The 144,179-nt window shown below is 37.2% G+C and overlaps 1 protein-coding gene and 1 pseudogene across 4 annotated transcripts; one reads left to right on the top strand and one right to left on the bottom strand.

Moving 5' to 3' along the window:
- LOC144367390 (thyroid receptor-interacting protein 11 pseudogene) overlaps window positions 1-990 on the bottom strand; it is a 3,466-nt pseudogene extending 2,476 nt beyond the window's left edge.
- A 69,725-nt stretch (window positions 991-70,715) lies between these two features.
- Gpbp1 (GC-rich promoter binding protein 1) lies at window positions 70,716-137,339 on the top strand. 4 transcript variants are annotated; one of them, XM_040273761.2, is made up of 13 exons: window positions 70,716-70,733; window positions 72,269-73,212; window positions 91,133-91,252; window positions 108,053-108,176; window positions 108,300-108,523; window positions 111,918-111,984; window positions 113,035-113,094; window positions 120,332-120,516; window positions 121,625-121,765; window positions 123,146-123,313; window positions 123,931-124,118; window positions 131,392-131,494; window positions 136,847-137,339. In XM_040273761.2, exons 3-13 carry the CDS (start codon window positions 91,190-91,192, stop codon window positions 137,003-137,005), a joined length of 1,482 nt encoding a protein of 493 aa, XP_040129695.2. In that variant the 5' UTR covers window positions 70,716-70,733; window positions 72,269-73,212; window positions 91,133-91,189; the 3' UTR covers window positions 137,006-137,339. The 4 variants fall into 4 exon arrangements, with proteins under 4 accessions (XP_040129695.2, XP_013211565.2, XP_005319665.2 ...); XM_013356111.4 differs by lacking the exon at window positions 70,716-70,733 and adding an exon at window positions 70,760-71,025 and having other exon boundaries at window positions 72,269-73,224; XM_005319608.5 differs by lacking the exon at window positions 70,716-70,733 and adding an exon at window positions 70,761-71,025.
- Window positions 137,340-144,179: the final 6,840 nt, after the last annotated feature.

Raw genomic sequence — 144,179 nt, 5'->3', positions numbered from 1 at the left:
TCTGCTTTTCATGACTTGATAGTCACAGCTCAATTTTGACAGTGACATCTGAAGTTCCTCTTTTTCTTGACTCAATGATGACTTCTCTTTTTCTAAAGCTTCAACATGCATTTTAAGTTTCAGATTGTCTTCAGCAAGGCGGTTATCCTGGTTTAAACCACTTAGTCTCACGATTTCCTTCTCCGCATCAGCCAGGGCTCCTTGAAGCCTGAACACTTCTTCCACTGCTGAATGCTGAGGAAGGGTTCTTCCCTTTTCTGCCACAGTAGAACTCTGCTCCCAAACTGAAATTTCATGCTGATGATCATCTATGTCTGGACTGTGGTTTAGTTGAAGAGTCTTGATAGTATTTAGTACTTTGCAGATTTCACTCGAGTCAGAATGGTGTGTTCCCTGAGCCTCAGCAATCTGCCTCGAGTGGCCAACTTCAGATTCATGTTTTGCAACTTCAGTTGATAATCTGTTTGTTTCTTGTTGTGATACAATTATGTCACTAAAGTCCGTGTCATCATCACGAAAGGCTGAAGAATGACTACCGATCAGGGAACCGAACGGAGCCGGTGCGGTTGTTGTTGGCACACCACAAGCTCCCGAGCGTACTGATTGAGCAGCTGCCCGTAGTTGGAACATTTGATCTTGCAGTACAGTCTGTCCTGCTTTAAGATGGCTGATCTCTACCTCTTTCTGTTGCAGTTGATCTTGGCAACTTACAGACTGATGGTTTCTTTGTAGCTCTGGCGCTTCATGCTTTTCTTCCAGGTCAGTACAATACTTTTTGGGTCTTTCATTCTCACATCTTAGTGTGGAATCAGTAGTTTCCATTTCCTTTCTCCGACAATGATGTAAAGCTGCTTCTGGGTCTCCTAAGTCATCCAGAAGCATGTCCCTGGTGAGGGTGGAGCTATGGCCGGTGAGGAAAGCCAAGCTGCTCCCCACCTGAGCCAAGAAGTGGCCCAAGCCTGAGCCCAGGCCTCCAAACCAGGACGACATCGTGGCCACTTCAGCGAGCCATCGGACCAGCTCTGAGAAGCGCGTCCATCACCATCCACTTCTCTGCCCCGAACGTCCTCGGGCGTTGCCGGGGTCAATTATGACCCAAGCGCTCAGAATTCCTCAGAGCGCGGGGTTCCTGGGGCTCCACCAACCACCAATCATCCCTTCCTGCCTGTAAACTCAGAAGCCTGTCCTGCGCTTTGACCAGGGACCTGCAGCCAGTAGCACACTCACCCCCTGCAGGGCCTCTGCTTCTTCCCTGCACTTGCCTGTCAGCTATTGGCTCACGGGATTGGGCAGGGGTGGCTGGGAGGAGCTAGAGATCCAGGAAAGTGTCCTAGTTTGAGTCCTAAGGCAGTGTGCTGTGGAGCCAGGAAGAATCAATGTTGTAGATGAAATCCAAAGGTAGTTCACTGGACAGTTCCCTCTTGTCTGGGAGAGGTGGGCTTTTTGTCCCATTCAGTTGCATTCAGTTGACGAGGTGAGATCTCGCTCCACATTAGAGAATGGAATCTATTTAACTAAAAGTCCCCGATTCAAAAGTAAATCGCACCCCATAACACCAGCACAGACACACCCAGAATAAAAGTTGGCCAAGTATCTGGGCATCGTAGCCCAGGCGAGTTAACATATAAAATTAACCATCACAAAGTCTTAATCCGTCTCAGAATTCAAATTATAATATGGATTAGATTTCACTAAAGAACCATCTTTACCCTTTCCAAAAGTAAATTTTTGCTGTTAATCTATACATTTTCGAGTTCATTTTAACATTATTTGGTCCTTGTTAATTCTGATTGAAGTTTATTTAAGTGCTCAAAAATTCCGCTTAAATTTTACTTAAGAAAATATGTTTTAGAGCCAATGGGTTGATGTTCACTTAACTTATTGTTGTTTATCAGTGCCAAATATAATCCAGGTTTCAAGAGTACAGAGTGAAATAAAAAGTTGAGAAATTTTCTACTATGGAGTAACAATCCTAAATGTAATTCCCATACCTCTAAGGATCAGAAGGAGTTAAGATAAGGCCCTGCTTTCCAAGGTGTTTAAATTCCAACAAGTTAATGAGGAGGCAGTTTTGTAGAGTTGGGGACAAAGCAAAGAGATGAAGCACGTGGGCTGTAACAGACATATCCATTGGGACCAGAGCAATTTTGGAGCTAAACTGACAGAACGCATTTATAAAACCTCTCTCACAAGCATGAGTTGAACAGTAAATGAGAACATAGTGTGTAGTTCTCACCTGATGGCTGGTGCAGAGAAAGTGGCCAACAAACAGAGCCTGCTGACACTTTGTTCATATTTGCTTTTTGTTTTGTTTAGGATCATTTTCCTTATTACCCTTTAGAAGGGGTTTGGGTTTGCTCCCATTACTCTCTTCCCAGAGCCCATATTCAGGAGACTCTTTTCCTTGAGCTGTTCTTTCTATATGTCTGTTCAGGAAACAAAAGCTCAAGGTGGCAGAAATGAAATTTTAAAAAAGGAAGAATTTTTGGAAAATTAATGGTTAAGTAGATCCTAAGGATTATATGAATCACCTCATAATGTCTCTTGCCTTCAAGATAGAGCAAGTAGACATAATTACTCCGATTGCTATCAGAAACTAGTGACTGCATTTGTGTCCTGGGCTAGAAAAGGAAATCTTCTTGGTCCTTCTTATTCATCTCCAAATCTGAGAGAGAAGTCAGGCCTGTGTTAGTCAGTCTCTCCTCATAAAAGACTAATATAAAAATTTAAGCCCCTTTTAGCATCTGCTGAAGTGAGAATCCACGCTGTACCCCAGCTGTGTCTACTGTTGAAGAAGGCGTCAACAATACCAAGTGTCCTTTTCTCCCTTTAGACCATTCCTCCTGTGTGTGTGTGTGTGTGTGTGTGTGTGTGTGTTAGAAGACTTTTTCATCACTTTGACAACATACCTGAGAAAATTAAATGAGTAAATATTTATTTTGGTTTCAATTTCAGGCTCCATTGCTGTGGCCTGAAGTGAGGCAGATTTACCATGGCAGAGAGCCTGGCTTCAAAACAGAGCTTCTCAACTCATGGAGATCAGGGAAATGGTGAGGGGAAGAGAGGACTGAGGAATATGATGTACCCTTCCAGGGAATCAACTCCAATGGCCTACCCTCCAACTAGGCCCTACCGCCCACAGTTTTGACCAACTCCCAATAGTCCTGTCCAATCATGAACCCATCAGTGGATTGATCCACAGATGAGGTTAGAGCTCAGGATTCAATTCACCTTTCTGTAGAGTCCATTCTGAATGCTGGTAGATTGGGGTCCAAGCTTTCAACACATGACCTTTGGGCAACATTCCAGATCCAAATTATAGCAGGGTGCCTCCTTCTCTTTAGGTGTTCTGTGTTTGTTTATTGTTTTAAATCACAAATAATGATCCTTTTTCAGTGTAAGACCTATCACATTTGGCTTGAATCTGGTTCCAGTGGTTGTTGCTCCTCCTGCTGAAAGGCATTTCTGATCACTCAGATTCAGTCTTCTGGCATGGTTCACTCTGACCACAGCTGTTTGTCATTTTATATTTCTATCTGAGAGAGATACCTACCTACTGTATTCGAAACTGACCATCCAAATGAAAGCATTTCTCTTCTTCTAAATATGTTTGGAATGTTCCTGGAAACTATGGGGGATATGGAGGGAAAACCCTGGCTCATTCGAGAGCACATGTGACAAAAAGCATCCAATAATCATAAGGGTATCCTTATACATATATTCAGTGCCCAAAAAGCACAAGGTATTGTGATAGATATTGTGAACAACATAAAGCTGTGTTATATACATTTCCTGCTGTGAAGTGCAATTGAATACAGTCAATCAGTGGAGAAGATGTTCCATAGAGTGATCCTTGAATTATAATGCAAGGTCAGCCATTGACGACTGTGGTGGTGAGGATCTCATATGGGGCAAAAGACTGAGTAAGAAAGAATAAGCCAGAAGTAGAGAGCCCTTAATAATGTGGCTTTGTTAAAACACAGTTGAAGGTTAAAATAATGAAAGCTTTTTGAGTCTATAAACATAGGGTGATAAATTCTATGCAAGATATTAAGTTTGTACTTCTTTTAATACCTCATAATTCATTCAAACATTTTCTTATAGATTTCAGTAGAATTTTTAAATCTCTTCAATATGGGCCTCGTCTCTTCTTGTTTCTTTTTTTAAATTTTTATTGGTTGCTCAAAACATTACAATGATCTTGACATATCATATTTCATACATTTGATTCAAGTGGGGTATGAATTCTTACTTTTACCACGTGTACAGTTTGCAGGATCACATTGGTTATACGTCCAAGTTGATACATACTGCCATACTAGTGTCTGTTATATTCTGCTGCCTTTTCTATTCCCTCCCTATCCCCCCTTCTGTCCCCTCCCCTCCCATAATCTCTCTCTACCCCAGCTACTGTAATTCATTTCTCTCCTTTTTTCCCCCTTTCCCCTCACATCCTCTTATATGTAATTTTGTATAACAATGAGGGTATCCTTCCATTTCCATGAAATTCCCCTTCTCTCTCCCATTCCCTCCCACCTCTTGTCCCTTCTAATTGGTAATCTTCTTTTCATGCTCTTCCAGCCTGCTCTGTTTTGAGTCCCCCTCCTTATATGAAAGAAGACATTCAGCATTTCTTTTCTAGGGATTGGCTAACTTCACTTAGCATAATCTCCTCTAATGCCATCCATTTCCCTGCAAATGCCATGGTTTTGTTATTTTTTAGTGCTGAGTAATATTCCATTGTGTACAAATGCCACATTTTTTTAATCCATTCATCTGTTGACTGGCATCTAGGTTGGTTCCACATTCTAGCTATTGTGAATTGTGCTGCTATGAACCTTGATGTAGCTGTATCCCTATAGTATGCTCTTTTTAGGTCTTTGGGAATAGTCCGAGAAGGGGAATAGCTGGGTCGAATGGTGGTTCCATTCCCAGCTTTCCAAGGAATCTCCATAATGAATTTCATATAACATTAACTTTAAAGAAAATGATGTGGATTTTTTTTAAAGAAAGAAAAGCCTCTATTGAAATCAGAAAATGTGTTTACCTAACTAGTAGAAACTAGAAATAGGACCTTAAAGAAAAAAGAATGTTGAAGTAGATAGTATTGATTATCTTCAGAAAACACCCACTCACGTCACCAATAGACTTTAAATTATTCAACATCCTGAATAAAATGAGCACAGAAAAATGTTATTAGAAAGATCATGTTTCTTTTATCTTTTTTTTTTCTTATATCAAAAGCTTCCAGGATTCCTGAATGTTTTCCTTTTCAGTTGACATAGCTTCAAGAATGACAGCAGTCTGCATCTGTGTTAAGGTCTGTAAACAAGTCAAAATAACACCTGGTATTTTGCCAGGGGAATGTTAGAGTTCATAAACAAGTCTGGATGGTGCCTGGCAAAATGCCAGAGGGAGTGGTTTAAGAAGTAACAAAAGCGAGCCATTAAGTGTGGAGATTCCTTATTGGTTGACTGATGTATCTAGTTTATGCTAATTAAGATAAGCTGTGTGAAATGTATAAATAGCTCTGTTGTCCTACAATAAACGGCTTCCATTCCTGCTGTATCAATCTACAGAAGTTATTCGTCACCCCCCTGGTTATTCTGCTGCAGCCGGACTGCGGCACAAAATCTGGATTGATTGGAAGAAAAACCCCTACAGGCTCACTGTGGCTTAAGACATCAAGTAGGACACCAACAGTGAGGACAGTTCCATGAGATTCTTGGCCTCTGAGGAACTCTGAGACCAATCCAGCAGAATGGATAAATAAATGGGGTATAGCAGCAATCATAATGGACACACTTCAGCTACAAGAAGCAACCTAGATGAATCTTATAATTCTAAACAGAAACAAAACACAAAATAACAGGCCTAGCATAGTTGCATTTATGTAAAGTTTAAAGGCAAACGAAACTAAGGTATATGACTTCGGGGATACATATATAGAAGGGTAAACAAAGAAGTGATTACTATAGAATCAGGAGAGAAGTTGTCTCTAAGGAGATGAAAAGGAATATTACAAGGCAGCATCTTAGCTGGTGGCAGGTACTTCAGGGTGTTAACACTCTCTTATTTCTCGTTTCTTGCTCACACTGTTATTTATGTTCTTTATTTTCCTGGTGCTGTGGTTATACCTGTATTTGCTTCATTAAGTGTTCAACCTACATCCGTGTTTTATATCCTTCTGTAATATTTTATAGTTGTTTAAATAAACATGATAAACAAAATACCATTGTTCCATTGGGGAGAGGGACAGGCAGGGACTAATTTTTATAATATTGAAGTCTTCAGCTCCTGGCATAATATCTACTCTAAAACAAGGACCCCATAAATACTGGTTGAACTAAACTGGCCTAGGCAATGTGATAGGAAGGAGCAAATTTCAAGCAGAAATTACAACTAAAATTCTCAACTTCACTGTACCTTAAAGATGGGATACTATTGTGATTATGCTTATCTTACTATACATCTTATTAACATATATTAGGAAAAATACTTATTATTTCTTTTGGGAACACAGAGTTTTTCATTGATTTTTGTTTAACTTGATATTGATCTTTAACTTTTTTCATAAAAATTATATATTTTATATATAATTATATATTTACTTTTTTAAAACTGGGCTCATTATGTTGCCCAGTCTGGCCTCAAAAACCTGATCTCTTGGGCTGGGTTGTGGCTCGGTGGTAGAGCACCAGCCTCGCATGTGTGAGGCACTGGGTCCAATTCTCAGCACTACATGTAAACAAATAAATAAAGGCCCATCGATAACTAATAAAATATTTTTTAAAAACCTGATCTGAGGAAGAAGGGGAGAAGTGCTGGGGAGTGATACTGGCCAAATTATATTGTTATATTCTGTACTATGTGCATATACCCATATGTAATAACAAATCTCATTAGTATGCACAACTAAAAATGCACCAATAAAAAATGTGGGGGAAAAAAAACAAAAAACTTCTGATCTCAAGAGATCTTCCCACCCAGTGCTAGGACTTCAGGTATAAGCTACTATATCCAGCTAAATATTGTATGTATTTAAGATGTACAATATGGGCATGGTGACATACACCTGTAATCCCAGTGACTTGATAGGCTGAGGCAGGAGGATTGCAAGTTCAAGAGAAGCCTCAGCAAATTAGTGAGTCCCTAAACAACTAGTGATACTCTGTCTCAAAGTAAAAAATAAAAGGGCTGGGAATGTGGCTCAGTGGTTAAGCACCTCTGGTTTCAATCCCCATTACAAAAAAAAAAAAAGATGTACCAGCATAGCTCAAGGCTAAGGGTATGTACTCATCTCCTACATGCTCAGCTTCTGTTCCTGGTGGCCTCCCACATCCTCGCACAATTATCTTATGTGTATGTACATTTGCAATAAGAGCACCTGGTATCTACTTTCTCAACAAATTTCTAATACCTTGTTGATAGATTATTACAACAACATAGTATTACTAACTGTACTCATCATACTGTGCATTAGATCTCTAGACTTATTTTTATTCATAACTGCATCTTTGTCCCTGTTGATCAATACCTCCCAATTTTCCTGACTTCCTACCCCTGGTAAACACTGTTCTACAATATCTTTATGTATTCAGCTTTTTTAGATTACACATATAGTTGAGAACATGCAGTATTTTTGTGTTTGTCTTGTGTTGCTTAGTATAATGACTTTCATTTTCATCCATGTTGTCAAAAATGGCAGGATCACCTCCCTTTCTAAGGCTGAATAATATGCCATTGTGTGTGTGTATACATACACAGTCTCTTAGTTTCTTTTCACATTCATCCACCTATGGATACTTAGGTTGGTTCCATATCTTGGCTATTTTGAGTAATACAACAATTAACATGGGAGCACAGGTATCTCTTTGAGGTAGTAATTTTTTTTTTGAGTGTACACCCAGAAGAGACATTGTTAGAGCATATGGTAGCTCTATTTTTAACTTTTTGAGGAACATACTTTGTACCATAATAGGTAACAATTTACATAACAACCAACAATATACAAGGTCCCTTTTCTATGCCTCTTCAGTAGCACTTACCTCTTTACTATAATAGTTATTCTAACAGGTGTAAAATGATATCTCATTGTGGTCTCTATTTTCTTTCCCTGGTAATTACTGATGTTGAACACTTTTTCATATATCTGTTGGCTATTTTTTCAAAAATAGTTTTTCAGTTAAGCATGGACACAAAATCTTTATTTTGTTTATTTGTTTCCACGTGGTGTTGAGGATCGAAGCCAGTGCCTCATATGTGCAAGACAAGCGCTCTGCCACTGAGCCGCAACCCCAGGCCCTGTTGGCTATTTTTATGTATTCTTTGGAAAAATATCTACTCAGGTCTTTTGCCCATTTTAAAATTGCATTATTTGGGTTTTTTGTTTGTTGGTTTGGTTTTAGCTATTGAGTTGTATGAATTTCTTATGTAATTTGGCTATTAATCCCTTATTAGATATACAGTGTATAAATAATTTCTTTAATCTCTAGGTTGCCTTTTCAATTTTGTTATTTTCTTTGCTGTGCGGAAGGTTTTTTTTTTTTTTTTTTTTTTTTTTTTGCTTGTTTTTGTTTTGTTTTGTTTTGTTGTACTAGGGATTGAACTCAGGAATGCTTAACTACTGAGCCACCTCCCCAGCCCTTTTTACTCTTTAATTTTGAAACAGGGTCTTCAGAGTCTCACTAAATTTCTTAGGGCCTTGCTGAGTGCTGAGTCTGGCTTTGAACTCACAATCCTCCTTCCTCAGCCTCCCAAGTCCACCATGTCTAGCTGTAGAAGCTTTTTGTTTGACCTAGTTCCACTAATCTTTTTTTTTTTTTTACCTGAGCTTTTGATATTATATCAAAAAATATTTGCCAAGGCCAATGTCAAGAAATTTTTCTTCTGTTTTCTTCTAAGAATTTTACAGTTACGTATTAATCTTTAATTTCAATCTTCAGGGGAAAAAATGGATTAACACAGACAGACCTGAATCTCTAGAATAGCCAGACACATACCGAAAGGATGGAAAATGAGACACATAATATATGTGTACTATTGATTTTTTTCCCCTTTTTCCTTAAAGAGAACGACCAAAGGAAACTCTAGTTACTTGTGGTATATTTTCTTCTAATTGTGAATGTACTGTATTCATGGTAACTAAATTAAAACATCTCATTATTTGTTTTACATAATAACTATCTTTTTATTGGTCAATTATTAATAACCAATCAGATTCTTTACCTGTTTTAATCCTATCTATGATAATAACCAATCCTTTGAAAATTCTTGTCCCAGAGGTAACTACAGAAATGTTCAGATGTTATAATACTTTTCAGTTCTTTAAAACATGTAATTAGTTGAAAAGATAATTTCGTTTATGTATACATTAAAATGTGAATTTTTTAATAGCTCAATTTTATTCAATTACTGGACATGATAGCTGTAATAGCCTTAACATAAATTGATATAAAAGAAAAATTCACTCATAATCCCAACATAATCACAAATCAAACTATTTTCAATTTTAGTACCATTGATAATTTTTTTAATTACTGATGCTATTTTAGCCTTTGCTTTTCTATAATCTAGAAAGATAAATCTTTCATGTTTTCAGTTTTCCTATTTAATTCAGATTATCTGAAGGATACTAAAAACTCTATGGATACCTTTTCATTCCAATGTATAGATTGTATAAATTGTTTTATCAATGTATAAATATTTATTTTTATGAAAATATATCAAACATACTAATATGCACTAATAAAAATTTTAAAAAAACAAGCACAAGTTAAAATGAATAAGTAATCATACTTGTTCCATGTGACCTCTAGAAGTAATGTGTGTTCTTAGTAACTCACCTTTGCATCTTCTATATAATTATAGATACATACCTGTATATATTTATTAGTAATCATTTTGGGATGTTATTGTTGTTGTTTAGTACTGGGAATTGAACCCAAGGGTGCTTTACAACTGAGTTACATCACCAGACTTTTAATTTATTTCATTTTATTTTGGTGGTACTGGGGAATTAAGAGACTTTTTAATATTTTATACTGAGACAGGGTCCTGCTAAATTGTTGAGGTTGACCTTGAACTTGCAATCCTCCCACCTCCTGAGTCTCTGGGATTACAGGTGTATGCTACCATGTCTGGCTGGGAATGGGTCTTATTAAACTGGCTCTGCATTTAAAAAAAAAAATTCCTACTAAAAAGAAATTAGGAGTATTTTCCCAAAGCCTGTTGTCTAATTGATGGATTTTCCTTCTAGAATGACTCCTGAAGGATTATTGGATTTGTTTGTTTGTTTGTTTTAAGATGGTCTTGAACTCATGGACTCAAGTGATCCTCCCATCCTTCTCTTAGTGGTTTCTGAAAAGTAAAACCAGCAACCCTGCCTTCTTTTCTAGAAACAATGAGATTTAGTATCTCCGACAAGAGAACGCAATGCAATATTGAAGCTGTATTCACGAGTAATAACCAAGGCCGAACTTTTCTCAGCCAGAGTTGGACTATTTCTGCTTCAGAAGACTTCTTGGCCCTGAGACAAAAAATAATAATAAATTTCATTTACTGATCCCTTAATATATACCAAATGTTGTGCTAAGAATTTTTCATACATTGCTTGGCTCAATTCTCATGGAAAATTTATTAGATAGGAAATTAACATAAACTTTCATTTAGAGGTGAGATCACTAAAACACACCAAAAAAAATGAGCTAAATATTTACAAAGGTCACACCACTGGAAATTGATGAAGCTAGAATCTGAACACAGTCAGCCCACTCCAAGAGCTCACACTCCTAATGCCTCAGGGGCCTGAGTACTGGTCACCTGGTTCTGGGAGATTGGTTCTTGGAAGGGGTTTTGGGGAGTCTGAGGGTCAAGATTCAGGAAGTAAAGTGACCACAATGCCTAACAACCTTTGTTACTGCATCCTGCACACTGGGACTCTTTCCTGTCTAAGGCCTCAACTTGTTTTTCCTAATGAAAAGGATGAAAGGGAATAGGAAACTGTCCAATCAGGAGGTCTTGGGAGAGGAAATGTATTAATGTATCGGAGAAGGAGTGAAGAAACATTTCTTAACTCAGCTTGGATCGATCAGTAAAAACAAAAGCAGTCCCTCCTCAATAAAATAGAGCAAATGTGGGGCTGGGGATGTACTCAGTGGTAGAGCACTGGCCTAGCCTTAGAGGCCCCAAGTTCAATCCCCAGTTCAATTTAGGCATTGATAAGGATAATCTCCACACACACACACACACACACACACACACACACACAACGAGTGAGCACAAATGAAGTAGTGAGAAAAAGAGACCGAAGATCCTCACAAAATGATGAATCCTTCATATTTTATAGGACTGACACCATGACCCCATTCAAATGCATGTTTCAGCCCTCTTTTAAAGTAGGATTTTTATCCTGATTAAATATTTTTTTTAAAAAATGTTGTGTCTGTTATCTTTTTTCATACCGTTTGGACACCATCCTGCCAGAATCTGGCGCAAGGAGGACCCTGAGAGTGGCAGAGGGAGTCACAGGGTGCCCTCCTTATGTCCTCTCCCCTATCCAGGAATGTCCTAGTTAATTTCTGACCCTAAACTGTTTTCTGATTGATTTTTTTTTTTCTAACAAGGATCATAAATCGGACAAGTCTGTCCAGACCCATGTAATGTCTCCCCACTTCTTATTTCTTTCCTATGTAACCCCCTTTAAAATCAAGCAACTGTTTTTGTCTGTAGACTAAAATGACTTTCTAAGTCTGAGACTGGAAAAGAGCCCTGCTCATTTCAAGACAGTGTGGAGCAATGAGAGCCCTAGTGGCCACATGGTGTTTTCTACATCTCTGCCCTCACTAAAGGGAGCAAGGAGGACTGCTTGGGGAAATGGTTGATTCCAGAGACTGTCAAGTTCCTGTGAGAAAGACTCAGGAGTTTACTCGAACAAGCTCTCATGGAACAAGAACCAGACAATTTGGGCATTGATAAGGATAGTCACTGCACTGGATTAAAACATACCCAATCCTTGGAGTCACACGTTTAAAATGATTCTTAAGAAAAACCCAATTAACTTTTTTCTCTCTTTTTTTAGTTGTCAATGGACCTTTATTTTATTTATTTTTACATGGTGCTGAGGATTGAATCCAGTGCCCCATACATGCTAGTCAAGTGCTCTACCACTAAGCTACAACCCCCACCCATCTACCCAATTGGTCTCTTTTGAATGAGGCAACTGAACCAACTTGTTAAATTTAAAACTGGTGGGCTGGGGATGTGGCTCAAGCGGTAGCACACTCGCCTGGCATGGGTGTGGCCCAAGTTTGATCCTCAGCACCACATGCCAACAAAGATGTTGTATCCGCTAAAAACTAAAATAAATATTTTTAAAAAAAATTTTCTCTCTCTCTTAAAAAAAAAAAAATTGAAACCGGTGGTCAGGTGTGAGGGTGCATGCCTGTAAATCCCAAAGGCTCAGAAGCCTGAAGCAGGAAACTGCAAGTTCATAGGTCGTCCTTAGCAATACTCTGAAAAGGTCTAGAAAGACCTTGTCTCAAAATTAAAGTAAATACATGGGTACTTATATTTTATTTTGAGACATGGTCTTGCTAAGTTGCTGAGGCTGGCTCAGTGGTAAAGCACCCCATGGTTCCATTCGGGTACTCCTCCCACAAAAAAAAAAAAAGAAAGAAACTAGTACATAAAAGAAAATATTAATCATTATTCCTATTATTTCCTATACACTTTACCTCAAGATAACCAAATAATGAACAAATTTTGTCCTTATAGAAGAATTACTAAATATAGATTAGCATAACAAGAATAATGAAGGGAATTGCCAAATATACATGATATACCACTTGCCAACCTGCATACATGATATACCACTTGCCAACATGTCCAGAGTGGCTCTGGGAAGAGCACTGAATTCATTCTTCCCCTAGACATACGAGTGCCACATGACTATGCAATATTTTTTTATACTTGAAATAAAATCCTTTGCTTCTTTTTTAAACTAATCATTGCTTTTAATGTTTGCACTGATTTAGTTGCATGATTATTCAGAAACTTCCATTTAGAAAACAAGTTATTTTTATAGCAGCAAAAACCTAAACACAGTTAAATGCATTATATATACTTTGGGAACCAAAGAGGTCAACAGATCAGTTTTGATTTTTATTATATGGTGAGATCATCTTGTATGAGATAGACATTCCTGCCAGTGTTTCAGGGTATAAATGGATTTTTTAAATTCAGTTTGATGTGCCTTTTCTATCCTTACACACCCCGAAGGTAGAATAAAAATGACTGTGATAGAATGTAAGTATATACCCCTAAATCCTCATCTTTATGTTTATTTAATAAAGCTCCCCTTAGGTTCTTTTTTTATAATAATGTAAAGCCAAGTGATTTCCCCCATAAAATGGATGAAAGTATTTTACATTGGTATACAGTTTAAGAAAATAAACAAAGAAGTGACACAGGGTGGGGTTAGGGGTGTATAGCAAATGGGCCTGGGGTGTAGCTCAGTAGCAGAGCATGTACTTAGTGTGTGTGAGACCTTGGGTGCAATCCCCAGTACTGGGGGACAAAAGAATAGTTGAATCCCCAAATTAATGAGCATATCTTGCCAATAATCATCAATAGCTGCTAACATCATAAAGAATAACAACCAGACTTTCTGTACCATTTGATAAAAATATACATATCACCACCACCCATGACATTGTCTTGGAAAAAAATATCCCACATAAATCTGGTTAGATCGTAGACCTAATTTATAGGAAATATAAGGACAGAGAAACCTGTTAGATGATAAGCCTGGATGCAAAATCCAGTCAGTAAAAACTATAGGAAAAACAACCAAGTTTATTGAGCAATACAATTACAACAGAGAGAGAAGGAAAGAGAGAGATTGATTTTGATTCATGGGATAGCTATAGATTAAAAGAGATTTAAGAGGCATATTAATCAATAGTAATAAATGGACCTCATTTCTATTTTTTTTTTTTCAGAAGACGTGTACTCTCACTATGTTGTCCAGGCTATTCTTGAACTCTTGGGTTCAGGCGATTCTCCCCCCACACCTCACCTTCCAAGTAACCAGGAAGGAAAAACAAATAAATACTTGAAAGACGTAACAATCAAATGTAAGGTGTAGACATTGTTTGATTAGAACAAACCAACTGAAGAAGGTACTTTGTAAACAAAAAAAAATTGAATATGGATGAACATTGAATTACATTAAAGGATTAATTTTTATTTTGCTGAATGGTAATTTAAGAAATATTTTTATTTTGAATGTGGATATCTAAGTATTTAGGAGTACAGTGGTATGCTGCTTAAGATTTGCTTTAAATACTATAGCCAGCTGGGTGTGGTGGCACACGCTTGTCTCAGGAGGCTGAGGCAGGAGGATTGCAAGTTCAAAGCCAGCCTCAGCACTTTAGCAAGGCTCTAATCAGCTTTTGAGACCCTGTCTCAATTTTGAGACCCTCCCTCAAAATAAAAAATAAAAAGGGCTTGGGATGTGGCTCAGTGGTTTAGCACCTCTGGGTTAAATCGCCAGGACCAAAAAAGAGAAAATATGGTGTGTGTGTGTGTATATATATATATATACACACACACAATGTAATTATGGCATTTGCTGATAAATGAATGAAAATGGAAAGCATCATGCAAAGTGAAATAAACCAGACTCAGAAAGGCAAGGGGTTGCATGCTTTTTCTTATATGCAGAAGCTAGGAAGAAATAAATAATTTTAAAAAGTGGAAGAGATCTCATGAAATTAGAGGGAAGAAGAGTGGAATAGAGGAAGGGGGAACAGGGTGGGGAGGGATGGGAGAGGGGAGGAAGAGCAGAATGAAATGAACAGAACTATGTCATAGGCATGCATAAACATATCACAATGAATTCCACTTTTATCTACAATTATAATGCACAATTTTAAAAAAATAAATCAGTTTTTAAAAGATAGAGTCAAATTCCAATTGGTTTAAATATGACCCTGGCCTTATGACTCTCTTGTAACCGTGGAGAACAGAACAGGTTGGAAGTGCTGCTGGACTTCTAACCTATAACTAGGTTAGAAGAGGTGACTGGATTAGAAGAGGTGAGAGAGAGCTTCTTCCTGGCTGTCCTCTGGACACTTTCTGTAAATCCCTGAATTACCAGATAAGAACCCTTTTACCCTGAAGCTGCCTTTAGAGACCATGCACTTAGAAAGAGAGAGGAATTCCTGCAAGCTTCAAGTCTTTCAAGACCCAAATCTTCCCAATCCAGTGCCAGGCTTGTGAGTAAAGAGTCTTCCTGATAACACCAGACACAGCTTTCATTGATGGAAACCTCATGAGAGACCCAAGTCACAATCCTTGAGGCAGATGACTTCCAAATTTCAGATCCACTGAAACATTAATAAACGAGATAATAAACGACTAGCACCTCCCATAATCAGACCCATCATCAGTCTGTTTATTTGCTCTATTAAATCTCTCCACTCTTATTTCTATGTCAATACCGTGGTCCAAGCCATCATATCTCAACTGTTCTATTGCCATGGCCTGCTAACTGGACTCCTCACATTTACTCTAGTCTTTTTAATTGACTCCTGCAACCAACACCAAATCAGTCTCTTCTTTAAAAATCCAAATAATCTAGTCTCTCAGAAATCAATGGCTTCCCAGTATCCTCTCTGGCCCTATTGCTTTCATTTTTTACTTCTTCTGAGTTTACTTTCATATGTAACCCATCTCACTTCCCATCTCCAGACATTTATTTTCCTAATTGATTTGCATTTGGTTCTTAGAACAGTACTTCCCTTGATTTTCTTTGTTTATTTTGGTACTGAGGATTGAACCCAGGAGCACTTTACCACAGAGCTACATCTCGGTTTTGGGGTTTTGTTTGTTTGTTTGTTTGTTTGTTTGTTTTTTTAAGACAAAGTCTTGCTAGGTTTCTGAGTCTGGCTTTAAACCTGCAATCCTTCTGCTTCAGCCTCCCAGGGTTGGGTTTACAGACTTGCACCTCCATTCCTGGCACTCTTCCTTTGGTCTTCTTATATTTATCATCTGCTTTGTTTCTCCTCTGCTTCAAATTCAGCACTATCCTAGGCATTTGAACTTTTTTTTTTTTTCTTTTTGCAGTGCTGGTGATTGAACCCAGACCCTCATGCATGCAAAGTGAGCAATCTACCAACTGAGTTACAGGCCTAGTACAACCTCCTCTCCTTTTTTTTTTAAAGGAAAGGTCTTGCTGAATTGCACAGGCTAGTCCTAAACCTTTAATACTCCTGCTTTGGCCTCTCCAGTACCTGGTATTTATGGGCATGCACTACCTTGTCTGATTAGAACAGTATTTTTTAGTGGCTCCCCAGGTTGGCCAGGGTTGACAACCTGTAAAAGAAACCAACCCTTACTCAGACATACCTAAATGGGAATGCAGATCCAGTGTTTCATGAAAATAATTACTACTAATGAAAACCGAAGAGCCATTAAGAATCATTAAACTCTGACAGGGCTTGTTGATAAAAGCAATAACCTTCTTTTCTAGAAAACATTTTTAAAAAGAATTAGATTCACAGCCAGTTCTAAAGCTAGAAGGAAGGTATGAATGGTCAATGGTCTGTGATGAATCTACTATTCATCTGGACTAGAAATATCTACATCCAAGGCAATGTTTCTTTATAGGCTCTTCATCTGCTTTATTCTACTAAGAATAAAGGGATATACCATCTCACTTCTTTTTCAGTACTGGGAATTTAACCTGGGACCTTATGCATGCTAAGCAAGCACTCTGCCACTGAGCTACATCCCCAATCCTAAGGGATGTGTTTTCTCTAGACTTTATTTCTCTTGGCCTTGACATATAATGGAATGGAAAGAGTGGAAGGAACTAAGAATCTTTGTCAGAGTAAATGGAATAAAGAGGTGCTGAAAAAGAGGAATCAATAGGACCAAGAATGATCAGGTTTACCCCAGGAACAGAGGATGTAAAGTCAGAAAAACAGGTTGGAGTTACTCCATGGATGGAGTCAAGTAACCTCCCTTGAGAGGCTGCCATCAGCATAGCCTTGTCTCAGAAGAGAGAACTTCCCACACTAGAACTTTGGTCATGGGTGTAAACAAATAGAAAAACATTGTTGATATACAACCTCTGTCAATACAGCTCCACGTTATATGTAAACCAATGAATATATCTCTGAGAAGGAAATATAATTAATAAGATGAGAGAGAAAGAGAAATAATCCTTTAGAAACTCCACCAAAAATAATAATAATGAAATACAAGATGCTATACTGAAACATATTGATCGGTATCTCAATCAAACAGATCAGTATCTCAGTCTCCAGATATTTTAACCCAAAGAGTAACTCACCTAAGACAATACATTCTTAAAGGCCAAACTGAAGCACTAGAGTAACAGTAAAGATAAACATCTTCTGATATTAGGTACATTGAACATGGTATGTTTGGGGAAAATAATACTTTCTAGTTTTGACAAGTACTACGTAGGCGATGATATCTGAAAATTAATATATTTAACCCCAATAAAGTATTTTCAAAATGAATGTGTTATCCTGGATACAAATTTTCAAATTGCAATCAGCATTTCTCATTGTTACCTTCCATTATGTGTTCTTTATCTGTTTAGACAGCTGTGTGCTTCAGAGGCAAAAACAAACAAGTAACAACAGATGAGGTACCTTCAAACATGGCTAGTTATGTTAGTTAGGGGTAAAAGGTGTCTGAAATGAAAAGCTGACCTGTTTACCATTAAGAATAATGGATTGTGGGCTGGAGATGTAGCTCAGTGGTAAAGCACTTGCCTAGCATGTGTGAAGCACTCGGTTCAACTCTCAGCACTGCATACAAATAAAATAAAGGTCCATCAGCAACTTAAAAAAAATTGATTATGGAATCATCAAGATAGTTATATAGTCTTGGGCTATGTTACCAAACTTTCCAAGCCTCATTCTTCTTATAAAATGAGAAAGTATTTGTATTAATAGTATATACTGTCTATGTTGATTGTGATGATTAAATGAGACAATCTTTTTATGCTTAACAATATACATGGGGGCTGGGGATGTGGCTCAAGCGGTAGTGCGCTCGCCTGGCATGCGTGCGGCTCGGGTTCGATCCTCAGCACCACATACCAACAAAGATGTTGTGTCCGCCGAGAACTAAACAATAAATGTTAAAAATTCTCTCTCTCTCTCTCTCTCTCTCTCTCTCTCTCTCTCTCTCTCTCTCTCTCTCTCTCTCTCTCTCTCCCCTCTCTCACTCTCTCTTTAAAAAAAAAAAAAAAAAAACAATATACATGGCATAGAGTAAATTATTCAAAATAAATTGGTTATTAGCCACTTCACTTATTTTGAGACAGGATCTTGCTATGTTGTCCAGGCTGGTCACCAATTTGTGGGCTCAAGTGGTTCTCTTTCTGTAGCCTCCTGAGTAGCTGGAACTACAAGCATATGCTGCTGCTCTTTACTTCATTATTTCATTTTTGTTGAATGGTACATATAAAAGTTTAGGAGCATGAGGAAATAGTATTCTTTTTGTTTGCTTTTAGAGACTAAGTTGCCAAAGCTGACCTAGAACTTGCAATCCTCCTGCCTCAGTCTTCTGAGTCTCTGGGATTAGAGGCCTGTACCATCACACCTGGCAAATTTTAGCAATTTTTAATAAAGTTGCTATCAATATCTACATGCAGGCTTTGGACATAAGATTTCCCTTCCTTTGGGTAAATAACAAGAAGAATAATTGCTAGATTGCATAGTCAAAATAAATTAGGTTTTGTAAGAAACTGTCAAAGTAACTTCCCAAGTGGCTTTGCCATTTTTCAATTTCCTTCACTTCTCTGGTTACTTCTTTTCTGTTGCTTCCTCTGGATTTAATTTGCTTTTATTTTTCTAGTTTCCTAAGGTGAAAACTTAGAATACTGATTTTGGATCTTTAATCTTTTCAAATATATGCATTCAATTCTATAAATTTCCCTGTAAGCACTACTTTCATTGCATCCCACAAATTTGGGTATGTTGTGTTTTCATTTTCATTTGGTTCAAAATATTTTTAAACTTCTCTTGATACTTCTTTGACCCATGTGTTCCTTAGTCCTGTGTTGTTTAATCTTCACAGAATTAGAGATTTTCCAGCTTTATTTTATTGTTGATCTCTAGTTAAATTCCATTGTGGTTTGAAAATAGACACTGGATGATTTCTATCTTTAAAATTTTGGTAAATGTGTGATATGTCAAGATCATTGAATTGTCTTGAGCAACTAATAAAATAAATAAATAAATAAAAATTTGGTAAAAGAGCTGGGGTTATAGCTTAGTTGGTAGAGAGCTTACTTCGCATGCACAAGGCCATGGGTTCAATCCCCAGCACCACTAAAAGAAAAAAAAATGGTAAAAAGATGTGTTTTATGGCCCAGAATGTGGTCTGTCTTGATGAATACTTCATGTAAACTTGATAAGAATGTGTATTCTGCTGTTATTGAATGAAGAATATAGAAGTAAATTATATCCAGTTGCTTGATGGTGCTATTGAGTTGTGATTTTTTCTTTTTGTGTGTGTGTGTGTGGTGCTGGGGTTTGAACCCATAGCCTTGGGTGTGCGAGGAAAGCATTCTATCAACTGAGCTATATCCCCAGCCCCTTCCTTACTGATATTCTGCCTGCTGGATCTGTCTGTTTCTGATAGAAAGGTCTCCAGATATAATACGGAGTCCTCTATTTATTTTTGTAATTCTATTAGTTTTTGCCTTACAGATTTTAACTCTCTGTTTTTAGACACATATAAAGTAAGAATTGTTATGTCTTAAAGAGAAAGGAAAAAAGAAAAAATTGTTATGTGTTCTTGGAGAACTGACCCTTAAACATTATGCAGTTTCCTCTTTATTCCTGACAACTCTCCTTGTTAAGTCTGTCTTCGATTAATAGTTAATCCTGTTTTCTTTTGATTAGTTAACATAATGTATTTTCTCCATCCATTTACTTTTAATTATGTATTCTTTATATTTAAAGTGCATTCTCATAGAAAACATAGAGCTATGACTTATTTGAGGGTTCACAGTGACAATCTCCTTCTTTTAATGGGTGTATTTAGACCGTAATGTTCAAAGTGATTGTTGAAATAGCTAGATTAATGTCTACTATATTGCTTACTGATTTCTACTTGTTGCCATTGTTGTTTGTTCCTATTTTTATCTTCCACTGACTTTCTGCCTATTAATTGAACATTCTGATGAGCATTTTATATAATTCCATGTTCCTCCCTTTCTTAGCATATGAATTATGCTTTTTAAAAAAATTTAGTGATTATTTCAGTGTTTGCAATATATATTTACAATGAGTCCAAGTCCACTTCTAAATAATACTATACCACTTCATGTTTCATTAGATAGTGTGGATTCCTTTTATATCAGTAAAATAACAGTAATTCCTCCTTCTCCTCCCTTGTATCATTGGCTATCATTCTTTTCACTTACATACATACATAGGCATATATATGTGCTCATCAGAATGTTCAATTAATACGCAGAAAATCAGTGGAAGATAATGAACTATAACCCCAACCTCCCCCTTCTCCTTCTTTTTTTTTTTTTAAATATTTATTTATTTATTTATTTATTTATTTTAGTTCTCGGCGGACACAACATCTTTGTTGGTATGTGGTGCTGAGGATCGAACTCGGGTCGCACGCATGCCAGGCGAGCGCGCCACCACTTGAGCCACATCCCCAGCCCCCCTCCTTCTTTTTTTAAGACAGGGTCTCCCTAAGTTGCTGAGGCTGGTGATCCTCCTGCTTCAGCCTCCCAAGTCCCTAGGATTACAGGTATGCATCATCACACTCAACTGAATTATTTCACTTTGAAGAAGATATTTTGCCTGGAGCTTTGGGCCATGTAAAAGCGGAAAAATCTAAATCCTCACAAGTTGTTCCAATTGTGTTTTGCTACATGATAAACCACCCCAAATTTAATGGCATAAAACAGCAACCATGATAGTATACTTACTGATCCCATGGGTTGGGACTATCAAAAGGACACAGTTGAAAAATGTATCTGCTCCATGGTGTCTGAGGAAGGCACAAAGGCTGGTGGGGCAGGGACAGAAGGGAAAGTACCACTCAATCTCTAAGTTGGGGTGACAAGCTCTATTGATTACCTGGGACCAAAGAGAGTCTACGGGATAGTCCCCGTAGACGAGGGACTGAAATCAACTGGAGGTTCACTTTTTACTTTGGTGGCTAATTCTGACTGTTGTCTAGAAACTTAGTTGAAGTTAGTAACTGGAATATCTTTACGTGGACTCTGCATGTGGATACTTGGGCACCATCACATATGCAGCTGAGTTCCAAGAACAAGCATCCCAAGAGAACCAAGAAGAACCGCTTTTCTTTTTCTTTTTAATTTATTTTTATTTATATATGACAACAGAATGCATTACAATTCTTATTACACATATAGAGCACAAATTTTCATATCTCTGGTTGTATTCAAGGTTTATTCACGCCAATTCATGTCTTCATACATGTACTTTGAACCACCTTTCATGGTCTAAACTGAACATCTCATTGTGTTACCCAGTCACTGAGTTCAAGGGTAGGAAACAGATACTACCTGTCTATATGCAGAGTGTCAAAAGCACATTGTAAGAGCGTGTAAGATAGAAGATAATGTTGTGGCCATCTTTGAAAAATGCAATCAGCCACCGTTGTGTACACAGCCCACTGAGATACCCCAAGGACTTAAACACACACAATGGTTAGCACCAGGTAAAAGAAGCCAAAGAAAGTCTTTCTCAGCTGGACTCGGGAGGCTAAGGCAGGAGGATCTTAAGTTCAAGGTGAACCTTGACAATTTAGTGAAACTTTCAGCAACTTAGCAAGATGTTGTCTCATAATAAAAAATAAAAAAGGTCTGGGAATGTAGCTCAGTGGTAAAGTATACCTGGGTTCAATCCCCAGTACCTCCCCCCACAAAAGTCATTCTCTCAGATCCTTCTTACCATCTTCCACATCTAATAAGTCAATTAATACAAACCCTTTGGATTCTGGATTTTTAATATGAGCTGGAATTCCAAAAATTAATGACAAAGAAACTAACAAGGTCACCTGTTCAAATTCAGCAAATTCAGGTGCATGTTTTCACTTTGGGTGGCATTATATGAATACAGAGTGGGAGCAGACCACCTGATGTGATAACAAGACTATCAGCTTGGGAGTCAGAAATTCCACCTCCTTCAGCTGGCACCACCATTGGTTCATCTTATGGCATTGGTCACATTTGTGTCTCAGAGACCTCATTTTTGGAGTGAAAGTGATTGCAGTACCTGAACTATTCATTTCACAACTGTAAAAACCAATAAGTATGAGAAACTTCTGTGGAAACATAAGGGATTACAACATTACGGGAACGTGTCAAGTTTAGCATCTGCTCTCTTAAGGAAGTCTAAGTATGGAAGCAAAGGCAGGGACAGCTCTGAGTGGGAATGTAGTATGTATGAACTTTGAGGCCCTGTGAGATCTGTAACTAAGACCTGGAGCCAAACTAATTACTTACTCTCGACCTACTAAATTAAAACATCTTTGGCAAAACAAGGACCAATTAACAATGAGATAAGAAAACTGTGGGTAATGTATTAATATAAATCAATCTGTAGATCAACTGAGGTTTGAGTAGAGTATATTCATTCTTTTTGGAAAACAATAGAGAAAAAGCATAGTTCCTATGGTTTTTATAAGATCCAGAGCTGAACAAACTTTTAAATTCATTCTCATTTTGTTTAACCAAAGATCCACTTTGCCAAACTCCATGATGCAGAAAGTGGGGCATATTGTTAAAAAAAATTCATTTGGAAATAATTCAAAATTGAAAAGTAATGATAATACGCATCTGAGAAAGTGGTTGCAAAGAACTGAATAAAAAAAATCAGTAACACTAAAAGAGAAATTAAATCCCCAAAAGTAATAATGAATCTAGTAAGGAAATTCTAGACTGAAGAGATGCAAATAAACTACCTTCATGGATAAGGAATTTTATTTCTGTTCTTAAAAAAGCAAGTTTATGAACAGTTCATAGTAGTTTGAAGAATAATTTGAAATGCATAATGAGTAAATCAATACATGTTTTCTGATTAAGGGCTAGGTATATTTATTGTTTTCCCAGAAGAGGATCCTCTGGGTTGTCAATCTAGCTCTGATGCTCTTTCAGTGGGCTCCTTGTCCCTGAATTGTCATAACTTCTCCCGAGCTGATCACTTTTATACAGGTTTCTTTCTCTACATTTCTGACTTCATCTACCCTATGAGCTTCAAATTTATATCACCAGTGGTCTACTCATCACAGGGTAACAAATTGTTTCATTTTGTCCAGGACTGAGTAGGTTCCCAGGTTTTTCAGTGCTAACTGAAAAATCCCAAGCCAGTTGGGACAAATTGGCCACCTTATTACTAAATAATTCTACCTGGACATTCTAAGACACCTAGTAATTGACATGTTTAAAACTAATTCACCATCTTCCCCTTCAATGCCATTCCTCCCTGAGTTCTCTCTAGCAATGAGAGCACTGCTACCCACACAGGTTATCAAGTTAGAAACCTTAAGAGTTATCACAGATCCTGTCTTCTCATGTACCTCTGCATCTCATCATTTAAGTCTTCTGTATGCCTCACTTGAAAACAATGTCTCTTTAGTTGGTTTAAGTTTTTCTTGGTCCATAGAAAGGACCTTTGAAAAGTCCTCCTGTTGTGGAATGAAATAATATTTAACATATTACCAGGGCTGGAGATGTGGCTCAAGAGGTAGCGCACTCGCCTGGCTTGGGTTCGATCCTCAGCACCACATACAAAGCAAAGATGTTGTGTCTGCCAATAACTAAAAAATAAATATAAAAAAAAGTATTACCAGCATATGTCTCCTTACTTATATTTATATATTGATTTATGTCTCTTTATTAATAAAAATTAGTATTAAATGTCAGGTCTTCAATGAAAGGCTGAGGAATTGTTACACACTAAAGGAGACCAAAGGGGCATGATAAAGCCCTGGACTGGGGGACTTGCAAACCCATGGATATGGGTTTCAGTTTCCATAGGCTCTGACACACTGAAATCCCAAGATGACTCCTGGATCAGGGACAATTGATAAACTCCAGGGGAGAGATTTTTTAAAAAAAAATATATTTAATATATATATTTTTTTGTTTGTCAATGGACTTTATTCATTTATATGAGGTGCTGAGACTCAAACCCAGTGCCTCACACATGCTAGACAAGTGCTCTACCACTGAGCCACAACCCCAGCCCAAGATTTTTTTTTTATATATCCAATTAATGAATCAAGCAATCTGTGGTTTGACTAGGCCAGACTGTCCATCTAGAGTCAGGATTTTTCATTCTAAGCCTTGGGGAGACATGGTATTCCTGCTGTTTGAGTTCTGAGTAGCCAAGCTAAGAGAAATGCTACTCATGCTAATCTGTGTTGAGAGCCACAGTTTAGTCGGAATGACACCTGGCATTTTGCTAGAGAGAATGGTTGAAAGGTGACCCTGCTCTGGGATTAGGGCAGCTCCCGGATTAGGGCAGATCCTGGGGGTGGGGGGGGGAGAATAGGGCAGATCCTGCTGGGATTAGGGCAGATCCTGCTGCCTCAGGTGCCCGCTACTTTGGAGTTCCCATTGAGTTCAGACACCGAATAACCGAGCCCGCCACAAAGCCTTGCAGGTTCAAACAGCAACTCTTTATTCCCGAACTCTCACCTGCACTCTACACACACTTCCTGGGAACACACTCCCTCCACCGGGCTCTGAACGCCAATTCTCCCAGAACCCCACGAGAACTCAATGGGAACTAGCATACCTAGCCTATACCCCACTTTCAGGAGTTCTGCCTCCTGGACTAACCCTTCAACCCCAGTAACCCTAACCATCCTGAGGGTGGAGCTAACATTAAACTCCAGACAACCCCACCTAACTGCTGAGAAGAGAAGCTGAGAAACTTTTGAATCCCAATTTTTTAAAAAATTATTCTTTGTTTTATTTTTTATACCTTTATTCTATTTATTTATTTTTATGTGGTGCTGAGGATCAAACCCAAGGCCTCGCACATGGAAAGCAAATGCTCTACTGCTGAGCCACAACTCCAGCCTCTGAACTCCAACTTTTGACCAAACAATTGGTCATTATTTAATTGAGATCCACCCACTTTTATTCTCTCACATTTCTACCATTTTTGAAACCAATTATTTTTCATGCACCAGCTTATTGAGGACTGGGATATCTGAATAGTACATGATAGTTTCATTGTGTATTTTTTTTTTTTTTACTTTTTTTCCTTTTCTTTTTAATTTTTTTAAAAAAAAATTTACTTTGTTTATGTTTTTCTTCTTATTTATCGGTTTCTCTAGAATCTCTTCCTCTCTTTTCTCCTGCTAACAGCCAACCTCTATTAATTCCTCTTTCACTCGTCCTACAATTTTTAAATTTTATCTCCTCTCCTTCTTCCTCATAAACATTATATCCTACACCACTTCTATTTTCTATTTGTCCACCATTTGAGATTGTAAACACTTTTTACAACTTAATGTTTATGTTGTAGACAATAATTGAATACATCATTTCTGTTTATGGTGACAAAACTGTAGATGTCTTAATAAAAGCTTATTTAGTTTAAGACTGTATATTGTTTGCATAGGGTGCTGTTAATATTGATCTCCCCCTTAAATGTGAGGTACTGGAAACCTTCAGGAAGACTATAAGTCTACCGGGTAGAAACTGTATTGCCTCAGATCCACACTGCTAGATGGGAACACATACAAACAACATAAAAATCAAGGAAACAAAGCACTCCAAACAAATCAAGATGTTCCAATAATAGAATCCACTCACAACACAGTAGAAGAAATGTCAGAGAAGAAATTTGGAATATACATAATTAAACTGATCTGCAACATAAAGGATAGTGTAAGGAGTGAAATCAGAGATAAATTACAGGAGGTGAAAAAAACAATTTAGCTAAAGAGATAGGAATTATGAAAAGAAATCCAGCAGAAAAAACTCAAAATAAAGGAATCAATAACCTAAATTAAAAATTCAATGGAAAGCATCACCAATAGACTAGACCATTTGGAATACAGAACCTCAGGCAATTAAGACAAAATATATGATCTTAAAAATAAAGTTGACCACACAGAGAAGATGGTATGAAACCATGAACAGAACTTCCGAGAATTATGGGGTAACATAAAAAGACTAAATTTAAGATTTATCAGTATAGATGAAGGCATAGAGATACAAATCAAAGGAATGCATAATCTTTTCAGTGAAAAAATATCAGAAAATGTCCCAAAAATAAAGAATGAAATGGAAAATCAAATACAAAAGGCTTCCAGGACCACAGATGCACAAAATTACAATAGACCCACACCAAGGCACATATAATAAAATACTTAACATACAGAATAAGGATAGAATTGTAAAGGCTGAGACATAAAAACATCAGATTATGTATAGGGAGAAACCAATTTAGATCTCAGCTGATTTCTCAACCCAGACCCTCAAAGCAAGGAGGTCCTAGAATAATATATACCAAGAAAGAAAATGAATGTCAACCAAAAATTCTATATCCAGAAAAATTAAGCTTCAGCTGGGCACTGTGGTGCACACCTGTAATCCCAGAGGCTTGGGCGTCTGAGGCAGGAGAATAGCAAGTTCAAAACCAGCTACAGCAATGGTGAGGCACTAAGCAACTCAGTGAGACCATGTCTCTAAATAAAATACAAAATAGGACTGGAGATGTGGCTCAGTGGTCAAGTGCCCCTGAGTTCAATCCCCAGTAACAGGAAAAAAAAAAAAAAAAGAATTAAACCAAAGTGACTGGGAATACAAATAATATCTCACAATAACCTTGAATGTTAATGGCCTTAACTCATCAATCAAAAGACATTGACTGTTGGATATGATTTTTTTAAAAAAAATACCTAACAATATTCTGTCTACAAAGAAACTCACTTCATAGGCAATGACATCCGCAGACTGAAGGTAGAAGGATGGGAAAAAACATATCACTCACACTGATCACATAAACAAGAAGAGGTTTCTATCCTCATATTAGACTAAGTGGACTTCAAGCCAAAGTTAATCGGAAGGGACAAAGAAGTACATTTCATACTGCTTAAGGAAAATATATATCAGCAATATGTAACAATTGTAAATATTTATGCCCCAAACAATGGAGCATCTACGTACATTAAACAAACTCTTCTCAAGTTCAATAATAAAATAGAACACAACACAATAATACGGGGGGGGTCTTTATTACACCTCTCTTGCCACAGGATAGAAAAAACAATCATGAAATTCATTTGGAAGAAAAAGAGACCCAGAATAACCAAAGCAACCCTTAGCAAGAAGAGTAAAGCAGGAGGCATCACAATACCAGAACTTAAATTATACAACAGAGCCATAGTAATAAAAATGGCATGGTATTGTCACCAAAACAGAGACAAGGCACACAAATACTGTTCTCTCATACAAGACAAAGGTGTCAAAAACATACATTAGAGAAAAGATAGCCTCTTCAGCAAATGGTTCTGGCAAAACTGCAAATCCATATGTAGCAAAATTAAATTAAACCCTGTCTCTCATCCTGTACAGAACTAAATTCAAAGTGGACCAAAGACAGGTACTAGAACAGAGACCCTGCACCTAATAGAAGAAAAAGTAGGTCCAAATCTACATCACGTCAGCCTAGGATCTGACATCCTTAACAAGACCCCTAAAGCTCAAGAAGCAAAAACAAGAATCAATCAGTAGGATGGAGTCAAACTAAAAAAAAAAGATTCTCAGCGAAAGAAACACTCAATGCTGGGTATGGTGGCACATGCCTGTAATCCCAGTGGCTCAGGGGTCTGAGACGAGAGAATCTGGAGTTCAAAGCCAGTCTCAGCAACAACAAGGCACTAAGCATCTCAGTGAGACCCTGTCTCTAAATAAATTCAAAATATGGCTAGGGATGTGGCTCAGTGGTTGAGTAACCCTGAATTCAATACCTGGTACAAAACAACAACAAAAAACACACTCAATAATGTGATGAGAGAGTCAACAGAATGGGAGAAAATCTTTACCACATGCGCATCAGATAAGTCATTAATCTTCAGGAAAATTAAAGAACACTGTGTGTATATATGATTACACGATCAGTGTCAGTCTACATCATGTGCAACCAGAAGAATGAGAAGTTATACTCCATTTATGTATGAAGTGTCAAAATGCCTTCTGATGTCATGTATAACTAATTAGAACAAATAAAAAATAGGCTGTTCAGAGTCAAGTCAATATAAGCTGCAAAGTCAAAGGCATTTCAGTAAACCTTTTCTGTACTAAATGCAGAGTTCAAGAGGTCCCATAAGCAAGAAGGACCACATCCAAAGGGTTGTCAAACAAGTGCTTCCCAAAGTAAATCTTGAGCTGTGTGTGTGGCACTTGCCTATAATTCAGCAGCTTGAGAGGTTGAGGCAGAAGGATTGCAAGTTCAAAGCCAATCTCAGCAACTTAGTGAGACCCTGTCTCAAAATAAAAAATAAAAAAGGCTGGGGATGTTGCTCAGTGGTTAAGTGCCCTTAGGTTTGATTCCTAATACCAAAAAAAAAAAAAAAAAGAATAGCAATTTATTTGGTTTATGGTTCTGAAGGCTGGGAAGCCCAAGTCCATAATGCCCTTCATGCCTCCATGTCTTTAGGTGTTGCTCCTACTCTGATCCTGCTTGCCCACCAAACCTATAAGAAACATCACCTTGCTTCAGGTTTATCCCAAATGTCTTCTGATTTTCAAAACCTTTACCAAAATATTTTATTCTAACTCCTCCAAAGAGAGGTTGTTCTCTCACTTCTTGTTTTTATTATGGTTAGTTTTTATATTTGTCTCCCTTGATTAATTGCAAATTCATTCAAAGATGAAAATGGATCTTATCAATTATTTTCCTTCCCCATGGTTCTACTATTTCAATTTCTCTCCTGTCAGCACCTACAATCTTCATAACTCTGCCCTTATACAATACCATCTCTGCAAAGTATTTTGTCTTGCCCATTTCCAATGCCCACACTCCCATGGCATTTGTCCCCTTCCTAACTAGGTATTCTTTATTTTGCTGACTCCCAGCCACTTATTCTAAGGGAAGAGGTAATTACAGCAGGAATACTGACATAGGAATGGGCATCTGTGGAGGTGCCCTTGTCTTTTGAATCACTCAGTCTGATAGTTTTTTTTCAGTTCTCTGGCCACTGTACCAAGTGTACATAGTGCCTAAACTGGTTTGAAATGCAGATCCATTTTTCTGCTTATTACAGCCAAATGGTAGTCCAGGTGAGGGATGGAGTACCTCTGTTAGATAAGCCTATGAAGAAACAAAGGCAAGGACACACAAAAAAGTGAAGACAGAGGCCAAATGCCATTTGGGTTAATTAGTTTGGTTGTTGAGAATGTACAAAACAGTGAGTGACTGAGACAAAAACCATACCTGGCTCCTACCTGTTGCTTTTTTTTTTTTTTTAATGTTGATGTACCTTTATTTTATTCACTTATGTATATATAGTGCTGAGAATCAAACCCAGTGCCTTACACATGCTAGGCAGGTGCTCTACCACTGAGCCACAACCCCAGCCCTGCATTGATTTTTGATTCAACTTTGTTTCTTTCTCTTGCAGTCACCAGCAAGGTAGTGCTTGAGACTTCCTGTGCTGAAACATATGGTGCAGAGTTTTCTCCAGGAATAGGTTAGAGGGTGGAGCCCTAGAATGGAAAGTATGGATATATGCCATGGTTACAGTTGAAGGAGTATCTAGGTGAAGGAGTAAACTATGGAGCAATTCTGCATGAGGAGGTGGATAGACAGTTTTCCTAACGATAGAAAGAGTAAAAGACCAGTTCTAGTTATTTATTAAGTTTTTGCCATATGCCAGATACTTTGCATTCATTTTCAGATTGATTCCTCGAAAGTCCAATGAACTATGTATTATTTCTATTTCACAAATATATAAAAAAAAAAAGACACCAATTTATTGGGTGCCAAGTACTCAAGGAAACTGGAGTTCAGAACAATTAAGTGAATTTGCTCAAGGTCACACAGCTAGAAAGCAAAGCAGCATTTTGGATTCAAGCCATCTGATCCAGAACCAGTATTCCTGAATGCTAATAAAGAATTTATAGCCTGGGTGCGGACGTAGTGGTGCACACCTATAATCCCAGTGGCTCAGGAGGTGAGACAAGAGGATCTCAAATTCAAAAGCCAGCCTCAGCAGCGAGACACTTAGCAACTCAGTGAGACCCTATCTCTAAATAAAAATACAAAATAGGGCTGGAGATGTGGCTCAGTGTTTGAGTGTCCCTGAGTTCAATCCCCATTACAAAAAAAAAAAAAAAAAAGGAAAAACAAATTTCCAACTAGCCACCCTTATTCTTTCTGTGTTCTTGTTCTTGACGTCCCAAGCCTCTTCAACCTTCCATTTCTGACTTTCAGCACTTCCCTGCTCCCTGTCAGCCCATGGGGCCACCTTCACCTTATCTGGGATGGTACTTGCAACTCACCATTAAAAGCAACATAAAGTGAAAGTATCCTGCCAGTATCTGGGCCGTCCACTTGTTACCCATAGATGGGTCTCACTTTATCTCTGTCAAGCACATTTAGAGATAAAGCTGCTGAAAGGCAGTTTACTTAAGCTTTTATTCCCCTTCCCTGATGTTTGACCTGGCTGCTTCTAGTAACAAACCAAAACTCACAATGTCCTGGCAAAGAGCTGCTGAAGAAAACTGAGGTGAGAGGGGCTGGGGGTGCAGCTCAGTGGTAGAGATCCTGCTGAGCATACACGAGGCCCTGGGTTCTGTCCCCAAAGCATATATGCATGTATGCACGTGCACACACAAGCACACACACAAAGACTATATCAATCTGCAAGTCTTTTCAGGGCACATTGTTAATTTATGTAAATGATCATTAGCACACCAAGTTAGCTAGTGTAATCAAAATAGTAATAAACTCAGTTTCAAATTCATGCACTCATTCATGTTCTTCCACAATCCGGTAATTTCTACTTATTTTCTCACCTTATGCAACCATGTTGACATAAAATAACAACTCTGTTTTAAAGGAAATTTTTTAAAAAATAAGTTTTTTTTAATCTAATCTGAGTGACCATGGCCTGGGAACATGGATTCAAGTTACCTTAAATAATGTGTCCACTGTGGAAGAGGTTATATGAACTTTTACAGTCACAGAATCAAAAAGGTCAGAAGGGACATGAGTGTAGAGCACCTGGCTAGCATGCACAAGGCCCTGGGTTTGGTCCCCAGCAATGCAAAAATAAATAAATAAATAAATAAATAAGTCATGAATCAACTCATTTATCAAATACATTGCTGGAACTCAGATAGATGGGCTACAGTATAGTGGGGAGAATCTATAGATTTTATAGCATTCTCAGCTTTAGAGTTCATGAAGACCACAAGGCTGCAAAGCTTAGCAGTATATTCTGAGACATTAACCTAATAGTCATGAGAACATTAGATCAGATAAAAATAAGGTAAAAGGCTTAAGCTAGCCCAAGACAATTTGAGCCCTCAACCTATAATATTCCGTCTCTCCGTAATCATGATGTTCTAGTCAATCAAGGGTCAACAATCTATAGGATCTTTAACAGAGATGTGGCTTTTTTAAAATTTTTTAATGTTTATTTTTTAGTTCTCGGTGGACACAACATCTTTGTTTGTATGTGGAGCTGAGAATCGAACCCGGGCCGCACGCATGACAGGTGCTACCGCTTGAGCCACATCCCCAGCCCAAGATGTGGCTTCTTTATAGAGCTTCAGTTTACAGCAACATTTTAAGGTTTTCAATGAGAAATATAACTGCCAAATAGAGAAGTCGTGCATATTGTCTGGCCAGAGTATTCTACACCTTCGTCTTGACAAAAGGTGTAAATGAGTAAAAGAAGAAATCAACTGGATTAATGTGGAATTAGAGCAAGAAATTAGATGATTTTAATATATACTGAGCTAAAAAATAAAACAGGCACTCCTATCCATGAGAGAAAGTCTCATGTATCTATGGAAGGCACACACACCTATCTGGAATTTACAGATCCTTCTGTGGCTAGTTAGTGTGTACCCCTTTTGCTACTCAGATAAGAAGGTATGATACCAAGTTTAGATCCCGGGAAAGCAAAAAATATGCACATGCTAACCCCAAAACCTATAAATATGTTAGCTTCTGTGTCAGGGTGTTTTTCTCCCACCAACCAATTCTTCATCATCAAACATTTCAATTCCATTCTGATACTAGATACCTGGCATTCAAACCCACAAAATTGTCCCTGCTCAGATTCCACTTGCAAGTCCTACACCTGCCCCCCAGGAGTTCTGAACTGATGAGTTCTTACTTGAAAGTTCCCATGACTGCCTCCTTAGCTTTGAGTGATAATTTTCTAGAACAGCTCAGAGAACTCAGAAAAACACCTTGCTTTTATTATTCAATTTACCATAAAGATAAATACAACTCAGGAATAGTCATATGGAACAGTCACAGGGCAAGGTATGGGGGGCAGGGGCATGGTATGTCACCTCCATGTCCTCTCCAGGTGTGCCACCCTCCCAGAAAGCTGATGTGTTCCCCCATCTGGAAGATCAGTGAACATTGCTGTTCAAAACTTTTGGGGGGGGTGGGGGGGCTGGGGATGTGGCTCAAGCGGTAGCGCGCTCGCCTGGCATGCCTGCGGCCCGGGTTCGATCCTCAGCACCACATACAAACAAAGATGTTGTGTCCGCCAACTAAAAAATAAATATTAAAAAAAACAAAACTCCCCCCCCCCCCGCACTTGTCCCCGTGATGCCAGGGGAGAAAGACTCCTCCAGCTAGGAAGAAAACATGAATCAAGGAATACAGGTGGCCTCTAGAAACTGGGAAAGGCAAGGCAATGGCTCTTCCCTGGATCCTCCAGAGAGAACACAGTCTTCCTGAACCCCTTGATTTAGCCTAGTGAGGCCCATTTTGAACTCTGAATTCCAGAGAGTAATGTGATAAATCCGTGTTATTTAAAGCCACTAAGTTTATGGTAATTTGTTACAGCATCAGTAGAAAAGTGACTGTCTCTCTGAACTCACCTTTCACATAAGCAATATAGACCATGCTGTATGTCAAATCTTCCTTCAGAAAAAAAAAATGCCTCATAATTGTATAGCAATAGTCTTCAGAGTCTAACGCAATGCCTAAATGAATGCTCAAAAGATGCATGTTCCCTCCTTGCTTACTTCCACACATAATTGTGTGACTAGCATGTTCTAGGAGCTGAAAGAGATCCCTGCCCTCATGAAGTTTACTTGTATTCTTAGCACTTAGCACATAAGACAGTGTTTATTATTTATAGTTCATGGCCTAATAGTGTATTTTATTTGGCCTGTGTATTGGTCAATTTTCTGTTATTGTAAAAAAAAAAAACACCTGGATTGGTAATTTATAAAGAAAAGAGGTTATTTAACCCACTGTTCTGGAAGGTCAAGTGCATGTACCAGCTTATGCTTAGCTCTGGTGATGGTCTGGTGGTGCATGGTAGGAGTGCAGGTAAAAGAAAGAGGTCATGTAGCCAGATAGGTAGCTACAATGAGAGAAGGAGCCAGTCTTGTTTTTTGGAGATTTGTTTCGTTTTCTTTTAGTACTGTGGTGCTCTACCCCAGAGCTACACCCCCAGCCCTTTTTATTTTTTATTTTGAGATATTCTTGCTAAGTAGCCCAGGCTAGCCTCTAACTTGGAATCCTCCTGCTTCAGCCTCCCAAGTCACTGTTCCCAGCACAGTCTTGTTTTTTTATAACAACACTTTGGTAAGAATTAATTCAAGATTCTAAGAGAACTGCATTCATCTCTTCTGAGGGCCACATCCCCAATGACATCCTTCTAGGCTCTGCCTCTTCAAGGTCCCACCACTTTTCGACCTCTTCACAAGCTTGGGGACCAAGCTTCCAACATATGAACCTTGGGATAGAACATAGCCAAACGTAAGTGGGTTTTTGGTTTTGTATTTCTCAGTGCTGAGGAGTAATGCAGGACCTGTGCATGCTAGGCAAGCACTCCACCCCAGCCACAGATGGAGTTAAAAAGACTTTTAATTGGGGCTGGGGATGTGGCTCAAGCGGTAGCGCGCTCGCCTAGCATGCGTGCGGCCCGGGTTCTGATCCTCAGCAGCACCACATACCAACAAAGATGTTGTGTCCGCCGAGAACTAAGAAAAAATAAATAAATGTTAAAATTCTCTCTCTCTCTCTCTGTTCCCCCCCTCTCTCTCACTCTCTCTTTAAAAAAAAAAAAAAAAAAAAAAAGAAAAAATAAATAAATGTTAAAATTCTCTAAAAAAAAAAAAAAAGACTTTTAATTATAATAATTCCAACATAGAAAAGGGGAGTATACAAACCACTGTGTCCATCCTGCTGCTTCTACAATTACCAACATTTTACTGATCTTTGCAAATTGTATTTTAAATATTTGAGTTAGTTACCCATAAGTAATTGTCAGGAAATATTAATGAAATTTCATATTGAAAGAAAAAACAGAGCACTGGAGCACAAATTAACAGTGTAGATTATATTCACATTGTTATGCAATAATCTCTAGAACTCTCTTCATCTTGGAAAAACCGAATCTTTGCACCCATGAAACAAGCCCTTCTTCTTATAAGTACCGCGCGCTAACCGATTGCGCCACTGGAGCTCCAGCAAGCCCTTCTTCTGCCTCCCCACAGCTCCTGACGATCGTTTCACATTGTCTCTATGGATATAACTATTTTAGATATCTCATATGTTTGTAATCATACATTATTTGGCCTTTTGTTACTGGTTTATTTCACTTACTATAATGTTTTTAAGGTGTGTTCATATTGTAGCACATGTGAGAATAATATTCCAATATTATTAATACTAATATTCCAATTTGTGTATATAGCACGTTTTGTTTATCCATTCATTCACTGTTGGATACCAGGGCTGGTTTCCCCTTTGACTGTTATAAACAATGGGGCCATGAACATATACAAACATCTGTTCAAGTTCCTGCTTTCGGTTGTTTCATGGCATGCAATTAGAATTTATTTTACAGAAGTGGTAAATTTATCTTTAATTTTTGCAGAACCTCTATACTGTTTTCTGTAGCACCTATGCCATTTTACATCTTCACCAATAGAGCACAAGGGGTTCCAATTCTCCACAACCTCATCCACACTTATTTTCTTCTTTTTGGCCTAATGGAATATTTTATTTGGCCTGTGTATTGGTCAATTTTCTGTTACTGTAAAAAACACCTGGATTGGTATTTTATTTTATTTTATTTTTAAATATTTATTTTTTAGTTTTAGGTGGACACAATATCTTTATTTTATTTTACTTTTTTATATGGTGTTGAGGATCGAACCCAGCGCCCCACGCATGCCAGGCAAGCGTGCTATTGCTTGAGCCATATCCCCGACCCCGGATTGGTATTTTATAAAGAAAATAAAAATTTTATTTAAAAAATACCAAGTTTTACACTTGATCATAGCCAAAAGGTCAAGAAGTGCTTGTACCAAAGCACAGTCTTACATGGACATTTAAAAGGAAAAGCAATTGATTTTTTTTTTTTAAAGAGAGAGAGAAGTTTTTTAATATTTATTTTTTAGTATTCGGCAGACACAACATCTTTGTTTGTATGTGGTGCTGAGGATCGAACCCGGGCCGCACGCATGCCAGGCGACCGCACTACCGCTTGAGCCACATCTTCAGCCCAGCAATTGATTTTTAAATGTAACTTAAGATGTATACTTGTGGCAACCCTACCAAAAGTAAGGCTGGAGATTCTTGCATGTGAGTGCCTAATAATAATTATCACAAAGAACTCTAGAGTCACAAATGTGTCCTGAGTCAATTTGAGCCTTGATCTCATACACCTTCATAGCTAACTTCCTACATAGATATACTCCATCTATTTTTCATTGGTATAATTGTGAGTTACTGTCTTATTTTCAGAGATTGGTTGAAATACGAATTGTTTTGTGCTAATTACTTACCAAAAAAAAAAAGTAATACTTTGCTGTATTGTTTATTGTTATCTTAGCATGATTCATACTCTGTTTGCTTTGTCCAGTCACCTGCCAACTGCCACCATGGACCACCATGGACTGTCCTGTTGCCAAATACTCTTAACTATCCATGCCCTGTCTGATAGAGAACAAAGATTTAAGGTCATTTCCCCCAACTTTACCCTATTTCATCAGGAATCAGCTTGGAGATGTCATTGCCCATTTCTCCACAGCAATAGAATGTAGACATAACTTTCCCAAGTTCATATATGAATATATGACCAATGAAACTCTACATCATGTACAACCACAAGAATGGGAAGTTTTACTACATATATGTATGATATGTCAAAATACACTCTACTGTCATGTATATCTAAAAAGGACAAATTTAAAAAAAATTAAATGAAATGTAGAAATTGACAGTAGGGAACTATAATAGTGATCCACTTTATGCTTTGAATATAGCTCTTGCTGTTCTGCAAAAAAAATAGAAGTGATTGTTGTTTTTTTAAATAATAACTATCCTCACAGTATAAAGTGGTATCTCAATGTGGTTTTCTTTTGCTAGTGACTAGTGATGAATAAATAAATAAATATTTTATTATATATAAATATATATACCAGCCATCTATATATATCTTCTTTAAACAAATGTCTATTCTGGTGGTATATGCCTGTAATCCCAGAAACTTGGGAGGCTAAGGCAGGAGGATCACAAGTTTAAGGCCAGCCTCAGCAACTTAACTGACCTAGGCAATTGAATGAGAACCTGCCTTAAAACAAAAAATAAATAAAAAGGGCTGGGGATGTAGCGCAGTTCAATTCCCAGTAACCACGACCCCACTTCCCCCAAGAAAGAAAAATCTACTGTTATATATACCTAAAAAGAACAAATAAAAAATTAAATTAGGGGGCTGGGATTGTGGCTCAGCGGTAGAGAGCTCACCTAGCATGGGCAGGACCCGGGTTTGATCCTCAGCACCACATAAAAATAAAGGCATTGTGTTGTGTCCATCTACACCTAAAAAATAAATATTTTTTTTAAAAAAATTAAATTAGGGGCTGGGGTTGTGGCTCAGTGTTAGAGCACTTGCCTAGCATATGTAAAGCACTGGGTTCAATCCTCAGGTCCATTAACAACTAATAAAGAGAGAGAGAGAGAGAGATACATATAGATAGATATAGATACAGATATAGATATAGATAGATAGAGATAGATATATATATAGATATATATAGTTATGCCTTTTATTTTTTAAAAATTTAATTTAATTTTAAAAAGAAATATCTATTAAAGTGTCTTGCCCATTTCTTAATCTGAGTTTTTGTTTTTTGTCATTGAACTGAATAATTTCTTCACATATTCTGGACATTGGACCCCTATCAGATACCTGATTTACAAATATTTCTCACATCCCATAACTTGTTATTGTTTTTTAAAGTTCAGCTTGGTATAAATAATTATCTATGTGGTCCCTTTGGGAATTTGAATTTCTTAATCTGGCTGAAATTTTCTCATTGCAACATCTAACATACCTCATGAAAGAATACATAAGCTACTTCCATTAAATTTTGAATAATTTCCAAACTTGGGCTGGGGATGTGGCTCAAGCGGTAGCGCGCTCGCCTGGCATGCGTGCGGCCTGGGTTCGATCCTCAGCACCACATACAAACAAAAGATGTTGTGTCTGCCGAAAACTAAAATAAATAAATATTAAAATTCTCTCTCTGTCTCTCTCTCACTCTCTCTTAAAAAAAAAAAATAATAATAATAATAATAATTTCCAAACTCTTTGGTTAATATTTGAAAACAGTTTCTTTTGTTGTGTCATTTATATAAGTCAAGTGACTGACCTCATCTGTTACATTTTCTCTTTAATTTTGGAAGCACCTTGCTGTAATCCTCAGCCATTTGTGATTTTAGCTTCACTGATCTTATTATATCAATTCGTTTTATTTTATTTATGTATTTATTTTTGGTACTAAGGATTGAAAATAGGGGTGCTCTACCACTAAGCAATGTCCCCAACCCTTTTTATTTTTTATTTAGAAACAGGATTTCACAAATTTTCTGAGGCTGGTCTCAAATTTGTGATCCTCAGCTTCAGTTTCCCCAGTAGCTGGGATTATAGACATGCACCACAGTGCCTAGATGATTTCTGTTTATTTTGTCCTGAATTTTAACCACTTACTTTCATTTTGACCTCTGTATTCTCGGGCAGGGGGGTGGATTTTCAAAGCCATGCTCAAGTTCTGCAATTTCACCGATACCTGCTTGGTTAAGTGCATTACTTTTCTGAATTTTAAAATTGTAAACAGTTGCTTCTTCTGGAAGCAAAATTAAATATACAATGGGAAACAGAGGCCAGTAGCTAACAGAGATGTGATGTGTTTTTGATATTATCATTTCTCTTCTGAGTAAACATTTCTGTGTGAATACTCTGTGAAAGCCACAAATTGAATCCATCTAGCACTAAGCCAAAGAGATTTAAAGCACAATAGAATAGCCAAGAATAATAGAACAAAGCAACAAAATGAAAAGAATATTGCCTCTGAATCTCATAAGAGAGAAGAGTTATTTCTTCTAATTGTTATAGCAAAAACACACAGATTTTTTCAGCTGCCAAAAATCAATCTTCAGAACTAAATTCCATGTTCAGAATCTCAAGATTTCTTCTGCCTCAGGAAAAAACATTCTAAACACCATCATATCCTTTGCATTCAACACTGACTTCAAATGAAGGCTTTGAGGACCCCAGAGATCTTATTTGGGTCCAGACGATTCTCTCTGAGGTCAGGCCAGTCCAAGTAGTCATTATTACTGAAAGCAGAAATCAATTCCTTGGACAAGATGTGCACAAAAAGAGGAAACCTGACAGAGACTGCTGTCATTTCCACCAACCAAAATAACAAAGACTCCTTCAGAATTCTAGTTTTAGACTGGCCAGTGATCCTCTCCCTTAGAAAAGAAGCCAACATCTCACCCAGATTTCTATGGGGGACATAATTCTACCCAGGAGATGCTGACATTGTCTTTGCAGGTCGGGACCTGTCTATGACAAAAAGTAAAACTAGAATAATTTGTGAAATTGAGACTGAAATATTCCTCCTTCAACTTTTGCATACCTCCCTTTGAAATTCTGTTGACCACTATGAAATCCACAGATTTCTATATGTTCTGAAGTTTCATTTGAAGACCAGAATCTTCTAAAAGCATCATGGAATATTTTTCTACAGACTAATAAGTTCTAGGTGGAAAACAGGATGACATGGGTATGAGTTCTTTTTTCGGAGATAAATGTCATGAGATTGCAGCCTGGCACTCTTTTTCTTGTTGTTGTTACCAGGGATTGAACCCCGGGGTGTCTTACCACTGAGCCACATCCCCAGCACTTTTTATTTTTTATTTTAAGACAGCTTCTCACTAAGTTGCTTAGGACCTCACTAAGTTGCTGTGGCTAGCCTTGAACTTGCAATCCTCCTATCTCAGACTACTGAGTCACTGGCATTATAGGCAAGTGCCATTGTTCTTGGTTGAGGGCTGGTACTTGAGTCAGACTTGCCTGGTTTCCAATCCTGGCTCAGTTATTGATAGCTTAAATGACTTTGGGCATGTTACGTAACCAATACAAGATTTGGTTCTTCATCTACAATCTTATAACAAATCAAATCATTCCACTCATGAAATCATGAATGGAATTTTAAATTACCCCAAATCCTAGTGACTCAAAACAATTTATTTACTTGTAATTCTGCATTGTTTGATGGCGCTGCTACCTTTATCAAATGTCAGGTCTCCATCTACTTCTGAGCTCTCCATTCTGTTCTACTGGTCTGTCTTCCTATGTAAGTTCTATGTTATCATTTCATTGTGACTGTGGGTAAATGTGACTGTGTTGCCCTTGATCGATTTTTTAATAGATTGTTCAATGAAATTCTATGAACATTACATTTCTTCTTCCTTTTCACAATAGGTATAATTTATCTTATGGAGAAGGGCATATACAAAGGGACCTGGTGGCCCACCTGTAATCCTAGTGACTCGGGAGTCCAAGGAGCACAAATTGCAGGTTCGAGGCCAACCTCAGCAACTTAGCGAGACCCTATCTCAGAATAAAAAGTAAAAATGTCTGGGGGCTGGGGATGGGGCTGGGGCTGTAGCTCAGTGGCAGAGTGCCTGCCTCGAACATATGAGGCACTGGGTTCGATCCTCAGCACCACATAAAAATAAATAAACAAAATAAAGATATTGTGTCTATCAATAACTATATATATATATATATATATATTTTAATGTCTGGGGATGTAGCTCAGTGATAAAATATCCTTGGATTCAATCCTTTATATCAAAGTAGTAATAATAATAATAGTAGTAGCAAGTAAGTTTTATTTAGTCACAATTATTTCCCCAAAAAATAGAAAAATCATTAATTATATGTTAGTATCTTTAGGTCTTAAGATCCATCAAGCAACTAGATGACTTATTAAATCCTTCTCACAAGGATTTTTTAGGTTAGGAATTTCTTCCTCATATTTTATTCAGTCCCAGCAATATAGGAGCCCATGAGAGCTTTGTCAGGTGTTCTAATTATTTTATGGAGTGGGTTAATTAACTCATCTACTGGCTTCATTTTGGAGAGATCTGCCTTTACTCTTTGTTATTATTTGAATCTCAAATATTCCCAAAGGCCCATGTGTTAAAGGCTTGGTCACCAGCCTGTGGAACTAGGTGGTAGCACCTTTAAGAAGCAGGGTCCAGAGTAAGGAAGTTACGTCCTTGGGGACGTGCCCTTAAAGGGAATATTAGGACCTTGACTCCTTCATTTCTTTTTTTGCTTCCCAGCTTTCATGAGGTAAATAGACGTGTTCCATTACATGAGAGTGTATCATGTAATCCTGTCATGATACACTATCCCTCCACAGGTCCAAAGCAATAGAGCCAAGTGATCATGAACTGAAACCTCTGAAACTGTGAGCCAAAAATCAACATTTTCTCCGTTATATCTCAGGTATTTTGTCACAGTAATGGAAAGCTGAATAACAAACTTCCTTTCCTTTGATTTCTTTTGGATACAATCTTAATATTTCATTCCCTTCAAAATGGATTCCCCCAAGTTTTAGGTCTTCAACCTGAAACTGCCACTTAACAGTAGATACTTTGTCTCCAAGTGTTAACCCCTTCCTTCTATTTAATTTCCCAGTTTATCTTCTGCCTGGCAGCTTCCTGCCCAATCTTCTTAGCTCTACCTGCCTTGTGCAAAGATGAGGTAAAAATGAAAATGTTTAATCACAATGTCCTTCAAAGAAGGGTAGAGCCTTGTAAGTAAAAGCCTTTTTGTCCTCTTGAACATTTGAATGGGTTTGAATATGCAAAAATGGGTCCTGATCTTAGCTTGGAATTAGAGGCCAGTGAGAACTGCTGTGTTCCATATAAAGAATAAGAATTTGAATTTAGGGTCTGCAATACAGGAAGAAAAGGATACTAAGTTAATATGGAATCCAGAAAAGAGGAAGAGAAACAAGCAAGCTACTGTGTTGCTGAACCCCTCTGCAATTAAGAAGCCAATAGAGTATCTCTTCGAAACAGGACTTGTAAAATATTCCAGATATTTAAGGAGTTCATATTCTTGAGCTGTGAATATCCACATCCCATTCATCTTCTTCAGTTTTCACTAAAGTAAGATTTAAAAAAAAAAAAAAAAAAAAACTTATGTTTACAGATACTCCTGTGTGGGTCAGGGTGGGGTAGGGGTGTTATGCATATGTATCAGTTGAGAGCCCCAACAGAATTGACCAATGGATTCAGGTGGTGCAGAATGAGACAGCCTGTGGAAAACACAGTGAGACAATCTATTAACTAACTATGTCCAGTGGAAGCAGGAGTCGGAGTCAGAGGTCATAACAAAGACAAGAAGGAGAAGGAGGAAATAAAGGAGAAAAGGGAAGAATATCTGAGCAGCTCAGGAGGCTGAGGCAGGAGGACCAAGAGTTCAAAGTCAGCCTCAGCAACAGGTGCTAAGCAACTCAGTGAGACCCTGTCTCTAAATAAAATATAAAATAGGGCTGGGGATGTGGCTCAGTGGTTGAGTGCCCCTGAGATCAATACCCAGTATGAAAAAAACAAAATAAAATAAAGGAGGGGAAATAGATGTTATAAGGCATCCAGTATTTGTTTTATATGCAAAGATGGCTGGGAGAAGGCCATACCTACCCCCCAAGAATGCACCTGCCTCCCCCCATTAGAGATTCACAGAAATCTTAGGGAGGGCTTTGGACTTCCTACAGTAAAGCAATTTGTATCCAACTCAGTCCTTTCTAGAGCTTATAACATAGGTGACTTAAACCAATATTTAGATAGCTTTTATGTTATTTTTATATTTTAGAAAAAAAATTATTTTTGTTTATTTGCAGCCAAATTTAAACATTAAAATATTGCATTCTCTTGTCAAGTTTCATGTTTTATAATTTTCTTGCTATTAACATTAAAATATGTAAACAGAATACTTATGTATTCTGAAACCTGTAAAAAAATTTATTGTGTACTAGTTTATCAAACTGCTCTAATTGTCACCAGTGAAGAACCAAAGACTAACTGTAAATACTGCATAGTTATGAAAATATTGAGGACAACAAACCATTCTTGTTTTCTTTTTCTTGATATGTGTTCATATAGTCAACTGTTCTCCCTACAGACTGCTTTAATCATTAGCCCCAAACAGGGAGGCTAGGCCATGGTATAAAAGTATATCCTAACTTCCTTCCAGCTTCTAGTCCTAAAAGTGCCCTCAAACTCATCATGAGACCATATTTTTATGGTGTTATTCATGAATATCATAATCATTATAAATATTTTAAAAGGAAAAATGAGGTTTACCAGTCAATATGTTTCTTCTGTGACCCTGAGTTTTGTATCATCTCTTTCTAATCCCTGACTTGGACACTTGCCAGCAACATTCTTCTTTTCCTTAATCTTACACTACAGTGCTGGATTGTTACTTAGATTCCTTACTAACTTTCATTCCTGGTCTTTGCAAGTTTGAGCTCATCATTCCCCAAACTGGCCTTACACCTCTCTAGGACTTTCCACAATGGACAAGAAACAATTTTATAACCATCCTTCAAGGACTCATCTGATTATATCCTCAGTAGTTAAGGCAGCTCTTGGCTGCCCTCTTCTGGGATCAGGTCCCCAAGCCACCCATTCCTGTTGACCAGCAAACAACTTTAAATCCAAGGTGCCCTAGGAGATGGATGGGACAGGTGTAACAGTCATGTTTTGATTTTCTTCTGCTGCTGCCATAGGATCTGAGTAATGCTATTTTACATATATGTATCTATTTTTCATTTCTTAAATACCCTGGCTATTTTACCAACAAGAAAGATTATAGATGTGCACTATTGCTCGCAGCTAAGACATTTTTTAAAACTCTGTGTGTCTGTGTGTCTGTGTGTGTGTTGCTGGGGATTGAACCCAGAGTCTCACATCTGCTAGGCATTCATTGTATCACTAAGCTACATTCTCAGACTCTTGTAAATTTTTTTTAAAAGATAACTTCTCACGTTATTCTGGGATGGCTATTTTTTTGTTTGTTTGTTTTTGGTACTAGAGATTGAACCCAGAGATATTTAACCACTGAGCCACATCCCAGCCTGTTTTTATTTTTTCTTTTGAGACAGGGTCTCTCAAAGCTGCTTAGGGCCTTACTAAGTTGCTGAGGCCGTCCTCCTGTCTCAGCCTTCTGAGCTGCTGGGAAGTTGTGAGCCACTGTGCCTTGCTGGGATGAATAATTTTTAAAGATTAAAAAAAAGAAGAAGAAGAATATGCTTCTTAAAGTTTCCAGTTTCTAAGTTGGCCCAACTAATCATCTAAGAACATAAAAGGTGCGAGCGCAAGCGCGCACACACACACACACACACACACACACACACTTTTCTTTGAGATATAATAATTAGATTGCATAGGATCTTTAGACTTTTACTTTCATCGATTCTTAAGTTAAGGACATAGTTTCTTCCTAAATTAAGAACTCTCTTCTTGGTTATGTCAAGGCTATTTTGAGGTTGGAGAAGTGCAAGAACAAAACAAAAAGAAAAGAGAATTCTCTTACATTGCTGATGAGAGTAAAATTACATAATTACCAAACTCTGTGGCAGTTTCCACTACAGTGACATATTTGCCATTCTATAACCCAGCATGTATACTCCTCAGTGTTCACTCAAGACTAATGAAAATGTCTACATAAAGCCCTATAAGAGAATGTTCATAGCAGCTCAATTTATAATTGCTCCAAGCTAGAAACAACTCAATGTCTACTAACCTTTATTTTTTTATTTTTTTGAGAGAGAGAGAGAGAGAGAATTTTTTAATATTTATTTTTCAGTCTTTGGCAGACACAACATCTTTGTTTGTATGTGGTGCTGAGGATCAAACCCGGGTCGCACGCACGTCAGGCGAGCGCGCTACCGCTTGAGCCACATCCCTAGCCCTGTCTACTAACCTCACCCTTTCGCCGACCAGTGAACCTCACCTGGGAGTGCCCCCCAATAAACCTTCTTATTCTTATTCCTTCTTTTTCTTGTTCTGTGGTTCCTGATCTCATGCGCCCTTTCTGCTTTACAATGATAACGTTCCTCCCACATTATTGTTTGGTTAAATAAGTTAACATATAAAGTAATTAGGGGCTGGGGATGTGGCTCAAGCGGTAGCCGCTCGCCTGGCATGGGTGCGGCCCTGGTTGGACCCTCAGCACCACATACCAACAAAGATGTTGTGTCCGTCGAAAACTGAAAAATAAATATTAAAAAATTCTCTCTCTCTCTCTCTCTCTCTCTCTCTCTCTCTCTCTCTCTCTCTCTCTTAAATAAAAATAAAGTAATTAGGGTAGTATTTGGCATAGAGTAGGGTTTGGGGGTTTGTTGTTTGTTCTTCTTTTTGTTTGTTGGCTGGTACCAGGGATTGAACCTGGAGGTTTTTTACCACTGAACTAAATCCCCAGCCTTTTTTATTTATTTATTTATTTATTTATTTTTATTTTGAGACAGGCTTTCACTAAGCTACTTAGGGCCTCACTAAGTTGCTGAGGCTGTCTTTGAACTTGTGATTCTCCTGTGTCAGCCTCCTGAGCCACTGGAATTACAGGCAGCATATAGTAGGTTTTATCTTTTTTTTTTTTTTTTTCAGAGCAAAGGTATCTTCATCATCTTTTAAAATTATCAACTGTGATTTACTCTCTATAGAGTATCTAGGCTTATGAAAATACTGTTTTGCCCTTCACATACTTAGTAATATTAAAAGGGTCTGGTAGTGTGGCTCAGTGGTACACAGGGCCCTGGATTCAAACCCTAACACAGCTAAAAGAAAGTAAAGTAAAACATGTATGAAAACATAAAATTACACCTAGTTTAATTTTAAAATCTAGTTGATTTTTATTTGCAATTCTAGAATCAGGCAATACCTTTTTCCATAAAAGAGAATGAAAGTTTCAATCAGCTGAGCACAGGAGGCTGGTGTTGTAGGGGAGAATAGGGATGAAGAAAGCAGAAACACAACAAAAAGAGATGATCATTGAACTCAGGGGTGCGTTACTGTTGAGCAATATTCCCAGTCCTTTTTATTTTTATTTTGAGACAGGTTTTCACTAAGTTGCTGAGGGTCTTGCTAAAATGCTGACCCTGACCTGAAACTTGTGACGTTCCCACTTCAGCCTCCTGGTTTGCTGGGATTATGGGCGTGGGCCATCATGCCAGATTGGTCGTTTCAAAGTTATTTTCTTTATGAAGCTTAAAACAGGTGACTTTCATGCTAAAACTGGCCTATTGGGGGACTTAGCTATTCTCTCCCTCTCAATATTAGATAAACAACTTAGTTTTAGCTTGTTGGCATGGAACTTTAGCATGAGTGACTCCATTTTGGTTTGATCTGTTGGGCCTAGTACAGGATTTCAGTCCAATCCAATAGTCTCCTTATAATTTTATTTAACACATTGCATGTGAAAAAAAAATGATATCAGGTCCTTCTAAATAAGTCAGTTATCAAAAAGGAATACTTGGTTTAAAGGCAGAAAGGTAAAATTTGAAGACAATCAGAATATTATAATGCAATGGTCGAAAACATACACCACACTTTTAATTCTATATGAATATTTCATAACTTTGAAATTCTCTTTTCTTTTTTCTTTTTCCTTCTTTTCTTTTTCTCTCTCCTTTCTTTCTTTCTTTCTCTTTCTCTCTTTCTTTCTTTCGTAACTTGTGACCAAGGGACCTCTCACATGCTAGTCAAGTGCATCACATACACTGCCAGCTCTTTTTATTTTATTCTGAGGCAGGGTCTAGCTAAGTTGCTGAGGCTGGCCTCAAATTTGTAATCCTCCTGCATCAACCTCCCAAGTAGCTGGGATTTCTGGTAAATGCCACCACACCTGTCCAGAATTTTGCCATTCTAATTAGCAGAACTATTCACTTCATGAAATATCCACTCTCATAAAACAATTTTTCACTTTTTCTTTTTCAGTCTATAGACAGAATATTTTTTAATTTTTTATTTGTTTTAATTAGTTGACGGTAGAATGTATTTACACACTTTGATATATAATACATAAATGAGGTATAATTTCTCATTTTTCTGATTGTACAGGTTGTAGAATCACATTGGTAGGCAGAATTTTTTTTGTAAATTTATTTCTTTACTCATTTTATGAGTAATAAAGTTATCTCTACAGGTATTTTTACCAGTTTATTTCCTTCAATCCAAGTGGAACTTTTGGGTGTTTAACGTTATAATTATAATTCTGTTTCTCTCTAGATGGGAAAAATGGTGTGGAGATTTCACTGGAAGAGTGGTGTGGCTACTAGCTTGCAACAGAGACAGAAGGAAGACAGGCTACTGAGGCGGTGTTGCTGAAAGCTCCATCCTTGTCCCCCAGGACAATCCAATAATGAGGACATGATTTTAAGAAAAAGGAAAAATGTTTATTGCTTTGCTAGCAAAGGAGAAATACAGGGGACTCTGTCCCAAAAGCTGTGGTTCTACCCATCAGCAGGAACAGAGAACTTTTGAAGAGGTGACTCAAAGGCTACATTCCTCCTGTTCTCTATCTGAAGTTGTGATTCGCTTGTTAATTTGGGGGATAGTCATTTCTGAAAGCTTCTGGTACCACCCCCAAAGTCTGGATTACTTCATTCCCATGGTGGGGATGTATTTAGGGACAAATAACTCTGCCTAGGTTGGGGAATAAAGGGAACACTGTTTCCCCAGAAATTAGGGAGGGGGAGAGATTAGGGAGAAGCAGAGAGAGAGGACGAGAAAGAAACACATCCATTTAAAAAGTAAGTTGTAGGGGTTAGGGTGGTGGCTCAGTGGTAGAGCACTTGCCTAGCATAGGTGAGGCATTGGGTTCGATCCTCAGCACCATGTAAAAATAAATAAATAAAATAAAGGTATGTATTCATCTACAATTAAAGAAAAATTTTTTAAAAAGTTGCAGTAGCAGAGCAGCAAGGGCTTTATTCAAAACATAAAGTGGACCACTGTTATGTCAGGACCCAGACACACAGATGGAACAAACCACCTCTACCCCTAACCAAGCCCCAGATACTGCCAGTTCACCAGCAACACTGTCCTCTTAGAGACAGTGTATGGTTTTGTGGTGTTCTTTTTATTTATTTATTTATTTAAAATATTATGCCAGCCAGGCGCAGTAGCACTCATCTATAATCCCAGTGGCTCAGGAGGCAGAGTGAAAAACCAGCCTCTATCTCAGAGCAAAGCCTGTCCTAGGAAGGGGCATGACCTTTGTCCTTGAAAAGACCCACAGAGCACTCCTAGGCACATTCCCACCCTGCTAAGTTGTTTATCTACAAATAACAGGAGAGATCTGCTGCACCAGGTGTCCCTGACTCAGGCTAGGTGGGGACCCATAGCAACCCCCTAGCAGCCACCAATCAGCATTGAGATAGGGAAATACCTGGATGCTAGATGACCCTCCCAGTAGTTTATGGTGGTTGATAACATGTTGGGAAACCATGTAGTTCAGCACGTACACCCCTCTTGCCTTAAACCAATCAGTTCAAAGGAATTCCCCTCCTACCCAACTTGTTCCCGCCAGTGAATGTGCTAATCATATTTTAGAGTTGTTTTATGATTTTCCCGCAGTGTGTGATGATTTGCTAAGAGATGCTATGATGTTTGTGAAATCCCTGCCCTCCCCAAAGAGTGTATAAAACTTCTGCAAACCCTGGGCTCGGGGCCTCTCAGCGTCACCAGTTGCTGTGTGAGCGCAGAGGACCAAGCTACCTCGCAATAAACACCTCTTTGCTGTTGACATCATCTTGGTCTCTGGTGGCGTTTTGCGGGTCAGAATTCGAGCATAACAAGAGTCAGGAGGATCTCGAGTGCAAAGCCAGCTTCAGCAACAGCAAGGTGCTTAGCAACTCAGTGAGACCCTATCTCTAAATAAAATAGGGCTAGGGATGTGGCTCAGTGGTCAAGTGTCCCTGAGTTCAATCCCCAGTTCCTCCCTGCCAAAAAAATACTATGCCATTTTCTTTCTTCCCAAATCTCATTTCCCACAGACCAGATTCAGCTAGATGGGGATCCCCCTGCTTACGTGAAATCTTTTTCATTTTGCATTCCATTTTTGGTCTTTTAATTTCCTTGACAGAATGCAAGGATGCATGTTGATACAGAAAGTTGTTTTGGTGAGACAAGGAAATGGATTATCTCAGTGAGGGAGGACTTGAGTTTTTCCTTTGTTATGATGGATTAGCTAGAAGGGCTGAAAACTGGGGTAAGGGGTAGGGAGGGTAAGGGTGAGGAAAACGAAAGAAAATGACTCAAGAAAAGAACACAGATCCGTGAGAACTGAAATCAGAGGCTGGAAATTTGTAATAGGGACAGTTAGCATGGTTCTGGGATTTTTCTTCAGAAAAGTCCCCAAATGTTGTCCCCGAACCATCAAGAAATGGTTGAGAACAGTCATTTATAATGATGAGTATGTGAGTGTGTGAGGGACTGGAGAGTTTTACAATCTCCAAAATTCAATTTAGTTTTATGAGATAATTTAGTTTTATGAGATAATTATATCTAGTGATCTCAGCTCGTTAGCATTTAAAAAAAAAAAAAAAAAGTAGCATTCTCTTCAGCCCAAGGCATTCTTCAGAATGAGAAAGGTGGGAGAAAGAGGTAGGCTGGACTGAGAAGCCTGGGGGAGAAGTGGGAATGCCCTTCTCCACAGACCCACCCAGAGATTAGTGGTTGGACTGTCCCCTCAGGGTGATGTGGAAATTTATGAGGGTGTTTGTGATTGTTACAGAGACAGCATTTAGTGAACCTAAATTGAACAGTATTTCTTATGTGACTTTAACATACACTGAATTTTCTAAGAATGTAATACTGAATAAACTGAAGAAAAAAACGTGCTCCACACTTTCTTATATGAGAAACTTTACCAAGAAACATTGAGAACTTGAGAAAATGATACCACTAATAACAGGTCAGCTAGTTTAAGTCAATATAATACACTGTTTATTTCTGCATTTGTTGCTTTTCAGTCAATGATTTCCAAGTATGGGTACAGATGGATGACTATCCCATTATGTATTCAAGTGAAACTGTGACTAAGCCTAAACACACGTGTGGAATTGTGTATTTTCTTATCCATCACTTCCAGTTTATTTATTATGATAAAGGGAACAATATCTATCATATGAGCTGGGTGTGGCAGCACACGTGGGCAATCCCAGCTAATCTGGAGGCTGAGAGAGAGAAGGATGGCAAGTTCAAGGCCAGTTTGGCAAGTTAGAGAGAAACTATCTCAAAATGAAAAGGAAGGGGGATGTAGTTCAATGGAAAAGTATCTCTGATTCAATCCCCTGTACAAAAAAATACACACACCTCATATGAAAAAAGAAGGGTAAAACACACACACACACATTATATTTTATATGTATATAAAATACAATAAAGAGCAGGAGGTGTAAGATCTACAGAGTTGAAACCCATTGGCCTAGAGAAAGAACTTTTCACTTTGGGATCAAGGGTCATTTTGACAGAGTATGAAAATCGGGAACCCAACCATTTACACAGAAGCATAAACATTTGCATAAACAGCCTGTGCTATAGTATATAAAAATACATGCACTTTTTTTTTTTTTTTCCAGTGCTGGTGATTGAACCTAGGGCTTCGTGCATGCTAGGTAAATAATCTAAAGCTGAGCCATGTACCCAACCTGAAAGTAATCTCACACTTGGGAGGGATATTTGGAAGATAGGGTCACAAGAAGAGCATATGAATAGTTCAATAGCTATTTTAATAGCTAAACTTCATAGGGTACAAACAAACCAACTTTATTCCTTCCCACTCCTGTGCATTCTTGTCTGTCCCAGGACAAATTTTTAGGCATATTCTATGGTATTTTTACTTCTGGGGCATGCTCCATGGTATTCAGATAATAAATCTAGTTCAGTCCAATAATCTATATTCCAAGCTCTCACCAATTCAAGTTCTCCTCTCCTTCAAGCTCAAACCTGTTTTCAGGTTTAAGGCTTTGATGGGGAAAGAATATGGCTAGTGTTGTTATCGCTGTTTACCATTGATGAGTCCTTGCTTCCCCAATGCTGAAGGATAACACCAGAGAAGCAAGAGAGGCAAGTGAAGAGTAGAAAGTGGAAGGCTTTATTAAAGGATAGCAGAAAAGACTTCTCCCGGAGGAAGAATGGGACCTGAAAGGTGGAATCCATGAAAGGGGGAGGTCTTCCCATTTTTGATAGCTAAGTTCTTCTTTCAGCTTTCCCACACTCCTGTCCTTTGTTTCCCATTATCTTGCAGTAACAGAATGCAGGTAGGAAGGTCTAAAAGGTGGGGGGGATAGGTGGGCTGAAGGAGATATCTGGGCAGGAAGGGCCTGGTGCGGTTTTGGATTAGCACTTTCCTGTTTGCAGGGAGCTGCTTCATTAACAATTCCTTAGGATGGGTTCTGGGCCTTGGGGACATTAACATTTCAATTTCCCAAGTGCTGCTCTGGTTTCCTGGACTCTATTCTCTATAAAGGCCTCCATTTTATTTATCTTACTTGATATTAGACCTGATTTACCTAACTACACTAACTACCTATCTGTAAATCTGGCTTCAGTGTCGTCCCTATTTTCCACTCCAACCCCATCCCAATTTCAAGGTTGCATTGACTCCTTATATTTTCTTGGGGATGGGGGTAAAGAGAGGAAGCAGAAGTAAGGGATGGGAGGGTTTACATAGTTGAATCTGGTTTTGGTGCCCTTCAGATTGGACAGAGTCTTAATGCTGATTCTCTCCTGTGATGAGCTTTCCTAGATACTTATCCCACTTGGAGAATTTCTCACGTTACAAAAGCAAACAAACAACAACCCCTAAAACGGTTTTCTAGGGCAATGGCTCCTCTAGCTGTTCACATGTGGTCTTCTCTTGGCTCCTGGTTTCCAGTGTCCCACATCTATACTGAAATCACCACATCCTTCCAAGCCATCTTTTTGGGCCACATCCAATTCTCTTCACTACTGAGTTCACACCTGGCTCATCAGTAACTACTAAATTTTCTACTCCAGGAACTTTTAGGTGCAGGTAACTCTGCTGTCAGAAAAGTGGATCACCACAGTCTCCAGAATTTCAGGTGTCTTGTGCTCTCCAAGCTCCAAGGGCAAATGTGAAGCTGAGGTTTTTTGTTTTGTTTTGTTTTTTGGTGGGGATTGAACCCAGGGCCTTGTGCATGCAAAGCAAGCACTTTACCAACTGAGCTATATCCCCAGCCCCTAAAGTCCTTTATATTGGCTTGAGGAAACTAAGCACCTTCCATCCCTTTCCCACTGCCAAGGGTAATGCCTGTCTATCACACAATCATGTAGTGGATGTTTAACATTCATCCTTCTTTCCTTCCTAGAATCAAATTTGCCTTTTGTAACTACAGATGGAGCCATAGGTATCTTTCTCCCTGTTGTACTCATAGCATTTATCCTAGTTCCTGGGCCAGAGTAGGCAATAGCTGATTCTGGTTAAAGGATGAATGACGACTTCATTGGTAAAAATGTCTTCTGCATGTAATTTAAAGGAAAGACCAACACAGAAAATCCTAAATAAGGTTATTTTATGATTTTAATTTTCTTTATTTCTAATCCTTCAATTTTATCTTTTTATTCCAATTCCACTTTTCTCTCAACCTTTGATTCTTTTCAACTTCTTTTTCCTCAGGGCATATTCTATGGTACTTTTACATTTCACCTATTCATTTTACACTTTTGGAAGTTTGGCTGAATTTCTCCTCTGCAGTAGAAAAGAATGTGAACAACAAGGAGACTTCTCAGAATCTTTGAGATTCCCTTTCATTCTGCTAAAGTAAAAAGAGCTTCTTCCCTGGATGACAGAGGAAAATTGTTGCCTTTTAAATTTCTTTCTACAAAAGGGATCCTGCTTTAAAGGGGAAAGTATTTATAAGTAGAATAAGTGGATTTGATTCTTCTTTTCGTGAGTCATGTTGTTGACACAAAAGGAGAGAAAAGCATCAGAATTGTTACACTTGGGTTGCTTCAGATAGCCAGTTCCTTCCCCAGAAGCTGAGGTCTTTCTCAATTGAGTTTGGATACCACAGATGAATGAAAACACTGCATAGTATCAGTCACCTTACTGGACAAAGGCCCTGTATTCATAGATACTCCTTAGAAAGAAAGTGACTGAAATCCAAAACACACTGTAAAGCTTTAAAGGAAATTTATTTGCTTGTATCAATGTGAAGTCCAGAGATGGTCATTGCTTTAGGAAGGACTAGATCTAAAGACTAAAAAGATTCTAGGGCTCTGATTATGTTTGTGTCTGAGAGTTATGTGATAGGAAGAATGGGAAATTCAGGGTTTGTTCTATTGGAAATTTCATATTTGCATTCTTTCCATCTTAGTAACCTACAGACAGAGAATGACCTCCTAATAGCCCACATGATAAAGTTTTCGAGAATGTTCTGATTGGTCTAGCTTGAGGCATGTGCCTCTAAATTACCACTTGTGGCCATGGAGATGCATGTTTCTATTTGGCAGGTCAAGGACCCATACCTGCCCCTGGAACTGGAGTAGACATGAGGAAACAGGTAGCCAGGTGGGATCAGCTTCACCTACACTACACAAAATGGGTTCCCTCAAGAAATGAACATTTTGGTATCAGAAAAGGTTAAGAAGTGTTGATCAACCCCAGAAAGGTTTTAAAAATTTTAAAAGTCTCCACTTTAAACTGCTTCCAAGTTTGAGGATAGCAATTCTTCCTACTATTCTATTATCTATTCCAATATTTAATATATTCCTTTATATCAGAAATCATCTCTAGGGGATAGGAGAATAGCTCAATGATAGAGAACTTTCCTAGTATGCAGATCCCCAGCAACTGAAGAAAAAAAGAAAGAAGAAAGGAAAGAAATAAAGGGGGAAAAAAATCTCTTTATTTTTATTTCTAATCAAAATTTCTGGTTTTGATGTTCTGATTTATAAGGATATTTTCTTTTATGGGAATCTAGATACAGATATCAAACTTTCTCTCTTTTTTTTTAAAAAAATATCTTTTTAGTTGGACACTGTAAAGGTAAAATTTCCAAGCTGATTCTAAGCCGCAGAGCCTGAGTTAAAGTGTAAAGGACCAGGCTTGTAAACCTGCTTCTAAAACTGCAAAGCATGGGTTAAATTCCTGAGGCAGTTAGGACAAGGCCCTACTGGCCATTTAGTGATTTATGGACTGGGGTCCTGTGCAACTCCTCACGTAAGCATTCAAGACCCTGTGCAGTTTGTCACGTAGATATTCAGGGTCCAAACCAATCAGTTTGAATGTGTACCCCACCTAGGAGCACCAATCACTCCTGCCCTGATTGTTCCCGCCAATGTATGCACTAATCCTGACTCAGGGTTGTTGTTCAATTTTCCCGCGCCTCATGATGATTTGTTCTGATGTATGCAAAGCCCACCGCCCTCTCCGAAAAGTGTACTTAAGCTCCACTTGAACTCTGCTCTGGGCTCTGGGCTGCTCTCCCTTCTTGAGTGAGCACGGAGACCCAGCGCGCTGGAATGGATCCCCAATAAATATCCCCTTTTGCCAATTGCATGGAGTCAGTCTCTTGGGTGGTCTCCCTCTCCGAGGTATCGCCAGAACTTTACAGACTCAATACTTTTATTTTTATGTGGTGCTGAGGATCGAACCCAGCACCTCATACATGCTAGGCAAGTGCTCTGCCACTGAGCCACAATCCCAGCCCCCAACTTTTTATCTCTTGATAGAGATATCAAACTTTGCTTTAATAACGTTATGTCTTGGAAAAGGGGAAAACTAGAAAGAAAAAGAAAAGAAAACCAAAAGGAAAAGAGACATAAATAAAATCAGATGCAAAGTAGCTGTAAGTGTGACATCATGTGTTTAATCCCCAGCACAGGGAAAAAGTAGCTATAAAAATGAGTGTGAGAGGCTGGGATTGTGGCTCAGTGGTAGAGCGCTCGCCTGGTGTGGGTGGGACCTGGGTTCGATCCTCAGCACCACATAAAAATAAAGTTATTGTGTTGTGTCCATCTACACCTAAAAATAAATAAATAAATAAATATTTTTTAAAAATGAGTATGAGCCAGGCATAGTGGCACACTCCTGTAATCCTAGGTAGTCAGAAGGCTGAGGAAGGAGGATTGCTAACTCAAGGACCTCCTCAGCAATTTAGTGAGACACTGTCTCAAAATAAAATTAAGCTAGGTGCAGTGATGCAATTCTACTTTTCTCCCAACCTTTGATTCTTTTGTAATCTCAGCACCTAGGAGACTAAGGCAGGAGGATGGTGAGTTCAAGGCCAGCCTTATGAATTTAGCAAGGCCCTAAGCAAATTAAAAGGGCTAAGGACATAGCTGAGGACATAGCTCAGTAATAAGACATCTGCCTAGGGTTTGAAGCTCTGGGTCCCCTCCCCAGTACAAAACACACACACACACACACACACACACACACACACACACACACATCTTGTCAAAATGAGGAGTGTGATTCTGACTGAGATAATCGGAAGTATTATTAGAAGTATTATCACTGGGGTGAGCACTGGCAATATGGACCAAGACTTCCAGAGTGACACTAAGTAATACTGATGAGCATATCAAGCAATCCTTAATTACTGCCGGAATAAGAAACCAGGTATTGGAAATCCACAGGTAATCCAAGCATTTCGTTTTCATCATTCTTTGCAAGCCTTTAATTAACTTTGTTGATAAGCACTAAAGCTATTCAAGTTTCAATTCCTGTTCCTTTACCTGTCAATTTTGAAACAAAGATGTTATTAAAAGTTGAAATTGTTAGCAGGAGTTCACTTGATACTTTGACTATATCCCTTGTCGCTTTGAAACTTGCATTTTTTCTTTTTTATCCCCAATCTTCTTTTCCCTAAACTTCTCTCCCTCTTCTTCTTTTCTTTAGCCTTCTCCTTCCTGATCTCTGCTCCCTAATCTCATTTTCTCTGAATCACCTCTGTAAAAGCCCCTGTTCCTGCTGATGGGCAGAATCACGCAGCTTTTGGGACAGGTGTCCCCTGTTTTTCTCCTTTGCTGGCAAAGCAATAAATCTTCTTTTTTCTTTTTCTCAAAAGCATGTCCTCATTAATGGATTGGCATCAGGGATAAGGACAGAGCTTTTGGTAACAAAATGCCTGAAAACATGATAGTATAAGACAAAACAAAAAGAAGTCAAGAACTTTTATTGTTCACCAAATGTCTCATAGCTGGAAAGAGAAAAACAGTGAAGCATAATATGGGAGGGTGAGATGATTATAAAACACTTTAAATAAAGTGGGGGATTTAACAATCTATGGATTATTTGTTATATAATTAGGTGGTAGCAAAATAAGCCAATACCCCCAAACAATGTGGAATGTTCTGATATGTGGATGCTAACACAAAACAAGGTAGGGAGGGGTAGAATAGAAATTCAGTGGATTAGACAAAGGGGAATGGAAGGAAGGGAGGGGGCACAGGAATAGGAAAGACAGTGGAATAAATCTGACAAAACTCTCCTATGTACATATATAAATACACCACGGTGAATCTCCACATCATGTGCAACCACAAGACTGGGATCATAATTAGAGTAAGATGTATTCCATGTTTATATAAATATGTCAAAATATACTCTAGCCAGGCATAGTGGCACACCTGTAATCCCAGCAGCTCAGAGGTTGGGGCAGAAGTTCAAAGCCAGCCTCAGCAAAAAGTGAGGCACTAAACGACTCAGTGAGACCCTGTCTCTAAATAAAATACAAAATAGGGCTGAGGATGTGGCTGTAAGAATGGCCTTAGGCCTTAGCCTAAGCAACTCCATTTTAAAACTCCAGTTTGAAACCTGCAGTCTCACCAGGCACAACTATGGAGCCCTCCAGTATGGCCCCTGGGCACAAATAAATTGCTTCTCCCCTCCCTGACAAACTCAGAGTGAAATCTCTGGCATGTTGCTCTCACCCTGATAAGAGCTAAAATCGAGAAGCAAGAAAATCAGGGTGGGGACCAGCAGACCAGATGCTTTTACCTCTGGACAAATGATGTCCCTAAGAAATCTGGTAGCAGCTGGTAGGGATTGAAGGGATGGTTGGAAGCCCCAAAATTTAGTATAAATGATGGAGCAAATGAACAGACATTCAGCCAGCCAACGCTGATGCACACAAGCCTGAGAGCCTGATGAGGATCTAGACTGACATCCCAACTCTTTTCATCTGCCTGATTCTCTGTGTGGTTCTCACAATCTTAAACTCTCAGCAGCCCCTTGACTCTGGTGAGAAAAGGACTCTCCCTATGACGGCTTCCTCAGCCAGCCATCAGCTCCCCGCCAGGAGAAGCCTCCTTTGGTTCCTGAGCTGATCACCTCAGCCTGAGTGAGTGATCATCTGCTGGACTTCAAGCCTAAGTCTTGAGACTTTTGATCTGACACTTGAGCTTAGCATGTAGAGGAAACTTCTGTCATAAGCCTGTCATGATTAAGTGTGTTTGCAGTGCTTAAAATTAATCTAGAATTATTTGCTGTGAAGTGATTATGTCTATTGCAGTGCCTAGCATTAAGGATTGTCATTTTCTTGATTAAGAACCTATAGAGAGAAATTGTATTGAGTGATTGGAGTGAATAAAGCATTGAAAAGGGCAGAAGTGCGTGGCCATTCTTTATTTCTCCCCCTGGACTGCATAAGTTACAACTTTTGCCCATCTGCGACAATGGCTCAGTGGTTGAGTGTCCCTGAGTTCTAATCCCTGATACCCCCCCCCTAAAAAAAAATTCCAATTTTATAATAAGCCCACCTAGAGAAGGAGTTTTCCAACCTTACATTATTGATATTTTGGTCCAAAGGATTCTTTACTGTAGGTTACTTAGCAGCACCACTAGTCTCTTTTCACCAGTCTCCATCCAATAGGACAACCAAAAATGGTTCTAGTCATTACTAAATGTCCTCTGTGGGACAAGACTACCCAGGTTGAGACTACTCACCTGGATGTACATATTTATTAAGTATCACTGACTAGACTCTTGTGATAACCTTCTAAGCAATCTCTCAGATTACAGGCTCAATTGTTTTTAATTAATTTTCCAAATTATTTCAAGAATATTTGAATTAAGTGTAAACATGACCACATCACTTTTCCATTTAAATTAATTAAAGTCTCATTTTCTCTATATCTTTTTAAAAAGAAAACTTTTCTGTACTATTGGGAATTGAATCCAGAAGCACTTTACCACTGAGCCATACCTTCAGCCCCCCGCCCCTTTTTTTTTTCTTTTTTGGTGCAGGGGCTCAACACAGGGTTCTGTGCATTCAAGGCAAGCACTCTATCAACTGAACTATATCCCCAGCCTACCCTTAGCCCTTTTTATTTTTTATTTTGAGACAGAGTCTCACTAAGATGCTTAGGACTTAACTAAATTGCTGGGATTGGCCTTAGACTTGTAATCTTCCAGCCTCAGTCTCCCAAATCATTGGGGTTACAGGTCTGTGCCGCTGTGCCTGGCAAAGCTCCTTCCTTGTATAGAAAAAAGTCAAAACTACTTTGAATAAAATTTGCTTTGTTTTTTTGACAATGCTGGGGATCAAACCAGTGCCTTGTGTGGTTTTTTTTTTTTTTTAAAGAGAGAGAATTTTAATATTTATTTTTTGGTTTTTCGGCAGACACAACATCTTTGTTTGTAGGTGGTGCTGAGGATCGAACCTGGGCCACAGGCATGCCAGGCGAGCTCGCTACCGCTTGAGCCACATCCCCAGCCCAAACCAGTGCCTTGTGAATCCTAGGTGAGCACCCTACCATTGAGCTATAACCCCAGGCCTTTAAATACCACAAAGACTTTTAAGATATATTAATTGGAAGTTGAAGTTGAACCCAGGGGAACTTAACCCTTGAACCATATCCCCACATATATACACATATATGTGTGTACACACATATATACACATATTTTTTAAATGAGTAACTTTTTTTTTTCTTGGTATTGGGAACTAAATTCAGGGGCACTCAACTACTGAGCCACATCCCCAACCCTATTTTGTATTTTATTTATATACAGGGTCTCACTGAGTTGCTTAGTGCCTCTCTAAATTGCTGAGGCTGGCTTTGAACTTGTGATCCTCCTGTCTCAGCCTCCTGAGCCAGTAGGATTACAGGTATGCACCACTGTGCCCAGTTAACTTATTTTTTATAGCTTTATTTTAGTCATTTATATTTTTTATGTGGTACTGAGGATTGAACCCAGGGCCTCACATGTGAGAGGCAAGTACTACCACTGAGCAACAACCCCACCCCCCTTTTTATATTTTCTTTAGAGACCGGGTCTAAATTCCTTAGGGCTTCACTAAATTGATGAGGCAGGCTTTGCATTTGCAACCCTCCTGCCTCAGCCTCCCCAGCCACTGGGATTATGGGCATGCACCACCTTGCCTGCACTTTCTTATCTTTCTTTGGTACCAATCCATGTTGGAAGTTATTAGTAATTATGTCTGTCTGTCTCTCTCTTTTCCTTGTTGTGGTTCTAGGGAATGAGTTCAGAGGCACTCACCACTCAGCTATGTCCCCAACTCTTTTTATTTTTTTATTTTGAGACAGGTCTCACTAAATTGCTAAGACAGGCCTCAAATTTGTGATCCTCCTTGCTTCAGCTTCCTGAGTCACTGGGATTATAGGCGTGCACCACCATATCTTGTTCTTCTTTGTCCTTTCTTGCTTCATAAATATCCTAATGCTGAACTGCCTTCTAAATCTTTCCATGGTACTTTTTGGAATCTTGGTTTCATGGGACATTACTAAGGAATGACTTAACAGTTGTAACTCTTATGGGCCAATAACCAGCATCAAATCAGGATGAGGATCTCTAAGCAGATTCCAAAATTGATAAGTGATTTAAAACCCTGCCCTTCCCTGAATCCTTAGCACTTCTCTCTCCAAATGAGATGCAACTGTTGGCAAGCAAGGAGGACCACTATATGGATTGAGATTTATGCCAGTTTATAGGATTTATTATAGAAATTTAGCTTAAGTTTTATTTCTTGCCCCTTTGAGTTTATAGCATGAGATTCATACTCACACGTGTCCCAAATTGAACTCTTGGTTTCCATCTTCCACCTAACCTGTTTCTCAGCCTAGCTTTCCTCACTCAGGGAATAACACCAATATCCACCCAAGTATGCAAATTAGAAACCAGGCATTATCACTATTTTCTCTGCCTTATCTTCACAAACATTTAGCATATCATTCTTGGAATTCTGTATCTTACTCTTAAATCTGTTCATATTGCTTCACCTCTCTCTGCCCATTCTTTGTTCACTCAGGTGTTGTGGCAGATAACATGCAAATAACCTTAATTTTTAAATTATGATCAATGCTATAGGGGAGTACAGGGGAACCAAGGGGTCAGGACCACCACCTGTGGAAGTGACATTTGGGGCAAAACTTGAAAGCTTGTAATGTTGCTGAAAGCCAGGATCTTTGTCCCGGATGCCAATCCAATAATGAGGACACAGTTTTGAGAAACAGGAAAAAGGTTTATTGGTTTGCTAGAAAAGGAGAAACATAGGGGACTCCTGTCCCAAAGGCTGTGATTTTGCACATCCACAGGTACAGGTTTTGTTTTTTTTTTTTTTTTTACAGAGGTGACTCAAAGTCTACATTTCTCATGTTCTGTCTCTGGAGTTGTAATTCACTTATTAATTTGGGAGACAGTCAGTTCTGAGATCTTCTGGTACCATCCTCACAGTTTGGATTACTTTGTTGCTATGGTGGGTTTGTACTCAGGGACAGATAACTCTGTTTAAGATGTGGAATAAAGGTAATCCTGTTTCCCTTGAGATTAGGGAGGAGCATGGAGAGAGGAAGAGAAATAAAAACAAAAATAAATTACAGTGGCAGAGCAGCAAGGGTTATATTCAAAGCATAAAGTGGACCACTGTTACAGTAAAAGTTGGTGGCAGAAGGTGGGAGAGCACATATGTTCTAGAAAAAATCATTTGTGTGATAACTTTCATCAGGGTAAGTCGTAGTATGCAGAGAAACATGAAGGCATCCAGGACAATCCCAGCCCTCATCAACTTTCACCTGGACTACTACAATAGCCTCTTACCCTCTTTCCCTTCCTGGAGTCTAATTTTCTTTATCTCTTTTCCAGAGAATCAAAAGAAGACTCTTTCTAAAAAAGTATGAATCCAATTATGTGTCTCTTGCTCAAAACAAGTCTCATAATCCTTAAGGCTAAGTATCTGATCTCTTTAGCATACCATCGAAACCCCTGAGAGGTGGTATCTGTGTTGTTGTCCAACACTTTCTCATGGTTGCCAGAAACCTGGGTGGTTGCAGGCACTTCTCTTTGCATTTTTAGAAATACCTCACTCTGGCTTATCCCTGTGTCTTTGTTTGTGCAATATCTTCTAACCAGAAAGACTCTCCCTCCTGGAATTATGTTCAACTTTCCAGGCTTAACTTTTTAGGCTTCTTCATAGAATGTCCCCTTGTAACACCCTGTACATGCCTCTACCATAGCACTTTGTACAAAGCCTTAAAATTCATTGACTCAATAAATACAATATTCATTCATTAGTTTCTTTTGGGAGATGCTAGAGGATACAGCAGTAAACAAAACAGATGTTATTCCTCAGGCTGGGGAATTTTAAATTTTAAAAGGGCTGGGGAAGTAGCTCAGTGGTAAGGCATTCCTGGTTTCAATAACTTGGTAGGTGGGAATTGTGGCTTAATCATTTCCATATCCTCAATGGGTAGTACAGAAACAGTACCCAATTAAAGATAAATCTGATAATCCCAGTGGATGGGAGGCTGAGGCAGGAGGATCCCACGTTCAAAGCTAGGCTCAGCAATGTCGAGGTGCTAAGCAATTCAGTGACACCCTGTTTCTAATAAAATACAAAATTGGGCTGGGGATGTGGCTAAGTGGTTGAGTGCCTCCGAGTTTAATCCCTGGTATCAAAAAAAAAAAAAAAAGGAAAATCTGAAGCTGGGCATGGTGGTGGTGCACACCTGTAATCCCAGAAACCTGGAAGACTGAAACAGGTGGATTGCAAGTTTTAGGATAGCCTGGGCAACTTAGTGAGACCGTGTCTCAAAATAAAATTTTAAAAGGGCTGAGGAAGTAACTCAGTGGTAGGGCATTCCTGGTTTCAATCATCAGTACCAAGAAAAGAAAGAAAGAAAGAAAGAAAGAAAGAAAGAAAGAAAAAGAAAGAAAGAAAGAAAGAAAGAAAGAAAGAAAGAAAGAAAGAAAGAAAGAAAGAAAGAAAGAAAGAAAGATCTGAAACCTACATGAACTTGTAGCACCGTGTGGAGCAGTGTTGGATTCTTTGTCTTGTGAATTTAAAGCATAAGATTCATGAACAGCAGTCTATAAATAAAAAATATAATTTATTAAAGCATAGTGAAGTAAATCTCCTGTGACTGGGAGGGGACCCACAAAGGTTGTCAAAGAATGGCTCTTGTCTATGGGTTTATATGGATCTGTAGGTTTTAAGGAAGCCAACCCCTGGCCCAATACTAGGAAAGGCACTCAGTATCCATGAGGCATTCATAAAATCTTTAGTCCAATCAAAATATTGATCAGGTGTTTTTCCTTCTTCAGAGGAATTGTGGCCTCCAGGTCACATATGTACTGAGGTTCCTATGGACTCCAGGTCACATAAATCCTGATTTAAAAACAACCTTTTTGCAACTTCATCAGCAAAAACCTGCAGTTGTTTGTGCTCTGATGCCTGGGGAAGTTCCCCTAGGGCCCATTTCCCTATCTGCCTAGCCTTATCTCTTCCTCCTGACCTCAAACTGAGGTAGGTTTCAGGCTCAGGTCTGTCCAGCTTCAAAGTCTATTCTCTTTCCATAACTATGTAGAGCCCATATTAATCTGAATAATTTAAAGGAAAAATAGTAACACTACTCATAAAAATGGTAGCACAGGTCATACATAAGTAGGATCTGGTTCATCCTAAGTGCTCAACAAATCATTCCATTTTGCTACTTTTTACTTTTTTTTTGTACTAGGGATTGAACTCAGGATCACTCAACCATTGAGCCATATCCTCAACCCTATTTTGGATTTTATTTAGAGGCACTGTCTCACTGAGTTGCTTAGTGCCTTGCTTTTTGCTGAGGCTGACTTTGAACTCTCCACGCTCCTGCCTCAGCCTCCTGAACTGCTGGGATTACAGGCATGCGTCACCTGGCTACATTTAAATTTTTTTTTTTTTTGGTTTGTTTTTGGTACCAGAGATTGAACCCAGGGATGGCTAACCACCGAGCCACATCCCTAGCCGGTTTTTATATATTAGAGATAGGGTCTTGCTGAATTACTGAGGGCCTACCTAAATTGCTAAGGCTGGCTTTGAACTCGAGATTCTTCTGCCTTAGCCTCCTGAGCTTCTAGGATTACAAGCAAGTACCACTGTGCCAGGTGCCTGGCCCCCAGCCCATTCTTTTTTTTTTTTTTTTAAAGAGAGTGAGAGAGAGGGGGACAGAGAGAGAGAGAATTTTAACATTTATTTTTTTTTCTTAGTTCTCGGCGGACACAACATCTTTGTTGGTATGTGGTGCTGCTGAGGATCGAACCCAGGCCGCACGCATGCTAGGCGAGCGGGCTACGGCTTGAGCCACCTCCCCAGCCCCCAAGCCCATTCTTATTTTTATTTTAAGTTGCTTAGGGCCTTACTAAATTGCTGAGGCTGACCTTGAACTTGCCATCCTCCTGCTTCTGCCTCTTGAGTTTCTGGAATTACAGGCATGAACCACCATGCCCAGCTGCATTTTACTTTTTAAAGAGGTGATTCTGAGAAAATGAGATTAGGGAGATCTGGAAGGAGAAGATCAGGAAAAGATCAGGAAAGTTAGGGAAAAGAAGATCAGGGCAGAGGTCAGGGAGAAGAAGGTTGGGAAAAAGAAAAATACATAGTTTCAAAGCCATAAGGGATATAGTCAAAACATCAAGTGAACCCCTGTTTCAGTGAGGGCATGGATGAAACTGATCATTATGCTAAGCACAATAAACCAGGCACAGAAAGACAAGTACCACATGATCTTTCTCATGTGAGATCTAAATAAATTGATCTCATAGGGGTTGAGAATATAAAAGTGGATATCACAAGTTGAGAGGTAGTGGTGGAGGGAGAAAAAGAGGAAAAGGTTGATTAACGGGCACTAAGTTCCAGTTAGTTAGGAATAAGTAATTCTGGTTTCTATTGCACAATAGTGTGACCATAGATAATACTTATGTTCCGTGTACTTCAAAAACCTAGACAGATTCTGAATGTTTTCACCATAAAGAAATCATAACTGAGGAGAGACATGCTTAATGTGATTTAAACATCACACAGCATATACATGTATTGAAATGTCACAGTGTTCTCCATAAGAACATACAATTATGAGTCTGGTGCAGTGGCACAAATCTGTAATCCTAGAGACTCTGGAGGCTGAGACAAGAAGATTTCAAGTTCAAGGCCAGTCTCAGCAATTTAACATGGCCCTAAGCAACTTAGTGTGAGACTCTGTCTCAAATTAAAAAAATAAAAAAGGGCTTGGGATATGGCTCAGAGGTTAAGCAACCGTGGGTTCAATCCCCGTGTATTGCCAAATGCCAACCAATAATGAGGATATAGTTTTGAGAAATAGGAAAAAGGCTTATTGCTTTGCTAGGAAAGGAGAAACACAGGGAACTCCTGTTCCAGAGGCTGTGATTCTGCCCACCACAGGAACAAGGGGCTGTTAAAGAGATGATTCAAAGGCTACATTCCAGGTATTCTCTGTCTGGAGTTGTAATTAATTCATTTGTTAATTTGGGGGATAGTCATTTTGAGATCTTCTGGTACCATCCCCAAAGTCTAAATTACTTCATTCCTATAGTGGGCATGTATTCAGGGACAGATGAATACATGCCCACTATAGGGGGAAAAAGGTACCTGTTTCCCCTGCCATTAGGAAGGGGGAGAGATTCGGAGGGGAGCAGAGGGTCATTGTGCGTGCATGCAAATCAAGCACTGTATCAACTGAGCTATATTCTCCAGTGTGTGTGTGTGTGTGTGTATAATATCTTTTAGTTGTGGATGGACCTTTATTTTTATTTATTTGTATGTGGTGCTGAGAATCGAACCCAGTGTCATACATGCTAGGAAAGCGCTCTTCCACTGAGCTACAACCCCAGCCCACAATAATAGTTTTTGATATGAGAGCGATGTGATTATATTTTCACTTACATCTTTGTTTTTTGGTACTAGGAATTGAAGCCAGTGTGTTTAACCATTACTACAACTGAGCCCTTTATTTTTTTCAGACAATGTCTCGCCAAATTTGCCCAGGCTGGACTCAAGACTTCCATTTTCCTGCCTCAGCTTCCCTAGGAACTGGGATTAGAGTGCGTCATCATGTCTGGGTAATCCTTATGATTTTAATAAAAGCCAGTGTGAACATGGCTCCTAGGCTCAATAAAGTTTTAATGAACTGTGATTACTCTAATTTTGACAATTAAACGAAGGAGATACTGAAGGGGAGAGCACTGGAGTAAGCAAAAATATGTCCTCAAAGACCCACATCCAACTAATCCCCACCTCCTAAATTTCCACCACTTCCCAGAAGCCAGTTTAGTTATAATGGATTAAGTCATTGATAAGGTTACAGCCCTCATGATCGAGTCACTTCTCAAGGCCCCACTTCTGAATACTATTACAATAGGAACCAAGTCTTTCACACCTGAGCCTTTTGGGGAACATTTCAATCCGAACTATAAGAACTGATGGTCTCCTCTTCGCCCCTAAGTGCTGGGAATTGAATCCAGGGCCTCACCCATGCTTGCCTGACTAGTACTCGTATCTCTGAGGTACACTCCCAGTCCCTCCCTTATTTTTAAATTTTTAATCAATGAATGAATGAATTTTTTGGTACTGGGAATTGAACCTAGAGATGCTTTACCACTGACGTGTCCAGGTCTTTTTAGTTTTTATTTTGAGACAGAGTCTTGCTAAATTGCTTAATCCTTGCTAAATTGCTGAGGCTGAGCTTGAATTTGGAATCTTCCTGGCTCAGCCTCCTGAGTTGCTGGGATTATAGGCATTCACCACTGGGAAGGGCTCTACTTTTTTTCTTTTTTTTTAAAAAAATGGATAATTTCTATAATATATGGATATACCTTAATTTTTTAAACTAGTCCTCAGTTGGTGAACATAAATTTTATGGTTTTTACTACTACAAATACATGTGAAGTAAACATGTATTTTTTAAAAAATATTTTTTATTTATTTTTTTAGTTATTGGCGGACACAACATCTTTGTTTGTATGTGGTGCTAAGGATCGAACCCCGGCAGTACACATACTAGGTGAGCACGCTGCCACTTGAGCCACATCCCCAGCCCCTAAACATGTATTGTTTACACATCATTGTATTACTCTGACTAATATAATTTGGACCAAGTTAATTAACCTCTATGTGGCATTTAAAATTTATAAAGCTTTCAGTTAGTTCAACTAATGTATGTAAAATTTCTTGCAGACACCTTGGCTAAAGAAATGTTAGTTCTCTTCTCGAAATCTACATAATGTTATGCTCATTTATGTTACTGAAAGCTTGTTTCTTGTCCCCAATACCAATCCAATAATGAGGATGCAGTTTTGAGAAAAAGAAAAAATAAGTTTTATTGCTTTGCTAGCAAAGGAGAAACACAGGGACTCTTGGAGGCTGTGATTCTGCCCATCAGAGGGAACAGAGTGTTGTAAACTAGATGATTCAGAGGAATCCTATTTCCTGAGACTTAGTGGGGAGAGATTAGGAAGAAGAAGACAAAGGAGAAGAAGATCAGACAGAAGATCAGGGAGGAGGTCAGTTTAATTTTAGAGAAGCAAGGGATATATTCAAGGCATAAAGTGGATTAACATAATTAACAAAGATTAACATAATTAACACAATTATTCTCATTTACTATTATTCTAAATCCTTTGTTTAGATTTCATTAATGAATAAAATGATGGAACATTTGTTATTGGGTGGCATTTTCACCAAGTTCCTGGGTTCTTGTAGTATCAGAAGAATAAGATAAAAGCACAATTAAGATGGGAATAAGACTCTATTCTTTTTTTTTTTTTTTTTTTTTTTTAGAGAGAGAGAATTTTTTTTTTTATATTTATTTTTTAGTTTTAGGCAGACACAACATTTTTGTTTGTATGTGGTGCTGAGAATCAAACCTGGGCTGCACGCATGCCAGGCAAGCGTGCTACCGCTTGAGCCACATCCCCAGCCCGAGACTCTATTCTTTTTATTGGTACAGGGAATTTAACCCAGTCAGGCAAGAACCCAGTGGCTCTACCACTGAGCCACATCACCAGCCTCAAGACTCTATTCTTATGGTTGGACATAGGGCAGGTAGCACATGGGGCACAAAAAAACCCAGGTTGACTCAAATAAAGGACAAAAGTATACAGCTTTTATGGCACTTATGGAGTAGGCAGGTGCTCATTCTCTTGATGTAATCACATGTAGAGAGAGAGTTTTAACTGCTACCCATGGTCTTCTACATCGTGTGTCTTCATTTGACTTATATCTTGCTGAGGGCCATTGCCAAGTAGGAATGACGCATCGAAATTTCCTTGCCAGTGTACCCCATGTTGCTTAGAGGAAGGACTCGTGGAAATGGACTTGCCTTGGACATTCGCTGTGACATTGCATGTATGTTTGAGAAAGGTGACCCTGCTCAAGGACAAGGGTGGATCCAGGTTTAGGGTGTATCCTGCAGGTTTTAGGAAGTATCCCGCTCCTTGGGTTTAGGGCGTTCCCAGTTTAAGACAATTTGGGTTTAGGGCGGTCCCGGTTTAAGACAGTCTGGGTTTAGGGCAGTTCCAGGTTTAAGGTTATTCCTGCTGGGAATAGGATAAAAAGCCTGGGGGAGTACGTGTATTTTGGGGCGGCAGAACTTGGATTTCCCCAGAACGTGTTTGTAGAGGCTGGTGTGAGATTGGGAATAAAGAATTGCTGTTTGAATCTACAAAGCTGTGAGTGCCTCCTGATCTTGTGCCCAGCCAGACTGCGGCAATATCTCATTACCATCTCGTCTCCATCCAATAGTGAAAAATCATGAAAAAAAAAATCAGGTAACAGTTTTTTAATTTACTCTTTTTTTGTACTGGGGTTTGAACTCAGGGCTGTCTACCACTGACCCATAACCCTAATCTTTTTTTCTTTGAGACAGGGGCTCAGAATAATTTCTGACACTGGGTTCAAATTGCAAGTCCTCCTGCTTCAGCTTTCTGAGTTGCTGAGGCAGGTGAGCACCACGGAGTCAGGCTGCCCCTTTGACTTGTGGTGTTATCATCTAGGGTGCTGGGGTTGTTGTCTCTGTACAGCAAAGAATTAAAGAACAGGACATAAAGAGAGCAAGCAAGCAGCAGGTCCAACCTCTCCAAAGAGAAGGGGCACTCCCTGCCCCCACAGAGCTGGGAATCAGGTGGGGAGTTTTGGCTTCTTTTTATGATCTCTAGAATTTCCTATTTTTCTTATCTCCTCTACTCACTATTATTGATTGGTGCTCCCTCTGTCCATGGGTCTCTTTTAGTTTTTCTATTGGATCCCACCCACTTAGGAGCACAAGTACAGAAATGTCTGTCTGACTAAGTCCCCTGCTGGTATCCACCAGCATTTTTGTCAACTAGGAAGATGACTTCCTTAGAAAACCATCTCCATGCTTTTTTTTTCTGGCCGTGCTGTAATAGCAGTCCACTTTAAGTTTTGAATAATACCCTTGCTGTTCTACCACTGCAACTTATTTTAAAAAGGACCTGTTCTTTCTCTTCCTCTCTCTGCTCCTTCCTAATTGTTCCTCCCTCCCAAATCTGAGGATTTGGATTACCTTTCTTCACCATCCTAGACAGAGTTATCTGTCTAGACAAAGTTATCTGTCCTTGAGTACACACCCACCATAGGAATGAAGTAATCCAGACTTTGGGGATGGCACCAGAAGCTCTCAGAAATGACTATTTTACAACTCCAACAGACAACCCGAGGAATGTAGTCTATGAACCTCTTTTTAAAAGTCCTTGTTCCTTCTGATGGGCAGAATCATAGCCTTTGGGACAGGAGTCCCCTATATTTTTCCTTTGCTAGAAAAGCAATAAAACTTTTTCCTTTTTCTCAAAGCCATGTCCTTGTTACTGGATTGGTATTGGGGACAAGGACCAAATTTTCCCTAACACTGACACTGACCTCCTCATTTGCTACCTTGCCCTGGCTGCCTAAACCCTTCCATATCTCCCTCAGTGGCACAGGCCTGTAATCCCAGAAGCTCTGGAGATTGAGGCAGGAGGATCCCACGTTCTAAGACTAACCAGTGTTACTAATCAATATCTTGTCTCAAAATTAAAAATAAATAGGGGTGCAGACGTAGCAGAGTGTAGAGAGCCTCTGGGTTCAATCCCCAATACAAGTGCCCCCAACACCCCCACCGGAAAAAAAAAGAAAAAAAAAAAAGAAAGAAAGGAAGGATAGTGTGGTTACCTTCCTAACCATTTGTAAGACCTCTTGATGTATGCAAATCAAAACTAGATACAAGGATAGTGGCAAGTATATGTAATTAAATATTGATCTATTTATTAGACATGCTACAATTATTTGTCCATTTCATTGTTTTTCAACCTTTGTTTTTGGGCATATGAAAAGCACAGCTTGTTGAGTTCAAGTTAGCAATTTTTTCCTTGTTTCTTGGTTGGGCATCTTGCTTAGAAATGGCATAAGCCGGTTTCTCCCATTACAGAAATTATTTCCACGGTCACAATGTGGTGTGGTGAAAAGAACGTGGGTAAGATGTAAACAAACTCTTACATCTGGTATAACCAAGTTGTGGTGCCCAACTTTCATTCTGTGCAACGATAAATGTCAATTTAACATTCTGACCTATTTCCTCATCTGCAAAATGAGGAAAGTAAGACCCACCTAAGAGGTCGGTAAATGATCGAAATTCCTAGTACCTAGTAAATTGCGCCCAGAGGGGCAGATATTGTAAAAAACGGCAATCTCCCTGGTAGAAGACTTAAAAAGTTGAGGCGCAAATTTTGGTGAGTTTACATTCCATACGTCTTTATGGGAGCTTTTTTTTTTTTTTTTTTTTTTTTATAAGCACTCCATTAAACTACAAACCCCATAATGCATGTAAATGTTTCTGTGTATGAAACTCTATTGACTCAGGATTGGGCAAAGAGCCAGTCCCCCCCCCCCGCCCCGTTCCCCCCGATTTTTCCTATTTAAAACACCCTGTCTCCACCTTTCCTTTAAGCACGTGCGGTACTTTTTCTTTCTCCTCGAATGCCAACTGTACAGGTTTCAAAGTGAGTTTTCCAAATAGAGAAACTGTGACTATCATAACACACATTTTTAACAACACGGGCTGTGTGAGGCCCTGAGATTCTGTCTAAATAATTTATTCTGTAAGTTTAGAATGAAGAATGACAATCACCATGATCATATTTGGTAGTGCTTTTTACCCTCTGGGAACCTGGGTTCGTTCCTAGCCTGTTTCCTTCAGGAGCCACCCGCCTCCTACACTTATTATTGATGTTCGACACACTCCCTATTTGCATACGAAGGTGGACTGATTGCTCCAGAGCGCCCCATCACTGCAGCGCTCCGCTTGCGCAGTGCCAGTAGAGGCGACGTGCGCTCTCCGTTTCACCCAGGCGCGAGCGCGGCGGCCGGGAGAGAGGCGCGTCGAGGCTCCGGCGAGTTCCGCTCTAGGGAAGATGCCACAAAGTGTGTTGCCCAAGCCCGCGGGGCGGCTGCTGGGCGCCGGCGTTCCCCTCTCGCCCTCCAGCGGCCCCACCAATTCGGGGTCTGGCGGCCGCGGGTGAGGGGAGGGGCGGGGAATTCCCCCTTCCACCGAACGTTCCCGATTGTTCACCGTCTTCACGTCAGCAGCAGGGGGTAATCCCCGACTCCAGCTGCTCCTGACGTCACCGAGCGGAGCCACCGCCCCCCCACCGCGTCCCTGCCTCCCGGGCCTCCTCGAAGCCCCGCCCCTAGTCGTAGCCCCGCCCCGCCCCCAGCCGCCCGACGTAGAGGGCGGAGCTTCTTTGACCGGGGCGTGAGCGGTTGCTTCGGCCAGAAGGTTCTCTGGTGCAGGCGCTCCTCCTGCTGCCCCGCCCAGTAGGTTCGTTCGCACCGCTTCTTGCACACCCTTTCTCCCTCCTCCTTCTCCTCGCCCCGCCTTCCCTCCTCTTCTCCTCAGTCCCTCTAGTTCTTTCCCCGCCTCACCACCTTCCACGATCTCGCGAGACTTGGCCCAGAACATTGCGGATCGGGTCGGCGCCATTTTGGGACTGAGACTGGTTGTGGGGGAGGGAAAAGCGGCAAAAGGGGATTATTCAAAGTACCGAAAACCTCCTCCCGGGATCGAGCGCAGCGGCACCCCCAGGCCAGGGACACCTCTGGTGGGGCAGAAGGTAATATCGTCCTCTGTGCTCCACGCCGGAGTCTGGGGGAGGAGGGGGTTGCCCGTGTCGGCGTTGGGGTTTGAGGGGTCGGGAGCGGCGTTGGCGGCGCGAGGTGTGAGGCTGCCCGCGGCCGGGGGGGCGGCGGGGAGCCGGAGGGGCGAGGAGAGGGAGGCGCGGGGAGGCCTCGCCTGGGTGTTGACTCAGCCCCGGTGGCGCGGAGGTGGCGGTTGTGGGAGGGGGTGGGTGCTTTGCCTTGGCGGCTGCGTGGTGGGGGGAATGTTTGGCGGAGGCTGGAGCGGTGAGGCGCCCTCCGCGCTCGCTCTGCCTTCCTCAGGCCTCTCGCACGCGCCCGCCTGCTGTGCACCACTACCCTTCTCCGGAGCTGAGGGAGTCGAGGCCGAGTTGTGGCCTTCGGCTGTTTTCTTCAGCAGCGCTTCCGCGCTCCCCGCCTCTCTCGGATCCTTGGCTCTTGCAGGGGACCGAGTCCAGTGCTACCTTGCTCCTCACGAGTCCTGTGGGGACTGAAGAGACTAATTCTTTCGGGAGGCGAGTTCTTTTTTTTTTTTTTCCCCCGGTTTAGGAGATGGGCCTGGTACCTCTCACTAATTTGGTTTTGGGGAAAAACCTGTTTTCTTTATTTTAAGGAAATAGGAGGCTATACCTTTATCCCACTGCCGCCCTCCGGAGCGGAGAAGTCTGACCCTCAGGCGAATTTAAGAAACATTCTGGGTCCACTCCTCCACCTTTCTAACTTAGCCTCTTTTAAACATTCAAATTGGAGGGAGTGTCTCTCTCTCTTTATGTCCCTCATTCTCCCAAGTTACACATTTACTAAAGCTTCATGGTAGCACAACTATTAGTTTTCCTTTGGAACATTGAATAGAATTGGAGAAAATCTTTTGTAAGATTGTCAATTTCATAGTTTTAATATTTATTCAGAAAGGTTAGTTTTGCTCATATGGTCCCCTAGTTCCCCAGTATTACGTCCGCACGCTGTTCCCAGTTCGAATCAGTACTTGTCCTCCTGCTTCCATTACCCACTGGTGCCCCCCCCAACTCCCTTCCTTTTCATTCAGTAGACTTTTATTTAAAGAATGCTTGCTTTGGCAAAGCCCTTTTCCAGGTTCCTGTAGGATTATACAGAAGTGAGTTTTGCTTTAAACGTTGATCTTTAAGATGGGGATAGATTTTTTTTTTTTAAAGCTCAAAACCCAAACTCTGTGTAATTTAATTTTTTGAATAACTTTTACAGGTGATTGAATTATTCAGATATGAAGATCATCTTCTAGGTTTTGTGTAAAAGGCCCCGGATATTTCAAGTGGCCATTTTGGAATTACAATGTTTTTGGATAATTTTGTCCCTGAAGTTTATTAAAATTGGCAAGAATCATCTCTGAAGTGAATTGATAGTAGTGAACAGATTCTACAAACTACTTAAAAAGAGACCCAGGCATTTCTTCAGTATTTTGGTTCAAACGGATTATATAACTGGTTAAAAGTATTTCAGCTGGTGATATTTTTGCCCCCCCACCCCCATCCTGTTGTTGTTCTTCAGCCAAACTGTAAGATATGTTTGATTTGTGTACTGAGTAGTTTCAGCAGCTTCAAATTACTGTTTTGAGTATTGCTAAAGTTTCATGGCAGTTTATTTTTACCTTTATTAAAACTTTTAGGAATTTTTGACTTCAGCCCTTTTCATGTCACAATGGGACAGCTTTTCTAAATGAAGACATTGAAAGAATACAGAGTTTTTTTCTTTTTATCTTTTACTTACGTGGGAATTTAAGATGTTGCAGTTTTCCACCAGCATGGTAGTATTGAGATAGCTATTTGTGTCTTTTTATGTGCTGATGTTTAGGAATACTCTTCAGATGTGAAATTTTCTGCTTTTTGGCTCGTAAGTTGGATATTTCATCTGGAGTGGATAAGTACAACAGTTACAAGTACATGGAATAATAAAGAAGATTTTGATCTTAAATCCGAGGAACTTGGCTAATTCTGGAGATAGCCATATGAAAACTTTAAAACAGAAGTATGGGTAGCTGACTTGAAATAACTCTATGTCAAATAGTCATAGGTTAAGCATCTTCAAAGAACTTGGATATTTCAGAGGATACAAAATAAAAAAACAAACTGGAAAACATAAAGATTACAGAGAAAGAACCAACACCTTCGTGGGCAGTCCTGTTGGAATTTGTAAGTATTATGGTGAGCAAATCAAACGTTCATTTGTTAACTGTAATTAGAGTCAAATTTATCCTGTATTATTCTTGGAAACCTTTCATTTTCTTGCAATAGTATTGCTTGGCTTCAGTTTCCTGGACAGTCTGAAAAACAACCATTAACCATTGAGTAAATTGAAATACAGAAAAAAGATGTAAGGATTAGAAATATTTCAGAAAAAGTCCTAAGTTAAAGGTCTTGTGCTCTTAAAAAACTAAATCCATATGGTCAGTGTTCACTTTGGGCTTGTGGATTCACAGAATAGTAGAAAATTAGGGAAAAACGCAATTAATATTTCACAATTCTGTAAGTTAGCTGTTTTACGTATTAAATGTATGTTTTGTGATAGTTTGCTTTCTAAATGTGGGCTTAGACTTGCAAATAAAGTTTAGTGTTCCATATTAGTTGTTTAAAACAAATTATAACAGCTCTCGGTTTTAATCTATTTCATGAAATAGCTTGTTTTAAGACACAACCCTTCCATAACATTTTAATCCATTATTGGAATTAACTTTTTTTTTTTTTTTTGGTACTGGGAATTTAACCCATGGGTGCTTTACCACTGAGCCAGGTTCCCTGCCCTTTTGTTATTTTGAGACAGGGTCTCCCTGAGTTACCTAGGCTTCACTAAGTTGCTGAGACTGGCTTTGAACTTGCAATCCTCCTGCCTCAGCCTCCAGAGTAGTTGGGATTACAGGCATATGCCACCATGCCAGGCCAGAATTAACTTTTTGAAGCAATTTGTTGAAGTGGTTTTGTATTTCAAATTGAGTTAGAATTTTAATTTTAAAAAGGAAACAAATGACCAGGAAAGAAAGAGAAAGGAATGGAGCAAGCAGAATTAAGAACCTTTAAAATCATATGACTGTATTTTTCCCCCCTCCCAGGAAAGGTATGCTGGTTTAAGATTATAAGCAGTGTTTTTTTTTTTTTTTAAATGTTGTGACTATTAATTGCTCTAGTACAAATCCTTTGGCTAATTATGTTTTAATAATATGTTTTTCAGCATTGAAAGTTTTTAGTGACCATTAGTTACTATATTTAATTTTTCAGTGAATTGTGGGCACTCTCAGGCGTTGTTTTTAAAGAAACTTACTGAAGTTTATGTTAAGGCTGTTAATATTAGTGAACAGAGGGCTCATCTGGCATGTGAGATGAGCATCACATAAAAATAAAAGTATTATGTACATCTACAGCTAAAAAAAAAAGTTTAAAAAAATAAAGTACTTTAAAAAATATTAGGGAACAGATCAGTGTAAGTAAAATAAATTTGAGCTTATTTCATCTAATTATTTTTCTGAGAGAAAAGATGACTTGTCAGTTGCTCCTTTTATTCTTTTTTTGGGTACAGGAAATTGAACCCAGGGATACTTTACCTTTGAACTACATTCCCCAAGCCCTCTTTTTTTTTTTAATATTTATTTTTTAGGTGTAGATGGACCCAACACAATGCGTTTATTTTTATGTGGTGCTGAGGATCCAACCCTGGTCCCGCCCTTGCTAGGGGAGTGCTCTACCACTGAGCCACAATCCCAGCACCCCACCAAGCCCTCTTTTAATTTTTTATTTGCAACAGTCAACCAAGTTGCTCAGGGCCTTGCTAAATAGCTGAGATTGGCCTCAAACTTTATGTTCCTCCTCCCTCAGCCTCCTGAGTCTTTGGAATTACAGACCTGTGCCACCACGCCTACCTACTCATTTATTACTAAAGAAAGTTTTGCTAACCTGTTGAATTCTGTTAGCTCTGCTATAGCAAAATAGGTAGTAAAGTCCAAAAGAATATAAGTAGTCAGACAATCGTTGTAGGATTTACTTTCTGTTCTAGAATTGAGATCAGAGAGTTTTACAACACTCTTGTCGTAATAGACTGGGTTGTGTGTGTTTGCTTCATTACATATATGTGTAGTATTTCTAATTGAGTTTCTGTTTCAATTTATATAAAATGTGAGAACATTCTACTCTTCATCTGAGGGAGCTTGTATTTTATGCATTCTAACCTAATGACTTTTCAAGTTGTCTAAGAATATACATTTGATTAGTGATTATGAAGTTGGACTGAAATCATATGACCTTTATTCATAAAGAAGCTTATAGCATTTATTGTTTATGATAGTTTTTCTTTAAATTCCCTTATTGTTAATCTCAGGCAGTAGTATCAGAATAGAATAGTCTATAGATACTAAAGTTTTTTTTTTTAACAATTTAATCCTTGTATAGTCTGACATTTATAAACTTTGCTTATAATAGTTGTTCAAGGACACATTTACTTAAATTTTGTTTTGTTTTGTTTTTGGGTAGTGTGAATTGAACCCAGGGTGCTTTACCACTGAGCTACATCCCCAGCCCTTTTTTAATATTTTATGACAGGGTCCCCCTGTTGCTGAGGCTGGCCTTGAACTTGTGACCCTCCTGCCTCAGCCTCCCTAGTCACTGGGATTACAGGTGTGTTCCACCATGCTGGCCTACTTGAATGTTTTGGTAAATGTTTTCAACATTTTATTTTCTTAGGGTTAAAATAATGGTATCACTAGTAATTGGAGCGATTGCTGGACAGCTTCCCCTTTCCTCTGCATACCTTTTTTTAAAAATCCCTTTTTGAGTCCCCCTACCCCCTTTCTCTTATGTATAAACTATAGATCTAAATAATTATAAGGTTTATGGATGATAGTGGTGACAGGTTTGTTTTCAGTGGGCTTTATGTGGTATATCTTTGTTTTGGTACTGGGGGTTGAACCCAGGAGTGCTTAACCACTGAGCCAGTTTTTTTTTTTTTGGATACCTGTGATTGAACCCAGGGGCGCCATAGTACTGTGCTCTCTTTAAAATTTTTTGAGACAGGGCCTTGCTAAGTGAGCTTGCTCAGACCCTTGCTAAATTGCTTAGGCTGGCCTGAACTTGCTATCCTCCTGCCTTCTTAGCCTCCTTGGTTTCTGGGATTATAGTCCTGTGCCACCACCTCTGATTGAGAATTATTTCAGATTGATAATTTTGTGGAATTTGTATGTGATTTTTAGGAAGTACTATTAATTTCAAGCCAGACCCTCATGAAAATGTTAATTACAGGTAAACCTTTTTGTGAGGTGTCAGATAATCATTGTAGTAGGACAAACCTTTTTATGTGGTAGGGTCTCTCAATTTTACCTGCTTGCTTTTTCCTTTTTTATCATCTGGTGGGGAAAATAGCCCTTGAAGTAATTGTTACACAGGATTTCCCACTCACTTTTTAAATTTTTGTTATTGGGGGAATTGAGTGAAGGAGCATTCCACACTGAGCTACTACACTCCAGCTCTTTTTTATTTTGAGACATGGTCTCACTATAAGTGGCCTCAAACTTATTTTTATTTATTTATTTTAAGAGAGAGAGAATTTTAATATTTATTTTTTAGTTTTCGGCGGATACAACATCTTTGTATGTGGTGCTGAGGATCGAACCCGGGCCGCACGCATGCTAGGCGAGCACGCTACCGCTTGAGCCACATCCCCAGCCCCAAGTGGCCTCAAATTTAGGCTTATCCTGCCTCAACATCCCAAGTAGCTGGGATTGCACCACCATGCCTTCCTCATTATTTCAACAGTGAATCTGGGATTCTTATGTCTCCCCTCTCCCCCCAAATTTAACAATTTTATTTATAATTGTTATGAAGTTGAACTGCTGAAGCATGTTCACTGAAACATTTTGACCATGTTAATGCTTTATATCCCATGTTTATATTAAAAATTCACACAAGTGAAAATAGAAAAATGGCCAGTACCTGATTTCTGTACCCTGTTTTTCCACTCAGTCATATATGTAGGTACCATTTGACCCCATAGGGGGAAATGTCTAATGTTCAGAACTAACAATGAAAGAAGAGAATGAAATCTTAAGCATGTTCTCCACTTATGTTGCATGCTAGTTGGATGTCTTTTGGCATAGCTGTAACTTGTTTGGCATGTATAGCACACAGGTTGGTGTCTTCAAAAAGGCTAAAAACTAGGTAGGCCTCACTTGCTTCCCTTCAGAGCACTAATAGCTGTGCTCTGCAAGTGCAGGTCTGTTTTGAAGTCCTGAGCAATTTGACACACAAGACACCAGAAGGGGAGTTTGTGAATCAGAAGTTCAGTGGACTTCTGGTAACTTGTAATTTCAGGGAGTGCTACAGTACCTGGCTGTAACAATAAGGTTTCTTCACCACTCCAGTAGAGGGCGTATTCCTGTGAGTGGCTTTTGTAGTTTGTTTCCTGGGTACTTTACCACTGATTAGAGAGTGATGATGGTGCCATTGCAGTGGTTGTGATAGTTATGCTAGACAACTCAGCAAATGAGTGTCCACTTTGTGGTGTGCTATCATTTAGTAGTGAATATAGCAAAAATGTTAAGATCTTTCTGTTCTGAAGTTCTTCAGCAAATGAGTGTCCACTTTGTGGTGTGCTATCATTTAGTAGTGAATATAGCAAAAATGTTAAGATCTTTCTGTTCTGAAGTTCTGTGAATATAGAATAAAAGAATCATTGAATTTAAATCATGATTCCATCCCATTGATTAGGTAATAAATATGTGATGTTGGTCAAGGCAGGTTTTTAATTTTTTTTTGGTACCAAGTATTGAACTTGGGCATTAAACCACTGAGGCACATCGCTAGCCCCTTTTGTATTCAGTTTATAGACAGGGTCTCACTGAGTTTCTTGGGGCCTCACTAAGTTGCTGAGGCCGGCTTTGAACTCTATCCTCCTGCCTCAGCCTGGAGCTGCTGTGATTACAGGTATGTGCCACCATGTCCAGCCCACATTTTTTTTTAGATAAGAATGTTCTTATTATTCAAAATAGTGCTTCATAAGGTTATTATTAGAATAAAGTGAAATAATGAGTGCTAAAATGTATTGCAGTTGTAAAATGATAATAATAGTAGTATATAGGCCTGGGGTTGTGGCTCAGCGGTAGAACACCCGTCTAGCACGGGAGAGGCCCTGGGTTCGATCCTCAGCACCACATAAAAATAAATAAACAAAATAAAGGTGTTGTGTACAGCTAAAAAAATAAATAATTAAAATAAAAAAAAAATAGTAGTATATAGCTGATTACACAGATGACAGTGATTGAGGACCATGTGATGATCCAGGAGGGAAAGTTTGTGAATTTGGAACATAAAATAAATATAGAATGGACAAAATTCATCAGAATTTAGATTTGCATTTTGTGACATTAAAATTATTAAAATATGCATTATACTTTTCTGGGATCATATTATTGTAATCTGTGATGTGGCATCATAGTTTACAATGGCATCTTTATGCAGATTATCTTAAATCTCCAATCTTTGCCCCATATTCTATACTTACATTTTAACTACTTTCTTGAATGCCTCACATGTTCAGATTAACTTCCAAAACCATGCTCTTCTTTCCTAGTGTCGTACCTTTTCCATTCTTTCTTAGTAAATGGCTCTATCATCTATCTAGTGAGATTAAAATACCTGGGAACCATCTTCAAATTTCTTCTTTACTCCATCTAATCTATTTGCTCTATTTCCATAGTCTGTCAAATATATCTATTTCTATCCCACTATCACTAGACTTGTCCAGTACACTATCTTTTCTCATCTGAACTATTGCAGTAAATGCTTTCTTCCCTGACCATTTGTGCTGTATAGTTTATTATTTATAACAGAGTAAACCTTCAAAAATGATAATCAGATCATGTCATTTTTCTGCTTAAAATCCTTGTCTTCTACTGGGCACAGTGGCGCACTCCCATAATCCCAGAGGCTCAGGTGGCTGAGACTGGATGATCACAAGTTCAAAGCTAGCCTCAGCAAAAAGCAAGGCACTAAGCAACTCAGTGAGACCCTGTCTCTAAATAAAATACAAAATAGGCTGGGGATGTGGCTCAGTGGTTGAGTGCCCCTGAGTTCAACCCCCAGTACCCCCTTCCCTCAACAAAAAAAAAGCCCCCAAATAACTCTTGTCTTCCATTGGACCTAAAGTAAAATGCACTGTATCCTGCAAGGATCTGCATTGTCCCCCTACTTTTTCTACAATTCTGTTTATATTACAGTCTGACTGGTCCATTGAACTTGTGGCTTTTCTCTTCCTTGAACACATGCATTTTCCTTACTGTCTTAAGGCCTTTCTGTTACTTTTCCCCCTTTTTTCTTTTTAGCTCAGGTTTGAATTTTTTTTTATTCTTTTCATTCGTTTTTTTTTTTTTTTTTGGTACCAGGGATTGAACCCAGGAGTGCTTAACCACCGAGCCATATCTCCAGTCTTTTTTTTATATTTTATTTTTAGACAGGGTCTTGCTGAGTTGCTTAGGCCTTCTCTAAGTTCCTGAGGCTGGCTTTGAATTTGGGATTCTCCTGCTTCAGCCTTCCCAGCTGCTGGAATCACAGGCATGCCTCACTGTGCCTGGCTCCCAGCCCTTTTTATTTTGAGATGTCTTTAGTCTCACTAGGTTGCTTACAGCCTTCTAAATTGCTGAGGCTGGCTTTGAACCTGGGATTCCCCTGCTTCAGCCTTCCAAGTTGCTGGGATTATAGGTCTGTGCCATCACACCTGACTCTTTCTTTCTTTTTAATATTTATTTTTTAGGTGTAGATGGACACAACACAATGCCTTTATTTTAATATTTTTTTATGTGGTGCTGAGGCTCGAGCCCGGGTCCCGCCCATACTAGGGGAGCGCTCTACCTCTGAGCCACAATCCCAGCCCCTTTCTTTCTGTTTTCTGTGGTTCTGGGGATTGAGCCCACGGCCTTGTGCATGCAAGGCAAGTGCTCTACCAACTGAGCTATATCCCTAACCCGATTTCATTCATATTGGACACAGGAGTCTTACTAGGTTGCCCAGATTGGCCTAGAATTCCTTGAGTCAAGAGATCCTCCAGCTTCAATCTTTTCTTTCATTTTTTTTCTTTTCTTTCTGGTACTGTGGATTGAACTCAGAGGTGCTAAGCCACTGAGCCAACCCTTTTTATTTTGAGATAGGGTTTAAGTTGCTTAGGGTCTTGTTAGGTTTCTTAGACCAGCCTTGAACTTGTGATCCTCCTGCATGGCCTCCTGAGTTTCTGGGATTATAGGCATGTGCCACTGTGCCCAGTTCTACTTTAGACTGTCAAAGAAATGGGACTATGGGTGCCTGCTACCACACCTGACTAGCTCAGTGGTTCCACTTTGATACTTTCTCTGATTACTGTATGTAGTTGGGAATCCCCTCTCTATATCCTTTTTTTTTTTAAATTTTTTTTTTTTTAGTTGGTTATGGACCTTTATCTATTAATTTATGCTGAGAATTGAACCTAGTGCCTCACATGTTAGGCAAGTGCTTTACCATTGAGCTACAACCCCAACCCCTCTGTATCCTTTAATTCATTTTATTCTGTTTAGACCCTAGCTTATAAGTATCAAGTTTATTCTGTTTTGCTTTTTGTCTTCACACAAAACAAATACTGTCTGAGGGCAGGGACCTTGTCTCATTTGTTTACTGTTGTATTCTCAGTGTAGGTATTTTTTTTTTTTTAAAGAGAGAGAGAGAGAGAAATTTTTAAAATATTTATTTATTTTTAGTTTTCGGTGGACACAACATCTTTGTTTGTATGTGGTGCTGAGGATCAAACCCGGGCCGCACGCATGCCAGGAGAGCGTGCTACCGCTTGAGCCACATCCCCAGCCTCAGTGTAGGTATTTACAGAGAAGGAATTACTTATGTCTTAGATAATTTAGTCTTTTTGAACTGAGTAAACAAAATTGGTGTTTTTATCATAGAGCCACTGTTAACTGCTTGGGGACTAGGTGAAATTTGTTTTTAATGGATATTTATAGACAGGCTGGTTTGTTGTCAGGTAATTTACAAGATATTTTATTTACTTAGATTTACATAATTTGTTGCATCTGCTTTTAAAGTTTGTTTACTGAATTCAAGACTGGTGTTGGGTTTGCTATTATCTTTGTGCAGATATTGCCTGATAAAGAGTTTTTTACCATGAAAAATTTAAAAAAAATTAAAAAAATCTTTTAAAAAATTGCCCCAATTTTCAACTGTTGAATCAAGGATAGAAACCAGGTAAATTGCCCTCCAGTTTAAAAAACAAAAACATTTACTTTTAGGTTACAAGAAATGGCTTTGAAATATGGGTGAACAGAATTTTCAGTTCCTCATATTCAGAATCAGGAAGGCCATGACTTTTTATACTAATAAGAAACATGAGGGAGATTTATGACTATAGAGTTTTGCTTTCTTGGTGTTGAAGAATTTTTCAGTGCAATCTTGTTTTGGTTTGTGTGAGAAAAACATGTTTACAAATTCCTTACAAGCAAGGGGCTTTCTTATTAAAGTTCTACAAGACCATAAATGTGAAGCTCTTACAGTATCATAAAGTTTATTATTCTTGGGACACTCACTAGGTTGAAGTCTACTGCAAAAGTGGATTTGCATGATAATTAAGATGTCTTGGAGGATTTTCCCTATGCGATATAGGTAATTTTGTTTTTTCCCTTTAATTTAGTTAGTTGTTTTATATTTTTCACAAGTTATTCTTCAGTTGCTCTACCATTAAAATGAGTTATGTGGAAAACATGGGAATGGGGAAAATTTGGAAATGTTTTTACATTAGTCCTATTAAATTAGGACCTTCCAAGTACTTAATTTTCAGGGAAGACGATAACTACTCATTTGAAGGTGAAGGTGACTGAGTTAGTGGGAACTGATTGCAGTGGTAGCTTATACTCCTTTTTTATTTTGGCACTTGGGATTGAACATGGGCTCTTAATCACTGAGGTCCCATCCCCGTTTTTATTTATTTATTTTTTTATTTCAGTCTCATTGAGTTTCTTAGGGCTTCACTAAGTTGCTGAGGCTGGTTCTGAATTTGAGATCTTCCTGCCTCAGCCTCCAGAGTTACTGGGATTACAGATCTGCACCATCGTGCATGGATCTCTACTCATCTTTTATTTGTATAAATTGATTTCTTCTGTTTTGTATGGTTTGATATAACCATAAAAAATTGAATTTCACCCTTTCAGGTAAGACTAAAACTTAAAATTTCAGGGAATTTATTTATGTAACTATTAGGCCAGTGTTTTTTTTTTTTTTGTTTGTTTTTTTAAAGAGAGAGTGAGAGAGGAGAGAGAGAGAGAGAGAGGGGAGAATTTTTAATATTTATTTATTCAGTTCTCGGCGGACACAACATCTTTGTTGGTATGTAGTGCTGAGGATCGAACCCGGGTCGCACGCATGCCTGGCGAGCGTGCTACCGCTGGAGCCACCTCCCCAGCCCCAGTGTTTTATACTATTGGATAAAACATCTACCTGATGGGTACTGGATTATTTGTAGTATGTATATGTACATAACAGTGATAACATTTTTAACTACTGTTGGGATCTTGGGAACTTAAAATGTGCTTTGCATCTATTTAAAAACTTGTTTTTCTTGTTTTAATAAGTATATCAATATTCTGGGAATATAGTAAAGACTATATGAGATAATGAGATCTAAGCATATGCCTAGGAAATAGTAATTGTATTCAGTATATATTTTTAGTTATTTTCATGGCCATTTATGTCCTTAAAGTAAGGAACTTTAATTTGTTTTTTACTCATATAAAGGATCCTGTTTCTGTTAGCATTTGTCCAGACTGAATTGTTCATTGGGTTAAATTCATTTAAAAATTCATTTTTTGAAACTTCTTCGATGTTCTTGGAATGATTGACCTTCAGGCTAATTTAGCTTCACAAAAATATTGATTACGTTGAGTTGAAGGAGTCATATTAAAAGGATTTAAAGTTATTTTGAGTTCACGTGTACAATACAAATAAGATAGAAAAAGTTTTAGGGGAAAAATCACCCCAGCTGTTTGCCTTTGAGGAAACTGCTGTTATTCTTATCTGTGTTTCCAGGGACCAAGGAGGGGTGTGTGTGTGTGTGTGTGTGTGTGTGTGTGTGTGTGTGTGTGTGTGTGTGTGTGTGTGTGTGTGTTAGTTATAACCAATAGCATGGGGCTGGGGTTGTGGCTCAGTGGTAGAGAGAGGGTGTGTGTGTGTGTGTGTGTGTGTGTGTGTGTGTGTGTGTGTGTTATAACCAATAGCATAGCATGGGTCTGGGGTTGTGGCTCAGTGGTAGAGCGCTTGCCTAGCATGTGTGAGGCACTGGGTTCGATTTTCAGCACCACATAAAATAAATAAAGGTCCCTTGACAACTAAAAATATTTAAAAAAAAAAAGCAATAGCATGATATTTAATTGTTTACAGCCTTTTTAAATTAAGGACATGTCTTGGAAAATTACATCAATGATATCCCCTCCCACCCCCATGCTGAGGTATGATGCATAGTCTCCTGAATGTTAGGCAGCTGCTCTACCATTGAGCTATACCTCTGCCTCATTGTTTTTATTGACTGCATAGTGATCTGTTTAACCCTACCTTATTTATGTACTTTAGGTTATTTCTTGTTCATTCTTGTTTTGTTTTTGCAATTAGGAACGATGATAGTGAACATTCTTATGAATATGGGGTGAATGCCTATAAATGATTATTTTTTTGATTTTGAATGATAGCAAAATTAATAGGTATGCCGCCTTACATTTGTAGCACTAATGGGATGTCAGATGTTTTTCCTTTGGCATTTTGCCTTTCTCTTTCAAATGAGAATGAAGATTTTTCATCTGTAAGGTGTTTTTCTGTGGACTTCGTTTATATCCTTTGCCCATTTTTCTGTTGTTCTTATTTTATTGATTTATAGGAACTCTGAGTGAAAGTCAGTTTTGTATGTAAGAGATATGATGATTATTTTTCTCAGTATTTTGCTCCCTTTGACTTGTTTTTAATGTATTTTGTTATTTTTTGTGTTGTGCAAATATATTTGAATATGTAAATTTTTATTTATAGATTTTGTGGCATACCTGCAAAGGCCTTCCTTCTTTCTATCTCCATTCCCTTTCTTTTTTTTTTTTTTTTCTTGGTATTGGGAATTGAACCCGGGGACAGTCTTGCCAAGTTGCTTGGGGCCTTGAAAAGTTGCTTGGGCTGGTTTGAATTTAGGATCCTCTTGCTTCAGCCTCCTGAATTACTGGGATTACAGGTGTGTGCCACTGGCCCCAGCACAGCAGTATAATTTGACCAATATTCTCTTTACTTGCCCTCCTCCCTTCCCCTGGTCCTATTCCTCTACTGTGCTGATTTACTTTTTATGAGATCCTTCCCCTTTCTTTTCCTTTTCTCACTCTGGCTTCCACATATGAGAGAAAACATGACTCTCTGAATTAGGCTTATTTTGCTTAACATGATGTCCCCAAGTTCCATCCATTTTCTTAGAAATGACATAATTTCATTCTTCTTTATGTGTGAATAAAACTTTTATCTGTTCATCTATTAACAGACACCTAGGCTGGTTCCATAGTTTGGCTATTGTGAATTGTGTTGCTGTAAACATGGTTGTGAATGTATCACTTATAGTATGCTGATTTTATTTAATTTTTTAGGATAAATTTCAAGGGTGTATAACTGGGGCATACTGTGTTCACAGTCCTAGTGTCTTTTTTCTTTTGATAAGGATTGAGCCCAAGGACATTTAACCACTGAGCCACATTGCAGCCCTTTTTTATTTTTTAATTTGAGGCTGGGTCTCCCTAAGGCTGACCTTGGATTTGGAGTCCTCCTGACTCAGCTTTCCTAGTCACAGGGATTATAGATATGCAGCACTATGCCTGGTTGGCTACCTCCATTTCTTGTCTTTTGAGAATGCTCAATACTGATTTCTGTAGCAGTAGTACTAATTTACAGTCCCTGGTGTATGGACTTTTTACTCTTTCTGTCTTATGCTATAGCTATGATATTTTAATAACTTCATCTTTAAAACCATGTAATATTAAATAAGAGTGATTTAAAAAATTTAATATAAAAGGAAACTGTTAATAGTATTCTATTTATAAAGATTTTGTAATTCTAGGAAGTTGGTTTAGCATTTGACTTGCAGATTAAAGCCCATTTTGTTGCAAAGAGAAGTTATATTTTCATAAATGAATTCTGGGGGGGCGGGGTGTGAGGGGGTTGTGTAGCTTAGTGGTGGAGTACATGTTTATTATACAGGAGGCTCTGGGGTTTGATCCATAGTACCACCCCCCCCAAAAAAAAAAAAAATTAGGTACAACTTCTATATGCCAAAGGTAGAAAACCTGTTTTAAAAATTTTGTACAGTGGGAATGAAATACCTTTATTTGTAAAATGGAGGTAAAAATACCTTTATTTCATGAGGATCAATTGATATATGTAAAATATGTAAAATGTTAATATGATTTTTTATTTCTAAACCAACTTTTTTTTTTTTTTTTTTTTGAGACAAGGTCTCCCTAAGTTGCTTAGGGCCTTGGTATGAGGTTCTCTGTGAACTTGTGATCCTCCTGTCTCATCTTCCGAGTTGCTGGGATTACAGGCGTGTGCCATTACACCCAGCTTTAAAACAACTTTAAAGAAAATTGCATATTAGATTATACCATCCTCACAGTATTCCTACAGAGCCACCATGCTATCTGGATTCATGTTTCACCACTAAATAACTGGTAGTTTAAAAAAGTAACTATTTGTTAGCAGGGCTGGGTAGCACACACCTGTAATCCCAGCCATTTGGGAAGCTGAGGCAGGAAGATTGCAAGTACAAAGCCAGCCTCAGCAATTTAGGTGAGACCCTCTCCGAGAATAAAAAGTAAAAGTGCTCAAAATATGTGGCTCACTGATTGAGCACTCCTGGGTTTAATCTGCCGCACAAATAAAAAAAAAAAAGTGGTTGTTAGATTACAATTTAGAGCATGTTCTTTCATATTATTTATCTTTTTTGAGAGAGTCATTATAATTAGTCTTAATTTGCAGACCGTGATCAGGAACCTTGGTTTGCTCAAGGGGCCCAGTGAATATCATTTTTTTTTTTTTTTTGGGTACTGGTGATTGAACTCAGTAGCACCTAAACATTGAGCTACATCCCCAGCTTTAAAGACAGGGTCTAGAGAAGCTGCTGAGGCAGGTTTTTTTTTTTTTTTTTAAGATAGAAGCTGCTGAGGCAGGTTTTTTTTTTTTTTTTTTAAGAGAGAGAATTTTTTAATATTTATTTTTTAGTTTTTGGCGGACACAACATCTTTGTTTGTATGTGGTGCTGAGGATCGAATCCGGGCCGCACGCATGCCAGGCGAGCGCGCTACTGCTTGAGCCACATCCCCAGCCCTGCTGAGGCAGGTTTTGAACTGGAGATCCTCCTGCCTCAACCTCCCCAGCTGTTGGGATTTACAGATGTGTCCCGTTGCACCCAGTGAGTATCCTGTTTTTAAAGATGTGTAGATCTCCCAGTGATAGAGGAAATTGAAAGAGAGTAATCTTTTTTAAAAAATAATGTTACTACTGGGTCTGGGGTTGTAGCTCAGTTGATAAAGCGTTTGCCTTGCATGTTTGATGCACTGGGTTCCATCCTCAGCACCACATAAAAAAAAACATAAAATAGAGGTATTGTGTATGTCTACAATTAAGAAAAAACCTTTTAAAAAGTTACTGTATTTTTTTATACCTTTATTTATTTTTATGTGATGCTGAGGATCGAGCCCAGTGCCTCTTAAATGCTAGGCAAGCACTCTACCACTGAGCTACGACTGCAACTCTGAATGAATAATTTTTTGCTTGGTATTTTATTATTTTTGTTTTGATTTAAATTATTTTATTGTTTTACATGATGTCTCCTTTGTTCCTCTCTTTAGGAGAATACTCTCCTTTTGTTCTAGAAGTTGTTTTCTTTGGAATTTTGAAAAATTATATCTTATTTTTTTAAATATGTATTATGGTACTAGGGATTGAACTAGAGGCCCTCTACCATGGAAGCTTTCTTATTTTGAACAGGGTGTGGTTGTGTTGCTGAGACTGACCTTGAACTTGTGATCCTCCTTCCTCAGCTTCCAGAATTGCTGAAATTACAGGTGTAACCATGCCTGGCTTATGTTAACTTTATTATTTATTTTGGTGCTGGGGATTGAGCCACATCCGTAGCTCTTTTGTGTATATTATTGAGTTTCTTAGGGCCTCACTAAATTGCTGAGGCTGGTTTTGAACTCATGATATTCCTGCCTCAGGCTCCTAAACTCCTGGGATTATAGGCATATGCCACTGCATCTGGTGTGTTACTATTGTATTTTTTTTGGGGGGTGGGGGGAGTGGGAGTACTGGGGATTGAATTTGGGGCACTCAAATACTGAGACACATCCCCAGCCCCATTTTGAATTTAATTTAGAGACGGGGTCTGAATTGTTTTTACTGAGGCTGGCTTTGAACTCGAAATCCTTCTGCTCCGACTTCTGAGCTGCTGGGATTACAGGCCTGTGTTACCCTGTCTGGCATGTTACTGGTTTTTAATGATCTCTAACATGTTGCTGCCTACCTTAAAACTTCAGGTGATCCATTCCTATTGAAGAATGAGGTGATAAAAATCTGGGAGTTGTGTGTATATTTGCTTATTGAATGGCTGCTAGGTTGTAGCACCCTGAAAAGCCACAACTCTTTGTGGTGCTAGCACCCTAAATTAGCTTGTTATTTACATTATGAGATAATCTACTTTTCTTTTTTGTATGGTTGCTATGCTTGTATGTTTGTTCATATTCGTGTACACTATGATATGTTGAGTTTATTCATGTAATTTCCTTTCAATCATTTGTCCCACTCTGCCTCCTTTTGTATCAGCTATACCTAGAGTTTCTCAGTCCCAAATATCTGGGCTTTCTACATGTATATGTGTTTTGCCTTCCACACCTGTATTTAGGCCATGGGTCCATTGTCTTATTTCATCAGTTATTGGGCCTCCAGACAGATCAGAAATGACGAATGGCCTCCTTTTCATTATCACAGTTTTATTCTTTTATAATGATTGAACGTCTTTATTCTTTTTTCCCTCTTTTTACTTTTTACCTTTTAGTTTTGGGAATTGAACCTAGGGCCTTTAACAAGCTAAGAATGAGTGCTACCACTGGTGTACCCAGTCTTTTTTTCCCTTTTTCTTTTTTGAGTTAATTGCATATTGAACCCAGGGGTGCTCTACCACTGAGCTACAACCCCACATCTTTTTATTTTTTGAAAAGGTCTCACAAAGTTGCCGGTGTAAGCCTTGAACTTGCCACTTTCCTGCTTAGCCTCCTTAGTCACTGTGATTACAGGCAGTCACCACCATGGCAGGCTCTTTTCCTTTTTAATAGACAGGATGCCATCATGAACTCCAAATGTATTTGTGAGGATACTAATGAAGAGACTAAACAAGTCCAGTATCTGAGTTTTAATATTTTTGTTATGACAGTGATTATAGTTTCCTGTAGTTTTGGCAGTATTGGGGTTTGAACCCAGAGCCTTACACATGCCTGCAAGTGCTGTACCTCTGAGCTAGGCAAGTGCTGTACCTCCTTTTTAAAATTTTATTTTTGAACAGTGTCTTGCTTAGTTGGTGATGCTGGTCTCTAACTTGGGATCTTCCTGCCTCAGCCTCCCCAGTTGCTGGGATTATAGGTATGCGCCACTGTGTCTAGCTTTTTAAATTCTTTTGGGGAGTGGTGGTGGTGATGGTAACTGGGAGTTGAATTCAGGGCTTTTAACCATTGAACTACATCCACATACCTTTTTATTTTTTTTATTTTGATATAGGTCTCACTAAGTTCCTGAGGCTGGCTTCCATCCTCCTCCTTTTGTGATCCTCCTGCCTCTGCCTCCTGAGTCTTTGGGATTACAGGCATACACAACCATGCCTGGCTGCTTTAAGTTGTCAACACAGTTTTGCTTGCTTGCTTTCCTGTCTTTCTCTTTCTCTCTTCATCCTCCCTCTGTCAGAGAGATACAGTGATTAATTCCATTGCCTTTCTGTATATCATTTTCTGCTCAATTAAAACAATATAAAACATTGTAGTTTTGAGTCAGAAAGTTGAAAAATATTAATAATGGCCACCTTTTTATCTTAAAAGATGGTTCATTAGCAAACAGCTCAATGGTAATTATTGGTTCTAGTGTATAAACCCTGTTTTTCAAAAGAATCTCCATGTCAGTCATCAGTTCTTTTTGATCGTACCATAGCCGTATAGACATACAGTTTTTGTACATGTTGATATTCTAGTTGAATTACGCCATTTCTGGGATTTACGCGATCTATCAGTGCTTTCCCATGATGGAAGAAACTCAAGAGAATAAAAGTGCTTCTTGCTTCATGTCATATTAGTGTGGTTAACAGTGTGTGTGTGTGTTGGGGGGCACTGGAGATTGAACCCAAGGGCACTTAACCACTGAGCTTCATTCCCAGCCTTTTATTTATTTTTCGAAAAAAAATTTTGTAGTTTTAGATGCACAGAATGCCTTTGTTTATTTTATGTGGTACTAAGGATTGAACATGCTAGGCAAGTGTTCTGCCATTGAGCTGAAGTCCCAGCCCCCCTTTTAATTTTTATTTTGAGACAAAATAAATTGCCTAGGGCTAAGTTGCTGAAGCTGGCTTTGAACTCATGATCCTCCTGCCTCAGCCTGTGGATCCAGTGGGGTTATAGGTTTGTGCCACTGGGTGGGGCTCATTAAAATTAACATGTAGATATAGCACATTCAAAATTAACATGTACATATAGCACAAATTTCATGAATTTATAAAATAGAACTCAAAGAAGTTTTGGTTACTGACAGTTTTTTTTGGGGGGGGTCAGGGTACTGGGGAGTGAACCCAGGGTGCTTAACCACTGAGCCAGTCCCCAGCCCTTTCTATTTTATTCTTTTTAATTTTGAGACAGGGTCTTGCTAAATACCTTAGGGCCTCATTCTTCTTAGCTGCTGGGACTACAGGGATACAACATCAATCCAGCTAAATAGGCCAGCAAAGCAAATAAATCTAGAGGGTTTATTCAGGTTTTTCCTTCAGTTTCATGACCTGTTGCATATCTGTTGTTTGGATTTAGTTGATTACTCCCTCTGTTCCTATGTCCTGTATCTTCTTGTTCTTGAATTTCCTGGCAGATTGGTAGTTAGCTTGTATTTCAAATTCTATTTGGGGTGTGGGCAAGAATACATCATAGGTGGTACTGTGTACTTCATAATGTATGACATCAGGAGTCACTTGATTCTAGTTGTTTATTTGATCTTTAAAAATGGTCTTTATGGAAGTATACTTTACAAAAAGTTTCTCCAGCTTTAAGTGTACAGTTTGATCAATTTTGACAAATGTGTATAGTGGCATAACCATCACAATCAAGTTATTGACCTGTTGTCCCCAAAATTCTTCTTTTTTTTTTTTTTTGCTTTATAGTCATTCTCTTTACTCTCTGCAACTGATCTAATTTTTATCACTGTAATTTTTCCTATTCCAGATTTTTTATTTGAAAAGACAAATTCACAAATTTTAATATTAATTGGCTTTATTTGCTATTCTAGAATTGGGCAACATTTCTATAAAATAGAGAACAAATGTTCTAATGGGTTGAGTCTATGTTGGTTTGATAGACCGAAAAGGGTTGGAGGAGAAAAAGCTTGTTATTTCAAAGTTAATCTTATAAGGTGGGGGGAGATGATAAAATAGGTTACTTCACGTTTTTAAAGCAGGGAGAGTGTCAGTATTCTTCTGCCAGTTTGAAACTGGTCTGTTTGGAAAATTTGGCTATTGCCTCTCTTCCCTTGTTATTTGGAAGGCTTCATAATAAAAATTTATTTAGTTTGGTGATATGGAACTTTAGTATGAGTGACTTCCTTTTGATTTCTGTTCTGGTCTTTTAGGGCCTAGGGCAGGAACTCAGTCCAAAAATAGTGGCTTTCTATAATCACTACTTAACAATTAGATGGAATCTCATAGTAGTAGGATTACTATAATTTAAAGGAGATATAGTATAAGAAGATGATTTTGGCCAGGAGCTAAGGTCTAATTCCTTCCATTTTTGTATGACAGGGACTTGCCATGAGGTGTTGAAGCCTTGTTTCACTGAGTTGGAGAGACTGGACCTAAATGGCGCAGCATGACTTTGCTCCAGCCTGGCTTAATTTTCCTACTCCACCATCATCAACAAAGGTACTCTTTCTTGCATCTCTCTTTCTGCTTCGCTTTTTCTCATGTTATACTTAAATATTTTCAGAATGTGAAGGCATGGGCTGGGGGTGTGACTTGTGTATAGGCCATCATGCTGATGATTTTGATTCTGAGAATTTGGAAGTGGCTAGTCTAAAGTCTGAATTCTCCTAATTGAATATTATCTCCTGAAAGTGATTATTACTCTGAACTCTTAACTTTTTGAGTATTTGAGATTTTTTTTTTCTCCCTTACTCAAAGTGTTCTGACAAACACAAGCATTTGCTGCCATTTTCTTTATTTTTGCAGTGTTGTGGCTTGAACTCCGGGCCTCAAGCATGCTAGGCAAGTGCCTTGCCACCAACCTACATCTCCAGCCTGTGATACTTCTTTTATTATGTCTTCTCCCTGCTCTGTCCTTTCATCTTTTAAATCGCTAGTCATGGATTTCCATTTGTAATTACTTGTTCTCTGCTGGAGACTTTTGCTTGCCTGTATCATTTCTCCCCTTTTAATCTTGTCCTGAATAAATGGAACAGACATTAATAAGTATTGCATTCTCTGTTTTAGTGTAATGGTAGTCTTTCATTTATTTTTGTTTGGAACGGAGATATAAAGACTTTGAATTATGAGTAAAATGTTTTCGGAACTACACAGATGTGGTTTTCTGAGATGTGTAGAATTTTAGCCCCATCATGTGGTGAAATGCTAAATTGCATGTGACTTAGTTTTTCTGTGGCTCAGGGCCTTGGCTTTTGAATTGCTGTATTCCTATAAACGATTTAATCTTTCATTAAATTGATTTTATCTTCTTGGCCTGCAGTTTGAAAAGTAACATCTTGACTATTGGTAGTTATAGATGCTGAAAATTTTAGCTAACTGGAAAATTCCCTTGTTTTAGATGATTCTCATTTCCATCAGTTTACTTTAGGACAGATGCTAAAATAATTCTGTAAACAGGCAAATGAATCTTTTCAGAATAGTAATTATTCTGAAAGAAGATACCAGGAGTGTTGTTTGTATTAAAATGGTTAGATGGGTGGTAAGAAATAAAAACAAAGTAGGGAAAGTTTTCTTCTTTCTAAACACAAAATAAACATGTTAAGATATTCTGCAGTGGCTTCATTTTCATATTTGTATTTTAATATTCTGTAATTATTCTGTGGCTGGAGAGTGTAGATTCTTTTATGACAGTGTTTAAAAAGTAATGATCGGGGTGGGGATATAGCTCAGTTGGTAGAATGTTTGCCTTACATGCACAAGACCCTAGGTTCAATCCCCAGCACCATCACCAAAACACAGAAAAAAAAAGAAAAGAAAAGGAATGATCAATAATATTGTACTAACACTTTAAAAATATAAGCAATATCAGCATGCATTGAAAATGTGTTTCTATTGATATTTTTAAACTTAAAGAGAATTAGCAAATTCAGTGAGTTTGATGGTTGATCATTGAAACTTTTGAGTTCATTGAAACCATAGGTAGAAAAGTTTACTATGTAGATTTTTAAAAATTCTAGTCATAGAGAAAATTGTGAAATAAACCATGCCCTGCTAGTGTTTACTTCTTCATAGTACTTTTTCCAGCTTTAGTTTTTTTTCCCAGTGATATTCTCAGTGCACGTTTTTATTGCTGTGTTGAATATCCATAAGTAGTATTACAATAAATAGTTTAAAATTTTAAACTCTTTTTTAAAAATCTAGAATATAATAGTGTAAAAGAGTGGATGAAGATGATCTCTTCCTTGCCCCTTACAATAATATTTCTTTAAATATTACTACATACCAGTCACTGTGAAAAACAGTTTATATGAAGGTAACAGAAGTCATAAATGGTAGGCAGTTGCTTATCACCCCATTTACAAACAAGGCATCTAAGTAACTTGCCTGAAAGTATGAGGGCCGGGATAGGTGCCTATATGTGCCCAGAGCTTGGTACATGGTAGGCATCATTCTACCAGTAAGCCACATCCCTCAGTCCCAAAATGCATCAGTTTAATAACTTTCTTATTAGGAAATAGACTCATTTTCAAAAGTGAAGTGCCATGATGTTTTTATGCATATGCTTGAATATATTTTTGCTGTTTCCCTCCACACACAGTACATGAAACATGGTACTACTTTGTTTTGATCTGCTTTGTTTAATTATGATCAATATTTATATGTGTGGAACTGTTTCTTGGTGATTTGTAATAACTTTTTATATTAAGGGACTCATTTGCCATTTATGTTGCAAATATTTTTCTTTCTTTCTTTTTGGTACTTGGTGTTGAACCTGGGGGTACTTGGGCCACTGAGCCACATCCCCACCCCTATTTTATATTTTATTTAGAGACAGGGTCTCACTGAGTTGCTTAGCACCTCGAATTTGCTGAGACTGGCTTTGAATTATAATCCTCCTGTCTCGGCCTCCTGAACTGCTGGGATTACAGGCACCACTATTCCCTGCTAGTGTTTACTTCTTCATAGTACTTTTTCCAGCTTTAGTTTTTTTCCCCAGTGATATTCTTAGTGCACATTTTTATTGCTATGTGTTGAGTATCAATAAATAGTATTGTTTATAGTTTAAAAACTTACATAAAGGATTTTTTGTTCTGTTTTTATACTTGTTATCTTTGACTATTGTTACCATGTTAATACCTGGATATTTAGTGTTAATTTTTTCAGACTTTGTGTAGTATTCTATTTTATGTCTTTCTTTCTCCATTCAAGTTTAAATTGTTTATAACTTTTGTCTACTACAGAGTATTGCATTGAATATTCTTGTAATAAAAATACAAAAAAATTTTTTCATGCCTGATTCCCAGACTTTAATAGATGTGAAGAAAAAATAAAAACAAAACACAAAAAACTTTGGATGTGAAGAAAAAACAAAAACAAAACACAAAAAACTTTAATTGGTGTGAAAATAACCTGGAATTTTAAAAATGATTTATTTATTTATTTAAATTATAATTCTTAATACACCATTATACAATAATTTATCATCTCAGATTATATATAAGGTATGTTGACACCAAATTCACATCTTTATACATGTATTTTGTATACTAATGAGAGTCTCCTTTCAACATCCATGCTATTCCCCTTCTCCCTCCCTTTCCCTCCCACCCCTATTCCCTATCTAGAGGTAATCTTCCTCCCTTGCTCTCCCTCCCAACCTCATTTTGAGTCACCCTCCTTATATGCTTTATATCAGAGAAGACATTTGGCTTTTTTTTTTTTGGATTGGCTAACTTCACTTAGCATAATCTGCTCTAAATGCCATCCATTTCCCTGCAGATGCTATGATCTTATTTTTTTATATTGCTGAGTAATATTCCACTGTGTATAAATGCCACATTTTTTAAAATTCATTCATCCACTGAAGGACATCTAGGTTGGCTCCTCAGTTTAGCTATTGTGAATTGTGCTGCTATAAACATTGATGTGGCTGTGTCCCTGTATGTAATATGCTGTTTTTAGGTCCTTTAGGTATAATCCGAGAAGAGGAATAGCTGGGTCAATGGTGGTTCCATTCCCAGTTTCCTTCCTTCCTTCCTTCCTTCCTTCCTTCCTTCCTTCCTTCCTTCCTTCCTTCCTTCCTTCCTTCCTTCCTTCCATCCATCCTTCCATCCTTCCATCCTTCCATCCTTTGTTTTTTTTTATTTATTTTTCGGCGGACACAACATCTTTATTTGTATGTGGTGCTGAGGATCGAACCCAGGCCACATGCATGCCAGACGAGCACGCTACTGCTTGAGCCACATCCCCAGCCCCATTCCCAGTTTTCCAAGGAATCTCCATACTGCTTTCCAAATTGGCTGCACCAATTTGCAGTCCCACCAGCAGTATATGAGTGTACACCCCCCCCCCCCGCATCCTCTCCATGGAAATTTTGTTAGAATGCAGATTTTGATTAATTAGGTCTCTGGTAGAGCCTATATCTTAATAAACTACCAATGTGATGCTGATTTCTGCCTGTGTATAGACCATATTTTGAATAGTAAAGCTCTAAGTAGGAGCTGGGGATTGGCTCAAGTGGTAGCGTGCTCGTCTAGCATGTGTGAGGCACTGGGTTCGATTCTCAGCACCACATAGAAACAAAATAAAGGTATTGTGTTCACCTAAAACTAAAAAATAAATATTTAAAAAAATTTAAAAAACCTCTAAGTAATAGAAATGAAATTGTTGGGACTTAATTAGACATTGCCAGATTGTTTTCCCATGTGATAAATTAATTTATACACCTATGCTATATATAACTGTTCTCCTTATGTTCTTGCCAAATTTTGTCAGATTATTAGAAGTAACATTTTGCTATTTTTTTTTTTAAAGAGAGAGAGGGGGAGAGAGAGAATTTTAATATTTATTTTTTAGTTATAGGCAGACACAACATCTTTTGTTTGTATGTGGTGCTGAGGATCGAACCCGGGCCTCACACATGCCAGGCGAGCGCGCTACCGCTTGAGCCACATCCCCAGCCCCATTTTTGCTAATTTCTGTTACAAAATTTCTGTGATTGCCTGTTTGTAGCCTTTGTAGTTTTTCTTTTGAGTTACTTTCACTACTCTTCAGGAATATGCACACAGGCTATATATACTTAGGTAAATATCATGTTTAATGTCTTTAGAATTATAACTTTTTGTTTTGCATATATTTGAGTAGAATTTATGACTTTATAGGACTTGTTACTATTTTAGTTTTTGGTACTGGGGATTGAACCCAGTGATGTTTAACCACTGAGCCATATACCCAGCAACACCCCCCCCCTTTTTTTTTTTAATTTTTACTTTTGATACAGGGTCTTGCTGAGCTGCTTCGGGCCTTGCTAAATTGCTGAGGCTGGCCTTGAACTTGTGATCCTCCTGCTTTAGCCTCCCAGGTCCCTAGGATTACAAACGTGTATGCCACCATGTCCATCATTGTTGCTATTTTAAATGTTTTAAAAACTTTCTAATAGATATATTGTATCTTATGTTAGTCTGATATCTAGCAACCTTGATTAATTCATAGTTTGTAATAGTCTGTGTTGGCTTTTTATGTGGATGATAATATTTTATCTTTCCATTCACTCAGAGTTTACTGTTTGTGAAGAGTCTTTGAAAGGTCTGGATCCCTCTGCCGGCGCCCTACCCCCCCACCCCCCAAAAGCTAGGCTGTTACTATTTCAGGGATGCTGGTGGGAGACAAGAGATGCTTTGGGCATAGACAAGTTTATTACTGAAGATGTAGCAAGCAGTAAAAAGGCATGATGTAGGCACTGGTTCTTCATGTCTCCTGAGATCCTTGGGAGTTAACAAGAAGGGGCCTCACTGGAGACTGCCTTTGCACTGAGTTTAGGGAATCGGGTAATTACATTTATAGTCAACCTGGTCTCTTTGTTCCATAGGAGAATATTACTTATCCTTCAGTGTTGCTTACTGCAAACATAGCCCTAAGAAGTGACCCACACAAGAGTGGTCACGGATTTGCATTTTTGGTGTACAAAGAAGAATGTATAGGGATGTTCAGGTCTCATGTAGATTGCCTATCCCAGCAATCTGCTTATCAGCCCTACATGTTCTTGGCCTATTTTAAATTTTCACATGATGTTCCACTCTTGTCAGCCACTCTGATTAATTGACAGATACTAAAACCAAATCCATTTGATTTGGTTGCACAGCATTTAATTAAGGCTACTGTCAATAAATCCAAACAACAAGGGGAGACTGGGATCCAAGCAGCTGTGAAAAAGTCTTTGGCAGTGGAGACAATGTGACATTTTCCGGACAGCCACTACAGGGGCTGGTCACTGTATTAACCATTAGAACCACTTCAGGAGGATTTAAATTGACTTGGTTTTTGGTGGTGTTACGTACAAGTATAGAGCCAATAGTTGGGTCAAAAAACAACCCATATTTGTCAGAGACAGATATTAATAGCTCATTTTCTCCCATATACAAACTTAGCACTCAAAGGGACATGACCTAAGTCACTCCAGTTAGTGTTTTATTGTTAAACATAATTTAGATTAATATTTTATTATTTTGGTTAAGAATCACAGTGTCACAAAGCAGTTGCAGCCCTACTTTTTGTCGTATATGCTACAGCCTAAGATTGCTTGAGTGTTTGGAGAAGCATATGAAGTTTTATCAACCAAAATAAACAGGGTTATGCTGTTCTAGTGTTTAAATGCAGAGTTAGGAGCTATTATTGATGTCATCAGGCCTACATGAATTTTTCTGAATTGAAAACATGTAGATAGTGGTGATGAATCCAGCATTGTGTCAGTGTCATCCCCAGTTCTTGTGTGACTCAAATTATGGTGTGTGTTCTAGGGGATGGTTCACCTTTCTCTTCAATTTTGAGGGTAAGGCACTTTCTCTCTGGGTACTGGGGCTATTGCTCTCCTTTTACAGCTATGATTTTTTTTTTTTAATATTCCATTCCAATAGCTGTGACTTTGCTTTAGAAAAAAATCATCTCACACCTAGACTTTTTTTCTGTAATGAGTGGGACTGGAAGGGTTATTTTGGCACAATTCACATTGATCCATTGTGTCTTCTCCCTTGATTCACTTTGGACACTATTACATGGGAATTTGGTGCTCAGTATGCTTAATCAGATGATCAGTGTCTTCATGATTTAGGACCATGTCAGTTCAAGAGAATCTTGTGGCCGAACAGAATAAATTTGAATTTCTTAAATTTTACTCTGGCCAAGCAATCACCCGTTGGAATGAGCTGGACTCTATGATGTTAGGGGGAAGAAAGAAACCATTATGTCTGTAGACAGTCAGGATATAACTTGAATTATGAAATGTCTATGTAATTTTATAATTCCCTTTTTTTGTTATGCTGATTGTACCTAGAAGGTTGTGAAGATAAAATCCCTTGGTTATGCTGCCTTCACTGACTAAACTGTTAAGTTTTGTGAAGAGGTGAAGGAAGATGAGTTTTAAACTTTGAGTTGAATTTTGAGAAAGTTGTTCCAATGCTTGACAATACTGGATATGCCATTGGATGGTAGGCAATATAGAGTGTCCATTGGATATGTGTAATATTGGCCCTATTTGTTCATTTTAAGTAGACTAGCCTCTAGGGAATTACATGGGTGGCTAGGAATATTTTTGTTCCATTTCTGACTCCTCAACTAAAGATTATGATTGCCTTTTCTTCTCTGGCTCCAGCTAACAACCTAGATTTGGGCCTTTCCTAATTCCCTATTTTCTACACTGCCATGGCTTTTGCCTATGTGATCAGTAATTTTAGCTACCCCTGTGCTTAGCTCTGTCTTCTCCTATGGAAGTTTTTAGAAGAGAGTTGGGTACTTGTGTCTAACAGAGCTGTGAACGTTTAAGTTTCTCTTTCCTTTTGAGTTCTCTTACTGAACTTATTGTCAAAGCAGGTGGAGCTAAAGTAGAAGGGGAGCAGAAGGTGTGAGTTTTTCCTCCTTCTTTGGACATGAACTAATTTTGATACCAATTGGGTGTTTTAAAGACTCAAATCAGGGGCTGGGATTGTAGCTCAGTGGTAGTGTGCCTGCCTAGCACTTGTGAGGTGCTGAGTTTGATCCTCAGCATCACATAAAAATAAATAAAGGTATTGTGTTCATCTACAACTTAACAAAACAAAACTCATTCAATTCTGATGCTACCCAGAGTATCATTAGACTCCATAAGTTTAAAGGGTTAGTACTATAGAACTTCCCTTGAGACATCAATAGTGGCTCCTTATGATACCCATACTTCTGTCGGATTTAGCTACAAAGTCAGGGGTTTCCATACTACTGTTGATTTGATAGTTTTTCTTGAACAGCTCACAAAACTTAGTGAAACGTGTTTATCAGTTTATTATAATAAGGGTGCAAATGAACAGCCAGATGAGGAAATTCATAGGATGAAGTCTAGTATGGTACTGAAAATAGAGGTCCTGTCATGTGGAGTTGGGGTTACATTACCCTCCTGTCATGTGAATGTGTGCAATAGTCAGAAACTCTTTGATCCCATTTTAGGGAGGTTTCCTGTTAAAGCAAAATTGGTCAAATAGTTGACTTTTGATGATTAACTCTCCAACCACTCTCCCCTCAGGTGAGAGGGGGAGACTTTGGGGGAAGAAAGAAACCATTATGTCTGTAGACGGTCAGGATATAATTTGAATTTTAAAATGTTTTTGTAATTTTATAATTTCCTTATAGAGTTCAAGTTCCAAGCCTCTAGTCTGAACCTTGATTAGGCCATTCAGGAAATTCCAAGGGTTTTAGGAGCTTTGTCTCAAGGAACCTCAAGACAAGATCAAATTTTTTTTATATGATAACTACACAGAGAATGCTCCATGGTAGGAATCAAGGCACTATAGTTTCCAGCAGGCCACAGCAGAGCTCAGGCTCAACAAATTTGCTTCTTGGCAGGGAGGTGGTACTGGGGATTAACCCAGGTGCAGTTTACCTCTGAGCTGTACCCAATGCACTAGGTTGCTTAGGACTTCCTTAAATTGCTGAGGTTGGCCTTGAATTTATTGTTTTAATCTACACAGCTTCTGGGATTTCAGGCATATATCGCTGTGCACCTGGCCATAACAAATTTATTTTTGATGTTCTTAGTCTTTCCGAAACTGTCCTCACTGCCCACTATGTTTAATTGCAACTTTGGGGACCTCTTGACCTAACATCTGAAGCCATATTGTCCTTGGGCTGGAACAGTTGTCTTCCTCCTGTATCTCAGAGAGAGTGATCAACAACCCAATCATCTTTTGGACATGGTATATAATCTTAACCTTTCCTGTCCTCCCCTCCCCAGGGCCTTGTGAATGCTACATGTCTATTTGACTTCCTAAGTTTATTATTTTTCAGGCTTTTGTAACATAAATTTTAGTTTATAACATTAGTTTTCCAGCTTTAAACTCTGTATGCAAATATTTTTATGTAGCAGAGTTTTTTCTTAGGTGAAATTTGAGGCCTTACTTTTTTCAAGATTATACAAAATAATTTACCAACTCTTCTAGAATTTTTAAGATTTTATTCCTAAATTGAAGTTTTAACTTTATCTGACTTGTTGTATTGTTGCTACTGGGGATTTAACTCAGGGATGCTTTACTACTGAGCTACATCTGCAGCCCCTTTTTATTTTTTATTTTGAGACAGGGTCTCTCTGGTTTGCTTAGAGCCTCACTAAGTTGTTGAAGCTGGCCTCAAACTTGCCTCAACCGCCCCAATCACTGGGATTATGGGCGTGTGCCACTTCACCCAGCTAGATAGTATCATTATTCTTAACTGACTCCCAGATGATCACAAAATTTATGTCGGCCATGGTGGTGCATGCCTGTAATCCCTGTGACTCAGGAGACTGAGGAAGGAGGATTGCAAGTTTGAGGCCAGCCTCAGCATTTAGGGAGACTGTCTCAAAATAAAAAAATAAAAAGGGCTGGGTATATAAGCTCTGTGGTAAGCACCTGTGGGTTCAATCCCAGTAACAACAACAACAACAGCAACAACAAAATGGTGGTAACTAATGGTAGTATATAATGAGGTACTTCTTTATATATTGGGTACTGCCCTGTTTGGTCACATCATTGTCTCATTAAATACTTCAACACTTCATAAGAGCAAGGAGGGTATTTTGATGTATATAAACAGAAGAAATGAACTATTAGAGAAATTTAGTTACTTTGGGAAAACTGTAGTTAGTTCCTGGTGTTATGAAGACTTTGAACACAGCATTGATTATGGACCTTTTCTCTATAATGCTTTAGAGTATCAACGCTATTTAGTCCTCTGAGTTTTTCTCTACCCTTCTCTATAGTTCCAAAATCCAGAAATCTGAAAAAGGAAACATTTTATAAATTAATTTTGCTTTAAAATCTGAGGGTGCACATTGTCCCTTCCCCTTTATGAAATTCTAATAGGTATGCATATTCATGTTACTGTCAAAAAGTATTGTACATATTTGATTGTGGGGTATTTTATCATATTACATTTTTAAAACCTGTAAAATTTTCAGGAGTTTTAAGTGAGGAATCAACAAATACTCTTTTCCTAGCTTTATTTGGATCTGTTGTTAGAAATACTATTGTTTAATGATATGTTCCTATATCAGAACCAAGCCCTTAATTATGGTGTTCGTATGATTCATTTTAATATTCATTATGGCTTGAACTCTAAATTTTCAGTATTTTTTCTATGACCCTTTCATGTTTGTATTTATAGATAAACTTTAATTCATTTGGCTCTTCAGAGGATGATAACTTATTGGTGTGTTGGTTAGGATCACAATGAGTTTGTAATCAAATTTAGGGGAGAAATTGGTATCTGTGATATCAAGCTTTTTGGGTAGTGGGAGGATTCACATTTTCATGACATTCTTTGCCAGGATTCTTTGTTTTGTTTTTTAAATTTTATTTCAGTACATCCCTGGTCTCTTGCTTCTTGGGGTTATTTGGTTGCCGTTATGAAAGTCAACTTCCATTTTACTCTTTGAGTTTTTAAAGTAGTCCTGTAACCTTGACTTTGCATTTAAAAAAATCAATTAAAATTAATTATTTACTATGTTAAATTTGATTTATGGTAAATAAATAACACAGTGCAACCATAATCACAATCTAATTTTATATTTTTTTGTGTGGTGCTGGGGATTGATTGAACGCAGGACCCCTTTCATGCTAAAATCTCTACCACTGAGTCACAAACCCAGCCTTTTTTGTTGTTTTTTTTTGAAATAGGGTCTCACTGAGTTGCTGAGGAACTTGTGATCCTGTTTCAACCTCCTGAGTTTCTGGGATTACAGGCATGCAACACTGCATCCAGCCAAAATCTAAAAATTTCCAAAATTTAAAACATGTAACCACCATACACAGTTCCTCTATACTTTATCAAAACCCAAGTTTGTTTATTGCTGTTCCAAAAGGTCCCTTGACTCTGAGACAAATTGTTGGGGCAAGGAAAATGATTTTGGAAAGTCAGCAATCCAAAAGATGGCAGGCTATTTACAATAAAGACCATCTTAATTCAGCATTAGTTTCAAGTACTTTTTCTTTTTAAATATATTTTAGTTGTAGATGGACACAATACCTTTATTTTATTTATTTATATTTATGTGGTGCTGAGGATCGAACCCATTGTGTCGCATGCTAGGCAAGCTCTCTACCACTGAGCTACAACTCCAGCTCTCAAGCACTTTTTTATCCTTTGATAAAGAGGACTTAAGAAGGGGGGCTAAGGTGAAGAATGGATTGATGATTGGAGACTTTAAGGCATCACTCTGGCAATCTGAAAGGGGATGTTGTGAAACCTGGCAGCTGCATGTACATTGGGGTCCTAGGATTTGTGTGATAATTGGAAAATATTTTAGTTAACCTTAATCTTGTCAAAAATCTGAGGAGGAGGAGAAAGGAAATTAGAGAAGTTTCAGTGCATCAGTTTGCACTTTAGGTTTTGGACAAACATTCCTTAAATGATTACTAACATGTCTGCCTGCGGAGTTGAGCAGAAATCTGGCTCAGAGGTTAAGGAGACTGATAGAATAAGAAGGCATAAGTGCCAATCATTTTTACGCTGTTTTAATTACCCATTGGACATATGTAGGCTCAAGTGAAGAGTCAGTGCTTTCAACAAAAGTGGCCAAGTCGGGCTGGGGATGTGGCTCAAGCGGTAGCGCGCTCTCCTAGCATGCGTGCGGCCCGGGTTTGATCCTCAGCACCACATACAAACAAAGATGTTGTGTCCGCCAATAACTAAAAAATAAATATTAAAATTCTCTCTCTCTCTTTAAAAAAAAATAAAAAAAAGTGGCCAAGTCCTTGAAAAGTAATGAAGGCAATCTTTACTCATTATAACTCACACAGCAGAGGTGTTAAACCACAGCAGAGTTAGTGGGAGACAGATTGCTCAGCTTTGTGACCTCCAAAATCAGTGATTTGGCTTTTTTAAAGTCAAAATAAAGCTAGAGGGTTTATTTTAGTTTCTGTCTATTATAATACCTGTTTGTAATCATTTCCTACTTGTTTCTGGCAAACCAGGCAACTATGAATCTGCTCTTTCTACTGATGTGTCTTTTCTGAAAATTTCACAGAATGGAACTATAGAGCTGGGTGTGGTGGCCCACACCTATAATTCCAGTAATTTGGGAGGCTTGATACAGGAGGATCCCAACTTCAAAGCCAGCATTAAATAAAACTTCTTGAGGCCCTAAGTAAGCAACTTTAGCAAGACTCTGTGTCGGAATAAAAAAAAATTTAAAAAAGGGTTCACTCATCATGATTTAAAAAAAACTTTATTATAGTGTATCATGTATCAGTACTTTTTAAAAATGATATAGTTATACCATAGTTTCTTTACCCATTCACAAATTGATTGGCATTGAAGTTTATTGCAGTTTCTTGCTATTATGAATAATGCTCTTGAGAATATTAGTATGAGTTTATGTAGTTATCTGAAAGTAGAATGGCTGGTTAGAATAGTATATAAATATATATGCCCTGCATGGTAGTCCACTCCTGTAATCCTGGCTACCCAGAGACAGTAGGATTACAAATTCATAGCCAGCCTGGGTTATTTAGCCCCCATTCTCTGTAAAAGGGCTGGGGAGGTAGCTCAGTTGGTGGAGCGTTTGTCTAGCATTTCTTCTGATTTGTCCTGAGTTCAATCTCTAGCCCCATTAAACAAACAAACAAACAAAAAAACCAGTGACTTTATGTTTAATGGTTTAACTGTTTTAAAAGTTACCAAACTGATAAAAGTAGCTGTACCATTTTACATTTCAATTAGTAGTATATGCGGGCTCCAATTTTGTCACATCTTACCAGTAGTGGGTATTATTTTTTAAAGTAATCAGGAGAGAACTTTTTTAAAAACCAGAGAGAGAAAGATGGGGGTGGGGGCATCAGAGAGGGAGGGAGGGAGGTGAGGAATGAGAATGTGAGATTATACATACAGGGTCTTACTCTCATAACACTTTTACTGTTATACTTATTCCTTACTTCGTATTTAAATTTTATTTTGGTTTCATTTTCTTGTAGCCCAAAAGACTATTAGCATATATTAAAAGGTAGGTCGGCTAGTTACTAATTATCTTGGGTTTTGTTCATCTGTAAGTGTCTTTTCCTGTATGACTGATAAAATTGGTTTTCCCGGTATAGGCTTAGGTGACTCAGATGATGGTAATATTTACTAAGACATAGAAACATGAAAATTAATGCAGAAGTTTTGAATATGCTTAAATTTGAGATGTTTAGGAGACAACAATCTGAAATCAGCAGAGTTCAGGAGAAAGATCTGGACTAGAGAGAGGATTTGGATTATTCAGGATGTACTTCAACATTGGAAGTAGATAAATGCATCCAAGAAGAAAGACCCGGGGCTGGGGTTGTAGCTCAGTGGCAGAGTGCTTGCCTAGCATGTGTGAGGCACTGGTTTGATCCTCAGCACCACATAAAAAATAAATTGATAAACAAAGATATTTTGTGTCCCTCTACAACTAAAACACTATTAAAAAATAAAAAGGAAAAAAGGAAAGATCCTTGGTCAACATTTAACATCACAGAAAGGACAGATGGGTTAAACATTAATTAGAGGAACACATGGTGGCACATACCTGTAATAACAGCCACTAGGGAGGTTGAGGCCATGGGAGGATTGCATATTGAAGGACAGGTTCAGCAGTTCAGTAAGGTCCTAAGCAATTTGGCAATCCCGTCTCAAAAACGGTGGGCTGTGGATGTAACTCAGTGGTAAAGTGTTTGCCTTGAATGTGTGAGGATATGGATTCAATCCCTGGTACTAAAAAAATAAATAAAAAGAGTTCACAATTCAGCATAAAAGACAAGAAAGGCTGCATAAATGGATTGGTTAAGGAGGCATGCGTTTTTCAAATTGCAGTTGTGGCATATTGAGTGCAAATGAGAGACTGCTGGAAATGTAATGGGAGAAATAAGGTGACAGCAGTAGAAGATGTGAAAATAGAAATGGCTTTTCACTGCTGTCCTCCCTAGAAAACAAGTAAGGTATACCTTTGCTTCTTCCTGTTGACAGTATTGTTGGGATAAAATAACAGCTAAAGCCATTATTTGGAGAGTAATAATTTGGTTTAAAATATTTGATGTAACCAATGAAACTTCCTCTCAGTGCAGACAACCCATCTTAAACAATGGTTGTCTTTACTGTGTAATTTTAAATTTATGTCAGCTTTCCTACTTTAAGTCCCATTAAGCACACATAACACATAAACAATACCAAAGTGGAATTATCGGATCATTTTTTCTGGTGGATTGAGTGCAGTCCTAGTAGGAAATTAATAAAACTGTTCCATCTTCAGCATCATTTAAAATTTTGTTATTGGTGGACAGAATAAGTCAATCTCCTTCCCTGTTTTTTCTCCCATTTAATGGTCAGAGTATGTTTTCTATGGATAGAAGGGATCTGTCTCATTTGGTAATACAAAATAGCTTAATATATTCAGAGATCACGATTTGGCATGGGGAGAGAACACAAGTACCCAATCCTTTCAGAGTTTTCAACCTGAGCAGAAGGAGCTGATGGGAAGTTGAAATTTTGTACTTGAGAGCAGATTTCAGTGATGGATATTAAAGTACATGAAACTGAATTGGGAGAATGTGTAAAGTAATAAACTGTTGAGAGGTACTATTAGGACTTCTTTTATTTAATCTAGTTTGTGGTGAAAGGGTTAAAAAGAGTAACATTTGGCCACAGCTTTAAGAGATGTAACTAGGATGCTAGATGATTCAACAAAAATAAAAGAATTTATGCCATTCCAGCTGGTCAGTAAATGAGAAAATAGAATAAAGAAAATAAGTTATATGGTTGATCCTGGGTTAGAGCTTGATAAGAGTTAGAATGATGAGGATAATCTTGATTGTGGAAGTATAGGCGAAAGTTTATACTACTCATGTTGGGCCTGAAAGATTCTAGCAGTTGGAGGTCTCTTTTGATGATGATTATTCTTCCTCACAAAACAGGTATTATTATTTACATCACCTTAGCTTTTATAATAGCTGAAATTCACTGGTTGCTTACTAGTGTATCTAAGGCTGAGAAACAGCAATGTCTAGGACCTGGAATTTTACTGTTAACTTTTTAGCTTTGTAATATTTCCACATAAATATGTATATTCTTCCATATTGGTGACCTACTAAGTTGAAATTAGATGATGATGGTATTGGAAGACTGTACATTTGGTAGAATAGTGGCCATGTAGATTTTCCACACTAGTTTGCTGAAGACTTAAAGCATTGTTAGTACGAGGCTAACCTGGGCAATTTCATGAGAACCTATCTCAGAAAGAAAGAAAAAAGAAGTAGTTCATTTATAATTCAGTAAGATAATGGTTTGGATTCTATACCTAAATATTTCTAAATTAGGATTTTCCAGTTTAGAGTAGGACATGGTTTTCAAGCATTGTCTGTAAATAAGATACTAACAGATAAGTCTTTTGTAATTCAAAACTTCAGGAACTCAATCCAGATTATTTTATGGAGTTAATTCAGAAGTAGGTATAAGAAAAGAAAAGAATGGAGAAGAAAGAGAAGGGCAGCTTGAAAGCTCTTTTTATTTTTCACCAACATCCTTGCCATTACCTGATTGACATTCAAGTAAATTTAATTGGCCAATCAGTTACTTCCTAATTTTATGAAAATTTCAAAAGACACTGGTTTGACTACTTCACTTAAGGTGTTTGGGCAGCTGGGTAATTCCTCAAGGTTTCGTTAGACAAGCCTTACCTCTTTATACTTAACACCAGCAGCAGATTATATCATTAGATTTTGTCTTTTTCATTTATGCCTGTTTGATGGACAGGAAATACTATCTTGTTCCAGTTTCATTTTCTTTTTTCACTTTGTTTCCAATCTGTGTTTTCTTTATTACTAAAGAAACTAGGGTTTTCATTTGATTTTTCCCTCCCTTCATTTCTTTGAGAATTGCTTTTTGTATTCATTTTTTTTCTTTTTGGTTGTCCTGATTTGTTTGACTCATACAGGTCATGTATATTTTGTTTCAAAATTTTGTGTTGGAAATTTTTTTCTCAAAATACGTACATAAGCTTTATTTGTTGTATACTATATCAGGTTTTTCGAGTCATGTTTATTATAGTTTCTGCATTTTAGATCTTGCCTAAGAAGACCTTCCCCAGGAATATGAAAATATTCTTTATTTTCTTTGCTAAACAGTGCTGTTTCAGACTTTTTTTAAAAAAAAAATTGTTTTGGGGAATTCTTTTTTTTTTTTCACCCTCACCTGTACTGAGGATTGAATCCAGAGGCATTTAACTGCTCAGCCAGATCTCCAGCCCTTTTTATTTTGTTTTATTTTTAAATTTTGAGACAGGGTCTCTCTAAGTTGCTTAGGGCTCGCTAAGTTGCTGAGGATGGCTTTGAACCTGTGATCCTCCTGCTTTAATCTTGAGAGCTGCTGGGATTACAGGTTCATTTGTGAAGGTAAAACTTTAATAAATTATTGGGAATTGTAATTGTGATTTTATCTGATTTGTAGCTAATTGGGATAATATTGGTACTAAATAACAACCATTATAATTAATTGAGTTATCTATGTTGCTAATTTTTTGGACAATTATTGCACATTTTATCCTTTTCATATTTTGTTTCAAAATTTCAAAATTCTCTTTTCTTTTTACATTTTCATTTTGTATAAAGAGCCTACATATAAATCTAGGGAACTTAAAATTGAAATTTCAGCTGACAGTTCTTCTCTGTTATAGTAGGAAACTTTGAGTTAAACATTTGAAGTTCTTGGAAATAAGTTGGAGTGTTACTAATTTCTAAAATTATATTTAGGCCTTATAAGCATATTTATCTACATGTTTATAATTTGTTGTAGTCATCATTGAATTTTGAGAAGCATTCTGAAAATTTTTCATGGACGGAAAATCGTTATGATGTGAATCGTCGAAGACACAATTCTTCAGATGGCTTTGATTCTGGTATTGGACGTTCTAATGGAGGTAAAATTTACTGAGAAAAGATTTATGGATAATTTCCATACTTTTTAAAGGATGCTTTGATTGCTATTAATCTTTATGCATAACTATCTTTGAATTTATATTAATTTACTGTTATCAATGAAGGTAATTTTGGAAGGAAAGAAAAAAGTGGATGGCGTACGCATGGCAGAAATGGTACTGAAAACATAAATCATCGAGGAGGATACCATGGTGGAAATTCCCGTTCTCGTAGCAGTATTTTCCATTCTGGAAAAAGCCAAGGTCTACATGAAAACAATATACCTGACAACGAAACCGGAAGGAAAGAAGATAAAAGAGAACGCAAACAGTTTGAGGCTGAGGATTTTGTAAGTTTCTTGTTATTTTAATACAAAGGATGTTTCTGCAAGTGTCTTTGTAGCACCAAGACATGTTTAGGTTTTATTAGTACAAGTCATTTTCTGTAAGGATCACACTTGATAAGCATTTGTCCAGTTATTTTGTAAGCCATACGTTTTGCAAATATTTTTTTTGTTCACTCTATTCCCCTCTGTTCCCAACCAATTCTTGCCCTCTCCTTCAGTGTGGTTTTGAAAACATTTAGTATATTCATGTCAACTTTTATTCCTTATAGAAAGTTGAACAGTTTCCCTTAGAATAGTAGCTGGCTTCTTTGTTAGTATAATGTAAAATTATGTTTAATTTTAATAACCAGCACCCCCCCCAAAAAAAAATGAACTACCATGACTGGCTCTGCAATACATTTATTTAGATTGTTGACTTTATTTCTTTATTTTTATCTTTTTTGTTTTTGGTACTGAGCATTGAACCCAGGGCCGCTTGCTTAACCACTGAGCCACACCCTGAGCCCTTTTTATTTTTTGAGACAGGGTCTCACAAAGTTGTCCAGGGCCTCCCCAAATTGCTGAGGCTCTTTCCTGATCCTCCTGAATCATTGGATTACAGGCAAGAGCCATCACACCCGGTTTATCTATTTATTTTTAACAAATATCTAAAAAAAATTTTTTGCAGTGCTGGAGATCAGACTTAGGACCTTGCCGTTACTAGGCAAGCAATCTACCATTGAACTACATTTCCAGGCCTAGAATTTGCCTTTTAAATAACACTTGATTATTTAAATACAACTCTTAAACTAATCCAAGGATAGTGCTTTCATGTTTTGCACCTATTTCCTTCCCAATTCAAAGTAAGTTTTTTTTTTTTTAAATACATTTTTCAGCTGTAGATGGACACAATACCTTTATTTTATTTATTTATGTGGTGCTGAGGTTTGAACCCAGTGCCCACACATGCTAGGCAAGTGCTCTACCACCGAGTCACATCCTCAACACCCCTCCCCCCCCTTTTTTTAAGAAGGGATGGAAGACAAATTGTTTTTCTAGGCCAGGTGCAATTAAGAATGTTGACTCTACTAGTAATAAGTAAGTTAACAAAAAGCATAGTTTTCATATTTTTTTCCTATTCTTAAATCTAACAGTGTGGCTCATCTAAACGGTGTGCTGTTCGAGTTACAGTAAAAATGATGTAGTGAGCACTTCTGCTTGTTATTCTTATGATTCATTCCTGATAATTTAAATCTTATCCACTGTAGGTAGAGACAGTTTGCACTTTTTCATATATTTGCTGTTAATTCTTATTCATTATATATTTTGAGTGACTGTGTGAGACAGTTGCTGTTCTTGGTACATAGAATATATATGTGAATAAGACAAGCAGTTTCTGCTCTGAGTTTCTATTCTAGTGGTAGCATTTAGAACATAAAAAGAGAAAGTAATTTATATTTTGGAGAGAATTTTGACAGGAAATAAGTAGGTGGGCTCTTTGGGAATTTGAGAAAGTCTTTTCCAGGAAATTGGCATTTAATCTGGAACTTGATAGGGAAAAGAATAGCTTTGTTAAGTGGGAGAAGGTTGAGGGTGGTAGCTCATTGATAGAAGTGTGCTTAGCTCTGGGTTTAAATTCCAGCATCACCCCTGCTCCCCATGATTAATAAATAAAGGCTGGAAGGAATAAAGAAATAAGGTAGTGCAAAGGATTTTAGATTTGTACAAAAACTATTCCAGTTGTTAGATCTTGAGTGTATTTTAGTGGTAGAAGGAAGACTAGTTAAAAATAGTGTTTAAAAAATGGGGCTGTCCTGGGCTGGGTTGTGGCTCAGTGGTAGGGCGCTTGCTTAGCATGTGTGAGGCTCTGGGTTTGATTCTTAGCATTGCGTATAAATAAATAAATCCATCAACAACTAAAAAATGGGAAGTAGTTTAGACTTTAAGATCCAAGTAGTTTAGACTTTAAGATCCAAGGAAAGATCCAAGGTAGGCTGGATCTAGGGCAGAGTAGTGATCTGCCTTTCCATTTGAGTATATTTTTTCCACTTGATAATCACCATAAAGTTGAATTTTTATAGCCAAACTGAGAAGTAATGCTTTCTGTTAGTGTTGTGAGGGTTAAATGAGTGGTTCAGGTGAATCAAAAATAGTGAATAGCACATAACAAACATTTAATAGAATAGTTGTTGTTATTATCCCCCACCTCCACCCCCAAGGTGGTGGTTATCAGTTATTATAATCCTAGACTTGTAATGTAGTCAGTCTAATTTCTAATTATATATTTAATAGTATAATTAAGACATACACACATCCATCCACCAATAAAGTATTAACTGTATTTAGTTTATATCTATGAAGGAATGAATCATACTGATATGCACATACACTATTGAGGCTTTACAGTAATGTCAGTTCAGTGCTAATAATTATTTTACTTTGGGTGATTAAAATGTTTATATTTGGGTTAATTTTATTTGATATGTATTGAGTATTTTCTTTTATCGAGAGGCTGTGTTGCTAGGTAATATGAAGAATACAATACTGGAAGTTTTAAGATTATAGTTATCTAACCAGATGAGCATCAGAGCTGGACATAGTGCTGCACACCTATCATTCTAGTGGCTCCGAAATCTGAGGCAAGAGAATTGCAAGTTCAAGGCCTAGCCTCAGCAATATAACGAGGCTCTAAGCAATTTAGGGAAATCCTGCCTTACAATAGAAAAAGAGCTGGGATGGAACTCAGGATAAAGTGCCCATGGGTTCAGTCCAACTGTATGAAATGAATAAACAAATAGATTAGCTTTGGAGTGCCCATACAGTGCTCATCTCTTTTCTTGTTATTGATCTAGAGCACCACTTGTTGAATAAAAATCTGCACCTTTTGAGAATGACTGTATTCACTAAAGCAATCCGGTGATAAAATGCCAATAGAATTGGGAAGTAGTCTAATTTTTCTCTTATGTGACCTCAGTTTTATGTTGAGTAGTGATTAAATCTGAGATTGCAGTGACTACGTTGTATTGTTTGCTGCTGTGTTGAATTCCTGGACTACAGGTGGTGGTGGTATGTGAGTGATTTAGTGGTGTTTGGGCTTCAAATTTAGGGCCTTCATTTATGCTAGGCAAATACTCCACTACCACCAAGCCACACTCCCAACATCTTCTCTCTCCCCAGTTTTCTTCCTTTCATAGCCATGGATAAGGATAATGCTACTTTTCCCCTTTAAGTAACAGTGAATATAGACAAGGATTTTAATGGTTAACATCAATTTCAAAGTAGGGTTTACCAGCAATTGGTCATTATTAATAGTTAAAGAGTTAATATAAAATTGTTTTTCATGAGGAAATCTGTTTATAAATGGGAAATGTTTGATTACTTTAAAAGATTTTTTTTTAAAATTTCAATTTTCTTCTAGCCATCTTTAAATCCTGAATATGAGAGAGAACCAAATCAGAATAAATCATTAGCTGCAGGTGTATGGGGTAAGTGCCTTTTGATCTATCTTTGAGGGGTACAAAATGTTGATACTTTTAGGTTTCCCTTTCTTTTCTTTCATTTTTTTAAGTAAAAAAGTTAGAATAATACTTTCTTTTAAATACCTGTTTTTGATATGCTAAGCTACATAAAGGTAACACTTTTAAAGAGGAAATTTGAGGTAGAAGGAAAGTTTGATTTGAAATAGTTGATTTGCACATTAGCACCAGTAAGTATACTTAGTTTGATTGAGGTTTTGGAAATAATTGTTGAATTGATGTAATTTTGAGCACAGTGTAATAATTATAAACAATAACAACAAAAAAAGTTTAAATTTTTAGTTTATCATAGTTGAAAACTTAGTTAACTGGAAAGATAAGTACTTGTGATTGATTATAGTTTGTCATGAAATTAATCTTTACCTATGAAAATGGATTAGACATAGTGTTAAAAATAATTCTATAAATTTATCTATGGAACTGGACTCTTTGAAATTATTTGCCTTTTTGAATTTTCAAAGTTTAATGAGAGTTTCTTGTAATATTTCCCCTTTCTTTAAAACTGCTGAGTTTTTAATTTGATAAAACTGCACTCATAGTACAAATTAGACAGCTTTTAAAAAATTCAAGTGAAGTTTAAAATAATGGAATATTTTATAATAAATTTTTTAAAAATCAGATTTGACATCTGAAAAGTAAATTTAGTCATTTGAAACAAATCCAAAGTGTTGTATCCACTTTGAAACTTGTGCACATGTTCTTTGTATTTTTTCTATTGAATATTAATAACTTAATAAAACAAAAGGATTGTGGCTTATGATAGCATACTCCTCCTAATAATAAAGGCATTATTTTAAACTTTGCCACTTCCTGTGCTGTTCTTAATTGTATTTATGGGGTGAAACTCTGGGGAATTATTTTGTTTTCTTTTATCTCCCTCTTTTACTTACGGGCTTTTTGAGGGTGGGGGGTGGGGGTGGTCAGACACTTTTGTTAGAACCATGTGAATGGCATTGTTTTTTCTGTATTGCAAATTAGTATTTCTACCACTCTCCCCAGGCCTACACGCCCAGACACACACATACCCAACCAAAAAAATCTCCCAAGCTCCTCTCTTAGGTATGTTTCCTTATTATTCAGTTTTTCTGGGAACAGATGATTGCATAAGAATATAGAACCACCTGGAAGGTGTTAAATAGAGTTTCTAAGAAATTAGGAATAATTTGGATTTTATTAGACTGAAAGTAAATTTAAAAAGTCAAGAATTTCAGTGAACATTTGTCATATAAAACTACCTGTCAATATTATTGGTACTGATCCTTGGTTGATTTAATTTTAGAAATGATTTAAAGGCAAAGACATCTTTTGAAAATGAGACTAAAATGTATTAATATAAAGACTTTTTGGTTCTACTGTTTCAGTGTTGATCTAAGAATTTTTGAGTGTTAGTTGAAGAGATGTTTAAATGGAAGGTGTACTCTGTGTTTAGGTAAACTAAGAAATGTGTCTGCGTTTATAAAAAGAAAAAAAGAAAACCGGTTAATTATGGCATGGTTAATTGTTAAATTCCCAGTACTTCCCATAAGAATACAATGAAACTTTCATTGTATGGCACTTCACTATTCCTCTCTCACTTTCCCCCTGGGTTCCCAAGTATTGTTTTCCTCATTGCAACATTTAGAATAGCTATGTTCCTGAGGAAGACGAGAGAATTTTAGGAAAGACTTCAATAGAACTTTTCTAGTGCTACCTCCTTCCAGGTAAGTAAAAATTTACTAATGAAAATGTAATCTGTATAAAAAGAAAAAATGATTTATTCTTGAAACTGTGACTTTATATAGCAAAAATTGATAGATCCTGAACATAGTGTCACAATTTAAAATAAAACACCTTGAGGGAAAGTAAGTCATTAAAATAAAGTTCACATTAATTTTAGTTGTATTTAGAACTCAGTTGGTTATTGGAAATGCCTTCATGCAGTTTATACTTGTGACTTCCATAGTGTTTTGTCTTAACCAGGACCACAGCTGTTTGGTACATAAGAATAATGATTATTAATAATCTATCTCCATGTTTTTAATAAGTTAAGATTAAAACAACCTGCTTGAAAGCTGTATTTTGAGGATGTCATCATATAGACTATGATTGTGTATATATCTAGACCAAAATATTCACATAGCCTTATGGTTATGCCTTTAAATAGTTTTGAAATACTAAGCTATTAAAAAAAAGATTAAAACAGGAACTCAACATTCTTTAGTGTTTTCCTGAGAATTTAAGAATAATTGTGTTTTATTTGGTGAGTGAGAAAGAGAAAGAGTGATGAGTGTTTAGTTATATGTATGCAGTTTGAGATTCAATTAGTAGCTCTTGACTTGTTAATTTTCATAAGCCCTATTCCCTATTTTTATGTCAGAGTGATCCAGTATTCAGCAACATATCTTTGGCAGAGCTGTCTTAATATTTATTGCTTAAGATAATAATGAAAAATTTCAGTCACTAGTAATTAATTTAGTAATAAAAATAGTTTGCTTCTGTTCATATGTGTGTTCCTTGATAATTTGATGAATTTTCCTGAATGTTGCTTTTATTTGATATACTACTTACAAGTATAAAGGTTCCTTGTTATTATTTATTTTTGTTTAGCTTTCTAAATCAAAACATATTATCTGGATTGTTTGTTTTTATCTAAATTCCAATTATACTAGACAGAATCATTCATGTAGAGTGAGGTAGTTGCATTAAAAAAGGTAGATAGTGATGAAAAACAGTGAGATTGTTTTTAGGAAGTATGATAAATAGAGCTAAAGAAAGGTCATAATCTTTGGTATTGTGCTGACTGGTCATTTTGTTGAAATGATCCCATTTTCCTTAATGCCTTTCTCATATGAAAACAGTTAAAATTATAACATTGGAAGAAGAAAAAGGGTAATATAACACATGTTCAAAGGTTGAGAAGGGAAAAAAAAGGTGCAAGTAGACAACTTAATTCACATACATTTCATTTGATCAGAGTCAGAAATGTCACTTGCTTATCATGTTTACATTTTCATGGTATATTTTTTTAAGGCTGTTTTTTATGAATACTGTTGAACCTCATTTAAAGAAAAAATTACTGTATTGGTTTCTATTGACAACAATTAGTGAAATTCCTTTGATTAAAACTTTCATAATACTATGAACCAAAACAGATTCATTAATTAAAAAAAAATCCTAGCAAAATTGACAAAGCATCAAGATTTTAAGATACCTTTTAAAATAATTTTATGACCAGGTATTTTAGCATGTGCTTATAGTCCCAGCTACTTTGGATGCTGTAGTAGGCAGATTGCAAGTTTGAGGCCAGAGTGAAAACCTTTCTCAAAATAAAACAAAATGAAAATGACTGGGAATACAGCTCTGTGATAATAGTGTCTGTGGGTTCAAGCCCCAGTACTGCCCCCCCCCCCACATCTGCTAATAAAAATTGTTAAGTAGATACTTTTTCTATACTAAAATTTTTATTCACATTAGGAGTTCAATTGCTTGGTATAGATCCACTGAATCTGATAGGTGGAGATTGTATTATGACCAAGTTTTCTTCAAATTGGTTTGAAAAATTAATCCAAATATTATTACCCTTCACTGTTTATGTGCATTTGTTTACAGATTAAACTTGCCTTTTGGGTTTAGAGAGTAACTGTCTTCAAAGTGTAGTGACCCTGACTTCACTTGGTAGTGTACGCTTAGAAGCCTATTATCCAGACCATTCATTATAGTAATTTTGGTTGAGAATGGTAAACATTGTTAAGTATCTGGCATGGTGTTATCTTAGTTTGCATTTTCACCAGTAATGTAGTGGCTAAGGACAGGGGTTTGGAATCAGGTAGGGAAAGCCCTAACATTAGATCTTTTACTTATTGGTTATTTGGATTTGGACATATAATTTAATTTCTGTGAGATGAGGATGATTACAATAATGAGAAAAAGCAGTTTTAAATTGTCTACTTAAAAAACTTTTCAGGCCACAGGTGCTTAGTAAATGTCAGCTAATTATTTTGCTCAAGTCCAGCAATTGGAGGGAGATTCTACTTGGGATTATTAAGAGGCAAAAATGAAATTTCCGGATTATTAGCCAAAGAAGGAAGTTCTTAATGTAGTGATTGAATCAGAAACTTAGTGTATATAGTAGGTAGCTGTGCAGATAATATAAAGAAAGAAGTTTGAGAAGTAAGCTTTGAATTATCTGTGACCAGATAATAATATGTTTTATTATATGTAGCAGTATTCTAATTTGTTTTCTCAATAATGGGATTGCTTTTCTTCTACTATTGATGTCCTATTTAAGGAATAAAACTAATACTTCTATTCATAGGTATGGGGAGAGCATACAATACAAAATGATACTTAAAGTCATTTATTGTCAGAGTACAGTTATTTTTGAGGCTAGAGGAAAATGATTGAAAATCCAAGACACATTTATTTTCAATTTTTTTTAACTTAAAAAAATTATCTGAATATCTGCTTACAAGAGATTGAGATAATAAACATGCAGTTTATGGAAGGAAATCACTAAGGTCATTTATTTTCTAATTCTTTTAAAGGTGTTAATATCTTTTCAGTAATAAAGGACTAAGCACTTTGAGTTTTCTTCATTATGTTTGCCAATTGAGAAAAACAGACATTGGATAATATTTGAATCTAAAAGCTTAAATCCTGCTGGGTTTGAATGGCACACATCTGTAATTTTAACTGCTTGGGAGATGAGGCAGGAGAAACCAAGTTCAAGGCTGGCCTTGAGCACTTACTAGATCTCCTCTCAAAATAAAATTTAAACAAAGGGCTCGGTATGTAGCTCAGTGGTAGAAAGTCCTTAGGTTTAATACCCAGTATTAATATAAATAAAAAAGCTTCAACACCTCAAAAGTTTGTTCCAAGGCAGTTTGTGGAGATAACCTGTGGATAGATAGAAAATAATAAAACATATAATAGATATAAGTGATGCAAATTGAAAATTTCTTTCATCCCTTTAGGCAGTTACTACCTCTAAGAACAATTTCTTCTTAGGGCTGGCTTTGTGGCTCAGCAGTAAAGCACCTGCCTAGCATATGTGATAACCCTGGGTTTGATCCTCAGCACTACCTAACAATAAATAAATAAAATAAAGGTATTGTGTTCAACTACAACTAAAAAAGAAAAATACATTAAAAGCAAAACACTTTCTTCATCTTAAATGAGGTGTTAGGTTATTCAGAATAATTAATTTACAACATGGATTGATTTTTATCAAGTCTCTTTTTCTCATTCTTCTTTACTCTCGTGTTAACCTAAAATTTTTGGGAAAAGACACTTTGAATTGTAACTATATTGAAGAAGTATACGGCTTCTTTGTTTTTTGTCATTATTTAAATGTTAAACATTTTGCAGTAACTCTAACTCTTGTAAAAAACTGTTCAATTTATAGTTGAAAGATAAAGTAACATGCAAAGTTGTACAGCTAGTAAGGTTGGAGCTAGTATTGAAATTTGGATAAATCATTTCCAAAAAGCATATTAACCTGAGCCATGATGTTTTTATATGAATGCTTAATAAGCCCAATAGTTTTGTCTCTGCTTCTCTTACCTCTCAATCACTGTCTTCCTTCAGGTACCTCTCTTCATCTCTTACTTTGCCACCTACTCTTCTGTGAGTAATTTCTTAGGCTTCACCTTTCTTCTTTATAGGGCATTCCATCATTCTTGCACTGAGGACCTCAATGAAGAAACAGTAAGAATATTTCTTGCTCCAAGGAATCCAATTTTAGGAAAGGTGAAATTGCTAGTCAGAAATGATTTGAGGCTTGAAGATTATATTTGCTTGCTTATTTACCTTCCATTTCTTCTGTCTCCCTGGTTTTAATCATTGGTTGCATATATATGATATTTTTTGTTTCTTGTATCTTTAACCTTCCACATGGGATCCTTTTCTTTCTGTGTAAAACACATTCCTTGGAATAGGATCTTCTCTTGGTGCATTATTTGATTTTATTTATCTGGAAAGTTTCTTTTCTCCTCCCTACCATATTTGGCATGTCCAAATCTCAATCTTTTTGAGATTCTGCAGGGGAGAATGGATTGCTTCTGATCTGTTAAAATTTTATGGTGCAGATTCTAAAGCTGAAGTTTTCCCTTTATATGTCCCTTCAGAAATGTGTGCTGATGAGATCATTCCCTTGATGATGATCCCAGTCCTATTTATACTGTTTTGACTTCCTTCCCCATTGTAAGGGAAGAAAGATATATTTGTGTACTTTGCCACATTGAACTAGAAATCTTCATCAGTCATGTTTAAACTTAGATAATTTTGGCATACAAAAAGAATAGCCCCGTGTTTCAACATCTGGATTCCTCTGAGATGAGGCCTTGCAAACATATTACTTTTTCTTGTTTTCTAAGCAGTTGTTCAGATTCTTGGGTTTTGTCTAGATTTTAAGTTTATAAGCTAAGATTTTTTCCATATTGTTAATTAAAAAGTTTCTTGAAATTAATTTGGTGGTATTTGGTGTACTTGGGCCTGAACCTAGAGTTGATTTACCACTGACACCCACCCCCTCCAACACCCCTCCACTTCCTTTCATTTATTGTTTTAAATTTTGAGTCAGGGTCTTGCGAAGTTGTTCAGGTGGGCCTTAAACTTGTGATCCTCTTGCCTTGATTTTCCAAATGGCAGTTGTGTGCCACTGTGCCCAGCCAAGAACCTTTTAAAAATACTCTATCCAAGCGGTCATCTATTTACTATAAGTGATCATTGGAAAATTTGTATTATTTAGTATGTTTTAGTGTTCATTGTTCTGTTATGAGGCCTTTGTTCTTTTTTCATTTACTTCATTGTATAATATCTTCAGAAAAGCTATGTACATTGAGAGTAATACTTTTCTGAGTCATTGTGTGCTTGAATTTTTTTTTTTTAAGCTCTTTAATCGGCATTTTTAGGTAACCAAGAATTCGACTGATTGCCTTAGCAGATCAGCAGGTGCTAATTTTTGGAAAAATGAATCTTTTCTGAGTTTGTTCTAAGCCTTTATTCTCTTCAGAATGGCAATAGGCAAAGTACCATACCAGGTTTATTTTTTAGAGAGCTTGAAACTTCACATGAACTTGAGATTTCCTCCAGGTATTCTTATATAGTTACGATGAGGTGATCCAGTAGGAGGTTTGGTGTAGTTTTAGGGCAGGGGAGTACCACAGATGTCTACCTAGCTCACTGGTTCATAGGATATCTTTAGTATGTGGAGCCATTTTTTAGATTTAGATTTTCTGAGATTTCTTAAGTTGATTCTTCTGAATTTTTCAACTATGAAACCGGTGCTTTCAGAATTTTTTGAGGAAAGAAAGACATACTTCACATACAATAAATGTGAACATGTAGATATGTAACACATGTTTGACTACACATAGAAATTGATTAAACTCTAGGAATAGTGTTTCATACTTTTAAACAAGTGAAATCTTGAAAAGAGCCTCCAGTTAGCAGTTATTCCTTTTAGTATCTTCAGAAAACAGTTATTGGTTTCTCTTAAACTCATATGATATCTTGCATGTATTTGGATGGTTAGTAGTATTTGAATGTATTACTATTATGGAAAATAGGATCTTTTTATTACTTATTTTAAACAATTTAATTCAGTATTTAGAAGGAGAGGGAGTATTGGCTGGGGCGCGATGGCTTACGCCTGTAATCCCAGCGACTTGGGAGGCTGAGACAGGAGGATTGCAAGTTCAGAGTCAGCCTCAGCAAAAACGAGGTGCTAAGCAATTCAGTGAGACTCTGTCTCTAAATAAAGTACAAAATAGGACTGGGGATATGGCTCAGTGAGCAAGTTCTCATGAGTTCAATCCCTGGTACCTAGGAAAGAGAAAAAAAAAGAAACCCCCAAAAGAAATAGAGGGAGTGTTGTTCCTTGCTTATTGATAATTTTATAAGTGAAATGAATGAAAAAGGAATTGAAAATTTTGTTCTTTTAAAAATGGATAAGGGGAAAATACAAATGTATTTCATATTCTACATGTTAAGAGTCATTAGGATGAAATTTGCATTTTTAATAAGTTAATAAAATGTTAGAATTTCATCTTGGCTTTTCATTTATGTGTAACTAAATTCATCTGTATTGACATTGCTCAGTTCTTGCTATATTATGTGAGATTATGTTCTAGCTTATTTCTTATACTGATATATAGTTGTACTTATTTAGCTTAATAACTTTTACCCATGAAGCATCTGCTGTTAGTATTGTTTTTAAAATGTAATCAAACTTTGAAATATAATATTCTTAGGTGGATTTATTTTAATCTAAAAGTTGAGACTGTGTGTAACTCTTATTTGTGCTTTATTTATACAGAATATCCTCCGAATCCTAAATCTAGAGCTCCAAGGATGCTGGTCATTAAGAAAGGTAATACAAAAGACTTACAGCTATCTGGATTCCCTGTAGTAGGAAATCTTCAGTCACAGCCAGTTAAGAATGGAACTGGTCCGAGTGTTTATAAAGGCTTAGTCCCTAAACCTGCTGCTCCACCTACAAAAGTAAGTTCTAAATTGCTACACATGCAAATTTTGAGTGGTTTTTTTTTTTTTTTTGAGTTGTTTAATTTTGGGGGGAAATATTAGAAGCATGATATTACGATGTGGGTTGTTCATGGGGTGCTAGCAGACTTCTAGGTGGAAAGAATTGGCCATTGCATACTACAAATTTTAATTCTCTCTCTGTGTATTCCTATGAGTTTTGTTGTCCTTGTGGTACTTGTGATATATTTGCTTAAAATGTATATATTGTATATATATAAGTTTATGTGTATATGTATATGTTTACTTGGTTTTTCAGTTTTACATTTTTGAAATCGTCATGAGTTGAAAAATCCCCTGCCTTTGGATTTATAAAACTTTGAAAAAATAATGAATTAATTAGATGTGTCTCTCCCCCCCCATATTGATTTGATTTTTTTTTTTAAAAATACACATCAGCGGAATGCATTACAATTCTTATTACACATATAGAATACAGTTTTTCATATCTTTGTATATAGAGCATGTTCATGCCAATTCAGGCTTTTATACATATACTTTGTTTTTTCTTTTGCATTACAATTCTTATTGCACATATATACCACAAATTTCCATATCTCTATTTATATATAAATAAGTATGTTTACACCCAATTTTAGTCTTCATACATGTACTTTGGATAATAGATGTTTATATCTCTATCAAATTTTGAATTTATAGAAAAAGGAATAGAAAACCATGTAGGGATGATGGAGTAATATTAAAAAAATTTTTTAAGCCAAATGTAGTTATCTTTATTGTGTTTATTTCCTCTATAGTCTGTTACTTTTTTTTTTAAGCAATTTTAAAAATTGATTTTATTTTTTTAAATACACCACAGCGGAATGCATTACAATTCTTTTTACACATAGAGCATAATTTTTCATATTTTTGTATATGAAGTATGTTCACGCCAATTCGTGTCTTTATACATGTACTTTGTTTTGTTTTTTTTTTTTGCATTACAATTCTTATTACACATATATACCACAATTTTTCATATCCAAGTAGGTTGACACCCAGTTCATGTCTTCATACATGTACGTTTCCTGTTTTTGATAACCATTAATGTTTGTGTGTTTTTCTTTAGCCTACACAGTGGAAAAGCCAAACTAAAGAAAATAAGGTTGGGACTTCTTTCTCTCATGAATCTTCATATGGTGTTGGCAACTTTAATGCTTTTAAATCAACTGCCAAGAATTTTAGTCCATCACCAAATTCAGTGAAAGAGGTAATGTCATTAAAAATCATTGAGGAATGTAAATTTTGTTGTTATTGAGATGGATTTTCCTTGTGTTGCCAAGGGCTGGTCTGAAACTCCTGGGCTAAGGTCATCCTTCTGTATCAGCCTCTTGTGACTACAGGCATTTGCCATCATGCCCAGCTGCTCAGTCGTGATAATTTGATAGCTGATGTCCTCTTTTTGCTAACTTGTTTGTATTCTGAAATAGTAGGACTATAATGTTAAATCCACTGGTCATTGTGGCATATGCTTGTTGATTGGGAGGCTGAGGCAGGAGGATCTCGATTTCAAAGTCAGCTTTGGCAAAGTGTGAGGCCCTAAGCAACTCAGTGAGACCCTATCTCTGGAGATGTGGCTCAGTGCTTCAGTGCCCTTGAGTTTACTCCTGGTTTCAAAAAGGAAAAAAAAAGTTAAATGAAAAATTCCAAACATCCTCAGCAGTAAAGAAAATAATATAGTGAAGCCTCCGAATACCCATTAACTAGAAAGAACTTTTTTAAGGAAAATAGTGAAAATTGTAATTTCATTTGATGTTTGTGATAGTTATTCTTATAGGACTAATAATGAGAATTTGTGTTATAATATTGTTTTAGAATGATGAACATTTTATTAGTGTTAACACAGGCAGGGAAAGAGGAAGAGGGAAAGGTGTTAATTTTTCTTGCAACGAAATTGAATAACTGGTAGCTCAAATATCCCCTTAACCCACCCATTTGATTAGGATTTTGAAATTCTTAGACCAGGAGTTACCTGAAAAGTTGAAGGTCACTTGACTATATTGTTATACATGAAATTGCTTTGTATGCCATATTGGAACATCATAATACTTCTATTGTATTCCATTATGAAAACACTAAAGAACTGAAAACAAAAGGACTCAAGTTAACATCCATTTTGACACCTCTCCTGCAGAAGTTTTCTCTGTTGAAATCTAACCGAATATACTCTGTTTGTGTGCGTGTGTGCATATGTATGTGTTTGTGTGTAATCATTAAATAGGTCCTTTTGAAGCTGTTAATCAGATCTAGAATTCTGGAATGTGTCTTGAAGAACTACTCTTCTGTGCATTATAAAATATTTAAACTATTCCAGGATACATTTATAAATTAATATTTAAATCTCTTATGTACTATCATAGTTCTGAGTATCCAGGCCTTCATTGTCTTTGGGTAAGAAAATCTTTTGTTGACTCATTGAATGGGAAAGAAAAAAATTTATAGAGACGGAGAAAACTAGATGTTGAAAGAGACCTTAAATCAGTTTTGCATTCTGAATAGTCGTAGAACAGGAAGCTGTGATAATTGTGAATTTATATTGGCATCAGTTCTCTGGTCACATATTCATCAGTGTTTCTGAATTTTCTCTTAGTGTAATCGTTCAAATTCCTCTTCACCTGTTGACAAACTTAATCAACAGCCTCGTCTAACCAAACTGACACGAATGCGCACTGATAAGAAGAGTGAATTTTTGAAAGCATTGAAAAGGGACAGAGTAGAAGAAGAACATGAAGATGAAAGCCATGCTGGCTCAGAGAAGGTAATTAAATTTGCAATGCATGATTTTATATTGACATGTTGTTAAAATACATGAGCAAATATTTAGAAACTTGGAATAAATTCTAATAGATTTCACCTTAGAAAATAAAGGCCTAGCCAACTATTTGCATCTTATTGGCTTCCTTTCTAAAGTAGGTTTTTCTCATGGTATAGTTTTCATTTTCAGTAAAAAAATTTTTTAATTTCTATTTAGGTTATTTTTTTCTTCTTCTCTGCTCTTGCCCTCATTCTTTTGGTTTTGCTTTTGTTGAATGGATGTGAATACTCAGGGCCAGAGAGTTTTGAGTATTTTTTCATCTTTGTTTTCCATTCATATGAGACTGTCTTCTAAATTTAGTGATTGTAAGTATACTTTTATGTATTCTAAATGGGAACTGACCCAGGATCTATTAAAAACGTTCTTAGTAACTATATATACTTTTTTTTTTAAGTTGTGGATGGACACTATACTTTTTTTTTTTTAAACTATTTTTATGTGGTGCTGAGGATTGAACCCAGTGCCTCACACATTCTAGGCAAGTGCTTTACCACTTAGCTACCACCATGGCCCAGTAACTATATTCTTCAGAATTAATTTTTTTAATCCTCCCAAATTAGGATGAAGACTCATTTAATTTGCATAACAGCAATAGTACTCACCAAGAAAGGGATATAAACAGAAACTTTGATGAAAATGAAATTCCACAAGAGAATGGCAATGCCTCAGTGATTTCCCAACAGATCATTCGGTCTTCAACCTTTCCACAAACTGATGTTCTTTCCAGTTCACTTGAGGCAGAACACAGGTTAGTTTTTATTTTTACTTTTTTTCCTCTGGCATTTTTAGCATAAGATTTTTATATTATAAAACTCTTATGTAATTGATTGATTTTTGTGACGCTAAAGATTTAACCTAGGTTGTTGAACATGCTAGGCATTATATCACTGAGCTAAGCCCCAGCCCCTATTTTATTTGTTTTTCTAACATGTTCATTAGGTGCAATTTATATACGGTAAATTTTACTTCTTCTGATTAGTACCGATGAATTCGATCTATTCAGAGTTGTGTGGCTAATTAGTTTTAGAACATTTTCATTATCTTTGAAAGCTATGTCCATTTGTGCTTTTTCCTAAGTTTTAGACTCTGTCATAGATAATCGGTAATTATTTTCTAACTATAGATTTGCCTTTCATGGATGTATTGTGAGTAGAATCATACAATATGTGGTCTGCTATGTCTAGCTTCTTGGACTAACCATATTGTTTTCAAGGTTCATTTGTGTTTCAGCACATGTTACTTTTTTATTGCTGAGTAGTACATTGTATGACTGTACCTCTTTTTGTTCATTGATTAATGGATATCAGTGTCCACTTTTCTTTGGATAGTGTTACTGTGAACATTTCATGTACAAGTTTTTGTGTGAACATTCCTTTATTTCTTTTGAGTACATACCCAAGGGTTGAATTCTTAACATAAGGTAACCCTTTTTTATCTTCATCAGCAATATACAGAGTTCCAGTTCTCTTTTAAAAATTTTGCCAACAATTGATACTGTCTGTCTTCATTTATAACCATTCTAATGGGTTTGAATTGGTTATCTTTTTGTGGTTTTTACTGTGCATTTTCTTGATTTCTAACAGTATTGAACATCTTTTGATATGTTTATTTACATGTCGTCTTTGGGTGAAACACCTATTCAAATACCTTGCCTGTTTTAGAATTATATTTCGTTTCTAAGTTCTGAGAGATTTTTATGTATTATTTGCATGAGTCTCATATATATGACTTGACAATATCTTCTATCCTGAGTTGTCTTTTCACTGTATTTATTTTTTAATTTATTTCTTACTTAGTTGTAGTTGGACACAATGCCTTCATTTTATTTATTTTTTATGTGGTGCTGGGGATCGAACCCTGGGCCTTGCATGTGCCAGGTGAGTGCTCCACCACTGAGCCACATCCCCAGCCCCTCTTTTCACTTCATTAATGGTGACTTTGAGTTTTTATCTTAGTCCAGTTTATGCATTTTTTTCTTGTATCACTTAATTCAAATGTTGGTGTGATATGAGGAATGAGTCCAAATTTATTTTCTAGGTGAATATCCACTTACCTCAATAGGTGATTTATTTTTTTATTGCAAACTCTTTATCACTTGTTTCCTTTTTTTTTTTTTTTTTTTTGAATTTTAACATTTATTTATTTTAGTTCTCGGCGGACACAACATCTTTGTTGGTATGTGGTGCTTCTGAGGATCGAACCCGGGCCGCACGCATGCTAGGCGAGCGCGCTACCACTTGAACCACATCCCAGCCCATTTGTTTCTATTTTTATCATTTTTAATGTTTTAAAATAGTAATTATAGGGCTTAGCATTGGAATTTAGAAGAGAATTCAAAAGAGGATTCCCTCCCATGATTTTCTTTTTTAGTTGTACTTGTACTCGGACATTCATTTTATTATTTTTATGTGGTGCTGAGGATCAAACCCAGTGCCTCACACATGTTAAGACGAGCGCTCTTCCGCTGAGCCGTGGCCACTGTCACCATTTCCCCATGACTTGCAGAAATGTTATACCTTTACTATTGAATTGAAACAACAGCCACATGGTTTAGCAGCAAAACATAATTATTCTTCTCTTCCCCTTTTTGGCACTTGGAGTCAAACCCAGGGTAAATACAACTGAGCTATATCCCTGGCCCTTTTTATTTCAGTCTTTTTTTTTTTTTTTTCCTTTTGGTACCACAGATTGAACTCAGGAGCACTTGACCACTTAGCCACATTCCTATCCCTGTTATGTATATTATTTAGAGTTGGGGTCTGAGTTGCCTAGCGCCTTGCCTAGCTTTTTTAGTTCTTTTTTGTTTGTTTGTTTTGGTGGAAACAACATCTTTTTTTTTTTTTTTTTTGTATGTGGTACTGAGGATCGAACCGGGCCGCATGCATGCCAGGCGAGCGCGCTACCACTTGAGCAACATCCCCAGCCCATTTGCCTAGCTTTTTTGCTGAGGCTGGTTTTGAACTTACAATTCTCCTGCCCCAGCCCCCCAACACACTGGGATTACAGGCATATGCTACTGTACCTGGCCCTTTTAATATTTTATTTTGAGAGGCAGGGTCTTGCTGAGTTGCCCACGTTGGCCTTGAATTTTGTCTTTCTGTTTTAATCACTCAAAGTACTTAGGATCAAGAGCATGTGCCATCATACCTGGTTTCAATTCCCTTTTAATTACTATAGAGTAAGCTAGGAGCAGCAGTGCATTCTTATAGTCCCAGCTACTGGGAAGCTGAAGCAGGAGGATTGCTTGAACCCAGGAGTTAAGGACAGTCTTGGTAATAATAGTGAGATTCTTCTGACTCTCTACCCCAAAAAATTAAATTAGAAAATTAATAAAAATAAAAATATCAAAAGGATTATAACTTTTGAACAAACAAGAAAGTTAACTTGTTAACATATTGCTCTACAATTGCTTTGTGTATATCAAATTGTTTTCTTACCCAGAATTATTTTCCTACTCAGAATTCATACTCTGTAAGAGCAGGCTTAGCATGGGGAAGTCCTTGTCAACAGTTCATTAATTTTTAAGTTTTTGCCATTTCTTTTGTAATCTCATTTAATTTTAGGACAGTAAGGAACTAGCTGATATTTACTGTGGAATAATTTTTGTGGAATTCAGCCTAAGCTCCACAGGACAGAAATTTTGTGTATTTTATTACTGTATCTAGCACTGAGAGTAGTGTACCTAAATTGTTAAGTGAATGAGTGAAGTAAAAGTTGCAGTATTTTCCTACCTATTTAGTAAAACTGTATTCATTTTTAAAGGGAATTCTTTAACTTTTTATTTGTTTCAAGTTTCCCTTCCCTATTTTCTTAATGCTTTTCCTCTTTCAGCTTTTTCTTTCCTTATCCTGGGGAGTGCACCCAGAACCTCGACCATGTTAAAACACATGCTCTACCACTGTGCTATGGTCCCCAGCTATCCTTGCCCACTTAAGTTTCTTACATTATAGTTTAAATTTCTCCTCCCATTAAACTATTTAATTTAATTAATCAAGGTTGTACCTTGATTGGTTGATGCTAGCGATTGAACCCAGGGACTTTTAACTACTGACCTGCACCCTCAACTCTTTGTATATTTTGAGACAGAATCTCAATGAATTGCTGAGGCTGACTTTGAGCTTGTGATTCCCCCTGCCTCAGCTTCCCTAGCAGGTAGGATTATAGGCATGCACCACCATGCCCTGTTACAAGATTGTACCTTTAAAAGTCTCTATAAATCTTATCTTTATGGCTTAAATTTTACATTATTATTATTATTACTTTATTTCTGTGATCACTTTTGTTCCCCTTCTCCAAATCAGGTCTTCTATGTATGTGAGAATGTAAGCATGTGGTTTTATATAGTCTTAGACTTTTGCTTTTAAAAAGGTTTGCTTTTTCTTTCTTTATGTGGTGGTGATTAAACCCAGGGCTTCATGCATGCGACCAAGTGTTCTACCAATGGGCTTTATGCCCAGTTGTTCCTAAAGTAATATAATGGTCTAATGATAAATGTGAAAGTCCATTTCATGAGAGTTAAGTTTAGCTAGATTAATTTAGAGAGAACTCATTTCTGTGATATCTATATTTAATTGCATTTAATATGAATAGATGAATGAGTTACTACTATTTTAATCCTTCTCAGCTTGTGGAATTCCTCTTTATTCACATAATCTGGTTTATGACTTGTAACTGATTTAGGCTGTCATGACAGCTTTGTCAAATCATAGAAAATCGTAAACATCAATTCCTGTTACTATTTTGTTTTGTTTTTGTGTTTTTCAAAACTGTGACATTTTGTTTTTTACAAAAAGACTATAGCATATAGGAATTCCAGATCCCCCCTTCCATCATTCTAATGTGTCATCTTGTATCATCCTTCTTGAAACTATTCTGTATTGTACATATAAAATTGTGAGATTATTTTTCTATTGACCTCAGTCAACTTTTGTACATCATGCTGGTATTAATGTCCTTGTGTTTGTGTCCTTGAACTTGTGCATAAGTGTATTTGTTGCTAAATTACTAGGTGTGAAGTTGATTGGTCCAGTGGCATTTATTACTCCATGTCAACCAAAAATGCTCTAATTTTCACTCTCAATTAAATATTTCTAGCCAGAATTGGTAGAAAGAATGCCTGTGTATAAAAAGGAAAGTATACAAATAAATCTCATGATAGTTAAAGACGAGCAGTAAACGTTCTTTACTTAGGGCTGTAGTAAGAAAGTTAATCTCAGAACGCGTGTGTGGGGGGGGAGGTGATGCGATTCAATGCTGGGGGTCAAACCTAGGGCCTTAAGTATGCTAGGTAAGTTTTCCACCACTAAGTTCCATCCCCAGCCCTGTTGAGTACCTTTCTGTGACTTTCATGTTTACCATCATCAGTACTTAGTAGTAAAAAAAAAAAAGAAAAAAAAAGTAAAAGGTCCACACCCCTTAGAAATATTCTTAAAATTCCTAAAAGTCACATTGAATGTTTTAACTTTTTTTTTTTCAATCTGTAGAGTAGATATTTAGTACACAAAGAATTGTGGTTTTTTTTTTTTTTTTTTCATTCATGGAGACTTAGGGACAGGAGACCTGAGTTCTATACTTTGACAGTGTTTAGTTCCCCTCAGTACTAACAGGAAAAAAGGAGAGAGTGGGAGTTAAGAACTAAGCCAAATGAAGTAAGCTGAAAACATTCTAAATTAATAACCTCTGGGGAGAAAACAAACAGACCCATGCTGTGTATATGTAGTAGAGATGATATCAGTGATAACTAAAGATATATCTTTATTCTTCTGGAGACCTTAAATATTATTATTTTTTTCCTTTTTAAAAACAGACTTTCTTCCTTTCATCCTTCATTCCTTCATGCCAGGGATTGAACCCAGGACACTTACCTATTTTGCTACATCCCCAGTCCCTTGTTATTTTTTATTTTCAGACAGGGTCTCATTAATAGTTGCTGAGGCTGGCTTTGAACTCGTGATGCTATTGCCTCAGCCTCCTGAGTTAACTGGGATTACAGACATGTACAACCATGCCTGTCCAGCTCAAAGCTCCCTCCCACCCCTTATAGACAATGCCAGTTTTGTTCTAAAATTAGATTTATTGAATTTTGCATAGGAATGCAATTGCCTAGTGTAGACACAAAGGCGAAGAAGACAATAAGAACTTTTTTTTTTTTCATGTAAAGAATAAAGTTACATATTCAAGATTTCCGATTTGGTAGGTGCTAGAATTTAAGTTTCAATAAGTATCCATCAAATAGAAGAGTAGTTGTGGAAATGTTAGACATGTTCGAAAATATCCCAAGGTGGAGAAAGAAAGTAAAGGTGTTGGTGATATGGAACCATTAAATTCTTAGCTTGAGTTTTGAGTGCTGAAGTATAATATACATTTATAATCCAAAAATATATCCATACGTTTTTTCCGTAAGCTAACAAAGGTACAGCTTCTTTTAGATTTTAGATCTATTTTCCTCCATGAAAATAGTGATACATCTTTTCCATGGCTTCAAGTTTTTGGTAAACTTTAATTTGTAATTCTTAAATTACATACCTATTACCTACTCATATCAGTTGACTTTAGCAATAAAGTGCTAGCAATACAATTCTTAAGGATGATTCTTTTGTAAATGTTAGGCAAAAGCATAAATATTAGGTACACGTATCATTCTGAAGATTAGGAATATTCACTTCCCTTATCCTCCCTTTTACTTATTTTTTGTTTGGGGGATTGAGCCCTGGGCCTTGTACATGCTCAGCATGAGATCTACCACTGAGCTACACCCCTCAGTCCAATACTTGCCCTTTATTATATTCCCTTTATAATATTAAAGGTATTTTTCCCATCTGTATTATTGTTTAGTTAATGTTCGATTTTTGAAAATAAGTAAAAGAAAAGTGAACCTAGCAAAAAAGTTTTGTTTTACTAGTCAAGATCTATACACTAGAATAGTGGTCTTGAATGATGAAAGTTTGAGTGCAAATGTCATTTCAAAGGAAGGCCATCTTGGCTAAGGAGTAAAAACAGTGCTCTAGAAAAGAAAATTTTAAGTCATGAGTAGGAATGAAAGAAAGAAATGATTAATGCTGACTGTGACATTTTGGTTCAGAGACTGAAAATAATTGGTAAAATATTTAATTTGGTGACAGAATCAGAATTCTCTTCTTTGCTAACAAAGGTAAATTGTTTAAAGGGAAAAAATGATTTTTTAAAAGGAAAAAAAAGAAAGTCTATAAGCAGCTAACACAATGACAGGTGCAAGGTGAAAGATGAGTAAGTATAAATGGAATTAACAGAAATACTTAAGGAATACAATTAAAAACAAAACAAAACAACACATCATCAGATCAGTACAAGACAAGTGACCTGTACCAAGGATAGATCCTGCTACAGTGTTCACATTTACTCAAATAGAGAAAAGTGATGTTTCTTGTCATTGTTTTCTTAAGTATCTTCAAAGAATATAACTTTATGGTCTTTTTACTTATTTAAGATCCTGATTTAGAGCTTTCTAAATTCATTATTGTAGGATTTAACTTCTCTTCCATATTTAATTGTGTTGGGGAATGATGATTGGCATATATCTAAGAGGTGATATCAATAGAAGTATAAATTTTAAAATGCAAGATAGGTTAGGCTGTTTCACCCTTTCTTTTCAAAATATAAAAACTAATGAATATGCCACAATACATTAGATTGTGGTGATATTGAGAAAACGGAGAAGAATATCACTATTAATTTTAATGGAGTAATTTGGAAAATTTTCTTCATGTCTCCCTATTGCAAGTTTCTAGCCTACCAAACCTTTGACACCAAAGGTTAAAAAAACAATTCATTCTTATTTTACTTCCAAGAAGGTTTATTAACTTAATCTATTAATTTTTTAGAAAGATATTCAAAGCATAAATATAAAAGCCCTTTCAGTATATTTGAACTGTATACAATGGCTCGTGGATTATTTATTTATTTATTTTTTGTACCTATTCTAAATGGAATTTTCCCATGCAGGTTAAGATCTAATTAAGCTTAATTATCTTCTTTCTTTTTAGATTGTTAAAGGAAATGGGTTGGCAGGAAGACAGTGAAAATGATGAAACATGTGCTCCCTTAACTGAGGATGAAATGAGAGAATTCCAAGTTATTAGTGAACAGGTAAGAAAAACGGAATCATTCAAGTGCTTTTGGTGTTTTTTTTTTTTTTTTTTTTGTACTAGGGATTGAACCCAGGGGTGCTTACCACTGAGCCACCCCCTGTTGCCCCACCTCCCTGCCATTCCCTTCCTCCCCCAATTTTATTTAGAGAGACAGGGTTTCGCCTCAGCCTCCTAAGCCCCTGGGATTACAAGTATGTGCAACAATGCCTGGCTTTAAGTTTACTTTTATTTTTATTTATTTATTTATTTTTTTAAAGAGAGAGTGAGAGGAGAGGAGAGAGAGAATTTCCAACATTTTTTATTTTTTAGTTCTCGGCGGACACAACATCTTTGTTGGTATGTGGTGCTGAGGATCAAACCCGGGCCGCACGCATGCCAGGGGAGCGCGCTACTGCTTGAGCCACATCCCCAGCCCTTAAGTTTACTTTTAAAGTGGCCTTTAAAAAATTAGGATAGCGTGATTTTTATGGAAGCATTCAGGTGCTGGATAACAATTTTATTTATGAATTTATTAAGATATCACATTGGAATTATCTTTGTTTTACAATCTTCAATAGTTAGAAATGAATAGAAACAGTATATCTATGATTGAGCATATTCCAGCTGTTTTTATTTGGTGATGGTTTTGATTTGTTTTGGGGTGGCAAGTCTTTATAGCTTCCCTAGGAATTTCACCTTTGATTTTTCTTGAATGAGAATATTTCAAATTCTTATATGTTTGTGTAATTTCCTTTTTGATAAAGAACATTGGGAGATGTTTAGTAGAACATAAAGACGTTAAGATGTTCTTCCAGATCCATTAAAGAATCTTTGTGACATGCAGAGCTAATTTTCTTTATAGAGGTAACATTTTCAGAGCCACTTCAAATGGAATTTTTGAGTAAATTAGTCATTAAAATTTAAAAACATAAGAGACTTAATCCCCATTCCTTCCTTCTGTACTGAGGTTAAACCCAGGGCTTCATGCATACTAGGAAGTGTTCTATCACTGATCTACATCCCCAGCTATTTTTAAATTTTATTTTGACTCAGGGTCTTGCTAAGGTAACCAAGCTACCCCTGAACTTTGGATCCCCTCTTGCCTTAGCTTTACAAATAGTTGGGATTATAAGCATGCACCACTATATTTGTCGTCCTCTTCTTTTTTTAAAGAGTAAATTTAATATATTGACTTTACCCCCTCACTTTGTACTTTTGAAAATTTGGGTTTAAAAACATAAAATTTACTGATTTAACTATTTTTTTGCATTTACTGTTCAATGGCATTATGTTCATTCATCTTGTTTTGTATCCATCACCCACCACCAGAATGTTTCTCACTACCTTTTGCAGTTGAATCTTCATACCCTTTAAGTAAGAAGTCTCCATTTCCTATTCCTTTTGCACCAGAAGCTGCTACTCTTCTACTTCTGTCTCTTATGAAATTGACTGTTTTCCATTCCTCATATGTGAAATCAGAGAGTATTTATCCTTTTTATGGGCTTATTTCACTTAGCATTAAATTCTCAAGGTTCACATATTTAGCCTTCTTAAGGCTAAGTGGTATTCCATTATGTCATATATCACATTTTGTTTATTCATCTGTCAGTAGACACTGGGTTACTTCTTTTTGCTATTGAGTATAATTTTTCCTATGCAAATAAGGGTACTACAGCTCCTTACTTTCCACTATTTTGAGTGTATATCCAGCAGTAGAATTGCTGGATTTAATGGTAACTGAAAACATTTTTTTCTTTTCTTTTTTTTCCTTTTCCTTTTCCTTTTCCTTCTCTTTTTTTTCCTTTTCCTTTTCCTTTTCCTTTTCCTTCTCTTTTCTTTTCTTTTCTTTTCTTTTCCCTTCCTTCCTTCCTTCCTTCCTTCCTTCCTTCCTTCCTTCCTTCCTTCCTTCCTTCCTTCCTTCCTTCCTTCCTTCCTTCCTTCCTTCCTTCCTTCCCCTCCTCCTCCTCCTCCCTTCTTCCTTCTTCCTCCTTCCTCCTTCCTCCTTCTTCTTCTTCTTCTTCTTCTTCTTTTTTTTTTTTTAGAGAAGCTGTCTTACTACTTTTCTATAGTGACTGCACTGTTTTATAGTGATACACAGGAGGTCATTGCACAACTGAACAGTGCACAAGAGTTCCACTTTCTCCTTGCTAATGCGCAATTTCTGTCTTTTGAAAAAAAATAATCATTCTAGTTCTTAACTTACTGTGCTTTGGATTCATGATTAATGATGTTGAACATTTATTAGAACATTTCTTTGGAGAAATGTTCATTCAGTTCCTTTGCCCTCCCCTCCTCCCTTTAATGGTGCTAGAGATCTAAATCGGTGCCATACACATGTTAGGCAAAGTGCTCTATCACTGAGTTTAAAACCCCTAGCATTAGCACACAATTTCCCATATTTTAATCAAATCGTTGTTGCATAAGATGATTTATTTTAGATATTAACTATCACAAAAATGACTTGTATATATTTTTTCTTATTCTCTGAATTGCCTCTTCACTTCCATTGTCATCATCTTCCCCTGCCCCCACCCTTTTTCTGGAGTTCTGGGTATTGAATCCAGGTATTCTGGGTATGAGCTGCGTACCAGTCTTTTTAAAATTTGATTTTAGACAGGGTCTGGCTAGTTACCCAGGCTGATCTCAAACTCCTAGGTTGCTGAAATTACTGGCATGGGCCACCATGCCTACCTGGATTATCTTTTGATACACAAAAGTGTTTAATTTCTTTCTTTTTTAAATTTAGGTGTCATTTACAAGAATGCTACATCCAGTGTCATGTTTTCCCCCTTATGTTTTTGAAGGGTTTTATAGTTTTTAAGCCCTTATGTTTAGATCTTATGTCAACTTTGATTTGTAATGGTGTGAAGATTCAGCCTCATTCTTTCGTGTGTGAATTCTTTATCTCTAACACCATTATTGCAAAAATTGTCCTTTTTCTATTTAATGTCTTGGCATGGCTGACAAATATCTTTACGGTTTTTCTCCGTTTAATTGGTCTGTGTCTTTTATGTTAAGACTACACTGTTTTGATTACTATCGCTTTGTGATAGTTTTGGAATTAGGCGGCTCATACAGTTAAATAGAAGAGCTGGAATTTGAGCCCAAACTGGGCTGATTTCATAGTTTGAGGATATAGACATGAATAAAATATTGTATTAAAGAAAAATATGTTAGGATCAGATTATGAAAGACTTTAAATGTTCAGGAGTATACAGCATGTCCATGATAGTCAGTATTTCATCCCTGTGACTTGCACACCTGATAAGAATAATTTAAAGGAAGAAAGGCTTATTTTTGGGTACATCATTCAGAGGCTCAAGTCATGGTTGGCTGACTCCATTTCTCTGGGCCAGAAGTGAGGCAGAACATCAGGGTGGAAGACGTGGAAGAGGGAAACTACTTAGATTGTGGAGCCAGGGAAAAAATACAGTCTAAGACCACATTCTCAATGATGATATGTCTTCATCCCCACCCTACCTGTGTAGTCACCACATACTAATCCACTCAGATTTTTAATCACTCAAATACATCCACACATGAGGTTTCATCTCTCATGATCTTATCATTTCACTCTAAGAATCACTACATTGGGGGATCATGTTTTTTTTTTTTTTTTTAAATAACACGTGAGCCTTTTAAGGACACTTCACATCCAAGCTATAACAATGTCTATATAGTTTCTTCTTTGGAGGTTTTTTTTTTTGTTTTAAAATATGAAATAATCATTTTTGTTTCTTTTTATATATGAGAAGGTGCGGTTGTAGTGTGAAATATATTTTGGGAGTATAATTTCTAAATTTCTAAGAGTAGAATCAGGATAATGAATAGTGAATATATTATGGAAATCAGAGGAGGAATAAATGGAGGGCCCAAACTAGGAAAATGATAGTAAAAATGTTCTTGATTAGCAGAAGAGATCTGAAGTAGAACCAACAAGATTTTGAAATTCTGGCCTTTGATCTGCTGATAATATAAATAGGAATGGAAGAGGAGGAACTAGTTTTAGGAGGCTTTAAAAGATGGTAGATGTTTTAAAGATGTCATCCAGGTGTTTAGAAAATTGAGAAATAGACTCTTAGGTTTGGCAAGATTAGGTGTATCAGCTGATAAATCACATGAGGCAAGGATGAAATTTTGGTGAATGAAAAAGAGACACCTTTAAGAGGGGCCAGATGTGTTTCTAAGTATCATGCTGGCTGAGAACATTGGAGTTGCTTGCTTGTGTGGCAACTTTTATTTTTCCTGGTAAAAATGGTGAGGTCATTTATTCAATTTGAAAGGAGAGGTAGCATTGGCAAGTTAGAATTAAAGCATGATAGCAAAGAAAATTAATTAATTAAAAGGGAAGAGAAACTTAAGAGTCAAAGACTGTAGACGTGAATTGTACATAAGTGTTAGCCATGGTGGAAGTGGCATTGGAATTGAATTTTAACAAATTATTTGTAAACCTCATGATTAAAGAACTCTCTGGAATATAAAATATTAGATATTTCCAACTATTAAGTTAGTTAGGTAAAATTGGCTTTATAGAAAATTGCATTTAGGTATTTACTTGAAAATTACTTATCTCTCATCGTTAGGCCTGATTTTATTTATCTACATAAATAACAAATATTATCATTTTTATTTATACATATATAACATAAATACATTGTTTTGTATTTTTATTTCTACATTGAGCTTACCATCCAATTTTCCTTCTCTGATAAATGATCTTCTGACTCAGTTCTTATTATTACCAAAGTCTTTGTTTCCCATTTCTCATTTTCAGAAATAAACAAATATTATTTTTCTTGAATCTTAATTTCTCTGGCTTGGTCAAGAACTGTATTTGATTTTGTTAATTTGTATACCTCATTCTACTTAGTCTACAGAGTATGAATAAAGCAGATAGTGAGAGTTGTGTTAACTTAGACATTAATAACTTTAGGTATATAGTTTAATCGATTACTGATTACATGTTTCACAGCACCTGAAGGTGTATTTGTTACAGTGTTCATGTTAAGGAAATGAGGAAAGGTCTGATGCCTAATACTTAATGTTCTCACTATCCTGTTTGGATTTTAAATCTGTGCTTTTATATTACACTATGTACTTTTTTTTTTGTAATGGTCTTATAGAACGATAGAAAGTATATATTATATATTGATGGTTCTTCAAAAGAAAGATTATTGTCTAGTATTTTGTTAGATCAGTTGGATCAATTACCTGTATCTATTTAAATAGCTTATTTCTGGACATGTTGTCATTGCCTATGAAATGCTGAGGATAGGTTACAAGTTAAATTTTTTTAAAAAAATTTATTTGTGGTTATACTTTAGATAATTTTTTGGGGAAATAATTAATTTATTTATTTTTGACATTTTAGTTGCAGAAGAATGGTCTGAGAAAAAATGGTATTTTGAAAAATGGCCTGATCTGTGACTTCAAGTTTGGACCGTGGAAAAACAGCACTTTCAAACCCACAATTGAGAATGATGACACAGAGACAAGTAGCAGTGACACATCAGATGATGATGATGTGTGAAGGATTTCCTAACAGCTTTAGAATTTTTAGTGTGATACATCTCTCATACAGTTTGGGGTGAATTGTAAAAATGAAGAACTATAATTTATGTAGTGAAATACCCCATTAGAAGATGATTTTTTTGGGGGACTTCAATATGAAGAAAACCAAGAATGTTTTGTTGGGCTGGGTTGAACATTATTTCTTTGTAAATGAATGTTGTAGAAATGAGGACTTTGGTTGATCCAACATTGACTTTCTTCATCACTGCAGCATTTCTCTGACTAGCAATGTGACGATGTAACAAATGAGATTTTCTCATTTAATAATAAAAAATTGTGTAATGTTTTGCAAAGCTTCTGTCTTAAAAGTCCAGGTCTTAAGGGGAAAAAAGCAGCCTACAGTGTTTTGCTTGCAGAGTCATATCTTTTTCATATAGTGGAAATCTTCAAGTCCGCTTTGTGCGCCTCCCCACCCCACCCCACCCCACCCCCAAACAAAACAAAACAAAAAAGCAAAAAGGAAAATGTAGCATGTTGGCTGAAAACTGGTGCAAAGTGCACCAAAAGATTAATTTCCTGAACTCAGCTGTTATACTTGTCACCTTTTAAAACAAATTGCTCTTTAGCCATTTGTAGTGCAGTAAGTGTTACAGGAGAGACTCGCCACATTTTCTTCCAAATTTTAAGAGATGTTTTTCAAGAGCTTTATTTGGGTTATGTTGTCAGAGCAGGATTTTCAGACTTGGTAGAAAAGATTCTTGGGAAAACTTATTTTGATAAATTATTACACATGCAGAAAAACTGACTGGATCTGTCCACAACATGGAAAATAAACTGGATTTTCAGAATATTGTTCTCTGTAGTGTTCAAGGTATTGGTCTATAACACAACATGCTTTGTTCACTTCTGAAAGTTATACTCTCTTCATTAAAAATGGTGGTTATTTTCTGAGGTTAGAAAATCAAAATAAGTCTTTCAATATTGTATACACAGGTTTATTAAAATGAATTTTGACTTTCCATTTTCACATTAGTTTTGGAATCAATTTGTTTTATGGTTGACTGCAAGAGTATTTTAGCTCTGTATAATTTTGATTTTCTTGACTTTGTTTATCCTTATTTGGTTTTAAGCTTCTTCCATTCCATTCCATGTATAAATATATTCTAATTGTTAAAGAGTGTTAACGTTTGAGTGAAAATGTGTGAGGTTATATGTTACATTGATCAAATCCTATGAGGTTTTTTTTTTGTTGTTTTAAGTAGGAGGCTGTTTTTCCACATGATTCCCCAGGCTTCCCAGCTTTCACTAGAAACTGTTATTTTTTCCCTTGTATGTTTTTGTTTTTGTTGTTCCCCTGAGATTGATAGATGCATGGTTGCACCCTAGTAAAAATTCTGAGGAGAAGTTAAAAGTTAGAGAAGGTAGTAAATATTTGAATTTTTAAAAAGCCCCCCCCCCCAATGTAATTTGCCATTTTCAATCTAATCAGGCACCTGATTTGACAAAGCTGTCAGTATCATATTGAAAGTCTTTGGAAGTCTTAGATTGCACTATTTAATAGGATAATGAAATATTGTTAGGTGCAAACTAATATTTACTAAAACAAGTATAAGAGAATTGAGAAATGGTTTATGTTTAAAATTTTGGGGGGTAATTTTTGTTTTGTTTTCTGGCATTTTCTTTATATTCAGGCAGTTCTTTCTGCCATAATTCCCTATTTACAAGCTGTTAATGTTTATTGTGCTTCCATGAATTGTGATATGGAATATGTTTGGTAGTTTACTTTTTGTAAATATGGTAAAGTGCATTGTCATAGTTGTTCTATCTAGCAACTGATGACATTAACAAGTTTAAGGTAACTAAGGGGACAGAACCATATACATACAATTTGAGAGTGGCTTAAGTTAACATAGTTTTAATTTTATGTCCAAATAATGGACAGCTATTAAAAGAGTTTGGACCTTATTGTTGGGAAGGGAACCCAGAAGTACAGAAAGTAGTTAAACTATAAATCTAGTGTGGAATTATTAAATTCAGAATTGGGCCGTGGTGATCAGGGGAAAAAATAGTAATTTTGACTACTTTAAACTCAGTAACTCAGTGGAGGGTTCCCCCGTACCCTCATATAGACTAGCATAAACATTCCTCTTACTTTAACCCCCTCACCACATTTTTTGTAAAAATTGTAATTAGCAAAATTCATATAACAGTGATTTAAATTAGTATTTCAAGAATTGTATATTTTTCATTTAATTTTAAGATAAAGAGTAGAATAACTGATATCCACAAATATTTTTATTTGAAATAAACAACTGATGACATAAAAATAATCACTTGATTTAATAATATATTTGTATTAAGTAAAATTAGTATGTTGAAGGATCTGGTTTCTAAACATTTTTAGTTCTTTTTGCTAGGGCTTATAATTAATTTTGTTAGAATATGGTTATATAAACAGTACTAAGAAGTTTGTTTAGGGATATGTTAAATGACTTTCACTTAAGTTACTCTAACATCAGATTCTATTATCATGCTTGATAATCTCTTAGAAGTTTTATAAAGTTGTTTTAAGAATTCAGGTCACTTAGAAAAAACCACTTCTTTCCATAAGGGGAGATTTTTATTTTGGTTTACATGATAGCGGATGTAAACTACAGCTTTCAAATTTTAAAATATCACTAGTTGAGAGCAGGGTGTTGTGACTTTTTCTTTTGGGCAGTTTAGTTTCCTAAAGTTAATGGTTACTTGGCTGTTGGGCAAGGAATGGGCAGGGGGTATTTCCAGTAATAGTAAAATCCCTAGAAGCCTCCAGTGCTGCCAAGAAGCTGGGATTATTCCTTTTTGCAGCCTAATACTGCATTTCTTTAGACAAGGCTGTGAGGACATACTATATACTATATGGCTGTAACAGCATACTTTAGTGGCCTGAGCTGTAGAGTAATTTAAAATTCTGGTGATTGTAATGTATTGATTTTGGCTGTATAATCATCTTAAATTTACAGTAGGCTTGTGAGTACATACATACTTTAGTGAACTGAGCTATAGAATATTTTAAAACCCTCCTAATGATTTTAGTGTATTTAATATGGCTATATATGTTGTTATTTTAAATTTATTGACTTGCAGTATTGTAGAAATAGTCACACCTGGTTTGGAACTTGGCTTTGCTCCTCATTAGCTTGGCCCTTAATTCAGATACTTAACCTCTCCAGACATTAGTGTCTCTTCCTCTAGTTTATTAGGAAGATGAAAAGCCTCATTAGAATCACCTGGTGTAAATTCTGGCCCATAGAAGACATTTCATAAATCTCATATTATTCAGCAGGAACCTGTAGCATGTAGTACCTGCGTATTTTTCAAAAAAATTTTTAGTTGTAGATGGACACAATACCTTCATATTTATGCAGTGCCAAGGTTTGAACCCAGTGCCTCACACGTACAAGGTAAGTGCTCTTTCAATGAGCCCCTGTAGTACCTTTTTTTTTTTTTTTTTTTGGTGCTGGGGATTGAACCCAGGGCCTTGTGCATGCAAGGCAAACACTCTATCAACTGAGCTATATTCCTAGCCTTCCTATAGTACCTATTTTTGAAATTAATTTTAAATAGGCAGCTATTATTCTAAATGGTTGTAAATAGTGTGGTCTGAGTTCTCAGTAATAAACTGAGCTGTGTGATATTTCCTTTGTTTATTTGGGATGGTCAGTTATGAACTAAGCATGGTAATCTAATTTTATTGGTCCTTTAGAATGGAATCAATTTTCTCAAATGTGCCCATTGAACTTTTAACTCAGAGCAATGATTTAAAATAGCATTTTAAGAATTGTGTATCTTTCATTTAATTTTAAAGATTTAATAAGATGGTAAGTCATATTTGTATGACTGATTTCAAGGATGGGATTCTATGCTTTGAAATCTTTTTTTTTAAGAGAGAAAGAGAATTTTTAATGTTTATTTTTTAGTTTTTGGCGGACACAACATCTTTGTATGTGGTGCTGAGGATTGAACCCGGGCCGCACGCATGCCAGGCGAGCGCGCTACCGCTTGAGCCACATCCCCAGCCCAGCTTTCAAGTCTTTAAAAATAGAATTATCACATCATATTTTTTTGTGGAAATAAGCATTCCAAAAGGTAAAGTGGTCTTGACTTGCTACCTCTGCTGTTCCTCCTAAGATATGTCCTATTTTCTGGAATGCTATGGGTGAAAAAAGATAATGGACTGGAAAGGTTTTACGAGAGAGAGATAACACTTCACTATTTCAGTTACTCACTTTTAATGGACATGATATTCAAAAATAAGCAAAGTATAGTGAAATTGGTATCTTGAAAAAATTGGATTATAGGTGTTAGGTCTTGTGTAATATATTTATTCTGTAGTGTCTTTTCTGATGCTGAGAGTATCTTGGACATACACTTTGATTATAGCTGTAGTGCCATTTTAATATGGTTTTCCTTAATTGCTAGAGAGAAGGGAAAACAATTTGATGAACCCAATGAAATTTCTCTTTAATCTATAGTGGTTGTAGTTGTAAGAATTTGATTTGGCAAGGTCACAGGGTGTTAATTGTATTTGGAGTTAATATTTTTCTCCTTGAATCTGAACTTTATGTTCTGGCAATGTTCAGTTTTTAAAAAAAATAATTTTTATGGATTTAGTAGTAAAGTCTTTGGCAGAATAGATCAAACCTGGGTAATGAGAAGTGAGTGTAGGAAACTCCTCTATTTCTAGATAGTGAGGCCTCTTTCTGTCTATTAAGATAGCTACAGTTTCAATTTTGAAAATTTTTTTCTAAATTGGATGTTGGCAGACTTTCAGTGTTAAGGAGCCAGCATAGACAAAGTGATCTCTGGTTCGTTTGTGTTCCAATAAAACTGGCTTACTGGAGGCAGTAATTTGCAGTTCTCTGTTCTAATTCTTAATACCTAGGCTTTTTGAAACTTCATTTGTGTTTTGGTACCATGGATTAAACCCAGAGGCACTTAACCACTGAGCCACATCCCCATCCCTTTTTATTTTGAGAGTCTCACTAAGTTTCTGAGGCTGGTTTTGAATTTGCCTTTGCCCCCTGAGTCTCTGGTATTACAGGTGTGTGTGCCACCATAGCCCACTCCACCCCAATTGTAAAACCCGATTGTAATGTGTCTACACAAGACAAAGTATATATGTATCCAAATCACAAAGGTAAATTTATCAGTGTAATGCAAAATAATATCTTCTGAGAAAATGGGAAAACTTTGGTGAAACAGAAGCAGTTTTAAAAATATAGTTGCAGATAGACAAAATACCTTTATTTTATATATTTTTATGTGGTGCTGTGCTTGTAACCTAGTACCTCACTACTGAGCCTCAACTCCAGCCCCACAGAGGCATATTGAAGGACAGACTTACAAAAGTGAGATAATTTTTTTTTTCTTGGATTCTGCAGCTTTCCCAGCATTCTCTACTGAAGTATTTACTGAAATAAAACTCTCAACTGGATAGTGCTAGTAATAACCTGGACCATTTATTTTAAAGAAGAGCCTTAACCTTTGGTGGAAATAACATCTCATTTTTCTCCACAAAGTTGGAGTTTTTGGTGAAGAAAATGTGTTCCTCTTTGTTTTGAAAATGATGAGAACCAGAACATCTCTTTACACAAGGGTCCGGTGTTTGGCATTGAAGGTTGATTTACAAGGTATTGGTTTCTAGGATATTGTTTTGAGGTCTAGCAGATGTTGGTGTTGAAACTGATGTCTTGCATGGTCTACCAGCAAACAGAACTAGGCACATTGTAAAAATTCTGGGTAGAGATGAGCAGAAAAATCTGTGATGAGGCCAAGTGAAACACAAGAATTAGAGAATGGGAGCATCTTCCTCACCAATGAAGCCATTCTAGAGGTACCCCATGGGGTTCTACTTCACAAGACAGAATATGTAATCATCCTAGCTAGAGTCAGGTCTAATCAGTTCAACTGGTACCGAAGTTTAGTCTGTACTACCCATCCTGGACTAAATAGGATATGATCTGGGAGGAAGCAAAAGTGCAGAGTGAAAGCCTCCCCTAGTTTTTCTTTAAATATAACCAGTCAACATCTTTGGTAGTGAATATTTCTTGTAACTGCAACTTCCCCAGTTAAAACAACTAAGTAAAATGAAAGTTGTCTAGGCCAGATCCTGTGTTGAGTACAAAGAATAATGATTAATGTATGTATTTATTATATGTATGATATCATGTATATATGAAAACTTGTAGACCTAATAAGTTTTCAGGTGTGTGGTGTACAGTTAGCATTAGTACAGCTCAGGAAAGCTTTTCAGAGGGTATCAGTTGGTTTTAAGGAATGAGCAACAATTAGTATTAAGGCACATAACAGGGCAGAAGTGAATTTCAGGCAAAGGAATTGATGTGTGCAAAAGGCATGTTACAGCTTTGGAACTGTAGGAGCTCAATATAGATGAAAAGTGGGAAATGAGGATGGTGAGGCAGCAGGACCAAATCATGAAGAAGCTTTATTATTTTGACCAGACTTGTCTTGCATGCAATGGTAGCCATCAAAGATACTAAAAATTGAATGTCAAGCTTAATGTTATTCTGTTTATAATACCCTTAAATAACATTGAGAGTGAAGCTGGGAATGGCAGTCTGCACCTGTAATACTAGCTACTTGGCAGGCTGAAGCAGGAGGATCCAGACCAGCCTCAGCAAATTAGACCCTTCTTAAGAAATAAAAAGGCTGGGTGTTTAGTTCAGTGGTAGAGTTCCCTGGGTTCAGTCTCCAGTACTGCAAGAACAAAAACCCAAAAGCAATTACAGGGAGAGGCAGAAAGGGAAACGTGAATGCCTCTTTCAGATATGATTGGGGAAGTCACATTGGTACATGTTGGTCATGAAAAGCAAACCATTCCTGGCACACCAGGATGGAGAGAAGTTGAACAAAAGTTGCCTGAGGCAGTCCATTAATAAATAACCTATCAAAATGAGCTCACATACAAAGCCATATTCTAATAATTTTTGCTTCTCTTATATTAAACAACAAGGCCTTTATTATTGCATATACCATAACAATGTGAGGCAGACAGTTGCCAGGCCTATGACATGACTTGAATTTGGAATGTCTTTCAAAAGTTCATGTGTTAAAGGCAATGCAGCAATGTCTGGAAGTGGGGCTTCTAGGAAATGACTGGATCATGATGACTAATCTCATTTGTGCATTGA

This window comes from Ictidomys tridecemlineatus, chromosome 1 (genome assembly GCF_052094955.1).
Source record: "Ictidomys tridecemlineatus isolate mIctTri1 chromosome 1, mIctTri1.hap1, whole genome shotgun sequence".
NCBI lineage: Eukaryota > Metazoa > Chordata > Mammalia > Rodentia > Sciuridae > Ictidomys > Ictidomys tridecemlineatus.
Note: the sequence above shows the minus strand (reverse complement) of the source record. Positions and strands in the feature narration are given on the sequence as shown.

Bases quoted from the DNA above. Each gene is read 5' to 3' on its own strand.
- Gpbp1 (XM_040273761.2), top strand. From the start codon at position 91,190: ATGGCGCAGCATGACTTTGCTCCAGCCTGGCTTAATTTTCCTACTCCA. The intron at 121,766-123,145 runs GTAATGTCATTA...ATTTTCTCTTAG, and splicing joins CACCAAATTCAGTGAAAGAG to TGTAATCGTTCAAATTCCTC. The intron at 123,314-123,930 runs GTAATTAAATTT...CTCCCAAATTAG, and splicing joins GCCATGCTGGCTCAGAGAAG to GATGAAGACTCATTTAATTT.